This window comes from Muscardinus avellanarius (genome assembly GCF_963383645.1).
Source record: "Muscardinus avellanarius genome assembly, chromosome: 2".
NCBI classification, from domain to species: domain Eukaryota; kingdom Metazoa; phylum Chordata; class Mammalia; order Rodentia; family Gliridae; genus Muscardinus; species Muscardinus avellanarius.
In genome coordinates this window covers 144922988-145067166 of record NC_137787.1, presented here as the reverse complement: position 1 = coordinate 145067166, position 144179 = coordinate 144922988, and the positions used below count along the sequence as shown (strand labels likewise).

The 144179-nt window shown below is 44.9% G+C and overlaps 1 protein-coding gene across 1 annotated transcript; it reads right to left on the bottom strand.

Moving 5' to 3' along the window:
• Positions 1 to 35869: 35869 nt before the first annotated feature.
• On the bottom strand, positions 35870 to 113741 carry SIAH3 (siah E3 ubiquitin protein ligase family member 3; the record flags this gene model as incomplete). The annotated part of the gene is made up of 2 exons (XM_080689670.1): positions 113531 to 113741; positions 35870 to 36538 (listed from the first exon to the last, which is right to left on the bottom strand). The coding sequence occupies exons 1-2, from the start codon at positions 113663 to 113665 to the stop codon at positions 35870 to 35872; spliced, it is 804 nt and encodes a 267-aa protein (XP_080545796.1). The 5' UTR covers positions 113666 to 113741.
• Between the last annotated feature and the right edge of the window lie 30438 nt (positions 113742 to 144179).

The window sequence follows — 144179 nt, the reverse complement described above, 5'->3', positions numbered from 1 at the left end:
TTTTATTAGAGCTAAAAATTTGAAAATGATATGCAGTTAAAAAACTCATGAGTTCTGGATAAAGCAGTAAATTACAAACAATCAGATCGATAACAAAGCAAAGACTTCTTAAATTCTGTCAGCTCCCTCCTTCTGGCAATTTTTAATCCTTAAGGGCCCTGTAGCTGCAGGTCACTCCCAACATGGCTGCGATGCTGGGCTCTTATAGCAATATCCCCCCTGGGAGGGAACACTTTCATAAAGACTGGACTCTGTTCTATTTGGCTTTCGTTGTTGCTGTGTTTTAAACCACTCCGAGGGTGATGGCTGTAACGCCTAGGGAAGGTTTCTTATAAGGTGTTCTTAGGATCTCCTGAGTGAAAATCACTTCATGAATCAAAATCCCTGAAGATGTGGACCAGCAGTATGCATTTTTAAGATTTAAAATTTTATATTTAATTTTTAAGAATTAAAATTTTACAGCCAGGTGTGGTGGCGCATGCTTATAATCCCAGCATTTGGGAGGCTGAGACCGGAGGATCACGGTTTGTGGATAGCTTCAGCTACTTAGTGAGGCCCTCTGCAACTCAGTGAGACCCAGTTTCAAAATAAAGAATAAAAAAAAAAAAATAGGGCAGGGGGTGTAGCTTGGAGATCGAATGCCCCTGGGTTCCATCCCCAGACCCCCCCCCCAAAAATTACATTTGTTTTTAAGCAGACTAATGTTTGAACACCATTGACCTAGTGTTTATGTTGAAAATCATTTCTAAAGTCTATTATCAGCCAAGGGTAGCAACTTGGAAGGCTTCTGAAAACCAGGGGTGACCAGAGCTGAGCCAGGGACAGAGAGCCTCCTAAAATCCAAGAGGTACTCACTTACCCAATTTTGGACTCAAAGTCCCAGGAAGCACCCTAAACAAGGGGCAATTTTCTTGAGCTTTCCCTCCTTTTCTTTAACATTAGTTTATTGTCTGTCTTGTAACTTTTCATGGATTGCCTTCCAAAGGTTGCTTTCTGTCTTTCCCCTCTAACTGTAGCTAACACTTAGCTGTGTCCTTAGACTTCTGTCTCATCTGGTGCCTGGCAGTCTGCCCATTCAGCGGGTGACTCAAAGATCCCTTGAAGGAGATTTGTAAGTCTGCGCTTTCTGCTCCATCCCTCAGAAACTCACAACCATGTAGCCGGGTGGCAGGGGCCCAGAAATCATATGCCAATGGACCAATCGCCCTTTGACGCACTCCCTTGTTTTCATGAAAATCTTCACACCTTTAGGAAAAGCTGTTCCTGCTGGAGTCACCTGGGAAGATCCAGGCATTACCCCAGCCCTGGCTGCTCCCAAAGGGTTTCCCCAGGATGTGATACTGCAACCATCTCACTGCCTACTTGACATCTCTTCTTGGATGCGAGGACATCTCCAACCCAACTTCCCCGAACAGAGCTTTTTGTCCTCCCACATCTGGTGGGGGGCAGCCTTTGAGGCACGCTTCCTCCTGCACTCCATGTCGAATCTGGAGCAAATCCTGCTCACTCTATTCTCCAAATGTCTCTAGCCTCTGACCACCATCTCTGCACCTACGCTGACAGCATCCTGTCCTCGCCACTGCTTTCTTTCCCCTGCCTCTCTAGAATGGCCTTGTGAGTGCTGTCTTTCATTCTGCCCCTCACACACATACTCTACTCTGTCCTCAATATAGCAGCCTAGGAAATCCTCTGAGTCTTAGAGTATATCACTGTGTTGCTAAAACTCCTACACTCACACATACTTCTTCCAGAATAAAACCCAAATTCTATAATCAGGCACCTCCATACCTGTGTGACCTCCTCTCATTGTCTTCAACTACTCTTCTTGCTCAGTCTTCCTGATGACACCGGCGTCCGTGCTGTTGGACTACCCTGCCAGGCACTCCTTCCTGGAGATGGCTGTGCTCTCTGCCTGGCAAGCACTTTTCTTAAAGAGCTCCATGGATAACTCCCTCACTCCTTCACTCCTTGTCTTCACAATGACGGCCTTCCTCACTACTCAGTGGACAACTTCACCATCCCATTGCTGGCAATCTTCTTGCCCAGCCCTGACAGCCTTTGTTCCATTTTAACTGCAGTGAACAGCACTTGTTTATTATGATTATTGATTTTGTATTTTCCCAGCCAGAAAGCTGTGTGGGGATTTCTTGTCTGTTTTGTTCACTGGTGTTTTCTAGCTTCTAGACCATAAAGTAAATATTGGGAAGAAAACAAGGATGGAAGGAAGGAAGAAAAGAAAAAAGGGGGAAGGAAGAAAGGAAGGAAGGAAGGGAGGGAGGGGGGAGGGACTCCATTTGTTGGTAGTAGTAAATATTAGAAGAGATATTGTTAAACCAAAATCAACATAAATCCACACTAAGTGGGGGAAGAACAGCAAGTTTTTGAGAACTAGTCCAGGAGGCATTTCTCACACACTGATTGTTTCTGATTGAGCTCGATATGAGTGGTCTGCAGCGCCTGTTCACATTGATTAAATGGCTTCTTGTCTAATCAATTTTCCATCCATTACTACCTGCGTTCTCACCTGTCAGCCATATTGAATGGTGAATGGCTTCCTCGGGCTCCTTGTCAGGTTCTCAGTGCTGTGTGGTTTGTGACATGAAGTTCTGAGGCAGGATGGAAGGGGACTCTAAATGCAGACCGAGCGAGTGTCCTCATTGGAGGCCGGGTGTCCCTACTGAAGGTGTGCCCTGGAAGGTGCTCTTGGGGGTATCAGTTTAGTGAGCCTGATGTGGAAACTTCTATCTCAGCACTCCTGGTAGGAGCAGCTGCTGCCTGTAGCATGGAGTTTAGATCCAAGAAAGAAGAAGGTGAGATTGAGGATATAGCTCAGTGATAAGAGTGTGTGAGGCAGTGGAGTCAATCCTCAGCACCAAAATAAATTTTTTTTTAAAAAAGTGGAGAAGTCAAAAGCAATTTCTGATCATCACCAATATCCCTGCATCAGCATGCCTCAGTAAATCTCGGTGTTAATGGGAGGGGGAGGGAATCTGGGTTCGGTATGTTTTTTTGTAATTTGCTCTAAACACAGCATTTCCATGAGGTGTCTTAGAGGTGAGCTCGTCTTATTGATATCTCTCTTGCATGAGGTCCATATAGACTGATGCTGAACTATTTGGATCCTCATTCCCTGGGGCTGGGTTATTAAAAAGCTTCTATGTTGTTGAAAAAGACAAAGGCTACTGATGAGGTTGGTTCTTCTGGGTGAAAGTGCTTTTGATGGCTTTAAAATGTGTTCACAAATTCTCCAGCACTCAGCTCTCCAAGAGATAGGGTTTATGTCCCAATCTTGAATTCAGATGTGCTCAGTGAGCAACAAGGTACCAACAGAGTTCTATGGAGTGATGCCACATGACTTCCAAGGGTGGGACCTTAAGTGTCATGCATCTTCCATCTTATTTGGAAAGTCTGAGACCACCCTGCTAGCGAGGCTCCACGCAACAGACCCAGATGGACAAACTCATCTTTAAGCCTTCTCAACCCAGGAACCAACTTGTGAAGCCTCCCTAGGAGTGGGCCCTCCAGCCTTGACTTTCACGTCTCCATCCCTCACCCTACCCTCTCCCAGGCCACCTATGAGTCATCCTAGCCAAGGCCCCAGATATCATGAAGCAGAGAGCTTTCCCCACCATGGCTGTCCTGAGTTCCTGGCCTAAGAATGCTGAGAATAAATGGGTGCCCTTATGTGATGCTAAGTTTTGGGGATGTTTTGTGACACTAGATAGTTGGAGTAGTTGCATATGGGAAAACGCCAGCTGTGGAGAAAGTGAGTTATTAACACAAAACCAATTCTCACTTGGCTAGCTGGAGGCTAGACCTTGGACAGGGTCTATTACAACTTTAAAGTGTGAGTGATACCACTGTATTTCAGACTTATCTACCTGTAAGAAAGTGAAACTTTTCTCTCAAATTTGCAAGATCACACAGAAACTGGCAGGCTTCCATTCTGTAGCTATAGCTTAGTTGACCTAAGTTTTGCAGGTTTTGTACATGTGTCTATGAGTTCCCTTGGTGCACTGGCTCCATGTTTGGATGGGCTGACTCCTGGATGTGCTGGTTCCATGTTTTTCCTTCCGTAAAATCTTCCCAGTAAAAACTAGCCAACTGAATTAAACTGTAAAAGCCATACTCCTGTCAATGGGGAACAGCATAGCGGCGTTCCCATTAGGAGATAAAAGGCTGGGTGTGTTAGATAGTTAGCTAGGAATAAGCAAGAGAGGGAAAAGGAGACAGAGAGGAATCTTCTGGAAAAAAGATGCAGAGATTGCCCCACCCAGTTGTGGTTGAGAAGTCTAGTCTATTATATTGCAGCTTTAAATTTTCTACAAGGTACAGTCAGCGTGCAGTGGCACTAAGTCATGATGTGAAAACCCAAAGTAATCACCCCAAAGCACTATGTATGAGGAGGGGTGGGATTTCTGGCAGTATAAAAACTCTCACCATGTGCTAACTGCGCCCTCTTTCCCTCAGTTTTACTCCTCTCTTGGACTAGCCAGCCCTGTGACTCTCCTGTTAAACATACCCGATAACGCCTTTCATGCTTACCCTACCGCTGTCTCCTAAATGATATTGTTCTTTTGGGAAGACAAGAACCGAGGGAAACTCATGGCACTGTAACAAAAAGATTACCTGCCTGCTTCTGTGCAGGAGTAAACTGCCTTGCTGGGTTACTTTTGGTTTCATGAGTTTTGTTATTTTTGCTTTTTGTTTTCTTGTGTCTTCCCTAAAATCCATTTCTAACATACCTAAGAGGATTGTTGTAATGCAGGAGGACTGCACGATGTAGCTGTAATAGTGCTTGATCATGTAAATGCACAGCACCGCTTCTCAAAGGATGGCTCCTGGGTCAGGAGACTGCCCCTCCTATGAACTCACTGAGAAGCAAGAATGATTACCTGAGAATCTTACTGCAATTCACATTCTGATCGGTCCATATGTCTACTAGAACCTGAGAAAGACAAATTTAAGACCAACCTCAGCAGCTGGTGAGACTCTAAAATTAAATAAGTAAATGAATGCCAGGCATGGTGGCGCACACTTGTAATCCCCGCTCTTGGGAGGCAGAGGCAAGAGGATCGCGCAGGTTCAAAGCCAGCCGTGCTGGCTTAAGAGACCCTGTTTCTAAATAAAAATATAAAAAATAGGTCTGCAGCCCAGAGAGTAGAAGGGCTTCCAGAAACCCCAGTACTTCAAAAAATAATAATAATAAATAAATAAGGGCTGGAGGTGTAGCTTGGAAGTAAAATGGCCTAGGTTCAATCCCCTACATTCTTTCAAAAATTTTCCTACATTCTTTCCTAAAAATCTGATGTATGTGATTTTTTAAAATGAGATTGTTAGTTTATTTCTCTTATATCAGTATTAGACTAACTTTATTTGATGAAATACAAATGATATAATCGAGGTATAGGAAGATGGTGGCGGCCGTGGTCGCAGTCGCAGTGGTGACAGGACAAGCATTCCTCAGGAAAGCCCTGGACACCAAATTTTGGTTTAATATTGGAATTGGACAATTTAAGGAGACACTTCCAGCTGCAACTTCCTATCTAGAATACAGGAGAGAGAGTAAATAACAGTGAATTAGAAGCAAGAAGACAAGGAGGCGCCTGCCATGCAAGAAAAGTGATTTTTGGAAGAACATCCAGAAGGGATTAGAGAAAAAAAACCACTTCAGCTGCGCATGCTGGGGATTCTTAACACACCTTGTAAGAAAAGTGAGCTGGGTGTGGTGGAGGGAGCCGTGCAGTGCGGGCAGGGAATCAAGCTGTGCGTCCCAGCCGCCGTGCTCTGCTGTGCAGTACCAGGGGCCATGGTGTGCCCAGAACAGCAGATGCTGCTCTACCTGGTGAGGCTGTGGCCTCCGCTCTTGGAAGGGAGATAAAATTCATTGCTGCTGAGTGCTCGATCTTACAACCTCTTCAAAATATACACACTGTTGGCCAGGCATGGTGGCGCACGCTTGTAATCCCAGCCTTTGGGAGGCTGAGACCAGAGGATTGCGGTTCGCGGACAGCCTCAGCTACTTAGTGAGACCTCTGCAACTCAGTGAGATCCGGTTTCAAAATAAAGAATAAAAATTAGGGCAGGAGGTATAGCTAGGAGGAGGTCGAATGCCCCTGAGTTCCATCCCCAGACCAGCAAAAAAAAAAAAAAATAAATAAATAAAAATAAAAATAAAAAGCACATACTATCTTCTGTTATTAAAAAAATATATATTGGGGAGGGGTCAAAATGGCGGTGGCAGCAGCCAGGACTCAGGAGATGCAGACAAACTCTATCCAATTCACCTGGAACTTTTGGGAAAAAAAAAAAAAAAAAAAAAACCTGCAAAGGGGGACTGCCCCTGCTGCTACATGCTTAAGAAATCTGGATATCATATAATGTAATGAAAGAGCTCAGCAGAGAACCAGGAGGAAGGCAGTGCCGACAGAGATGAGGGCAGCCAGTGGAGTGGCGGGCGGTATCGATGGAGTGGTGGCGGTACAGCGCAGAGGCGGGGGTGCTAGTGCCGGTGGCAGAGGGGGAGGCTATTATTTTGGAGAGGCAGAGATCTGATTCAACCCACCTTGATCTTCTGAAGAAATTGCCCCAAAGGTAGAATTTGGAGGGGCAGACAGATCCAGTCCAGTCCACCTTGAGCTTTTGAGGATATCTCCCCAAAAGTAGACTGACTGCACCTGCCACACATGGTCGAGAAGTCTGGACAACATGCTAAGTGGCAAAAGGGTTTGGGAGGTATCAGAGGGACCCCCACATAGCCAGAATGGGCCTACATGTTGGGTGTTCTGGGAGTCATCAGCCCTCAGGGTCACCGTGCTCCTCTGTGCAGAGTGGGAGGCCAGGGTGCACGTGGAACAGCAGAGCCTGCTTTCCAAAGAGTAGCTATGGACCTCTGTCTTTGGAGGGAAGACAAAATTTATTGCCACTAGGTATTTGGGGCCCCAGCCTTTGCAAAGACATGTACTGCTTTCTCATATTAAAAAAAAAAAAAAAAAAAAAAAAGGAAGAACGCCAGGTGTGGTGGCGCACGCTTGTAATCCCCGCACTTGGGAGGTGGAGACAGGAGGATCGCACTGATCTGAGGCCAGCCTTGCTGGCTCAAGAGAACCTGTTTCCAAATAAAAATATGTATATTAAAAATTTTAAAAAAGAGATAGATCTCTGGGAGTGTATCCCAAAGATAGAGGGGTTTCCAGGAACCCCAGTACCACGAAAGAAAGAAAGAAAGAAAGAAAGAAAGAAAGAAAGAAAGAAAGGAAGGGAACATCTGTAGACTACCTGCTCATAGTGACAGAGACAGAGCCCAATGCACAGCATGGCCGTTGCCGGGGACTGTGAGGCCAGGATAGGAGCCTGTGCTTTTTCCCAGTGCATTTTCCAGGTAAAGGGAAATAGTATCATTTGAGAATCCCACGCCATAAAGAGTTGCTCTTCTTGGAGGTGTCTTTCTTCATTTCACCTGCAATTTTATTCCAAACTAGAACCTCATTAAGAAAAATTAATCCCTTTGTGTACAGCATAGACAGCTTTACCAGTTAACACTCTGCCACTCTCATGCAAAAAATAACTCTCTTTGTCTATTTGTGGACTTTTTTTTTTTTTTTTTTTAGTGTTAAACACCTCTGCTAACCATGCACATCACTGTGGTGACAGCTATTTGGACAGTTTGGGGATTGAAGAGACCCATTACTTCGAAAATTATTGTAAGCCGACTCCTCATTAAAATTTTATTAATGCCTTTCCTGAGTGTGTTAAATCTAACACTAAAAATCACTCTATTATATTTCCACTAATGTTATTTGCTATTTTAATAACCTGGAATGTTATTTAATACCTTTGCAGTTAATGCAAGGAAAAGCAACGTAGAATGACTGAACTGGGAAAACATTCTGACAAAGATTTTGCACAGCCCGTCCCATTCCCATGCCTCACTAACTCCACAGAAATCAGCTACAAAAGCAGGAGAAACAGGGAGAGGTAGAGGGGGAAGGAAGGTAGAACTGGGAACGTATGATGTCTCTTCCTGCAGATTCTTTGGTGGCATGGTGGTGGGTGGCTGAGTGTTCCCCAGGTGCCTCAGGTAGGCTGTGTGGCTGGTCATTCTGCTTTCTGGACCTTCTGACCAGTTTGTAAGCCAGGGAGGCAGCGCCTGTGCAGTAGTGGTTTGGGTCCCACTCTGTTTATTCTACGCAGAGGGGCTCCAAGCTTTTCCTCCCCGGGGGCCTCTGCCTGGCACAGATAGCCTGCCATGACCCTGCAGAAGCCAGGTGTGAAATGCCAGGGGACAAAAGGGAGGAAGAAGCCACAGCCTCAAAGAGGCACCTGTGTTCCTACTGCCTTCTCCTGCTGTGGTTTTAATGATATTATTGTGGACAAAGCAAGCTGCTTGTCTTTATGTTCCCAAAGGGAGCCATTCAAATTTGCAAAGCCTCCATTGCAGCCTACAGGAATCCAGAGATTTTCAGGGCCAAATGATGTCGCTCAATGCAGACGTTATTGTTCTAGTATAATGAAGAATGTAGCGACTCAGGGGCTCACAATGGCCCCCATCCTTCATCCTCTCAAGCCATGCAAGTGTATTTAGTAAACGAATAGAGTAATCAGAGAGCACAAGGCAGACTGCTCCATCATTCAGATTATTACAGAATCAGCGATGTTTGCCTTCTTATTATAGTTTTCCAATTAGTGGGAGAGCAATGGCAATAGCCCAGCCTCCAGGGAGAGGTCTGCAATTTTATATGCAACTTATAGAGATTGAGAGTTGTCAGGGCAGAGACTCCTACTGATCTCCCCTTCTCACTGAGCGACTAGGTAGAGAGCTGAGGGTTTGTGGTTTTAATCAGAGGAGCTGCTGGAACTTCCATCGCGGCCTCTACATTATGTCTTGTTGCTTCTTCCATCCTCTGGTAGAGAAACAAAAATCCAATTCTTTATTTTAAGCCATTTAACTGGCTTCTGATACTTTTCTTGCATAAACTGGACAATGATGAATATCTTGGCACATAATTATAATAACAACTACATAATAATATATGTCAATATATTATGCCAGTAATATATGATAATAACAATTATTATTGTTACTATTTTACATGTGTGGTATTGGGGATTGAACCCAGGGAAATTCTACTTCTAAGCTGCACCCCAAAACTTTTTTGTTGTTTGTTTGAAACAGGATCTCTCTAGGTTGCTGTGATGCTCAAAACATTGTTGAAGCTGGCCTGGAATAGGCAAACCTCCTGTCTCAGCTTCCCAAGTACTAGGATTGCAGGTGTGTGCCACCACATCCAGCTCATATCTGCAATTGTTTTTTTTTTTTAAGATAATTCTTAGAAGTGTAATTGTTAGCCTGGCGTGGTGGCACATGCTTGTAATCCCAGCGCTTGAGAGGCTGAGACAGGAGGATCGCACAGGTTCGAAACCAGCCTCAGCTTTTTAGTGAGGCTCTCAGCAACTTAGGGAGACCCTGTTTCCAAATAAAGTATAAAATAGGTATGGGAATATAGCTTGGAGGTAGAAAAGCTCCTGGGCTCCACCCCCCAGTACCACACACACACACACACACACACACACACACACACACACATACACACACACACACACACACAGAAGTGTAATTGTTGGACAATAGGCGAGGAAGGCACTTTTAGGGGCAAGCTCCTATACTTAGGAGAGAAAAGCTTCACTCTTTTAAAAGTCTACCAGTGTGCCTTCAAAGTTCTCTTTCTTTTTGCTTCAGCTAAGGTTTTTTGGAGACACTTACAAGAAACCAGTCAAGATCACCAAGTATTTTGACTCATTCCTTTTATGTGACATGGAGTAAGCTCTGTTCATTATAAAGCTTCGTTTTTCTGTCCAGAGGTGTTGGTGTCTGCCATTTTTTTTAACATGTGATTATGACCCCTAACTGAGCATGCTCAGGAATGTGCGCCCCTGCATGGGATGTTAAGTCTCTTTTATATGAATATGTATGAGTTTCTCCAATAATAGCCCCTTGCTTTTTTTGTTTGGGGAGAACACTGCTTTGCAAATGATCTCCAGTGCTTTCTTTACTTACAATGAGTAATAAGCTCCTCTCCTTTCTTTGTTTCCTGGTTCTGCTTATTGGCTTTGTATTCACCCAAAGACAGACATGATGGGTTCGGTCACAGAACTGCTGAGTTAAAGTAAATGCATATTCCATTTTAACCCCCATCACTATCATTCCAAGCAATTATGTTCATATGACCCCTCCCTAGTTTTGCCAGTAGGAAACAGGCACTGCTTATCCTCCAAAGTTTGTTTTCTCTATCTTCTATAGTTTTTGAATCTCCCACTTTATCTAGGCATGTGGCTAATCTGAATCAGTATTCCCTTCTCTGTGAGTCAGTGTGGCCACCTAGTTCCCATTGCAGAGCGAAGGGGCCTTCAATAGCATCTCCTCTTTTATTGAACAATGTGTAGTTTAAGGCCCAGCAGCATGGACATCACCGGGGTGTTGTCAGAAATGCAGAATTGGAAGCTCCATGCAGCCCTTCAGTATCTGAACCTGCATTTAAACAAGACCTCAGGTGATGCTGGGCGTTCCGAAGCTGGAGAGGCACTAACGCTCTCCTCAGCTTCCCCAACCTGAAGTCCCTCCCTCTCAGAACACCCCATCCTGTTGAGAACTGCCAGGTGACAGTCTTTTTCCTTCTTTCTCTGACACTTCATAGGTAGAGGAATAAGACAATGCAGTGCCACACTGTGTGTGTGTGTGTGTGTGTGTGTGTGTGTGTGTGTTACTGAAGATTGGACCCAAGGGATTCTACCTCTGAGCTACACCCCAAGCCTTTTTTAAATTTTAATTTCAATTTATTTTTTGGTATTGAAAATTAAGCTCAGGGGCATTCTACTTCCAAGCTACACCCCCAAGCCTTATTTCCTCTGTTTTTTTAAAATTTGAAATAGGATCTCACTAAATTGTGGAGGGTATTACTAAGTAGCTGAGGCTGGCTGCAAACCTGCAATCATTCTTTCTCAGCCTCCCAAGAACAGGGATTACAAGTGTGTGCCACCATGCCCAGTTTTAATTTTTAATTCTGAAACAAAGTCTTTCTAGGTTGCTGATTTGCCGATGCTAGTCTCAAACCTGAAATTCTTCTGTCTCAGCCTCCCAAGTACAGGGATTATAGGTGTGCGCCACAACGCCTGGCTGCCACACTTTTGAAAAGTTGCTTAGCCTCTAATTGAGTCTCTCAAGACACTCCTGCCTGGCCTCACATCCACCAAACTTGACTCTAACAAGATTAAGAATGGAGACAGCTTGTAGGAACACATGCATGCTCTGCCTGCGTCAGGAACATGTCCCTGGTGAGCCCCAAAGAGGCTGTATCAACGTTTGTGGTGGGTCCGGGTTGGGCATGGGAAAGCGCTTCAGTGATCCAAACACCAGGATAGACGGTGACAACAGAACAGGCCTCAGAACAGTGTCAGAGCAGCCAGTCCCCAAAACCGCCAACAGACCTAGTAGATATTACCAGAAGACCACAAGTGGTGAGTCGTGTGGGATTATATTTCAGGGTGTACAGAAGTCCAGTTGCTCTTTGCTCTCTTCTTTTCACTGTTCTGGTCCTTAAAATTCAGCTCTATCAAAAGCAACCGATGTTCACTGAGCTCCCACTGTGTGCTGAGCCCTGTGCAGGGTGGAGAAGTTGGGGTTCCTGCCTTCCTGTTCACCAGTGGCAATGGAGACCTTTGCAAATAACTGGAATCTAAGAGTACCTGAGATGGAGCTGCGGGGTAGACACAGGGGTGACCCAAGGAGTGGATCCAGTGCAGGGGAGGCGGCAGACGCCCGTCAGCCTGAAGCCCTTGCTGCTTCATCACTCACATGATATTTTCGTTCATGTATTGGGCAATCGTGGCTTTGAGTGAGTTGAATCTGGCATGACTTTGGCGACCTGGACAGGTTTTAAGGAAGAAAGTTTGAACTTTTTTCTTTTTTTTTTTTTTTTTTTTTTTTTTTTTTTTATTTATTTTTTTTTTAATTAATTTATTTTTTAAATTGGTGCATTGTAGTCATATATCAATCACATTGGAGTACAAGACTTGAGAGGATATACAAGCACACATCATCCAATTAGCCCTCCTCCAGCCCCCGTCCCATTCCCTCCCCCTCCCTCCATCCCACACTTCTTTGGTGATTTACTTTGATATATTTGTTTATGTACCTCCTGCATTTTAAAGAGGCTCCGTCCTCCAGTATTACATACCCTCTGATTGATCACATTAGTTGCTTCACTATAGGGCCCTTTCTATAGCTCAACCTCTTCCTGTTGCCCTTTTCCTCCTAGTTATTGCTGATTAAGAGAAGCGTCTGATTTATATTTTCTGCGATATTTCTCTGTGCATGCTGCGTTGCAAGTACCAATCCCACTCTTGATGGTCCCAGTAGTGGCCTGGCTACTCAGTGGACTGATCCAGACCTCGCTGGCTCACGCAGCGGCCTTGCCTCATGGGAGGACCCAGTTCTGGTCTCGCTGGCCCCTGAACCGGTCAAACCCCTAAGCTGGCTTTGGTCCCAACCTTGGAGGCCGCAGGAGTGAACTTGCCTCACGCCAGGCTCCGATGCTGGCCATTGGCCCCTGCACCGGTCTAACCCCTTGGCAGGATTCCAATCCCGGCCTCGGAGGCCCCAACACTGGTAATGCCTCACGGCAGGCTCCGATGCCGCCCTCACTGGCCCCAGCAACGGCCTAACCCCTTGACAGGCTCTTATCCTGGCCTCAGAGGCCCCAGTACCGGCCTTGCCTCACGGCAGGCTCCGATGCCGGCCTCGCTGGCCCCAGCAGCGGCCTAACCCCTCGGCATGCTCCGATCCCGGCCTCGGAGGCCCCAGCACTGGTCATGCCTCACGGCAGGCTCCGCTGCCGGCCTCGTTGGCCCCAGCACCGGCCTAACCCCTCGGCAAGCTCTTATCCTGGCCTCGGAGGCCCCAGTACTGGCCTTGCCTCACGGCAGGCTCTGATGCCGGCCTCGCTGGCCCCAGCACCGGCCTAACCCCTCGGCAGGCTCTTGTCCTGGCCTCGGAGGCCCCAGTACCGGCCTTGCCTCAAGGCAGGCTCCGATGCCGGCCTCGCTGGCCCCAGCAGCGGCCTAACCCCTCGGCAGGCTCCGATCCCGGCCTCGGAGGCCCCAACACTGGTCATGCCTCAAGGCAGGCTCCGATGCCGGCCTCGCTGGCCCCAGCACCGGCCTAACCCCTTGGCAGGCTCTTATCCTGGCCTCGGAGGCCCCAGTACTGGCCTTGCCTCACGGCAGGCTCCGATGCCGGCCTCGCTGGCCCCAGCACCGGCCTAACCCCTCGGCATGCTCCGATCCCGGCCTCGGAGGCCCCAGCACTGGTCATGCCTCACGGCAGGCTCCGCTGCCGGCCTCGTTGGCCCCAGCACCGGCCTAACCCCTCGGCAAGCTCTTATCCTGGCCTCGGAGGCCCCAGTACCGGCCTTGCCTCACGGCAGGCTCCGATGCCGGCCGCGCTGGCCCCAGCACTGGCCTAACCCCTCGGCAGGCTCTTATCCAGGCCTCGGAGGCCCCAGTACCGGCCTTGCCTCATGGCAGGCTCCGATGCCGGCCTCGCTGGCCCCAGCAGCGGCCTAACCCCTCGGCAGGCTCCGATCCCAGCCTCGGAGGCCCCAGCACTGGTCATGCCTCAAGGCAGGCTCCAATGCCGGCCTCGCTGGCCCCAGCACCGGCCTAGCCCCTTGGCAGGCTCTTATCCTGGCCTCCGAGGCCCCAGTACCGGCCTTGCCTCACGGCAGGCTCCGATGCCAGCCTCGCTGGCCCCAGCACCGGCCTAACCCCTCAGCAGGCTCCGATCCCGGCCTCGGAGGCCCCAGCACTGGTCATGCCTCATGGCAGGCTCCGCTGCCGGCCTCGTTGGCCCCAGCACCGGCCTAACCCCTCGGCAAGCTCTTATCCTGGCCTCGGAGGCCCCAGTACCGGCCTTGCCTCACGGCAGGCTCCGATGCCGGCCTCGCTGGCCCCAGCACCGACCTAACCCCTCGGCAGGCTCTTATCCTGGCCTCGAGGCCCCAGTACCGGCCTTGCCTCAAGGCAGGCTCCGATGCCGGCCTCGCTGGCCCCAGCACCGGCCTAACCCCTTGGCAGGCTCTTATCCTGGCCTCGGAGGCCCCAGTACTGACCTTGCCTCACAGCAGGCTCCGATGCCGGCCTCGCTGGCCCCAGCACCGGCCTAACCCCTCGGCAGGCTCCGATCCCGGCCTCGGAGGCCCCAGCACTGGTCATGCCTCATGGCAGGCTCCGCTGCCGGCCTCGTTGGCCCCAGCACCGGCCTAACCCCTCGGCAAGCTCTTATCCTGGCCTCGGAGGCCCCAGTACTGGCCTTGCCTCACGGCAGGCTCCGATGCCGGCCTCGCTGGCCCCAGCACCGGCCTAACCCCTCGGCAGGCTCTTGTCCTGGCCTCGGAGGCCCCAGTACCGGCCTTGCCTCACGGCAGGCTCCGATGCCGGCCTCGCTGGCCCCAGCAGCGGCCTAACCCCTCGGCAGGCTCCGATCCCGGCCTCGGAGGCCCCAGCACTGGTCATGCCTCAAGGCAGGCTCCGATGCCGGCCTCGCTGGCCCCAGCACCGGCCTAACCCCTTGGCAGGCTCTTATCCTGGCCTCGGAGGCCCCAGTACTGGCCTTGCCTCACGGCAGGCTCCGATGCTGGCCTCGCTGGCCCCAGCACCGGCCTAACCCCTCGGCATGCTCCGATCCCGGCCTCGGAGGCCCCAGCACTGGTCATGCCTCACGGCAGGCTCCGCTGCCGGCCTCGTTGGCCCCAGCACCGGCCTAACCCCTCGGCAAGCTCTTATCCTGGCCTCGGAGGCCCCAGTACCGGCCTTGCCTCACGGCAGGCTCCGATGCCGGCCTCGCTGGCCCCAGCACCGGCCTAACCCCTCAGCAGGCTCTTATCCTGGCCTAGAGGCCCCAGTACCGGCCTTGCCTCAAGGCAGGCTCGGATGCCGGCCTCACTGGCCCCAGCACTGGCCTAACCCCTCGGCAGGCTCTTATCCAGGCCTCGGAGGCCCCAGTACCGGCCTTGCCTCACGGCAGGCTCCGATGCCGGCCTCGCTGGCCCCAGCAGCGGCCTAACCCCTCGGCAGGCTCCGATCCCAGCCTCGGAGGCCCCAGCACTGGTCATGCCTCAAGGCAGGCTCCGATGCCGGCCTCGCTGGCCCCAGCACCAGCCTAGCCCCTTGGCAGGCTCTTATCCTGGCCTCGGAGGCCCCAGTACCGGCCTTGCCTCACGGCAGGCTCCGATGCCGGCCTCGCTGGCCCCAGCACCGGCCTAACCCCTCGGCATGCTCCGATCCCGGCCTCGGAGGCCCCAGCACTGGTCATGCCTCACGGCAGGCTCTGCTGCCGGCCTTGTTGGCCCCAGCACCGGCCTAACCCCTCGGCAAGCTCTTATCCTGGCCTCGGAGGCCCCAGTACCGGCCTTGCCTCACGGCAGGCTCCGATGCTGGCCTCGCTGGCCCCAGCACCGGCCTAACCCCTCGGCAGGCTCTTATCCTGGCCTCGAGGCCCCAGTACCGGCCTTGCCTCAAGGCAGGCTCCGATGCCGGCCTCGCTGGCCCCAGCACAGGCCTAACCCCTCAGCAGGCTCTTATCCTGGCCTCGGAGGCCCCAGTACCGGCCTTGCCTCACGGCAGGCTCCGATGCCGGCCTCACTGGCCCCAGCAGCGGCCTAACCCCTCAGCAGGCTCCGATCCCGGCCTCAGAGGCCCCAGTACCGGCCTTGCCTCAAGGCAGGCTCCGATGCCGGCCTCGCTGGCCCCAGCAGCGGCCTAACCCCTCGGCAGGCTCCGATCCCGGCCTCGGAGGCCCCAGCACTGGTCATGCCTCAAGGCAGGCTCCGATGCCGGCCTCGCTGGCCCCAGCACCGGCCTAACCCCTCAGCAGGCTCTTATCCTGGCCTCGGAGGCCCCAGCACCGGCCTAACCCCTCGGCAGGCTCTTATCCTGGTCTCGGAGGCCCAAGTACCGGCCTTGCCTCATGGCAGGCTCTGATGCCAGCCTCGCTGGCCCCAGCACCGGCCTAACCCCTCAGCAGGCTCCGGTCCCATCCTCGGGGGCCCCAACACTGGCCTTGCCTCACGGCAGGCTCCGATGCCGGCCTCGCTGACCCCAGCACCGGCCTAACCCCTCAGCAAGTTCCGGACCCGACCTCGGAGGCCCTAGCACAAGCCTTGCATCATGGCAGGCTCCAATGCCGGCCTCGCTGGCCCCAGCATCGGTCTAACCCCTCTGCAGGTTACAATCCCGCCACGGAGGTCTCAGTAGTGGCCCTGCCTCACAGTAAGCTCCGATGTCGGCCACTGGCCCCGGCGCCCGCCTAACCCCTCAGCAGGTTCCGATCACTGTCTCTGTGGTTAGTATTTCAAAGGTTCCAGTTGTAATGTATCAGATCTCTGCCTCCCCCGAATATTGGCCACTGGCATTGCCACTGCCTCCACCGTTTCAAATCCTTCCCAGACTCTTTTTCCACTCTGAATGTTGTCCAGTGTTCCTAAGCATGCGTGATGGTAGCATTCGACATTTGGTGTAATTTCTCCAAAAAAATAAAGTTGGTAAGATCCGGTTTCTGCTTCTCCTGAATACAAGTCTCTACCACCATCGCGAAGAACTCTTTCAACACCGCATTTCTCCTTGGTCTCCGCTAAACTCTCTCCTTATATGTGATGTCTGAGATTCTTAACAATATAGAGAAATAGCAGTCCTCTTTCACGGCGAATTTTTCCATAAGTTCCAGTGCATTTAGATAAGTTTTGTCTGCATCTCCAGTGTCCTGGCATCCATAACGGCTTTCTTACCACCTCTCCGATATTTTTCTTTATCTTTTTCTGTTCTGGGCCCGGTTTCTCCAGGGGTCTGGCGTGCTACTCGCAGTTCGGCCGGGACCCAGAGTCCCGCGATCCGGGCCCCAGCTGGCGTGCCCTGTGCTAGACCCCCGCCCAGAACCCAGCGTCTTACTGGGCCTTGTTTCTCCAGGGGTCTGGCGTGCTACTCGCAGTTCGGCCTGGGGCCCAGAGTCCCGCGACCCGGGCCCCATCTGGCGTGCCCAGCCCGCGACCCCTGCCCAGAACCCAGCGTCTTACTGGGTCTGGTTTCTCCAGGGGTCTGGCGTGCTACGCGCAGTTCGGCAGGGGCCCAGAGTCCCGCGACCCGGGCCCCATTAGGCGCGCCCCGCCCGCGACCCCCGCCCAGAACCCAGCGTCTTACTGGGCCTGGTTTCTCCAGGGGTCTGGCGTGCTACGCGCAGTTCGGCCCGGGGCCCAGGGTCCCGCGACCCAGGCCCCGGCTTTTGTGCGCCGCGCGCGACCCCTGCCCAGAACCCAGCGTCTTACTGGGCCTGGTTTCTCCAGGGATCTGGCGTGCTACGCGCAGTTCGGTCTGGGGCCCAGAGTCCCGTGACCCGGGCCCCATCTGACGTGCCCAGCCCGCGACCCCCGCCCAGAACCCAGCGTCTTACTGGGTCTGGTTTCTCCAGGGGTCTGGCGTGCTACGCGCAGTTCGGCCGGGGCCCAGAGTCCCGCGACCCGGGCCCCATTAGGCGTGCCCCGCCCTCGACCCCCGCCCAGAACTCAGCGTCTTACTGGGCCTGGTTTCTCCAGGGGTCTGGCGTGCTATGCGCAGTTCGGTCTGGGGCCCAGAGTCCCGCGACCCGGGCCCCATTAGGCGTGCCCCGCCCTCGACCCCCGCCCAGAACTCAGCGTCTTACTGGGCCTGGTTTCTCCAGGGGTCTGGCGTGCTATGCGCAGTTCGGTCTGGGGCCCAGAGTCCCGCGACCCGGGCCCCATTAGTGAACTTTTTTCAAAATCATCATTACTAAAAGTAATCATATTCCTTTCTCGTGTATTTATTATATCTTTTATGACCCTGTCTATTCCCATTGGAACACGAGACCTTTGACAGCGGGGATTCTGCACATCTTGATCAGTGTTCCCTCAAAGCTTTGGGAACAATGTCTGGCATGTGGTAAACGTTCACATGAAGTAAAGAGATCAACCCAGCCAGGCTGCTCATTTTAATTCAGCAAATTGTCATTGATTTTCTGTTGTGTGCCAAACCCTGTGTTGGGCCCTGGAGACACTGTGGTGAATAGACACAGATCTTGGATGACAAACAAAAAGCAAAGTCACTACAGGAGCTTCTGGTGTGGTGTGCAAAACGAGGTGCTGGGCAGGGGATGTGCACAGAGACAACTTAGACACTCTGAGCACCCCGCACACCATGCCCTGTGTATCTGCCTCTTAGCTGTGCCTGAGTTCAGCTGAAGAGAAACTCATTCATGCTTATTACCTATATAATTATTTTAATAACATTGTAATATATATTTTATATATATTAAAAATATATATTATATATATTAAAATATATATATTTTAACTACTGATACTTTTTAGGAAATTATTTTAAAATAAATTTCCTCGTTTTATATTGTTTACAAAAAGTTATTATATATGTTTAAGACTAAGAATATATGGAGAGAGAGAGAGAGAGAGAGAGAGAGAGATACCACACTGGGGATTGAACCCAGGGGTGTCCTACCTCTGAGCTACATCCCCAGCCCTATTTCTTATTTTATTTTGAAACAGGGTCTCAGTAAGTTGCAGAAGGACTTGTTAATTGCTGAGGATAGACAGGAACCTGTAATCATCCTATCTTGGTTTTCCAAGTACTGGAATTACAAGCATGCACCACCACCAGCAATACCAGCCAGGAGCAATACCTAGGCAATCTGCATTGAATCATTGACTTGCATGAGCAGTGAACATGATCTCAAAACTAACTTACAACTCTATCTGTCTAGTCTATTTTTTTATTTGGACATCAACCACAGATAATTTACCTTGTATTAGTGCTCTCAGATTAACAGCAGAGGTAGGTTATACAGCAGAAATGCAAAGTTGAACAGGAAGTAAAATTCCTCTTTTCTTCTGTAAATAGAATGGAGGAAAATGACTAAACACATGTAAAACTAGCACACATAATTTTATTGAAAACTGTTATCAAGTGGAATACTCATTGATGCAGTAATCAAGCTGCATAATTTAATCTGAATCTTATGGATTACCACTACATTTCGTCTTTTGGGGGGAATAATTGTAGCCAGGTATCTTATTTTGTTGTGTTGTCATAACAAAACGCTAGAGGTTGGTACTTGTGTTAGTCAGCTTTTCGTTGCTGTGAAAAAATGCCTGAGAAAAACAACTTAAAGGAAGAAAGACTTATTTTGGTTCAGTTTCAGAGGTTTCAGTCCACTGTCACCGACTCCATCACAAAGGGCCTTGGGTGAAGCAGAACACTGTGGTGGAAGGGCATGGTGGGAGGGTAGCTTCTCAGTTCATGGCAGCTGGGTGAGGCTGATCAAGAGAGAAGGGGACAGGAACAAGATACAGTCCCCAAGGGCATGCCCCAGGACCCACTTCCTCTCGTGCAACCTCGCCTACCAAAGTATCTGCCATCCCTAATCCATTAACGCACTGACAGGGTCAGAGCCCGCATGGTCAGATGGCTTCCCGCCTCTGAATGCTGCTGCCCTGGGGACCAAGCCTCAACATGTGGCACTTCATAGCCCAGCCACGACAGTACTTGATTCAGGTGACTGGAGCATCCAAGCGGCATGGTACTAGCATCCGGGCAAGGGCCTCCTGGCTATGTCACATGTAGTAGAAAAATGGAAAGAGAACGAGCTGTATGCAGAAGATGTCAAGCACATGGAGTGACCTTGATTTATAACAACACTTTTGAGGGAACTCACTGTAGCTTGTGATCTTCTCATAGCCAGCCCCCCACCCCCGCACCAGGACAGGGGACTGAACCTAGTGCCTCGTGCACTTGAGCCTGTGCCCTTCCACTGACCTGCATCCTCAGTCCTGCTGGTGACCTTGAAAGAGCTGCGGCTGTAGGGTTCTGAGGGACGAAGCTGGAACACAGACGGGAAGACATTAGCAGTTAATGGCGTAGGTGTAGGCTTCTAGAGTCTGGATGGAGCTGTTACATAGACTCTTTTCTTGACCTAACTCGTGTGAGGCCCTCTGAGCCGCTTCTGAACTAGACTTCTGCCTGGGATACCAGTATCCTCCTCTTGGGGTCATATCTTCCAGTTTTAGCAGGAAACCTGCTAAATCTTTTGAAGAATTCCCCATCTGATCACCCTCAATATCTGGCCAAATTCTTCATCTTCCAAGTGTGACAGGTGATCAGGCTGGCCAGGCTTCAGCAAGAATCCTGTTAGATCAATTTAACAAGAATCCCCTTGCCCCTGATGTCTCATCTTTAGTAACTTCCCACCCACTGGCCCCTTCCTTTGGCTGTAAATCCCCACTATCCCCCTTGTATTCTGAATTGAGCTCAGTTCTCTACTGAGGTCTCTTCCTCTACTGGAAGAGTTACTAAGTAAAATTCATTTTTAATCATTTTAACTACTATCAGGCTCTGGTTTTCCCTTCCTTCCTGCCTGCCTTCCTTCCTTCCTTCCAACATCAGATACTGAACCCAGGGGTATTCTACCTCTGAGCTACACTCCCAGTCCTTTTTATTTTGAAACAGAATCTCACTAAATTGCCAAGGCTGGCCTTGAACCTGTGATTCTCTTGTTCAACCTCCCAAGTACTGGGATTACAAGTGTGTGCCACCATGTCCAGCTTCAGGTCTTCTTTACAATTGTAAGGAGTAGGGAGTGGAAAATGAGGGTGGATACAGTGTGGTTGTGTGTGCATAGATGTAAATGTGAGGAAAGGTGGACTGGAAGGTAGAGGTGGGGTAGATGAGGATGAATTACAATTCATTTGACTGGAGTTTCATTTGCAAAGTTTATCAACTAATGAAAAACAGTATTGCAAAAGAAAGTTGATAACAGTACCTCCATTTCGTGACTAGACTCCGTCTTGTGCTGTGGTGACCGCGCTGTGAACTTACTGATGTGCCCAAGAAAGTTATTTGTGAGAAAGACCATCTGGAGGATTGTACTCACTAAACTTACTTGCAACTATGCTATGGTCTGCGCTCTGCTGTGCTGGACCTCTGAGCTGTGGAAGTAAATTCACCCTCCAGTCATAATTCTTGAGAAATAGGCTCTGCAACCCACTTGAATTTCCTCTTTTTACCCCTAAAAGGACTCTTTATAAACTCTTCGCTAGCAGAACACATTCTAATTTCTACTGGAGTCTGTGATCCATAAATTGCAATTCTAACACCTCAAACAATTCTTTTTTTTTTTTTTTTAAATCATAGCAGAGCGTGGTAGTGAATGCTTGCAATCCCAGCATTTGGGAGGCTGAGACAGGAGGATTGTGGCTCGCGGCCAGCCTCACCTACTGAGGCCCTTTGCAACTCAATGAGACCCTGTTTTGAAAATAATAAGATAAAAAAATAAAAAATAGGGCTGGGAGTGTAGCTCAGAGGTAGAATACCCCTGGGTTCCACCCCCAGTACCACACACACGCACACACACAAATCATAGATTATTTGAATCTCTATACATGACCACATCAAGAAATTTTGCTTTGTTTTGTTTTTCTTAAGCTATTTAGCAGGCACCTGGTAGCCTAGTGTTCTTGGAACAAAGCACTAGCACTTGATGACTGTCAGTTGAATTGAAGCGCTGGTTGGTGTTCCACTACAGTGGGAGGTGACTTAAAGAAAGTACTAGAAATGCAATGAGTGCTTCCTAACGGCCAGGCCCAAGGATCGCCTGCAGTTGCAGGGGCTTCCCTATGGCCAAGACTTCCTAAAGAGGTGACAGGCAGGGCACAGGATTATGCATTTGGATGTGGACAAAGGAAAATGTCCCCAGCTTGGCACCAGAACAAAAATCCACATAGATTTTGGTTTCAAGAGTAAAATATTGTGCTTGTGTTGCTGGCCTGCTTCTTTCCAGAGAAAGAATTCAAACAGAAAGCATGAATAGGGGAATATAAAAGGTTTATTTAGGGAAGTGGGAGCCAGTCTAAAAGAAGGCTGTTAAGAGGGGGAGTTTCATTGTAAAGAAAAAGGAGCCTGGAATGGCTGCTTTTTGGAGTGAAAAATGGTGTGGCATCTTCCACGTGGTGAGCTTTCTTCAGTCTAGAGATCTTTCTCCCTTATGCCTATGCATCTGGGGACATCACTGTCTCTTTTTGGACCACACCTCACCCCAATGCCTCTGTTTTATTGTTTTTGGTGCTGGGGATTGAACCCAGAGGCATTCTACCCCTGAGCTGTACCCTCAGCTTTATTTTATTATACTTATTTGAAAATAATGTCTCACTAAGTTGCTGAGTGCCTCAGTAAGTTGCTGAGGCTGGCTTTGAACTTGTAATCCTCCTGTCTCAGCCTCTCAAGTACTGGAATTACAGGTGTGTGCCACCACATCTGGCTAATGCCTCTGCTTTATCCTTGGTTGGAAACTTTCCATGGAGTCTAAATGAAACCCTGCAGGGGGTTATGCATGCTGTTTTTCTAACCTTGCTTCTCTGACCATAGCTAGGCCCTGTGTCCAGTATTACCATTTATACGTGCCTTCTTAAACTTCCTTCGGGTCCCTTGGGTTTGCCTTACCTTGCCCACCTGCTTATTCCCAGCTGGCGACCTAGCACTTCAGGCCCATCTTCAGTCTTCAGAGCTCACTGGGAGGCAGCACAGCCACTCCTAGCTCGCTGCAGAACACTTCACCTAATTCCATTTTACCTCTCTAACCTGTTCTGTTTATTAGCTCCCTGTCTCCCATTCACCCAATTGTTTAGCACAACTGAATCAAGCTGACATTTTGATAATAAACTCCAGGCCCAGCTGAGTTTTCAAATTTGGTGTCTCTTTCCCTAATGTGGTTTTCATTGATTCCGAGAGTTGCTAGAACATTGCGTCTCTTTTACGACTCCCAACCCCCTAGGAACTCAGACATTCTTCTGAATGTGCAAAAACACGCACTCTCTTTCTAAAAGATGCCTAGATGTCTTCAGCTTCCTCTCTTACAAGGGCTTGGGAAGCATAAGTGGGTTGGGGGGATGGGGCATGTGTCCAACGTAAACGTTTCTGTAATTTTTCCAAGCAACTAAATAAAATAGGTCCTTCACGATGGTTTTATTTTCTGTGGCAACATAGTCTTGGGCACAATATTTCCTCCTCTTTCTTAACCTTCATCTGTAGCCTTTCACATTACCTTGGCAGCAGTAGAAAATAGGATTTCTCACCTACAGATGGAGAATGGAGAAGAGGCTCGTCTAAACATTAGGTAGAAATTACTTGTCAAGTTTGATCAATTCAGAGAAAATCCAAATCCCCTTTGAAAAGACACAGTTGATACTTGGAGATTACTGGGGATGTCCTTATAGATCCATTGTTTGGCTAAATTGTCTGCATATGCCGTCTGTTTTCTAAATGAATGATACATTGGCATCTAAATGGCCCATAAATAATTTGATTCTGCTCCAGACAGTGCAATAAGCAAGCCCCCTCCTCCTGTTGAGCCAGGGAGCTGTGCAGGTGTGGACTTTTCTGTGACTGCTTCCTTGGTGCTGTTATCCGACAAGGTACTGGGGAAGGCGTGCGTGAATCTATTAATGAGAACCAATCTCCATTATGAGCCGAGATTTGAGTGAGCAGGCAGAGAAATCTTTCATAATGTGTAGCTTTTGGCCTCTGGCTCTCAGGGCAAAAAAATTAAAAATAAGAATAGGAGCCAAAGCTTGGACAGGGAGACCAGACCCATGCCACACTGCTGCCTTAGCAATTCTGCTTTACATGTTGGGGACGGTGTGAGGTGTTAATTACCATCTGTGCGCTGCTTTTTATGAAAGCAATGATTACCTCGTCCTCTCATCCTGTGCTGTGTATTTGTAGCTTGTGGACGCGGGAGCCTACCATCTATGGCTGACATGATATGAGGGGGGATTTAGCTAAATCCTGCTAAGTGGACACAGTCAGGTATTAGGGTCAGGCAGCTCACTCCCTCGGTGTCCAAACTGATGAGTTCCAGCTCTTAATTTGGAAGGTAGAAATTGAACGATGGCACCGGCCATCGCTGCCTCCCATCTGCAGTCTTGTTATGCTTGTTACATCAAAACCATGACTCTTTTATGACTCCCGTTCACGAGATTAGTGATGTTTGGTTCTTTTAAAAGGCTCCAAGGGGATGGCATGCCTTGATTTAAGAAAGTTCAATATATTAAATCCAGTTTCACATGAAAAAATATAGAAGGATGATTATTCGGCTCGTGAACAGATTCACAGTGGGATTCTTAAAGTAATAAATATCACACACAGCACTTCCTATGTGGCTTTAGCTCGCTGTTTCAGGAATGTGTCTGTGGGAAGAATGCTCTCAACTTAGAGGCACTGTGTCTTCACGTCATTCAACCTTTGTTCTGCAGCCCACAGGGATAATCAAGAAGTCAGGAGTTTATTTCAGGGTAGTTGCTTCTAATCCCCAGTTTTGTTCCTGAAACTTCAAGTGCCTGTTTTTCATGTGGCACATGGTGTAAATTGGCTCAATTAACCTAGATTCCACTTGCCTTCCCGAGCTTTAGTGCTGGAAAGCTCAGACCTGCCTTTCCCAGGTTAGGACTTTTCATGTGCTTTAGGGGATTGACTTTCTGTCAAGCAGGATGGCAGGGCTGTCTGAGGCAGAGCTCTGACCCAGTGCCCAGTCTCTAGTGTCATGGTGCCGAGCTGCAGAAGGTGACAAAAGTGGTATTTCTGTTAGAAGAATTCTGTGTGGTAGCTGGATGTTTTCCGTCTGCTGTCCTCGACTGCGTGACTCTTTAGCCTTCCTGTCAACCATATCATATTAGTTTCTAAGTAGATTTTGTTGTCTGTAACCAAAATCTTTGAGTGGTATACCCTCCCTTTCCCATGTGTCCCGGGGGCTCACACTCAGGGCTACTGAGCATAGCTGTGTAGTTAGTGCACTGCACAACTTAGAAGACACATTTTCACAGACTGAACAGCCTTGCCTTATGACTGGCTGTGCCCTCGAAAGGTCATTGTCTGTCTCTAAGCTCCCATTGCCTCAGTTTACGCCTCACTCATTGCCTGAGTTCATTTCTGTTCCTTCTATTAGGCTTCCCTGGATTGGGGTAGTATGCCCTTCTCTCTATCCCCTCAAGGCTGGGTGTAACTAGAGATCAATCCTATAGCCTAGAGAGCCTGCCTCCCAAATTAGTCACAGTAGTCACTACTACTTTTAGCTACTTCCTCTGCTTCCCCAATTCTTCAGAAATGCTTCTGAGCATGATTCCCCTCATGCCTCTGCCTCCTGGTCCACTGCGGCACCTCTGGGTTGGCCCTGCGTGATGTGGCATGTCCCTCCTCTTAGGAATTCTAAGTAATAAAACTCTTTCTTTTTCTTCTTCTTTCTCCTTCCTTCCTTCCTTCCTTCCTTCCTTCCTTCCTTCCTTCTTTCTTTTTTCCAGGGCTGGGGGTTGGAACCAGGGCCTTGTGCATGCTAGGCAACCACTCTACCACTGGGCCACACCACCAGTCCCAAAAGTAAATTTTAATTTTTAAAGACAGTGGTTTCCATGACTGTTATTTTGCCATACCTGATTAAAGCAAAAGCCTGTGTGTGTGTGTGTGTGTGTGTGTGTGTGTGTGTGTGTGGTACTGGGGATAGAACCCAGGGACATTCTACCTTGGAGCTATACCATCAGCTCTATTTTTTATTCTTTCTTCTTCTTTTTTTTTTAAACAGTGTTTCACTGAGTTGCAAAGGGCCCCACTAAGTAGGAGCTGAGGCTGTCTTTAAACCGCGATCCTCCTGTCTCAGCCTCCCAAATGCTGGGATTACAAGTATGCACCACCATGCCCAGCTCTGGGTACATCTTAAAACACAGGGAAAGAAGATATTTTACTAACATAACATAGTAGTGTATTTCACAGCTATCTATTGTGAAGAACTGGATTTTCTAGGAAAGAACTCTGGTGTTTTTATTATCTTCTGCCTTAGGAATTCACTTGTAGGACTCCTCATCAGCTCACTTCCCAAATTACAGTTTGGCTATGGATTCCCCCTTCTCCCTGGACAAGCTCTTGTGCTGGCAAAGTTCAGAGGTGAAATGATTGAATCAGAGGTGAAATAATGGATCAGTGGGTAGATCCACTGATGGATTGTTGACAGGACTAACAGGGTAATAAGTAAAAAGATGAGGCCTGTCTGAAGGAGGTGAGCAGATGAGGGTGTGTATGACCTTGGGAATTGTATTTGTACTGGTCCCTTCTCTCCCTGTTTCTGACTATGGTGAGTTGAGCAGCTGTCCTCACCATGCCTTGCTGCCATGATGTTTCTGCCTTGAAGTTGGCTGACCATGGACTGGACCTTTGAAACCCTGAACCCAAATAAGTCTTTCCTCCTCTAAGTTGTTCCTGTCATGTATTTTGGTCAGAGTGGTGAACAAAAGCTCTCTAATACACTCCTTTGCTGTTATAATGAAGACTTCATCGTGCTGTGAAGGATGGGTCATTGACCATTTGACTCAAGGTTCCATCCATCATTTATTTCAGGAGACATCACTGCTGGACCACTCAGTGGTTGCTTGATGAAGATCCAAGTGCACTTGTTTCCTTTTTCCCCCTCAAGTACATTGAGAAGTCCGTTGAGTGTCAGATCTTCTCTTCCTTTTGGACCCTCTAACATGCCAAGCATACAGTAGGCACTCAAATAATGTTTAGTTGCTCAAGCATGCCTCCTGTTCTTAAGTGATTTTCCTTATGGAACACAAAGACTTAAAGTTACTGTCTAAACTGGCTTCCTTCTGCCCAAGTGCTGGTGTTTTTTAAAACTCTGGGGTCTACAGCCCCATTGGTCTTGTTCACATGGAGAGACAAGCTCCATTTGAACACTGTTCAGCCACAAAACAGGGCCATGACCTTACAGTCTTGTGGCCAGAGACAACTGACCACACACGTGGCTCCCTAGATTAGAGGCTAAGTTAATGAGGAGGAATTCTTCCTCCTAAATACTTGTTTCAAGTAGCAACCTGCTCCCATGATGAAAATGAATGCCTTTTGTGAATTCTTCCCTCCTAAATTTGCCAGATTCAGCAAATAAAAAATTCAGGACACTCAGTTAAATCTGAAATTGATATAAACATCAGAAAATATTTTATTATAAATTGTCCCAAGTGTTGGATGGGATATACTAAATTTTCTTGTTGATTTGAAATTCAAATTTAATTGAGTTTCCTGTATCTTACTGAGCAGGTTTACCCTCTGTCTCTTCCCTCTGTAAAGCCCGTTTCTCAACTGAGCCTCATCCTCAGGGTACAACCTCCTCTCTAAACTTCCTCCAATGATAATGGGTTTTCTATTCTTCTTGTCTTAGAGTCTCTTTCATGGGTTGGTAAAGCCGTGTAGCTGGATGTTTAGGGAATGCACACACCTTTCAGGAGATCTTCATTGATTTTTTGCTGATTAACCTTATTTTTGTTCGTATTTGCAGGAAGCATCACCATGAGGTGGGCGGTGACTTTGTCTTTGAATGACTTGAAAATATTTTGAGGTTTTGAGGCATTTGGTTTCTGGTTTGATAGTACTTGTTTTTTTTTTTTTTTTTTAATCTATGATTCCAATGATTTTCTGTGTCAAAGAAAATGAAGTAACTAAATCTTTTGTAAGTGGAGTAGGGGGAATGCAAGAGGTTTACACTCAAACCTGCTAAAGTTAAGACCATAGAAGGTTTCAGTAGACTTGGATAAACAAGCAAAGTCACTATCTACTAGCCTTCAGCATCTCTCAGTCAGGAAAACCCTAATTAGGAATTCTGTCCAGATAACAAAGTGCTTCTCAAAACAACTTTTGTGGAAATTTTCCATAAAGAAATCCCCATGCTTGCCATATGGGAGACTGCTCAGGGTACCCTGATTCCATGTACTAGAATTGTTCTTGGTCTCCCAAATGAATACTATTTCTGTTGACCTCCCTGTCAACCTTTTTAAAGTTAACACTATAAAGTCAGATCTAAAAATCGAGGCATGTCCACCTGTGTATTAATAGAAGTAGAATTGGACCCAAGGAAGAGGCAGAGAGGATGAAAGATTCAATTACCTTCTGCCTGGGTGGTAATCAAGGCCCCCAACTTTGATACTTAATAGATGTGCTTCCTACTGGCTCTCTTGCAAAGCAAGTGTGGAGTCTGTCTTGTCTACCTCCAGGCTATTAAGAAACAGATTCAGAGATTTCCTCCCCTCTCACCCTGTAGGCAAGGCTTACATAGGGCTTAGCTCTCAGCTGTGGGAGAGAGATCTAATAATTCACATTCCCCATGGAAGACCCTGAATGATGACCCCTGCCCAGGCAGCCAGGGGAGGTCTGCAGCATGAATAAATGCCTCTCCAGGAATTTGTTGGATAGCTCCTTGTCAGGGCTTGGGGCAGAGATTAAATGTGAATTACCATCTCAACCAGGCAAGCTTTTATAGGATGAACCCCTTTTGTATTTACAGGAAGATTTACCTGGTTGCAAGTACTTTATCAACACTAGGCTCTGGGGAGTGTCAAGGTGACACTCAGCACTGGGGACCATCCTGCACTAGTCTGGCTCATCCATCATCCCATGTCTGCACAGCCCCCTTTTCTTGCTCCTCTGTCCCCTCTGTCTTCCACTGCAAACCCCGGTGACAGGAGAGCAGAGTTCCCTCTCACACTGTTACAGAGGACTCCTGGCTAATATCCCTCTGTACTTTTTTTGAACCTCCACTTGTTTTTCTTGCTTTTCCATCAAATGCAGCCAGGGTGGTTTCCATCCACGTGTTTCTTGCCTCCCTCCCTTTTACAAAGCATTGGCTGTCATCTTCAGGTGATTTTACCTGCTTCTTCGTTTTCTGTCATCCCTTTCTCACTAGATCCCTGGCTCTGGATTTGAGAACCTAATGCTCAGCAAGATAGCCCCACAGAATCCCTTGGGGGAAAGTGTTAAAAACCAGAAACCTCCACTTGGGACCTCCTAAGTTGGATTCTTGGATTTTGGAGCTCAGAAGCTGGGCTCTACAGTTTATTCTTAAATGCACTGAATTTCGGGGACCAAAATTTTAGATTCCAAGGTGGGATGGGGCCTCCCTCTGTCCTCCACCGGGATTTGAGAAGAGCACTCCCTCCCTTCTTTCAGGGGACTCTCTCCAGCACTGAAGCAACATTAGCAAAGATGTTTCTGGGTATTTTGAGGAAAAGGGCAGATAACCGGGCCAGTGTGGAGTACAGAATGGTTCCCAGGTTGGACATGGCCTGAAAAGGACCCTGGGCTCATAAATATTCATGAGAGCCATGCCGTCAGCTTTGATCACTCAGATCAATTCGAGGCACTTTCTCTAAGCCTTTGTGAGAGCAGGAAACCAGTTCTGGGAATAAGAAGGTAGGGAAGAAGATTGAGGTTAAAATGAATTGACAGGCAATAGGATTAGAACTCTTGCTCAATTCTGATCTTGCTAGTAACTAACAGTGTCTGAAATTAAAGAATTAAACCATGAAGGTTTCTTTGACAACTGATCTGATAGCCCAGAAGTAAATTTCAGGGACAATGTTGTCAGGCAGAAGCTAGGCATAGCTAAGATAAGGCCACCTGGGCAGCTAGGGAAGGGGAGTGGAGCCCTGTCTTTTTTTCTTTACAAGTAGGGAGTGTGGCTTTTTCCTCTTCTCAGTGCAGGACCAGGTGCTAAAACACACTGGGGTGAGTGAGTGGCCAGGACTTCTGTCCATTCCTGGGAGTACCTTACTTTGTACATTCAATTATGACTTTATTTTTATTTTTATTTTTGGTGGTACTGGGGTTCCTGGAAGCCCTTCTACCTCCGGGCTACACTCCCAGACCTATTTTTACATTTTTATTTGGAAACAGGGTCTCCTAAGGCAGCGTGCATGGCTGGCTTCGAACCTGTGCGATCCTCCTGTCTCTGCCTCCCAAGCGCGGGGATTACAAGCGTGTGCCACCATGCCCGGCATCAATTATGACTTTAAAGTGAAGGCAAAAGTGAAATACGGACGGAGATGAAGACATGTAAGTCCAACGTGACAGGTGGTGAATTTCTGGCAATTTAACTTTCCTTCGTAGTCTTTCTGTGGTGTTCCCTCCTGTTGCATAGTAGCCTGTGGGAGAAAACCCAACAAAAAAAACAACTCCAGAGGGCTCAAGGAAACAATATCAAATGTAATTCAATGGCATGTACAAGATAGAGATGAAGTAGCATTCTAGGTTTGCTGCTGCGTCTTTAATGTCATTTAGAAAGCCTAGAAAATCCCATACACATAAATTTAGGGTAAGTAAAATGCCTCTCAACTTCCTTTCTCTTTCTTATCTCCATACCTAAAAATTAAGTTTAAAAAGGATAAGGAATGTCTATAGTATACTCAAGGTGAAAGGTTTTCCTGTAGATAACTCATACGATGACCTGATATTAGGGGGAATCAATGCTTATCTACAGTAGATCTCTTGAAAGTCCTTTTAGTGGAATTTTTCTTCAGCTTATCATTCTCCAGGTTGATGGAATGGAAAGCTATCTCATTCTTAAAGGAACTCTTTGGAACAGATAACCTGCAATTTGACAGTCTGTCTGGGAGACTCTACTCTTAATGCTGTTTGGAGCTCAACTTCAGTGGAAGCCTATTTCTTCAAGATGCAGCCTGACATCCACTCTCCTTCTGCTGAAGCTGGATCCAAGTGGAAGCCTCAGCAACCTCACTCTGTCATTCCTTACATGGAGACCACTGGGACCAGGAGCACTGGCTCAACATTGACTAGGAGATTCTGCCGGTGTAGACGCTTAGCTTACACTAGCCTGTGAGCTTGTTCCTATGGAGACCATGCCCTTGCAGGATCCTTGTTGGGTTGCAAAGTAGTGAAACAGCCAAATCAGAAAAGGGAGATGCTGGGCTTCTTCAGTCATGAGCCATCCCTAGCCCAGCTATGTCCTTGAAGACGATTCTTGGCTAAAAGCCTAGGACCAAGACAGGCTTTTAGAATAAAGCTTTCTTGTAGGGCCTTCCTCTCTGAGGTAAACAAAGAAGAACCTTTCCTGGCAGCTAAAACCACAAGATAAGGCAGCAGCTAAGTCCAGCAAGATTGTGCCACTCAGTCCCAACCACGGAGAGCCCAAGATGGTGCCACCCAGTCCCAGCCACATGGAGGCTAATACAGGAAATCTAGCTCAGGAAACAGAAATGAAACCTGACCTGAGCTCCTGTATTATTGATCCAATCAAAGCCTGTCTCTGAGGCTATATAATCTGTATGATGACATTATTTGGGGCTCAAGTTTGGAGCTCTTGCTCACTGGGCCTTCCTTCACTAGTAGATAAGAGCCCACTTTATCTGCTTCGGCTGCTGTCATGTTCTCTGAGGACCAAGCCTCCTGCAACACCTTTTCTATCCTTCAGCTTTCTGCTATATCAGGGTCCCACTTTCGTGGTGACATATCTTATGTGATGTTCAACACCATGGCTCACTATGTCCTCTCAGATGCTGGATATTTCCAATCTTCTTTTTTCAAAATAAAACTTGTTCAAATTAGGTTTTGGCCTACCTGTAAGGAAGAAGTGGGGAGAGAGAGACCTATGAGATCAAGCGACAGGAGGTTCCTGTTTTGTGGAGTTTGCTTTTGGGTTGGGACTGCCGATAGGCTGGGCTGTGATTTCCATGAAAGCCATCAAATAGGACTTTGCACACTAACCGCAATGGAGAAGGGTCCGGGTGAGGGAGAGGGTGCCCTTTGGGAGGGAATGCTTTTGAAGCTGCTTACATGTCTCGGAATCTCTTCTCTAAGGATGTTTCCCAAAATTTTGCTGTTTATGTTTCCCAAAACTTTGCTGTTTGATTGTCATTTGGACTCTGTCACTATAGCTATCAAGGTCTTGCTTCTTTTTCTAAAGCCCCCCGCCCCATTCCCTACCCTGCTGTGTGTATCAGCATTGTCTAGGTAGTGGCATGCTGGTAAATGTTTAACAATCGGCTTCCTGGGGAGAAGAGGGAAGCTTGGTTTGTAGCCTTTGCTGATTTCCACAGTGTAAATGCCCCTACCATGGTGAACGCCCAGCTTCACATCACTAAATGTGGAGTTGGAAGATGAACTGTAGCACATCGTTGTATAAACAGAGCCAATTAATGCACATAACCTCAGGGAGATGGAAAATAAAGAGTGGTGAAATAATAGGAAGTGATGAGCTTTGAGTATTTATTACTAGTGCATTAAATATAATTTATTTAATTGAAAATGTATACAATTATGTTTTAAATAATGGCTGTAATTAATAATCAGCTCGCAAAATCCCTAAAAATTTAACAACCAGAATATAAGCCATCTCTACTACACCATTGAGTCTTAGGCTGAAAAAAAAGGGAGAAAAGAAGAAATGAAAGAGTACATTTAGTACTAAGGTACTAAAAGGCTTCTATGCCATTCAGACTATAACTGGGTCCTTCTGATCCTTGGATGCATAAATGATGTGGTCGATGTTGGTGAGAAGCCAGGATCAGGAAGCCAGACGCGCTGGGGTCCAGGCCCTGCTCTACTACTCACTAGCTGAGTGACTTTAAGCAAGTTACCTAACCTCACTTAGCTTATTTCTCACCTGCAACATGGGCAGTAAACACTATCAGCTTCATAAAGTTGTAACAGGGATAATAGATATAAAATACTTAGCCCACTGGAACATATCTAAACTCTCAATAAATGGTAGCTATGAATACTATTAAGATTTCTGTCCTGATCCTTTTCTAAATGTCCACAGCAGCTGCAGGTAGTGAGGCCTAACACAGGTACAAATTTGTATGGGTACTTATTGTAAATAACAGTCTTCATTGTATGGCATGACCTTCGACTCACCATCGGTCATTCAGGTAGGCTCAGCCTCAAAGGCGGGCATGCTCTGCTCTCCCTACATCTTGAAAATATTGCTCTAACAGATGTCGATTCAAATATGAGTGACTCCTTTCTCACTATATAGTGCTGTTGTCTTTCTAGGCCTCCTTCTGAAATGTAGATATTCCTCAGAAAGTGCAATTAAGTTGAGCACCTTGGTGTGAATGAGACAACCAGAAGCCAGGGCTTTGTGCAGTGGGCAAGGGAAACATGAAAGGACAGGGTGGCACTGCGTCCTCCACATGCCTGTCGCCCACCACCTCACCTCGGCCAACCTGCTCAAGGCCTAGGCCAGATGCTTCTAAAAGCAAGTCCACCCTGCTTTTCCTCTCTCCATTCTTTCAGCTGTCTGAGTACAAAGACCCAGTTGATCCTCAGGTTTATCACCCACTGCAGGGTGAGAACCCTGGTGAATAGTTTGGTCCAATCTTCTTATTTTGAGAACCTCTAGTTTGCAGTTGGTTGATCTGAGTTCTACTTGTGGTCCAGGCACTTGCTGTGTGAGCTGGAGAAGGGCGTGTCCTGCCTATGAACCTCTTCTTTTTCAGTGTACTGAGGCTACTGATGAAGATCAACCCGAGACTTACACAAGAGAGTCCTTGGGGAGTAAAGAAGCTCAAACACACTTTTTGATACCATTTTCTCTTCTGGATTCAACTGTTAGTTTGCCTATTTTTCTTTCATTCCTCACATGTGGATATGAAGAGAAAGGCCTTCTTAGGAGCACCATAGGTGGAAGAAAGTAATACATTTCTTCTCCCTTATTCTAAGGGACTTTAGGAACCAACATACAAGTTCTTATCCAGGATCACTTACTTATAGTATTATTTATAGTCTTATATGCAATAATAATAACGACCTGAAGTTAGTTCCAGTTTGGCTCAGGTAACTTGATACAAGAAGGCAAAGGTGTTGTCAGCAGGGAGCCAAAGCTCTGTGAATGTTAATTATATTTTTCTTGAGGTTTTGTTTGTTTATCTGGGACACCTGGGATGTTACACAAATGTTTTCAAAATGGTTGAGTATCAGAAGTCAGGGGAAGAACTGTGGCTTCCAGAGGTGTCAGACTTATTGCCAAGTGGGTCTTGGGTTGCAAGAAAGGACTAGGGATAAAGCAAGGAGCCCAGAAAACCGGTTTCTCCGAACACTGATCAACCAGCCTCAAGTTGTTCCTGGGCCATCCTTATGGTGGGAGGAATGTGGCTAGTGGCCTGGGATAGCATGATAATAGCTCTGAGAGCAATCAGGATGCAACCCTTCCCTTGGGTAGCCTGAGTTTCAATCTGTGAATAAAGTTTGTAATCCAACTCGGGACTCTGAAAAGATGACATGTCAGCCCCAGAGTTCCAGCAATTATTGGGTGACTTGTGGGGACTGTGTTGTCAATTCTTCTATGGTGTTTAGGGTGTAGGTTGGTCGCAAAAGCTGCTGGAGAATTACTTTGTTGTTGGGATGGAGGGTGTTGTGTTTCACGATGAACTATTTTGGGTGGAGAAAAGATTGCTGATGCCAGCCAGGGCAATCTGCCCCAAACTAGGCACTCACCTGGAGGCCTGCCAGGATCCAGCAATGTAGTCAAGGTGAAGAATGTATTGGTGAAAGGCCCACTGGGCTCTAGTGAGTGCTTCCTGGGGTTTGAGCTCCATGCTTCCCCTTCATCTGGAGTATAGTTGGAAAGGAGGAACAGACACAAGGGAAAGGAGGGAGGAGCGGTCCCACTGGGAAGGCTTACAGGTGTCCAACTTGGAGCAGAAGGAAAGTTGACCAAACATGCTTCCTTTTTTCAAATGCATCAGCCACTGTCAGGAGAAGATGCTGATGTGCTGACAACTGAGTAAGAGAGAGCGGGCTACGCAGAGGCAAGGCGGATGGATTTCTCTTGCATTTTCATTCATATTGTGCTGAACACGTACCTGAACAGTGGTTGTGTTTGTGTGCTGAGTGGAGGCTCTTCGAGCAATTTAGAAAGCAAGAAAAAGAAAGGAAAGGGGAGTCCCCAGTATGTAAACACTGGGGCTGACTCTCTAGGTCTGAGGTTGTGAGCATGGCCCTCTGTGTTCCTGGAGCTTCATACAGAGTGGTGGTTCTGCTTTAGAAAGTACCAAGAACAAAGCGGATCCTCTGCCTGATACAAAAGAATGTTACTCCAGGGAGAGAGTTGACAGATTTTATGATTTGATAATAAAATTCTCTGAGGAGGGAGTGTCCTCCTGGAGGTGGCAGATCCACTTTATGTTTTCTGTTTCCCTGTTGCTTCTTGCACATCTTGTCTACCACTTGCTTCACAGAGGGCAAAGGGGTGTTTGAAAATATACTGAGAGATGGCATGTCCTGGGAACCAGGCCAGGTGCCCTGACAAAATAAAATTCAGCATCTGGCCAGACTACTGAGTCCTGAGTGGACCCAGAGGACTCACTGCAGTGGGATCCTTGAGTCTAGTCCTGTCTGCAAAGGAGACAATGTCCCCTTGACCCATGTGGCTTGGACCCGAGGCTCCTGGGAGGTCAGTCATGCCCGACTGGCCTACTGCTGAGCTGGCCAGGTCCCCTCCCCAGCCTGTTGCTTCCCACCTGGCAGATTTAACAATTCTGAAATCGCCTGGGAAAAAGGAAGGAAGAAACTATGTGTACAGCAAGGCAGCTTCATGGGCAGGGCGGGTTTTGCTCCTCCTGGAAGCAGTGGAGAAAGGAATTGGGAGCGACAGGAAATAACTATTCTAATCGAATCTTACAAATGTTCTACAAAACTAGACTAACAAAACAGGACAGACATCACACCGAGATCTTGAATCACAAGATGTTTACATAATATAATGCCAATGGCAGACAAATATTAAATACCACAAAATACCTGAGACAAAAAAGAGAACGAAAGAGAAAGAAAGAAAGAAAGAAAGAAGGAAAGAAAGAATGAAAGAAAGAAAGAAAGAAAGAAAGAAAGGATAAAAAGAAGGTCTGGGGTCTGGATGTCGGTGGTCCGAGCCTGTGGGCTGTGTGTGAATGTCCAGCAGCCCCTGGCCTCATGTCTCGGCTTCTGTGGCATGGACCTCCGTGGCAGTGATGGCAATCCCGATGGCAAGGCTGCCATTGTCAGAGAAGAGCTGGGCCAGGGAGGTGTTGAGGACCAGGCAGTCCCCGTCGGTGATGACTGAGTCCACGCACTCGAGGACAGACCTGGGAGTGGCCTCCCATTTGAGACGCCGGTGGTTTCTGTTGAGCTCCAGGCGGTAGGTGAAGCAGTCGGCCTGGGTGGGGGTCCCAATCAGCATCATGGTGACGAAGAACTGGGGGTGCCCTTCATGCCTCTCCTGCTTCCTAAGCACCAGCAGGAAGTGGTGGCCGAGGCAGGAGTGCATGATGATCCAGTCAGCTGGCGCGGGCAGGTGCATGTCCGTGGCCAGGAAGACGATCTCGGCTCCCTGGAGGATGTCGACCCTGTGGGTCTGGCGCAGGTGCGGCACCACCACCTCCAGGTGGCCCTCCCACTGGCAGGAGAACAAGGGGCACGTGCAGGGCATCACCTGGGTGGCGTGCAGCCCTGCCTCCTGGTGGCACAGGTGGTGGGGGTGGGCGTGGTGGCGCAGGTGGTGGTGGTGACGGTGGTGACGGTGGTGGTGGGGGGCGTGGGGAGGATGAAAGGTGCTGGGCTCCGCAGCGCTCTGGGCGATGGCGCGTCTACTGGATACATACTGGAAGGAAAGAGAATAGTGTTAGTGGGGCGTGAGGCCCGGCTGCATATCTGTCCGTGACTCCCTGCTGTTCAAAATGTTAAAAGCAGAGCGTCCAGTGCAGGCAAAGAAAGGCTCATGAAGAGCATCATGGGTGCCTGGGAGGGGGTTACGATTTTGAAAACTCGGGCCAAGAAAATGCAGTGTTTATGTCTTTCTTATTCTTTTATAAGTTACCCAAGGCAATTTTCCCCCTCGAATAACATGTATTATGATGGTCATCAATCATAAAAAACACCCGCCCACACACATGCTTTTACTTATTTGTTTTTATTTTGATACTGTTGATACTTTTGTGAAGACAGTGGATTTTCCCTCCTATATTGTCATTGTTGTTATTTTGAGGATAAAATTTCAGTCTTAAGTCAAGGATGGTGGCACACACTTGTAATCCCAGGATTTAAGAGGCTGAGACCGGAGGATCGCGGTTCGCAGACAGCCTCAGATACTTAGTGAGGCCCTCTGCAACTCAGTGAGACCCTGTTTCAAAATGAATAATAATGCCGGGCGTGGTGGCGCACGCTTGTAATCCCCGTGCTTGGGAGGCAGAAACAGGAGGATCGCGCAGGTTCGAAGCCAGCCGCGCGCGCTGGCTTAGGAGACCCTGTTTCCAAATAAAAAAATGTAAAAATAGGTCTGGGAGTGTAGCCCAGAGGTAGAAGGGCTTCCAGGAACCCCAGTACCACCACCAAAAAAAAAAAAAAAAAAAAAACCAACAAAATGAATAATAATAAAAAACAGGGCTTGGGGTGTAGCTCGGAGATAGAATGTCCCTAGGTTTCACCCCCAGTACCACACACACACACAAATTGTAGTAGCCCATTTGCGGTTCCACTGCGGCCAGGGCTCCCAAGGTCACAGAGGCGACTGTGCAGTTGGGCCACAGTTGCCAGGAAGGGATCCTCTCCTGGGACTCCTGACACTGTCTCTCCCTCCCCAAGGCGGGTTTCTACTCTGTTTCTGACTCTGCTCCAGGTCACGTCCCAGGGGCTCCTCCAGGCAGTCTCTACCAGGACAATCCTGACTCTTTTTTCCTCAGGGCAGCGAGCCCACAATCTCCTCAAAACCAGGATCTGGCTTCTGTAAGCGCTTACTGAGCACCTGCTGTGGCCCGCAGGCATCAGCGGCACAGCCATGAGCAAACGAGATACTGTGTCTTTTGATGTGGGTGGTGGAGGCATTGATATGCTTATAATTAATTGTGGTTATGACAAGGGTCTTCCGCGCCATGAGGACCGTGATTCATATTTGTCAGGCTTCGGGAGTAACGTGCCTGAGGTTATAAAACGGATGAATGAAAGTCTGGGATTCATTTTCATAACTTCTGACTCTGCACACAGGACACCTACCCCACCCCCAGTTCACATCCACCTCCCTCCCCCATTCCCCGAGTGAGTTCATTTTGTCTTTAATTAGCCTGCAGGATCCGGGCTGCTCAGCGCAGGTGGTGGCCCTCCCTGCACATCGGGTACCAGGCCTTTACCTGACAGCAGTTTCCTAGGCCACCCTGAGGTAGAGAATGTCCCTTCTGCCCTAGTTCTCTGAATGTGCTCTGGACTTCAAGTATCCCTGTGCACCTGCCCCTTCACCTTGCTTCATTTCATCCCTGAAGTATAGAAGATGGAGTGAAAGTCTCTCTGTCACATCCACCACCACGGCTGCCAGAGTTTCTCTCTCTCCCAGCTCACTGTGGCTAACTGCAAAAGCCAGGCCAGCTTCCCTTCCTTTATAGCCTGCATGAACACACACACACACACACACACACACACACGCATCGATGTATAGTCATGCATACAGCAAACGTGTGTACATATGTACATGTGTGAATATATTGTATGTTTATTGTGCATAGCTACATGACACACATGCACATGTACACGGGCACACACACACACACACACACACACACACACACACACACACGGTACACTGGGTGGCCACCTGGTGCAGGTGACCTAGCTGCAGGCGGTACCAGATGAACTCTGCTCTCAAGTCCTTAGCTCCAGCTGCCAGGGTCTGTGTTCTCCCTCCACGAGTGTGGGCTCCAGGGGCCCTCCCCGTACTCCTGCCTGCCTCTGACGACAGCTACTGGGCAGCCTCTGGCACCCACCCTATACCTCCATGAGGTCCCTTGTCCTAAGGAGGACAGTGTGTCTTCTGCTGTGAAGCAACCATTTGTGTTTTAGAATACTGATAGTAATGAGTCTTTACTTAATGTCAAATGGCAGGAAGGGAACTCACTAGTATGTAGCATCTACTAAGTATTAGGCACTATGGAAAGTAGGTATTTTAAAAAATAATTATTTCATTTATTTCCCAGTAAAGATCCATTTCATTTAAAATAAAATAAGATAAGATAAAATCTTGCTTAGTTCCCATCTGTCTACTGCTGGTATGGGTAAGAGCAACAGGGCTTCCTCTCACCCTCTGGGATGAAGAAATCCAGGGCTCATACACCCCATCAAACAGGCTGGAGGCCCCTCCATAGTCCTTCCAGCAGCTGGCAGGCCTGGCAGGCTGTCTGCCTCTTCTGCTCTGCTCTGCTCAGGAGATCCTAGTCTTAGGGTTCTATGGAAAACTATCAACACTGCCCCCTCCCAGTCTCTGAGCTGCTGCCCTCTGACATATTCTTTACAACAACCACAAGAAGAACATATTGTGCTTGTCTTGTATATGAAGCACCTGAGACACAAAGAGATTGAGTCATTTTCCCACCATCACACAGCTCATAAGAGGCAAGGGAGACTGGGTATGAAGCCCAGATCAGTTAAAGTGGACAGAGATCATACACTGGCTGGTTGTCAAAAGAGTCTTGTATGCTTCCCTGTTTACTTATCTAGCAGTCTTGATTAAGGCTATTTTATTATTAGCAAAATATTCATCTCAAGGGTTGTTAGGGCATCCCATGAAATAATTCTTGTAAAATGGCATTAAAAACCAAGCCAAACATTACACAAACATGGCCTTTCCATTTAGATGTGGTTTTGCATGAAAGCTTTAGTGACCTTCTGCCTCAGACCATGGCTACTTCTTCCCATCCTGGACTTCCATGCATGGGCAGTGAGCGATCTGGTTGAACACAGGCCACCATAAAGGCCAGAGATCCTGACCTTGCCCTTGGCCTGGGGTATCCTCTCCTTCTGACCTACAATGATGGAATGTCATAAAATTTCTCCTCTACATGCCCCTCCACAATCTATTTTTTTCTAATTTGTGTAGCTAATGTCAGATGTGAAGTCATAGCAGGGAAGGAAAGATTGAAAAGCTTGACCTCCGTTGGCCCTCACTCTCATCTCCTGCCAGGGCCTTCCATTGTATAAACTGACCAGAAGCCTCCAGCAAAGGGAGCCAGGACTCACACTTACCAAGGGTTGGCTCCCTTTGAAAGTGGTGCTGGGTGTGGTAGACAGGCAAAGAGGGAATCTTTACTTGGATGTAGTTGCCTTAGTCCCCTCCCGTGTGATGTTTCTGGTCCCAACAGGCTGGGTGTCCTAGGCTAAACTTTGACCCGGCTTATACCAGAGGAAGAGAAAAATGCATGTCTACAACTCAAGTCATTCACCTGTCCTGTGCAAGAGGCCAAGAATACAGAATATTCCTGCCTCACTAGTTCCTAGGATCATGTATTATAAAATAATTTAAAAGTGTATAAAGCTGGCCCTCCATATCTGTGGATCTCACATCCATGATGTCAGCCAATCATGGATCAAAATTATTTTTAAAGCCAGGTGTAGTGGCACATGCTTGTAATCTCAGTATGTGGGAGGCTGAGACAGGAGAATTGAAGGTTCACGGCCAGCCTTAGCTACTTAGTGAGGCCCTCTGCAACTTAGTGAGACCCTGTTTCAAAATAAAGAATAAAAAAACAGAGCTGGGGTGTAGCTTGGAGGTAGAATGTACCTGGATTCAATCCCTAGTACCACAAAAATAAAAATTAAAATTAAAAATCTCATCCTAGAGCCGGGCGTGATGGCGCACACTTGTAATCCCAGCATTTGGGAGGCTAAGACAGGAGGATCGAGGTTTGTGGACAGCCTCAGCTACTTAGTGAGGCCGTTTGCAACTCATTGAGACCCTGCTTCAAAATAAAAAATATATAAAATAGGGCTGGGAGTGGAGTTCGGAGGTAGAATGCCCCTGAGTTCCATCCCCAGTATTAAAAAAAAAAATCGCATCTTGTACAGACTTTCTTGTCACTATACCTTAAACTTTTCTTGCCACTATAGTTTAACAACTAATTATATAGCATTTACATCATATTTGGTATTCTAAATAACCTAAAGGTGATTTAAAGTATTTGGAAGGATCTTCTGGGTTACATACAAATACTAGATCATTTTATATAAGGCACTGAACATCCAGGGATTTTAGTGTCCACAGGGGTACTAGAACCGATCCCCTTGGATGCTGCAAGAAGACTGTAGGCACCAGGGGCCCTGAGAGGGACAAGGCGGGAGGGCCATTCTAGCCAGTGTGAGGTGACGTTTCCACCAAGTGAAGCGTGAGGGTGCTTCTCCAACAAACAGGCAAAGGGCTTTTCAACAGGGAGCCAGGAGTGAAAGAACGCAGGGTGTTTAAGAAGTGACAGGAGGTTTCTAGGAGGCTGGAAGATGGACAGTCTGGTGGAGATGGAGCACAGTTGGCCATATTGTCAAGGTGTCATAAATCAGGCTGAGGCTGACGTGGCCCCAGATGCTCAGAGGGAACCAGCAGGAAGGCCCGAGGCTCGGCTGCGTGTAAGGAGCTCCAGAGCCAACCAGCCAAGCCTGCTCCAAGCAGGCACTCAGCACTGGGCCAGCACCCAGGTCCTACCCTTCCACTCAATGGGCCCAAGCAGTTGTCATTTCCCTGCACTCTCCTGTTGCTTCCTTCTGTCTGGCTTCATCTTCCACTATGTGTGTGTGTGTGTGTGTGTGTGTGTGTGTGTGTGTGTGTGTGTGTGTTGTGGTACTGGGGATTGAACCCATGAGGATTCTACCTCTGAGCTATATCCCCAGCTCTTTTTATTTTATTTATTTATTTATTTATTTATTTATTTATTTATTGGTAGTACTGGGGTTCCTGGAAGCCCTTCTATCTCCGTGCTACACTCTCAGACCTATTTTATATTTTTATTTGGAAACAGGGTCTCTTAAGCCAGCGCGGCTGGCTTCGAACCCACGCGATCCTCCTGTCTCCGCCCCCCAAGTGCAGGGATTACAAGCGTGCGCCGCCACGCCCGGCTCTGTTTTTTGTTTTTGAAATAGGGTCTTGCTAGGTTGCTGAGAGTATTGTAGTGTTGATCTTGAACCTGAGATCCTCCTGCATCAGGCATGCACCACCATGCCTGTCTCTGTGTGTGTTTTTTATTTGCACCCGTATTTTAAGACAGTTAAGTGTCTAATCTAAAGAGACTGAATTAAATGGCTATGTAAATAGAGTGGGACATTATGATCTCCTGGAGACCCGTGCACTTGCTGTGCTCCAAAGAAGGCACAAAGAATAAATGCAGCCTTCAATCTTCACGTCTTCCTGCTTTATCTTCTTGATGCAAACTACGTTCTATTTAAAGGATCCTTGGGTGAGGGAGGTCACAGGGCTGCTGACTGGGAGAAGGGATCCTTTTAATTGGCAAAATGCTAATCGTTTTTGGAAAATGAATTCTAATCTTCCCATCTGATACAGTGGATGTGTGAGTAATTACTTTCCTTCCCTAAACTGTTAATGCAACATTAGTGATTACACTAATTAAAACTAATGAACTCTTACAGACTGATAAACCCTTCAGTCAGTCAGTGCATGCCTTCCTTCCATGGGCTGTGTTTAACTTCCCATTTGGAAGAGAGATTTTGAATTAACCTTTAGAATAATGCACAAAATTGGGTTTAGACATGTTAAGCTTTATAGACTCGGTATAGTTCTTTCCCAAGCTTTAGTGAGGCCATTTTTACTGAGGGTATAATTAAATATAAAAAAAATTGCTTAATTTGAACAGCTACACTTCCATAGTTGGTACTGATTGTACCTCCAAATCCTGACTTCCAAAGGAGGAAATCTGCTATTAGAATTATCCCATGGCCCTTTTTTCAGCTTCTGCTTCCTGTGGTCCACAAGCTGGCTTAGACGATTGCTTTTCCCCTCCACTTGCTTCCAAGAGCATTGACATGTTAGCTCATTTCAGCCAAAAGAGGATTCTGCATCTGACTTTAAATGATGGGCATTCGCTTTGAATTTGCTTGTGCTCTTATTTCTATTAATTAACTAAGGTCTTTAAGTCCTAGGAGAAAGGAAATAATGCATTCAATGCTTTTATACAGAGGGAGAAAAGGCGGATTGGGAGGTGGGGTAATATAATGCCAGGGCAGGTATTAGAGTATTGAGATAAAATCAAGGACTGAATTGAGGTCTAAGTCAAGTCTACTAAGAAGACAAAGTAATTGTGACTGCTCCAGGTCCCACACTGTGTAGTGTTTAAGAATCCTCTTTGATTCTAGGAAGGACAGTCAAAGGTGAAGGCTACATGTTGTCCATTCAGTTTTTCTGAGGTGCCCTGACTTTCCATGTCTCCTCCCTAAAACCTAGCACAACTGTGTTTGTGTATGTGCACATAAAACCCAGGATACTTGGGATGTTTTATAACAGTTAAAAAATGAGTTAAGCTGAGACAGAAAATTACAGTGAAAGCCGAATGTGGTGGTGCACGCTTGGCGCACACTTATGATACCATTACTTGGGAGGCTGAGACAGGAGGATTGCAGGTTTGGGGCCAGCTTCAGCAACTTAGTGAGACTCTCAGCAACTCGGCAAGACCCTGTTTTAAAAATTTAAAAAGCTTAGCCAGGCGTGGTGGTGCACGCTTGTAATCCCAGCATGCAGGAGGCTGAGACCGATCGCAGTTCGAGGACAGCCTCAGCTACTTAGGCCCTCTGCAACTTAGTTAGACCCTGTTTCAAATAATACAAAATGGCAGGGGGTGTAGCTAGGAGGTTGAATGCCCCTCAGTTCCATCCCCAGATCCACAAAAAATTTTAAAAAGCTTAAAAAGGGACTAGGGACTAGGAGTGTAGCTCGAGGTAGAATACCCTGGGTTCAATCCCAATACCAAAGGAGGGGGGGGGAGAGAAAGAAAAGAAAGGAAAGAAAAAGAAAACAATGGTGATGCTTTATCCCCTGGGATAGGACATAGTACTGTATATCATGCTCCTTTATCCACACTAGAGGAAGTTCTTAGTTGTATATGGCACATAAGTGGAAACCATCTTCATGTGGACGGCATGCCCATGTGTGCAACTTTCTTTAAAATACTTAGGTGTTGAGAGGGTAATATAAATGTATATATTTTTATATCATACTCCAGGGGCTGCCAATTCCAGGGTCAGAAATTCACACTTTAAGGTGATCACCTAACATTTTATTGCAAAAGACCACATCCCAGAGATAATGAGTACAATTGCCTCAATTCCTACCCATAAGGCTGATTCACACCAGATGCTGCCAATTAACACTTCTGCCTAGGTCTTCCTTGGTGAAATTAGTGGCGTGTCAGTGAGCATAATGGATGCTTGGAATAGACTCTTAGTGTGGAGATGAGTGGGGATGGGGAGGCAGAGCTCAGGGGATCCTCACGTTCAGAGTCCATTCTGAAGGCTTGTTCCCTAAATGCTCTGTGTCCAGCCTCTGGGTCAGGATCTCTGGTGGCCCGATGTCATCTCTTAGGAGTATGGAAGTCTTTTCCAGAAATATCATTGTATACAAAGTTTCCTTCCTGGTGATCAAATTATGTGAATTGAGTGTGGAAATATGAGTGTACACAGCAGCCTTGAACTATTTATGTTGTTTGATTCATCAGATACAATTAAACAGGGGATTACTTTGACAGAAAAATGACAATTTTTGTGGCCAAATCTATTGAAACCCAAGACCCATAGGTTAATAATAATGAAGAGATCCATACTGATGGTCATTGAGTCAGATGCTATGATCTCAAAAGCCTCCTAAGCTGGTCCTCTTATTGCTATAGTCCTTGGCTATGTGAAGGGCTAGGAGGGAAAATGTAGAGGACACTGTAGAATCAAAACCAAAAGCCACTTCTCTGGGTCCCCAGGCTTGAGTTCCCAGGGCTAGATCCCAGCCCTGGGCTGACCAGGGTTATTTGATTTATCCATGAATATTTCTGCTCATTGAGTGCTATCAGAACATGGACTCATTGTTCATGCTAGAGCAGCGCTCAGCATGCAGCAGATACTTGACACACATTTGAAGCCCCCAGTCGATGCATCCGTAATAGCTTCCTCTCTGCGGATCATGGTGGTTCTGTTCTTTCTATCATTCGGGTGTGTCGGCTTTTGTCCTAACAGGGATGTGACCAGAGCTTAAACTTGCCTTTGCATGAGGCCCATCATAATAAAGGATGAAGCCGGTTTTAAAAGAAAATGAGACTAGGTGGTGGCTGGGAGCTGTGCACACAGCTCATTATGAAGGTATAATCATTAATGCAGGAGGATAGAACAGAGTTTAAAAGTCTTGTACCTTGAATTTTACTTTTAAGTGTTTAGACATACCGTGTGTGGGTCTGCACTTGTACTTTTGCCTGGAGCCCTGCAATGTTAGGAGTGGGTCTGCAGTCAAAGCAAATAGTTGGAGGAAAGTTGCTCCCTCTTCATTTATTCTTAGATTCTGCTTTTTATCTGCAAGGCATGGAGCATGTTAATGAATCCCATGAGTCTTGCAGATGAAAGGTTTTTTTCTTGAGAGCAACTTTTTATGTAGTCAGACTTTTATATCTGCAATTGGCAAGTGAAACCTGGGCCTGCATGAGCAGTTTAAAGGTTAAAATTTAATTACCTCAAGCTCCATTAACTGGGAGCATCTCTGTAGGATGACTTCAGGACCATGGAAGTAACCGAGGGAGGTGTGTGCTGAGCTCGCTAGGAGGACAACTTCTGCTAAACTGGACAACCTCGGGTTGTGGGCAACAGTGTCACTCAATAACAGAGGCTGCTGTGGCTGGAGCTGGTGCCCTGACTGCTATGGTGTGGGTCTGGAATGTTCCCCAAAGCCTCGCATGTTGAAACCTTGTTCCCAGTTGATGGTGCTATTGGGAGGCAGTAGAATATTTAGGAGGTGGGGCCCAGTGAAAGTTTAGGCTGTTGGTGGGTGTACCTTTAGAAGTGATGTTAGTATGCCCGCCCCTTCTTCTCTCTCATTTTACCTCCTAGGCACCTCAAGGTCAGCAGTGTTACCACCACACTCCCACCACCGTGATGCTGTGTTGTAGGCCAAATGCAACAGGACTGAAACCTCTGAAACCACGAGCCAAAATAAATATTTTTCTGTTAAGTTGATTATCTTGGTTTTATTTATTTATTTATTTATTTATTTATTTATTTATGTGTGTGGAGGGGTGGTACTGGGAATTGAACCCAGGGGTGTTCTACCTCTGAGCTATATAAACCCCCAACCCAATTTTTTTTCTTTTAGTTTGAAACATGGTCTCACTAAGTTGTGGGGGATCTCATGAAGTTGCCGAGGCTGGCACAGAATCTTCGGACCTCCAGTCTCAGACTTCCAGGTTCTGGAATTACAGGGATGGGCAATCACGCCGTATCTTGGTTATTTTTTAACAGTGAGAGAAAAGCTAGTGATGAGATAAAAAGGAAATAGGCAGATAGGGAAGAGGCCTCGGTAGAAAAGCTTAATTTCCTGCTCTTCCAAGGCTCAGAGATAAGAAGGACCAAAGCTTCACAAAAGCAACTGTTTACTAATCAACAAACCCAGGAGACATTACTGGAGTAAGTCTGACACTCCTACTGAAAGAAGACTCTTCAAAGGACATGCAAATACCCTATGCAAATTCTGAGAGCTGCTTCCCAGAATTCCCAGAATCCCAAACTCACCACAACCAACAGAGGACATGCAGACATATATAAACCCCTAGAGCAGCCACCAAGACGGGTTTTTCCCTCTCGGGGAACCCCTCCCCTTTGGGGAGGTTTTCTCTCTCTCGCAGGTCATGTTAGCCTTGAGAGAAGGTGGAGTGCAACTGACGGACACATGGCCCGGGCTACATTCGGGTAGTGACCTGAAGGCCTCTGCTGGACATCAAGGCCGACCAGGGCCCCTAGGGGTGACCTGCACCTCTTTTCTGGCAGATCTTGTGGACTCTGGGAGAAAGTAGTTTGCAACTGAAGGCATTCGACTTGGACTACTCTCTATTATTGTCCTGAAGGCAGCTGCTGGACTCCAGAGTTCCAACAGCCCCTTTGGGGTATTCGGCCACTTTCCCCCATTCCCTGCTGCTTCCAATAAACCTTTTTACTCCCCTTCCTGCAGTCTGCGGGTGTCATTCTTCGCTTGCCGCAGACAAGAATCCGGTAAGGAAATGCCGAGTTTCTTCTCAAGAAACTCCATTTCATCTTGGGGCTCAGAAGAAACCCCCCATTTCACTAGCACACCAACCTTGAAAAGGAGCTGTTAAATATGCAAATGAAAACTTTGGAAGCAGATGTGTGAATAAGTTATGAATGGGCAGAGGTGCATCCTGGGTGGCCTGAGTCAACCTGATGGCCAGGCTGCCCCAAGGCCAAACAACCTCACCACAAAGTCTAAGACACAACAAGAAATGGAAACGTATGGTAACTTAAGGGGAGGTAAATGCTTCACCATAAATAGTCTTCTAACGAAGGATAGTTTAATTGTGACTGCTTAGGATTGCTCTTATAGGCTAATATTTATGCTGAGTTTGTAAAAATTTTTGTAAAAAAGGGCACAGACTTTCCTACCAATAAAAATATGTAGATACTAGTCTTGTCTTAGCATTCAGGCTAATTAATAAAATAACAAATTCATAAAATAACTTAAAAACACTACCAACATAATTCTTCAAGAAGAGACACTATGCAGACTGAATATTTAACCAGAGTTCAAAATAAAATTATCCAAATTACTTTGAAACTTTGGGAAAAATGCATTCCTGAGAAGTAAGAGAAAAATATCTAAAACAAAACAAAACAACAATAACAAATCAGAACCTTTACCCTCTTAACCATCTTTACTATTGCATGAACTATAAACAATTATCAATCAAGTATATTCTAGTCCTGAAAAACGATGCCTCTGATGAGAATTTTCACAACGAAACTACAAGTGCAAACTTTGTGTGTGTGTGTGTGTGTGTGTGTGTGTGTGTGTGTGTGTGTGTGGTACTGAATGGAACTCAGGGGCATTCTACCTCGGAGGAATACCCCATCCCTATTTTTTTTTCTTTATTTTGAAACAGGGTCTCACTAAGTTGCAAAGGGCCTCACTAGGTAGCTGAGGCCGGCAGCGAACCGCAATCCTCCTGTCTCAGCCTCCCAAATGCTGGGATTACAAGTGTGCGCCACCCTGCCTGGCTAAGTGCAAACTTTTTAAAAATTACATATATAGAACTCTAGTTTTATTGTGAACTTTACATTTTCATCAAGTGTAAGTTCAGCCTGCTAAGAAATGAATATTCTAGTAATGACTGAAGCAGTAACTTCTTCTGGCCACCTCTTCTTCTGAGTCTCCATTTCTCCCACTGATGTTCACCCAAATATTAAAACAACACCATAGCAGTCAAGCTTGTTGTACCAATGGCACTCTCACCACGGGCCTTACACATCAAATAAGGTTCACTAGCTGAGATTTAAACCTTTCTGAATCCACCAATTCCCCAGTCTATTTCCCAACCAGTGTCTTTGAGGACACGCTCCTTGTGCAGTACAACCCTGGTGCTGATGTGGAGAAGAGCCCCAGTATAGGTTAAAAGCCATAGTCGCCAAACTGCCCCAAGGCCCAACTCATAATTTTTGAGTGAATGAACAAGTCCCTTTGCATTTTGGATGTTTCCTTTTTAGAAGACTGGAGTAAGGTGCACGTTTCGTTCCTAGGATGTGCACATGGCTCCCCCAATTCTTGCTTTCTCCCCCTCCTGGGTCTGTCAGCCAAAGGCAGCAAATCTCAGCTCTATGAAGTCTGACCTGGTGGGTTTCTCACAGTTGGCGATGGCTGAGGTAATGGAAATTTGGGTCTGTGGGGACCTAAGGAGGAGTTGGAAACCAGCATTTACTCCTCCATATCTCTCCCTTCCTGGGTGTATCTCTGAGTTGCTGGTTTGTGGATTCAGAGCAAAGTGAAGCTGAAATGATCTTGACTGACTCTCACCAGGCTTGCTTTAAAACTGGGCCAGTGCCGGGCGTGGTGGCGCACGCTTGTAATCCCCGCGCTTGGGAGGCTGAGACAGGAGGATCGCGCAGGTTCGAAGCTAGCCGCGCGCTGGCTTAGGAGACCCTGTTTCCAAATAAAAAAAAAAATGTAAAAATAGGTCTGGGAGTGTAGCCCGGAGATAGAAGGACTTCCAGGAACCCCAGTACCACCAAAAAAAAACCAAAAAACAAAACTGGGCCAGTGCTTGGGGTCATGCATAGCTTATAGAAATATCACATCTGCTCCCTCCTCTCTCCAAATCTGCTGTCTCAAAGGGATTTAAACCTACACATCTGTATTTCTCAAAGTCTTCTAGGCCCTGACAGTGAGGCTGTGGGAGAAGGAAGGGTTTTCTCTCCTGTCTCCCTGGGACCTTCACTAAGAATTCTGGTTTTCTGCCTTAGGATTTGCCTCTTGCCTGGATAACTGAGCCAAGGAATGGCCTCCATGGCAGGAGACACTGTGTCTACACCCAGCAGGGATGAAGCCCACAGGTCCCTCCCAGGACAGTGATCAACTCCATACACAAATCTGGAGCAAGAGCCATGCTATTTCACTCTAAGGACTGTCTTCTAACAGTGGACTCAACTCCCGAATAACCATCTTTAGCAAATTAAGCCTCATAGAAGTCTGTCCTTTAAGTAGGATATGTGTCATTCAGCCAAGAGTAGATGGAAAGAGAGATGCAGAATAGAAAAAAAAAAGTTTTAAAGTCAGACCCACCATGATTCCTGTATTTATTAATTAACCTCCTTTTGCTTTTATTTCATCATTTATAAAATGAGAATGATAATATCTCATAGGAGTGAAATAAGGATTGAGCAAGATGCAAAGAGCACTGTATAGCACACATAGCCCAGAATAAGAATGCAGTGAGTGGTAGATGTTATCATTATCACTATTATTATTATTATTATTATTATTATTATTATTATAACTAAACAGGTAGCTGATTGAGGCATAACCTAAGGACATTTACCAACATGGTTTCTTGGACCATGTCTAAGCTGGATGAAATAAGATAGACATGAATGCTCTTCCAAATCTCCTTCAAAGCTCCCTGAAAACTCACCAACCACCAATATCTTCCTTAGCAAACAACTTTCGCTGACTACTTCTACTTAGTCGCTAGCTAGTGGATGCTGGCTGTAATATACAGAGAGCCAGGCTGGGACTTAGGAGGTGATCAGCAAATTATTCTATCATCATCACCATCATCATCATTTTCATCAACAACCAGAATTTAGTCACTGCAATGCTGCTAGTGAGTTCAGGCAATCCTATGAGCAAATCTGGTTACCAGCCCTCCCACTTCCCATGCCTTGGCTAGTAGCTGGGAACATATTTAACAATAAAAAAAGAAAAATCTTAGGCTTGGGGAAAAGCTATGGGAAGGCAAAAGGGAGAATTGTTGCCCCACAGGCTTGGAAAGTTAGCAGTCCAGTCAGACCCAGGTAATTAATTTATTCAATATTCATTTTGAGTTATTATAGTCACCGTGTGCCTCTAAGGAACAAGCTTATTAGGGTTGCTAAGATAATTAGTCTATCCCACTTCAAGGCAATTCAGATTTTCCCCATATATGCATTTCTTTCCAGAATTCACCCTGGCTACATTTCTACATTTTGGCATTAGTTCTATTTTATTGACATCTCCCTCACCGGAGAGTGATCTCTTTCTACAAGAGTTCCAGACTCTCCAATTGGCCAAGCTCTTGATTGGACATTGAGACTCCAGCCTCTCTAGCCTTCTCCCAGGCCAGGGAGGGGTGCTTCAGCCTGCATCAAGGCTGTAAGCAGAGGCTGGGCTTGCTTGGTTTCTCTAGGCTGCTCCCGATTCCTAGGGGAAGTTGCAGAGAGAAAGACCTACAACGCTTCCCCTGATCCACAGCGCCTGGTCTTATGCTCTGTGCCTACAGAAATCACTTTACTTTTCCTAGCGGTTTCCCAAACGGCAAAACTCCTTTCACTACTCTGCTGAGTATGGGTTAGACCAGGTACAGTCTGCGCACAAATCACACAAGCATCTTGTTAAAACACGGATTCAGATTCAGCAGGCCTGGGGTGGCCTCCAGCGATGTCAAAGCTGCTGGGTCACAGAGGGCACTTTAAAGCTGGAGGCCAGGCCTCTCTTCCTTGTCCACAAACATTAGGTCTGGCGTCCCTGTTTTCCTAACATATTCCTTTAAGGATCAAGTAGAAGGTTCTTAGTGACCTCAGACATCCCTAAGTCTGATTCTTTAAGAACCTCTAAATCCCTGAAAGGCTCCATTGTTACTTTCACAATGGAGGTAATGAGACTGCCCTACCCAGCAGATAAGGGGTGATTTGTTAGTCACAAGGAGCCCCTCGGACAGGCCTGGAGTGGGGAAAGGGGGTGAGGAGCAGGAGGGAATCAGAGCTGGGTGTCTATTCTTAAGCAGAAAATGGGGAGTTCCTTTATCTTTCCACAGTATTTAAATTCCTGTTTAAGGAGAGAATTTAATTTAATAGTAAATTCTCCATTTCTTATAGCTGCCCATAATTTTCTACTATTTAGTTTAATTGGGTTTTCATGTTTAGGATTTAGAAACAGTTTCCTTCTCTAAGTTTTAAGTAATGATACATATACAAAATATCATGCTTTTCTGCAGGGCCGATTGATTTCCATATTCTTTTGCTATTACGCACTGAATTCATTCATTCATTCAATTACATATTGAACATCTGTTATTTGCTGTGGGAGGTGCTGAGGATAAACTGAACAGAGCAAATGTGGTCCCTATCCTCAGAAAGCCTATTTTCATAGTCAGAAGGCTTATTTTCCTATTAGGGGAAGGAAATGCTTTTAGGTCAGGAAGAGATTTGTAGGAGAATAGTTAGGGTGGTATTCTGACCAGTTTCTAGCAGTGGTCTGTAAAAATAATTAAATAGGAGACCATTAATTAATTAATTAATTGTGGTACTGGGGATGGAATCAAGAGGCCTTCTACCTCCCAGCTACACCCCCAACACTATTTTTTCTTCTTTATTTTGAAACAGGGTCTCATTGAGTTGCAAAGGGCCTCACTATGTAGCTGAGGCTGGCCGCAAATCGCGATCCTCCGGTCTCAGCCCCCCAAATGCTGGGATTTCAAGTGTGCACCATCACTCCTGGCTAATAGGAAGTCATATAGACTGAGGAGGTGCTAACACCCTGGACTCATATATAAGAAAATAAAACTTAAGATCAGCTTATAGCAGACAGCCAGCTGAGCCTTAGCCAAAAGGTCTTGAACTTCCCACTGGGAAAGTCTAAATAAGTCAAAGCTCAAACTTTGGCCAATCAAATGATTTCTTTGTTCTGTTTCCCCACACACTCTGTAATGGAAGCTCCTCCAACCACCTCCCGAGAGGAGCACAGAACTGCTTCTGTATCAGTACTGGGAAGAGGTTTCAAAATTTATTAATGTACCAGAATTGGGACAGATTTCCAATTTTAAAATATATCTTTGGTAGTAAAGAAAACCAGTAGCTTCAGGGAAAAGGGCCTGTTTGCATTTCTAAAGAGAGGCAAATTTCCTCAGGAAAAAGGGCCTTTTTACATTTCTAAAGAAAGGCAAATCTCCTCAAGGATGTGAGGAAATCCCAGATTCCAGAGAAGCAACTTAACACATTATGGAATGTAACAAAAGGTGTGAGGGTCTGTGCTGTCTCCCTGTCCCAGAAGGGGCAGATCTGGCTGGGTTGGAGACAGCTGGATACCTTGGTTAGAGACAGGGCAGGATATCTACATATCAAATGACCTGCCACAGATCTGGCTGGCTATAAGAATGCTCCACATGTTGTATCTTTGGTGAATTTGTTTGACCCCCCCTCCCCCATGCCACTCTTGAATGGCATGGGGCTGTAACTGTCTTCTGTATTTCTATCCTTTAAATAAACTTCTTTAAATCTTCAGCAAGAGTCCGGGCTAATGTGTATTTATCCTTAGCTCAGGACAAGAACCCGCGCCTTTTTATTTTTTTTCTGTTTTTGTGGTTTTATTGGGAAATTATTCCCAGGGGTCTAACAAAGGTCCCTGGGTACAGTTTCCAAAACCATATCATCTTCCAGTATGTAACAGCTTCCAGTATGCTGCCATATTTACTGTCTGCTCAAATAAACCATTTAAAGTTGTAATGTGCCAGGCAGGCTTGGTGGCACATGCCTATTATACCAGTACTTGAGAGGCTGAGACAGAAGGATCACAGGTTTGAAGCCAGCCTCAGCAACCTAGTGAGATGCTCGGCAACACGGTGGGACCTTGTTTCAAAGTTAAAAGTGGGGTATATGCTTGTAACCCCAGCATTCAGGAGGCTGAGACAGGAGGATCGCAGTTCGCGGACAGCCTCAGTTACTTAGTGAGGCCCTTTGCAACTCAGTGAGACCCTGTTTCAAAATAAAGAATGTACTAGTATTAGGAAGAGGTTTTAAAATGTATTAATGTACCAGTATTGGAAATGATGTCCAATTTTAAAAATATATCTCCTGTATACTAAAGAAAGCCAAGGCTAGCAAAAAAGGAGGGACTTGTAATTTACAGTTCTAAAGAGAAGAAAGAAAGCTGGAGCCAGAGATGGGAGGAAATCCCAGATCCTGGAGAAACAATTTCACACGTCTTGGGGGATAAAACAAAAGGTGTTCCGAGAAGGAGAGGGGCAGCCCCCCTCCCCCTTCTGGGGCATATCTGCCTGGAGACAGCAGAGACTGGGCTAGAGATATGGGCTAACATATCTATATATCAAAGTCTTTTCCAGGGTCTAGGGGTTAGTGGTAGTGTGAGGCTCAGAGTGTGGGTGCTTCCTGTCCCTCACTATGCCAGGTGCCAGTATTCAATGGTCCTCAAGTGGGTTACGCACAGCTCACATTTTATCTCATTCCAAACTGACTTTCCCCTCCCATCCAGCTTAGCTCATTAGTTGGCAGGGGAGCTCGGGGACTTAGAACTAATCCTAATATTAAGTAAAGAGCAAAGCATAATTAGAAAGATAAATCTTCTGAGGAGAAAAATGGATGTAACATATTCCAAAGTCAAGCATGAATGATTTCCCATATCCTCTAAATGATGTACTTGGAAGTTCTCTTTTTTGACTACAGATAACTGTGGATGGTTTTTAACTTCATTTTTCGGGTCCAGAGATAATGTATTCTCATCACAATAATTTTAGAAAATCCTATATATGCAAGGGAGAGACTAGAAAACTCTGTTAACATCTTGGCAGATATGCTTTTTTCAACACAAATACCTAAATATTACATGTACAGTCTTGTAAGCCATTCCCCCCCTGCTTGATAGCTGGTGGAACAATCCACATCAAAAAAATGTAGATGAGCTGCATCCTTTTTAGCAGCTCTTTTGGCCTTGGAGAACTCTTAGGGGAACTCATATGGGTAGAATATAATTGGTTTTGTGCAGACCTAAGAGACACAGTTGCTACATGCATCCAATCATTGATTTGCTCCTTCACTGGCAAACCTGCTAGGTATTGGGATAAAGAGAAAAACAAGATTTAGTTTAGCTCCTCAAAGAAGCCACCGTTTTGTCTCAGAACTACCGTGTCAATTTCTTTTGGGCCCAATCTCATTGACCTCCATTGCCCCTCCCCCACTCACTTGACAGAGGCCCCCAAAGAAGATTGCTTTGTTGTTGAAAGCAGTCAGGCCTTCCTCACTAGCCCTCCCCCACTTCCAATCCCCCCCTTTTTTTTTTCTTAGCCTCTGGGTTTAACGGTAGCATAAAACTAATTTATAGCTCTTGCCAGGAAGAGGACAAATTTTCATCTCAGCCCGTCATGCGAAAAGCACTAGTACAGATGAATAATTGTTGACCCGTGCTACCTATTAGAGATGGTGCTTGGGTCATCTCATTTGTTGTTTTAACACAAGAAATTAAGGGCCCGGCAAGGGCTTCCATGGGAACTGAATCGGTAATGAGATAGACTGTGGTCGTCTTTGTGGATGACCTCTCCTGGTGCCGTGTTCCATGGTGGATGGAGGGATGGAGCCTTCAGGCTGGGAGAGGGATGAAGCCTGGCTTCCTTAACTATCCCAAGGGAAGGACAGACTCTGCCTAGGTCCACTTTGATTTTAGGCTCAGGGCCATTTCCTCCCGGGGTTCTTATCAACCAGGACATGCCTGAGAACTGGAACGTGGACACTGTGTGAAGTGTTGGGGGGGGGGCACAGCCATAGATGTTGCTGTTTTCACCACCCAAGCTCACCAGTTCCAGATGTATGCGAGGCTGTATGTTTCTGCAATAGCAGATGCCTGGAGTGGGACAGGCTGTGTTCCCTTCAGTATGAAGGCTTGGATTGTAAGAAAGGCTTAGGTTGGGGGTGACACCTGAAGTGGGTGAGAGGAAAATTCCTTCAAAGGATGGAGCATCTTGAACACAGGGAGGAGCTGGTTATTTTTGGACTGATGAGACCCCAGCAGAATAAGGAGAAGTAAGGCTGAGTAGGAAAAGTGTCAGAAGATTTTAGATGCTCCTCAGTTTAAGATGGGACTCTACCCCTACCAACCCATCACAAGTTGAAAATGTCTTAATCAAAAAGCATTCAATACACCTAGCCTACTAACCTACTGAGGAGTGTGGGTTTCCCAGGTACTCTCGGGCTGCCTGGGCGCTGTGGTTCTCTGCTGCTGTCTAGCATCTTTAGAGTGTTGTACTGCCTACTGCTGGCCCAGAAATAGATCAAAACTCAAAATTCAAAGTACAGGTTTGTAAAGTTGAAAAGTCATCAGTTGGGGATCATCTGTACAGAGAACTCTGAGAGTAAGAAAAGAATGGGAACAGTGGAAGGGGATTTTATGACACTTTTGATTAGTTCCATATCTTGGATATATGACCATGATATAGATACAGAGGCTATACTGAATATGATATACTTTCTAATAGTAGTGACTAAAATTACAATAGAAATGTGTGCGTGTATAGAGTCTGATAGCTGGAGCTCAACACACACTTAATGCATTGCATTATTTATTTATATGCCATCTATCTGGTTAAGTACTATTACCTTGAACCATCATTTTAGCATTTTAAAGTGTTTTCATACCTAGTGTCTCATGGAATCTCGAATACAGGCAAAGACAAGCGCATTGGTTGCCCAGGAGATGACCTTTGCTAAGTGACACTCCCCACGCCCAGGCGCCGGTGAGGACACTTAGGGACAGGGAGGCCCAGTTGGTGGAGAGTCGGTTGTTCTGTGACATATGACAGGAGTGACAGGAGTGGAAAGTATTCTTCATAGAAATTGTAACATTTCACAAGAGCTTGAACTAGGAAATTATTGCAGAGTAAGAAAATTTGATAAAGTGACAGGCTGACAGAAGTTCAGATTTTGCAGCCACAAGGAATGACCCTCGCAGACAACAGAAAGGCGAGCAGGGAGTTTATTGTAAATAGAATGAGAAAGGAGAAAAAAGGGCAATACATCCTTGTGGGCAGTGAAGATGCTGGTGTCCGGCAGCTGCCTTCTAGACACTACTTGAGAGTAGCTCAAGTGGTCGGCCTTGATGTCCAGTGGATGGTCACTACCTGGGCATTGCCCGGGCCGAGTGCCATCAAGTACGCATCACTTTCTCTCAAAGCCAAGGCAACGTGTGTGTGTGTGTGTGTGTGTGTGTGTGTGTGTGTGTGTGTGTGTGAGAGAGAGAGAGAGAGAGAGAGAGAGAGAGAGAGAGAGAGAGAGAGAAGCTGCCAAAAGAGTCCTGAGTAGGAAAACCAACTAGCATGGCTGGTCTAGGGGTTTATGTACTTCTGAGTCTTCTTTTCTAGTTGGGGTCTCAGGGGAAGTTCCCTGGGATTTCCACAGTGTATTTGCATAGTGTTCTTATTTGAGTTTTCTTCTCACCTTTGAGGTTCCAGACACTGTTTCCTGGACTCTCTTTGGATTGCTTATCAGCAGGAACAACTGGAGTTTTATGAAGTTTTGGTCATTTTCAGGAGGGTTTTGACCTCATTGTCACTTTTAAGGGATTTTGGAATATGGATATATTGGATATATGACCATGATATAGATACATAAGCTATACTGAATATGATATACTTTCTAATATTAGTGACTAAAATTGCAATAGAAATGTGTGTGTGTATAGAGTCTGATAGCTGGAGCTTGACATACACTTAATGCATTGCATTATTTACTCATATGACATCTATCTGGTTAAGTTCTATTACCTCGAACCATCACCTCAGCATTTTAAAGTGTTTTTATACCTAGTGTTTCATGGAATCTCGAATTGAGATTATTGACCTCATTATCACTTTTTATTTTTTATTTATTTTTTAAACAATTTTTTATTGAAAATAATGGTATACATTTAAACTATATTTGGTGCCCTCTCCCCCCTCATTATCACTTTTAAGGGTTTTTTTTTTTAGCATCTGTTGCCTCTGCCTACTTCTTTTTACCTTCTCACTAACTCAGTGATGACGGTAGTGATGTTATGGGGTGAGGTTGTATGAGGCAGGGAAGGGATAGTTAAATAAGTTTTTTCTTCCTTTCTTTCTTTCTCTCTTCCTCTTTCTCCTCCCCCTCCTCCTTCTCCTTCTCCTCCTTCTCCTCCTCCTCCTCCTCTCCTCTTCCTCCTCCTCCTCCTCCTCCTCCTCTTCCTCCTCCTCCTTCTTCTCCTTCTCCTTCTTGTTCTCCTTCTTTCTTTTTCTTCTGTGTTTTGGGTTAAAGTATGTGGTCTCCAGGAGGCAGAAAGGAGAGTGGGAAAATTTTCTGGATTATTAAAAAATAATTCTCAGGAGAGATAGTCTTACATTAGACTGGGGAGCACATTTGCTGTCACGTTAGAGCCACAGCTCGCATCTTGGGAGAGCTGTTAGGATAATGCAGTACTCTAAAACAGATCAGAGGCCTAAAACAGATCAAAGGCCTTAGTGGGGCCTTTGAAAACCTCCAGCTGGCTCCAGATCTGCATTCAGTAGGTTGACATCCCAGATTAATATGCATTAGGCAAGCTCAGGAAGATAGGACAAGGTGTCTGTATTGAAACAGCCATGGACCATAACGCCTGCTTGGTAGGGTGTCAGTAGGAGGACTTAATTTTCTAAGTAGTTAGCAGGTGAGAGCTGCATTTTGTATATTCTGTCTTTCTCAGGTCGCAGATAGATACACAGCAAGTGATCATATGGTACTTACAAATATGCCTACAGATGGAGTGCATGGATTTAGTTTTGTTCATTCATTACTCATTCATTCATTCATTCATTCATTCATTCATTCATCAGCCTTTATCAATCACCTTCCACGTGGCAGAAACTATAATATATCCCAGTGATAAATGATAAGCAAGACTGAATGTCTGTCCTTTAAGAAATGTATTTTCTAAAGAGGTTTTGGGTGGAAAATAGGCCACCACAAGACACACACGACCAGTGCTATGCTAGGAATAATACTGGGATGGTGTGGGGGCACAGAGGACACAGATTGAGTCTGAGTAGGTCTCATGGAGGAGGTGACACCTGAGCTCAGGCCTTAAATGCTCAACGGGAATTGTCTTGGCAAAGAGTAGGTTGTGGGTAGAAGGACAGGTTTATTTGGGAAGACAAAACAAAGCAAAACAAGAACATGTACAACTCAGCACAGTTCAGCCATCCTGGAAGGTCAGTGTGGTCAATATCGGGCTGGATGGGAATGATAAGCAACAGTGCTGAGCCCCCTGAGCTCTGTATGCCCCGCTAAGACATTAGCTATTGTCCTCAAGGTTTTGCTGGGCTACTTAAGAATTTTAAGAAAGGTGGAAAGGAGTTTGACCTAAACAAATTAATTATTAAAAAAGTTTCCAGATAGGTAGGGTAAGTTGAGAAGATAGGTATAAGGTAATAGTAGTTACAAAATGCAAACTACTTTACAACTTCACAAAAGAGTTGTTTTTATTTGGGTACTGGAGGTGAACCCAGGGGCATTCTACCTCTGTGCCACATACCCAACCCTCTTTTATTTTGAAACAAGGTCTCACTAAGTTATTGTGTGTTGGCCTGGAACCTGAGATCCTCTTGTCTCAGTCTCCCAAGGACTGGGATTACAGGCATCTGCCACCCCACCCAGCTCCAAAATACATGTTTTTTTTTTTTTTTTCCAATTACAGCACTTCTGTAGAACACACATAGAGTTATACTGAAATGAACTGATTCCTAAAAAGTAAAATGGGGTTGCAATTTTCACACACAGAATGATTTTACATATTGTATTTTAAAAATATAATTACTTCGGCCAGGCGTGGTGGCGCACGCTTGTAATCCCCGCGCTTGGGAGGCGGAGACAGGAGGATCGCGCAGGTTCGAAGCCAGCCGCGCGCGCTGGCTTAGGAGACCCTGTTTCCAAATAAAATAAATATAAAAATAGGTCTGGGAGTGTAGCCCAGAGGTAGAAGGGCTTCCAGGAACCCCAGTACCACCAAAAAAAAAAAAAAATATATATATATATATAATTACTTCCTTTTTTTGGTGGTACTGGGGTTCCTGAAAACCCTTCTACCTCCGGGCTACACTCCCAGACCTATTTTTTGTTTTATACTTTTAAATTTGGAAACAGGGACTCTTAAGCCAGCGCGGCTGGCTTCGAACCTGCGCGATCCTCCTGTCTCTGCCTCCCAAGCGCGGGGATTACAAGCGTGCGCCACCACGCCCGATAATTACTTTCTATTTTATGTAGAAAAATTTATTATCAGGATTAATACTATTAACATATAATATTAACATAATATTATTAGCACATACTACAACATGGACAAACCTTGAAAACAGTATGCCAAATAAGAGAAACCAGCAGGCCAGTGATTATATGATTCTATTTACAGTCTTGAGTTACTTAATAACAATATGCTCCAAGAAATGGGACATTAGGTGACTTTATCATTACAAGAATGCCATTGTAAGTTTATGTAGAATGCATCTATACAAACTAAGATGCCACAACATCTCTTGTGTACATATTTATGTGCATGCTTTTCTCCCAAAGAGCTAACCATCTACCAGACTCTCAGTTCATGAGCCCCCAAATTTGGACCCAACTCTGGCCAAAGAAGAAAATCTCCAACTTGGTTAAAATCATTTTCACTCTTGATGGAATGGGAATTCCAAATATATATTAAATGCCGTTTTAGAAAAAAAAGAACGCTACCTCTGTTGTACACCTTTTACTATGAATATGTTTAGGATTTGCACCCATTTGCCTCTCAAAAAGCTGAGATGGGCAAGGAGGTGGGCAAGGAGGCAGTGGAGTAAGGGTTTGTGCCTCTACCATATGTCCCTCGTGGGGAATGAGTGGGCCTCCAATCCTGCTGTAACAATATCGATGATCCCTGCCCTGTCCTGACTCATAAAAGAAGCTGTTGTGGGTCAATGAGTCCTGTAGTGGATATAAATCCTGAGCTGTCTTGCAAAGCTTTGCCCTATCAGTGTGCTGCCTTAAGGTAATTGCTGAGCTGCTGGGAGTTAGAGTGGAGGAATGAGGATACTGGGGGCTCCATGAGACCTTTCAGTGGACTTCACAATTCTTATTTATTTATTTATTTATTTATTTATTTATTTATTTATTTATTTAGGTGGTACTGGGGATGGAACCCAGGGGCTTTTCTACCTCCAGGCTATACTCCCAGACCTATTTTATACTTTATTTGGAAACAGGGTCTCACTAAGTTGCTGGGAGCCTTACTCAGTAGCTGAGGCTGGTTTCCAACCTGTGCAATCCTCCTGCCTCAGCCTCCCAAGCGCGGGGATTACAAGCGTGCACCACTATGCCCGGCTGACTTCACAATTTTTGTTCCAAATTTAAGGCTACACTGGAATTTATAAATTATGGGTTGGAAATCATTACAAGTACTAGATTTGTGCTGATAGATCCACAGAATCAGAATCTCTGGACACTGCAATAGATGAGAAGCTGTGCCTCAAGTATGGCCCCAGGCATGGCCCCTGAGGTGGGCAGAATCAATGGCTTCACTACTGTAAGGAAAGCTTCAATTGAGGGTATAGGCAATTTGAGTTATCTTTCTCTAGCCTAGCCAACACTCAAACTAGGGACAACTGGGCTGAAAAGCCCCCAGAGTGCTTAGCCAAGAAGGCCTTACCTTCATAGAGCTGACACTACAATGTTTATAATAAATTGCATTTTAAAAAAATCAAGGCAAAACTGTACATGCATAGTGCAAATGTTCTTATAATAAAAATAATCAAACATATTGTGTTTAAAAAATACCTAAAGCATCAACATCAGATAATGGTGGGTTTATAGGCATCTTTTTCTTAATGTATTTCACAACCATCTGTACAAGCATATACCACTTTTATAATTAAAAAAATTTGAATATGATTTAGGGGAAAATATAAAACAAAATGAAGCTAAGCAAAAACAATATAAAACCAAAGAAAGCCATAGCAGTCCATGAGGAGGATTGTTGCTTTGATATGGACTCCCTGTTTGAGGTAGCTCTGACCCACACTCCCCAACTCCCTAGAGTTCTGGGACTGCAAAGTACATTCCGACAAGGGTAGCTGGGCTTAGATAACAACCCCAAATCCTCCACATTTTCCAAGAAATACAGAAGTCACCAGAACACTCACTCCTCCCCATTCTCCACACACTGGCTAGTTGGCTGAATGGATGGATGATCTTCTGCTTAAAACAGGGCCTAGGTGAGGAATGGTCTGCACCACAAATTCCCATATATCTTGCCCCCTTGCATGCATCGTCAGGCTGATATAGTGCCACTACAAAGCTCTCTGGATACTTAAAATCCAGGAGGCATTTTTCAAACTCTGATACCAGCAGCCGGTGTTGAGTGGTTTAGACATGGAGGTATTGATGTGCCCTGGACTCAGAGAAGATCACCCTCTGGAAATAAAAAAATGTTGTGACAGAAACAAAACCAGTGTGGACTGAAATTTTAGCCCAATGCATTTGCCTGGGGCTGGTAGGTTTTTCCACTGCTGGGGTTGGAATCAGAGGCAAAGCCTTAGAGAAAGAGTGCGCTGCTGTCCTGAGTGACTGATGGGAATCTTGAATTGATATTCTACTGGGCTGATCAGTTTGAACAAATCCTCCTGCTGAAATCTGGTTCTTTATTGTAACTGCCAATGAGTTTCAGACAGCTTTGGAGAGATAAAGAGGCCGACTTCCCTGATCCTCTGGTGCATTGTCTCCATGGGCCGTTTAGGTAGAGGTCAGCGTTTAGGTCTGCATGTACATTGTTGGAAAGGGTCTGGTATCAACTTTTCAGAAATCAAGCTCAGAGCCAGGCATGATGGGGTACCACTTAGTGAGACCCTCAGCAACTTAGCAAGACACTGTTTCCAAATAAAAAAGAAGTGTAGCTTGGAGGTATTGGATTCAGTCTCTACTACTTCCACAAAATGAAGGAAGAGAGGGAAGGATCAAGCCCAGTGCCAGAGAAAAAAAGAGCAGGTACAGCTTGCAGACCCATATCTACTGGTTGGCTTCCATGGGAACATGTTGGGAAGATTGTTCTGCTTTTCATGAGAGAGGCAAAATAAGAGAAGAGAAGACAATGAGTTTGGAGGCTGGGATTTGAGTCCTGGGTTAGTCATTCATTCACTGTGTATCCTGGGGAAAGTTATTTACCTTCTCTGAGTTTCGTCTGTAAAGTTAGAACAATAATAGAACTTCGATCAAAGAGTGATTTCAAGAACCAGAAGAGTTTCATGGGAAACCTATGTGAATGACGGGGATGTAGTAGTTGGTCATCGGTGTTGTTGTTGATGATGATGATGATAATTTTTTTCTGAATTTAGCAAAACAGGACTAGTGAGAGGGGATTAAATATGGTGGTAATTAGTATTTTGGTCACTGTAGGGGGAATGCACATTTCCTAAAAGAAATGAATGTCTTCAGCCTAAGTAGATTTTGTAAACTCTGTAACTAGGCTTTGTTTATAGGGAACAAGGTGTTCTGAAAATGTACTTTTAATAACCTCTAACTGAAAGTGAACTAAATAGATGCTTTACTAAAGAAGAAATTCAAATAGCCAATAAATATATTAAAAAATGTTCAAAGTCATTAGCAATCAGAGAGATGCAAATCAAAACTACCCTGAGATTTCACCTAACTCCAACTAGAATGGCAATCATTCAAAACAAAACAAATTCTAGCAAGGATGTGGAGAAGTGGGAACTCTAATATATTGTTGGTAGGATTGCAAATTAGTGCAACCACTTTGGAAAACAATATGGATGATCATCAGAAAAATAGGAACAAACCTACCACATGATCCAGCAATACCATTTCTGGGTATCTACCCAAAAGAAAGGAAACCAAACTACCAAACTAATGCATGTGTATCTATGTTCATAGCCACACAATTTATAATTGTCAAACTATGGAGCCAGCCAAGATGTTCATCAACAGATGAATGGATTACAAAACTATGGGATATGTACACAATGGAATTTTACTCAGCCATAAAGAAAAGCACAATTACATCATTTACAGGGAAATGGATGGAAATGGAGAACATTATGCTAAGTGATATAAGTCAGTTATAGAAAGTAAGAAAATGGATGCTCTCCTTAATGTGTGAAAGGTAGGAAGAAAATGGGTCATAGGAGGAACTCTAGATGAAGAAGAAGCTATAGATGAGCAAATAACGCGACTCAATTGGGAGGGTTGGGAGAGGAGAAGAAGGAAATTCCCTAATGTACATGATGTACATTCACAAACGTATCAAAATAAATCAGTAAGCCAAACATAAGAAGGAGGGAGGGGAATTGAATGGGGTGGGAATTGGAAAAGGGCTAATTGAGTGATGTGTGCATATATGCCTCTACCATCTTGTACTCCACTAATATGTATGACTACAATGCACCAATAAAAAATAGCCTCTAAATGAAGCTTACTAGGTAACATTTTCTTTGCACTCAGGAAACCAGTGTATAGAATACAAGATGATTAACAATGAAGTTTTCACCCCACCTAATTTCTCTGTCCAAGCACCCAGTTAGTCTTCTTCTGGGCTCTGGGGCTCTGGGTACTGCCATCTGCTCCTCCTGTGTATTAGCCACTGCTGATCTAGGGATCTGAGATCTTCTGAAGGGAAGCCGACACTGTCTCAAGGGAGCCAAAGAGCCTCTGGCCTGGCCCAGTTGTGGAAGGGTTCAGGCCTGAGCATCCTGTATGAAGATGCCCTTGAAACTTTCAGAGGTTCCTGCCAGACTTTTTCATACGCTGCTTCTAGCCCAGAGCCATTCACTGAAAGGACACTCTAGGCAGCAATGAAGATGGGAAAAAAATGAGCAAGTCATGTTTGGAGTAGACCCAGGGAGTTCTTTATTTTATTTTTGTGGTACTGAAGATTGAGCATTCTACCTCCAAGCTATACCCACAGCCCTTTAATGTTTGTTTTTTATATTGGGGATGGAAACCTGGAGCATTCTACTTCTGAATTATACTCCCTGCCATATTTTTTTCTTTTATTTTGAAACAGGGTTTCACTAGGTTACAGAGGGTCTCAACAAACACTACAAACCTGTGAGCCTCCTGTCTTGGCCTCTCAGGTACTGGGATTACAAGTGTATACCACCTGGCTTACCCAGGGAATTCTGAAAAAGAGCTTCCAGTGGGTCCCAGGCTGTATTATGTAGACACTTGGCCTGAAGGTTAATAATGCAAGGCCAAGCTTCAAAATATGAGCCAAACTGTTTAGTTTTCATGAGGTATATGCTTCCAGTATCTCATCTTGTCTTCACTCAAACCCCAAGAAAGAGGGCAGATTAGCTCTCAGATCTCACGATGAGGAAACAGAGTCAGAGAGGTTACCTGACTGGTGCAGAGTTCCATAGCTGGGACATGGCAGGCTGCAGAGAGATGTGGCCTGATTCCTAGTGCATCCTTTTTATGTTTTCACCAGGAAGAGGCTAAATATAGTGCCTTCTAAAGAGCTTTCTCCTAAGGACTCCAGGCACTACGTTGAAGACATCTCATTAATCCTCACATTCATTCGGGAGCAGCAGGTGGTTAATATCATAATGATCATAATGATCATTACCATGACATAGCATCACTAGGAGCCCCGGGTACTGCTTCCTCGGTGTTGTGCTTTTCTGTGACACTCGTGGCATTCACGCACGTGCATACCAGCAACCAGATGGGAAAGCCACGTTTGGAGGACGAGGCCTGAGGTCCCAGGAGCCAGCAGGAAAGTTTTCTCCCTGTGCTGTGAAGCCAAATAGCCTCTTTGCCACCAGGAAATTCCATAGGATATTCTGATGCACCAGAGGATAAAAGCCTTTGCAGATGATGCCAATGGCAGGGGTTAGCAGGCCTGGGGAAAGTTTGGGGCAACTTCACAGACTCCAGTGTCTACAGTGAATAAAGATGCTGAGCATCCCCTGGGCTGGAACATGAGGCCACCTCTCTTCCCAGGATAGGGAAGGAAGCAGCACATAGAAGCCCACCCGGGCCTTCTGGGCTTCTGTCAGAATGTCAGGGTAGTGGGGGCCAGGTAGGGGGCAACCGCCCCTGCTGTCTGCATTGTCCACACTTGGAAGGGGATGCCTGGGCTCAGGCAGGTGGTAAGCCTCCCTCGGGATGGAATCCTGGCAGCTGGCTGCACTCAGCACTTTCCCTGATGAGATGTTCTTAATTGCTGAAATGGGGAGAGAGCAAGGGTACAAAAGAGGCTTTTTTGCTTCCGCAGCACAGGGAGCAAGAAGACAAGCACAAGGAACCCAGAGAATGTTGTTCCTAGGGTCCCAAATGTTGTCTCAGCTATGTAGACACCCAGCCTCAGTCATTCCTTTCCTTTCCTTTCCTTTCCTTTCCTTTCCTTTCCTTTCCTTTCCTTTCCAGTGAGTCCCAAGCTGTCTCATGTAGACACTTGGCCTGAGGGTTAATAATGCAAGGCCAAGCTTCAAAATATCCTTTCCTTTTCTTTCATTTCCTTTTTCTTTTCTTTCTTTGTCTTAGTCAGTTCAGGCTGTTGATCGCAGTCCCAGTGGATTAAACTACAGATATTTATTTTGCAATTCTGGTGGCTAGAATTCTAAGGTTAAGACCTGGACGGATTGGTGGTGAGGACCTGGTTTGCAGAAGACACCTTTTGTGTATCCTTACATGGTAGAGAGAAAGAGAGTTACTGGGGATTGAAGCTGGAGACATTCTACTGCTGAGCCACAGCCTCGGCCCTTTTTTGTTTTGAAACAAGATTTCACTAGGTTCCTGCGAGTTTTGTTAAGTCACTAAAGTTGGTCTTGAAACCACAATCCTTCTATTTCACCCACCCAATTACTGAGATGATATGATAGGCGGGCATCACCATGCCTAGATCCTCTATCTCTTTTTATAAAAGACACTGATAGCATCATGAAGGCTCCATCTTCATGACCTTACCTGAACCTAATCATCCCCCCAAAGCCCTACATCTTACTAGCATCCCAGTAGAGGTTAGGAGCTCAATCTATACATTTTGAAGGAGGTAGACATGTAGTACATAACACACATGCATCTACTCAGGAGATGTTCCTGTGGCATCGTCTCCAAAGAGCTACAATTTCATGTACTGGCTGACAATTAAGTAGGAGAAATACTACATCATGGAATGGATGCTGGGTACCTAGGGATATTTATCAGGAAAGCCAACACCATACTGGGATATAAAGCAGGCTTCAGGAGGCTGACAAAGTGGCCGGGTGAAGGGGAACAAGGTGAACAGGCTTGTAGGCACAGAGCAGCACACATAAAAGTAATGCCATACCACCTAGGTCGTGTTGTCTCTAAACCCAGATTCTCGGGTGTCCCCACACCCCCACACTACTCAGATCCTTCTGGGATGCTTGGGAAGTCATGAGTTTGTCTCCAGCAGATATGAAGAGTCGACACTGTAGGGTCTTGTTGGGAAGGGGCATTTCATCTTTCTGGAATTAATGGGTCATCTTGGCTAGGTGACAGTACGAGCTCTTTAGTCAGATACTGACTGTGAAAGTCGGTTTTAGATGGTGCTGAGGAGGCTTTTAGAGAGTACTTTTTAGATGAGATGAACACTGAAATCAGTAGGCTTTGAGTAAGACAGACTGCCCTCCACAATGTGGGGGCCAGTTGAGGGGCTCGAGAGAAGACAGACTGACACCTGCACAGAAGAGGGGATTCTTTTCCACCTTAGTTGTCAGCCTTTTAGCATGAGCTTATTCCTTACAATCAATCATCTGCCCTTGTGTATTTATAGTATACAAGTGTATCTGTGTATGGATCTTAGTCCATTCCTGCTGCTATAACAAAATACCTTAGACTGTGATATTTATGAACAATAGGCATCTTTCCTCAAAATCCAGGCATCTGGCAAGTCTACAATCAAAACATAAGCAAACTGGGACCAGGCAGCTTCTTGTAATTCCTAAGAGCATGGATCACAGTCACAAGGGCACAGCACCCATATCTTAACCACTTTCCACAAAGCCTGACTCTTTTTTTTGGGGGGGGGAGGTACTGGGGATTGAACCAAGGGGCATTCTACCTCTGTGCTACATCTGCATATCTCCCCCTTTTTGAAACAGGGTCTTGTTAAGTTGCTGAGGGTCTCATCAAGCTGCTGAGGCTGGCCCTGAATCCATAATCCTCCTGTCTCATCCTCCCAAGTACTAGACATGTGCCACTGGGCCTGGCTGCAAGACCTGCCTCTTAATGTGTCACTAGGGCCTAGGTGGGACTATGTGTCAGTATTCAAATCTGGGGGTCACTGACATTTAGAACATAGTTCTATACGTGTGTGTACACATGTATATATGTGTCAGCCTCCATATCTGTGGGTTCTGCATCCACAGATTCAAACAACCACTGGAAGAAACTACAGTTAGGCCTACAATTATTGTGCCTATACCAGACATGTAGACTTTTTTTCCTTGTCATTATTTTGTAAATAATACAGCATAACAACCATTTATAAAGCATTCACTTTATATTTGGTATAAGTAATTTAGAAAAGATCTTAAATGTACTAGGTGATGTGTGTAGTTAATGTGTAAAAGCTATACCTTGTTATATAAGGAACTTGAGAGTCTCTGGAGTCTGGTGTCCACTGGTGTTCTGGAGCCAGTCTCCCACAGATACAGAGGGGCAGGGGTCACACGTGCCCACGGGATGTGCTCTGGACAACCCCAACTATTCACTGCCCAAGCCCAGACACTTTGAGTTTCCTGATGTCTGAAACTGTTACATCTTACCCACTAGGAAAGGCCATGCTACCCGGGTTTCCTGATGGCTACAGGTATTCACGCTATGATCCGAGAGGGCTTGCTAGGAACAAAAATCCTGAATTCTTGCCCCATCCTGTAATGAGATCCCAGGGTCTAGACAAGTCAGTTGACTTCCCAGGACTAGCGTCTTCATCTGTTCTACTGCTGGCCAAGGCTAAGGTGATGTGGTAACAGAAGGGATCTGTGTGATAAAAGTGACAACAGATGGTTGTATGTACTGTTTTTCAGGAGTCATGGCCCACCCTAAGCACATTACACACACCATCTCATGTATTCTCACAGCAAAGCCATGAGTTAGGCACCATCATCAGCCCCATTCTAGAGATGAGAAAACGGAGCTCAGGGAAGCTGAGCTGCCTTGCCCAGGTGAGCACGAGCAATGGAGGCAGATTGAAGCCCATGCAGCCAGGCTGGCCCTTGTGCTTCACAGCCCTATTAGACATCTATTGGGACCAGAGAAGTTGTTTCTGTCCCTAGCTACCAAGTCACTTAGCCCCAGGGCCCTCTATTCTGTTCCCAAAGACAATAAGTGAACTGAAATAAAGACAGTGACGAAAGTTTTATTCGGTGGAATATGGTAATATCCCAGTCCAGGAAGAAAAGGCATGTATAACCACTGATTTTTGCTAACTAGTGGACTGGAAAATAATGTGCATCTATTTTTAGATGTCCTGTTGTAAATTAGACCAGCCGAGTTACAGAACCCTAGAGGAAGGGAATTCATCCGAATGTAAATGCCAACGTAACCCTGGCAAGGCAGCCCTCGCAGGCGGTCCTGTCATGTGATTGCACTCCTCTGGGGAGCATCCTGCACTCCGCTCACTTTGGGGTGAGCACTAGCTGCTGCACTCTGACATCCTGGGGGTTCAGCAAGGGCTTCTCTTCACTCCAGCAGCACTGACCTGCCTCTCAGGCATGCCAGCATGATGCTCAGAGTGCTACGCCACCGTGGGGACGGAGTGTCTGCCACAGGGAGCAAGGATGAGCGGGACAGCTACAGCAAAAATACACTGAGCGCTTATCACCAACCAGCCCATCACTCCATGGAGTCAACTAAAATGATTCCATGGAAGAGGAGCAGAACTCAATAACGATGAAGAATTTGAACTAGGGCAACCAAATCCCATTTCTGCTCCTTACTACCTGGTAATTATTTACTTACTATCTTTATTTCCTTATGAATAAATAGGAACAATAATACCACTAGCCTGTTAGTACTATTGTAATGATTAAGCGAGCTGATTTATCAAAAGCACTTAACATGGCCTCTGGATCACCGCAAGCACACACATATGCATAAACACATGCGTCTGTGTAGTTGATCCTCCACATCTATGGGTCCTGCGTCCAACCATGGATCAAAGATACAAAAAAATTAATTGTCCATGCTAAACATGCCTTGACTTTTTCCCTGTCATTATTCTTTAACAATGCAATATTGTGGCGATTTGCATAGCATTTACATTGTATCAGGTATTATAAGCAACCTAACCATGATTTAAAGTATGCAAGAGGGTATGCAGAGATTATATGCAAATATTATATCACTTTATAAATTAGTTTTTGTATTTACAGGGGGTGCTGGAACCCATTTCCTGAGGATATTGCAGGACAACTGTACATATACAACTGTATATATCCTGTATACAATTGTTTTTTGGTGGTATTGGGGTTCCTGGAAACCCTTCTACCTCCGGGCTACACTCCCAGACCTATTTTTATATTTTTATTTGGAAACAGAGTCTCTTAAGCCAGCGAGGCTGGCTTCGAACCTGCGCAATCCTCCTGTCTCAGCCTTCCAAGCGCGAGGATTACACGCGTGCGCCACCACACCTGGCTTACTGTATACAATCTTATATTTGTTTCTATATTTTTATTTCTTCCAGTAATCCTCTGAGGCAGGCAACATCACCATTGGTTTTAGGTAGGATGTGTAGTCTGTTCAAGTCCTGCATTCGTCCTCTTACCAGCCAGGCTCCCATTGCTGTCGCTGTGCCAAGAAAGATGGCATGTCTATCCCCACATCGCAGGACATGCTGCAGGCATCCAGTTTGTGTCTCCAGGTGGAGACAAGTTCCCTAAACTCTCTGCCCTAGGAAGGGCTGATGAATGACCAGCAGAGACTGGGAAATAACCAGACACCCCCTTGAGGGGGGCATGGCATCTACCAGGGACACTGGTCCCCCAGTTGTCCGCAAAGGTCTCCTGCTTGATTGTGGAGCCCATATGGCTCATTCATGTCTCTGTTTCGCCTTCTCATTTCTCTTTGGATGTTTCCTTGGATCACCTCCCACATCCACTACCTGTGTTCACATCCTCGTCTCAGGGTCTGCTTCTGGGCGTGACAAACTAAGACCCAGGCACCTATGCACGTGTGTTTGCTGTGTATCATGCAGTTAGGTTAAATAATGACTTACAGTGATAAATAAGTGCATTTGTTTCCTACAGCACTGCAACAAATCATTGTGAACTTGGCAGCTCAAAACCACAGCACTGTGCACTCTCAAAATTCTGGAGTTCAGAAGTCTGGCATCAGTGACGCCAGGTCAAAGTTAAGGTGCTGACAGGGCTGTGCTCTCTCTAGCGGCCCTAGGGAGAATCCGCTCCTGCCTCTCCTGGCTTCAGGTGGCTGCCTGCGTTCATCGGCTCGTGGCCTCATCACTCAAATTGCAATTTCAGCTTCTTCAAATCTTCTGCGTCTCTGTCTTTACATCACCCTCTCTTCTGTGTCTCTGTGTCAAGTCTCCCTTGGCTTCCTCTCATAAGAGCACTCGTGATGGCATTTGGGACCCACCACATGGAACCCAGGGTACTCTCTCCATCTCAAGATCCTAAGACCTCTGCAATGACTTTGCCATTTATGGGAATGTTGACAGGTTCCAGGGAGTGGGACATAGAAACATTTGGGGCCATTATCAGCTTAGCACAATAGATAACAATTAATGTAAAAAATTGACCTTTGTCTTTATCATGTGCTAGGATGCTAGGGATATGGGGATGAATGAAACATGGTCCTTGCTTCTCAGATGCTCATATTCCATACACAGATTAAAAAAAATCTCTACAAGTTATCAGCTAAATGCTGAGCCAGAGCCATGAAGAGGGCACTGAGCAATCGAAGATAAGGCCACATAACTAAGCCTGGGCAAGGCATGGAGGGATTCTTGAAGGTGTCCCGAGGCCAAACCCTGGAGGAGAACGCAGCGGAAGCTGGAATTCAGGAGAAACATATCTACTGGTGGCCACACATGTGAGGAAGGGCAACTCAGAATCTGGGAATTGTGATTTTGAACTTGGGCTTCCAGCCTGTTGCAAAGCTGTGTTTGTAAAGGTAGAAGAAGAGAACATATTTTGTTTAGGAGTTTGCTAGCTTGATTTATAACTTTGAAATATATAGACATCTGGTGTAAAGTGGCTGCTGGTGCCAGCAATTCCAGAGCACACGCCCCTCCTTCTCTACCAACATCCCACATCCCCTCCTGGAGCAAACAGACTCTGCCTGCGCTACTTCTGCAGAAGCCTCCAGGTTTCTTGCAATGCTCCTTGCCCTCCCCCTTGGGTCCTGGCACTCCACCAGGGAGCTCAGCTTTACCAGGTGCTGGGGGGCTGAGTATGGTTTGCCCCCTCAAAAACCCACACTGAAATTTAATCCCTCTTATGAGATATTAAGAGGCGAGGCCTCTAAAGCATGACCGGTGCCCTGCCCTCCTGAACAAATTAATCCATTTATGAGATTAATGGATTAATGGCTGATGGATTATCTTGAGAAAGGATCTGCTATAAAAGCCAGTTTGCACAGGTCTCAGGCTCCTTGCTCTGCCACATGAAGCCCTGTATCACCTTCAAGCTCAGCCAGCATGAAAGCCATCACTAGATGGAGCCCCTCAGAACTATGGACCAGAACTATGAGCCAAAATGGACCTCTTTTTTTTTTTTTTTTTTTTAATATACCCAGTCTGGTATTCTGCTGTTGTCTAGAATTGACCAGGAGAGCAGAGAACTCAGACTTACCAGGAGCTGGTCAGCTCTGGGTCTTGTTTCTCGGCTTTCTGCCCTTCCCCTATCTAGGAGGCGGGTCTCTCCTCTGACCTCTGCATGCAATATTTCTTTTATGTAGAATGTTCTCTCTTCCCCTTCTCTCCACATTTTCTTACCAAGGTCTGACTTGTCCCTCCTCTGTGTTCCCCACTGGGTTCTGCACGTACTGATGCATGTTATTCTGAGATGAATTCTGTGTCCTCCAAAAGATCCTAACCCCCAGTCCCTGTGATGGGGACATTATGTGGAGATAGAGTCCTACAGATAATGAAGTATAGATGAGGACAACTGGGTGAGCCCCAACCCAATAGAGATGGCGTGCTCATTAGAAGGGGAAATTGAGCCTGGCGTGGTGGCGCACACTTGTAATCCCAGCAGTTGGGAGGCTGAGACAGGAGGATCTTGGTTCGCAGACAGCCTCAGCTACTTAGTGAGGCCCTTTGCAACTCAGTGAGACCCTGTTTCAAAATGAAGAATAAAAAAATGGGCTGGGGGTGTAGCTTGGAGGTAGAATGCTCCTGGGTTCCATTTCCAGTACTGTAAATAAATAAATAAATAAATAAATAAATAAATAAATAAATAAATAAATAAGGGAAATTGAACACAGAGACAGATACACATGCATAGGAAGGTATCGTAAAGACCCAGAGAGAATGACATCTACAGGCCAAGAACTCCAGAGGCCACCAGACACTAGGAGAAGGCCATGGGGTGGGTTCTCCCTCACAGGCTAAGTCAGGGTGCCTGCTGACACCTTGACTTCAGACTGCTGGCCTCCAGAACTGTAAGATAATACATTTCTCTTTGTGTAAGTGACTTCATTTGTGGCACTTTGGTATGTCAGCCCTGGGGCCACTGGGATAGGTATGGTCATGTACCATATAACATTTTAGCCAGTGATCCATCACACCCAGGATAGTGGTCTCATGAGACCATCATGGGACCATCATGGAGTAGAAAACTTCCTACTACTGAGTGACATAGTAGCAACACATTACACCTGTGTTTGTGTGATGCTGGTGTAAACAATCCGACTGCACTGCTGGTGGCACAAAAGCTCGGCACGCACAACCAAGTACAGCACATATGTGATCATGGGAGTACACGGCTGCTACTGGCTTATGTATTTACCATACTACACTTTTTATCATTTTATTGGAGTATACTCCTACTTGAAAAATTTTTAAATAGTGTGCTGCATTCGGCTGGCAGCAGCCTACCGCACATCATCTACTGAGTCTCTCAGTTGCATCAAGAGGCCACGTCTAGGGACTGACCTGTTCCATTTAGATCAGTGTGATGTTCACACAATGAAATCTTCTAGCCACGATTCTCTCATTATTTCTATTGTTAAGCCATGCACGGCTGCACTGAGAGCCCAGTTGTACTGTGTTATATCTTCTTGATATCCTGTCTCCACAAGTAAACCATTAGCATCTTAAGCACCTGGACCATATTGGCCCAGGACCTAGGATAATATCTGGCACTTCATAGGCAGTCAAAAAATGTTGGTGCCATAAGACTAATCAGACTTCACAGTGGAAAACCACTGAGGAGAATTTTATCCATCGTCCTAATTACCCATCACAAAGATGCTAATTATGAGCAAATGAGTCTGTGGCCCTCTTAATTACATCATCACCTAGATATGGCCTCCCAGGAAATAACCATTTTCAGTTATTGGGTTGATAATCAATGAGGGCTGGAGGGAATAGAGAGAATGCTTGCTGCTCAGCAGTGGGGTAGGAAGAAAGAACAAAAATACTTGAAAAATCTGAATGTTCTTTTTCACATGCTAAATCGATTTCTGGTCCTTATCTTTCAGAAGCACCCTCCATGGAGTGGGAGGGTGTCCTTGAGGACCAGCCAGGAGTGATTTATGAAAGCCATCTCCAGCTGGCCTATAATTACTCACACCTGCATGTTCCTAGCTGGGACTACATACCTTTGCTCTTGGGTCATGTGTCTCCTGTTGCAAGTCCCCTTATGCAGCCAGAGTGTCTCAGAGAAACCTGGTTCCTAGAGCTCTGGGTCTAAGCTCCCCGGCACCATCCCTGATACCTACTCAGTTGCTAAGACACAACACTTTTCTGAAAACACTGAGATCTCAACTCAGAGTTTTATCATATCCTGCTGCTATAATTTAGGAATAATGAGCAGGAAAAATGCAGTCTTTCTGAAATGTGATTTTGGAGCTTGTTCTTCAGTTCCAATATAATTTTCTCAGAGGTGAACATTCTCCCCAGTAATCATTCATTTCCAAGTACAGACAGTGGTGTATTACCATTTGAAAACAGACGGAACTGCAAGGACTTACTTCGCAGCTAAATAAACCACATTTGAATTTGACTCTTTTCTGATCTCAGCCCCAAACTCAGAAGTGATCAATACTACGCAGTGAGCTAAAGTTTTCATGATCAAATATACATAAAGAACGCCTAGGAAAAAAAGAAAAAGACCCATTATTACTAATGATTGCCTCTGGACAGCAGGATTATAGGTGATTTTAACTTTTAATAGTTTTACTTCTTTAATTTTAAAAATGAACATGTATTTTTTATATAATCAGAAAAGCATTCCTTTTCCAGGAGCGGGTATCTTCAGTCTGAATAAGAGGTGTTTACTGAGTGGGGGCTGGGTGCACAGCAGGCCTGGGAGAGCTTCATCGTCATTCTGAAACATGTTTTAAAGCTGCTGTGTTCCAGTACCCCTCCTGCCCTGGTGTCCTCCAGCCCCAGCCTTAAATGTCACCTCCGTGAGATTCTCTTGATTTCCTTTATTAAAGAGCAAATAAAGTCTGGAGGCCACAAAGTCATTCCTGGAGGTCTGGCCTTGGGTAATCTACAGAGAGGCAAACAGTTAGGGACTCTTAATCCCCCTCCCCGACAGAGAGCTCCTCCTCCCATGAAGCCCATCCCTTCTGCTAGAAATGAAAGATAATAGCTTCTATTTGAACCTCAGTAGAAGGGGCAGGAGGGGCTATTCCATCACAGTCCTGGGTCTGCTTGAATAATAAGTCATATTTGTAGACAAAGGTAGTTTCCTTTTCATCGTCTATTATCCATTTGAATATTTTCATACTGTGCTTTTATTAGTGCATTACAGTCTCACATCATTATGTTGACAGACAAAGGTGGTTTCTAACTCTAGGTTCGGTCCAACTGCCAGGGGAGTTTTCACCAAAGCCACTACCTCGTGCACCCCAAAGCCACTACCTGATGCACCCCAGGGCCCCTACTTAAGAGGGCTGAGCCCTCTGCAGCTGGAGTGCTGTAAAAGCTCCCCAGATGATTCTAATATGCCGCCAGCACTGAGAACTGCTGGTTCTGTTTTTAGAGCACTTGTCCACTATTTCAGCTAATCCCTAGAAATGCCGTGGGCAAGGCGAGTCTGCCCTATTTTCCCAGGCAGGTCTTTTTATAGCTACTACTTTAAAACCTTAAGTCTCAAGTCTACTCCTGGAGTTTTTCCAATTTTCTTTTTCTTTCGTGAAATCTACAATGTAGATGCCTTCCAGCTTGAAAATTCTCCAGGTGTCTGAATGCAAACTCTCAGCCCTTGAGAGTCTGGTCTGTTCTGTGATTCCCCAAGCACTTGAAACATTTTGGACTCAACACTTTTGCTACCCAAAGACACCAAAAAGCCCTTCCTGGCTCTCCAGAGCTGGCTCTAGCTTGTCCTCTCTTTCAGGCTGGGTAAGGAAAGAAAAAAAAAAAAAAAAAAAAGAAAAAAAAGCCAATCCCTGCAGGGCCAGGCAGGCACTGTGAAAGTATTAATCTGATGGTTTGATCCAGTGGACCCTGGAGCACGGGGAGGGTGCTGAGGGAGTGTGTTGGAGTCTCGAGCTGTTACTCTGACCTTGGGCAAATGACTTCCCAGATCTTGCCTCTGGAGGATCGTGGGGATGGCATTTTACTAGCCTCCATAATAAGCTCTAAAAAGCTCAAGTATATGATTTCATCTATTTGATCTCCATGACCTTAGGGGCAAGTTTCACATCCCATATTTACATACTAGGTCATTTAGACTTAAACAAGTTTAAATGAACTTCAGTTGAAAATTCACACACGGGCTGAACTTGTTTTTGAAGTCAGTTCTTTGTTCTGTTTTGTTTTTAGTTCCAAGCCTTTTGTTTGTCCCAGCAGGCCACACCAAATTCTCTAAGAGTGTCAATCATGTTCCCCGCCTCAAAGGGCTGTTGGTAGAGCTGAATGTGATGAGGCCCTGAGCAGGCAGGGGCTCTGCTTGTGGTGTCAATAAAGCATTGCTATTAATAAAAATAAGAGTAAGAAATGACCAGAGTGCTGCAGGATAAGCTTCATTCCCCTCACCTGTCAGCTTACATATTCTTCCCCCTGTCTCCTAGACTATAAGCTCCAAGGGTTGGGACCTGGTCTCATCTAATTAAACCAGAATCTCTGGAGGATGGGGTCCAGGTTTCAGCATTTTGTCTGTGTTTGAGCTTCCTAGATGAGTCGAATGGTCAGCCAGATTGAAAAGCACTGTTTGAAAAGAGACCATATGTTAAATATCTCTGGATCCCCAAACATATATGGCTTGTCAGATAAAGAAAGTAGTATAGTCGTTGGGCATGGTGACACATGTTCAGAATCCCAGTACTTGGGAGGCTAAGACAGGAGGATCGCAGGTTTGTGACCAGCCTCAGCTACTTAGTGAGGCCCTCGGCAACTTAGTGAGACCCTGTTTCAAAATAAAGAATAAAAATAGGACTTAGGGTGTATCTCTGAGGTAGAATGCCCCTGGATTTAATCCCCATTACCACAAAAAAAGGAAGAAAGAAAGAAAGAAAGAAAGAAAGAAAGAAAGAAAGAAAGAAAGAAAGAAAGAAAGAATAATGTAGTGTAGTATACCAGAACTGGAAAATCTAGATTAAAATCTGACTACAATTATCACTTATTAGAAAAAAGACTTCTCTTTGATCCTTAGATTCCTCATTTATAAAAAAAAAAACACCTTTTTTTCTTTAAATTGGCTGATCCTAGAACTTGGGAGGCTGAGAAAAGAGGATCACAAACTTAAGCTTAGCCTCAGCAATGTAGCAGCAGTCAGCAACCCAGTGAGACCCTGTTTCAAAACAAAAAATAAAAAAAGGACTGGGGGGTGTAGCTTGGAGGTAAAATGTCCTGGGTTCAATCCCCAATACTATCACAACAACAACAAAGTTTGAAAAAAAAAAAAAAGGTCTGTGCTCTCTTTTCTCTGGAGCTGTGCTGAGAACGACAGAGACCCATGTGGTGTGCTGATGCCGTCACACTCGTGAGTGCTGCCACATTATGCAGAGGGAAGGGAGCATGACAGTATTATAGGTGCTTAATAAATATTTATTGATCTTCACGAAGTCTTACCTACCCATCTTTTCTTCACCCTTAAATATGAAGCCGGGGGAAATAAATAAGAAATATAATTGCACCTCACACTTCAGGACTCCCTAGGCAGCGCACATTAATAGGTCTCTTCAGCCTTCCTCTAAGTGCTAATAATTCCTGGGCGTTTTGATGGTAGCACTTTCTCCCAAAGATGAATTGACCCCAGCTAAGAGCCAGGCTCCATCCCAAATCTCATTACAATCAGGCTTGATGGCAGTCGGGCTGCAGAATGTAACAAAATTAGAGCTTTTAAATCATCATCTCGATTCTGGGCACATCACATTAATAAATGGGAACGAGGATGCGAGAGACAGGGCTGGGACAGCTCTGCACGCTCTATGCTCTGCATGGTACAGGGAAGGGAATCGATCGCACCCCAAGCAGGAGCACAGCTCCCAGCCCAGCGCGGGTGTGCTGGGTGGATGCTTGAATCCCAGATGACGCTCTAACTCCTGACAGTCATTCTTTAGGGACCTGCCTCGACAGCTCCCTCTCCTGCTAAAGGTAAAGCTAGGACAGTGAACATGCCGAGGTCTTTAGGAGTTGTTTCTTTGGCACTAGGTGACTCAGGAGGCCCTTGCTGCCACTCTGTCCCCTCGTGTTGCTCTTCTGAGCTTCTGAACAGGACTCTCATCTTTCCATTCATTCAACAGCACCGGCACACAGCTGGGACAGGTAGGGTGCCACGGGGGAAGCAACCAGGGAGGACAGTCTGGTGGCCCTTCTATTTCCCCGTCATCTATTGTATCGGCGGTGTTCCCCATCTCGTCTGTGGTGCGGGTCCCTGTCATTTCCTTTCTGGATAGTGCAACAGCTTCTAACAGGTCTCTTGCCACCTTCAAACTCAGGACAATGTGTTCTTCTCCCTCGCCCTGCCCACATTCCCTCCAGAGAGTTCCCAAGGGTCTAGAGCAGAGGTGCTCCTTTGTGTCTGGGCTCTGCTTTGGCCACAGGATGGCCATTCTTCCTGCTCTGCTGCTCCCTGGCCTCCTCTTCTAAGAACCAATTTTTTCCCCCAGCCTAGTAGACTAAATCCAGTTCCTAGAGTACTCAAAGGTCTCTGTCTTCCTCCTTCCAGCCCCAACACCCAGCCCAGTGTCTTTGTTTCTTGGTTTTTCCTTCTTTTCTGCCTGGAAGGTGTTCTTCTGAGCCTCAGCTAGGCTGCTTTCCAGGATAATTTTCTAATTGAATTCATGCTCATGTGCCACTTTTCTAGAGAAGGGTTTCCTAGATGACTCTGTCCATAAAAACTTGTTTTTATTCTTTGAAAACATTTATCATTACTTGATATATCTGTCCATTTACACATAATTTTTTTTACTCCTCCTTAGACTGGATTATAAACCTTATAAGATCAGGAACCCATTTATCTCTTTCACTAGAACATCCCCAAAGCCCAGGACAATGCTGGGCACACAGTACATTCTAAATAACTATATGTATGCATGTATGTATGTATGTATGTCTGGCTGGGGAAGTGGGTGGGTAGATAAGTGGTTGATTGGGTGGGTGGATGGATGAACAGATGTATGAATTCATGGGTGGGCAATGGGAGTGTGGGTGGATATGTGGGTGGGTGGATGGGTGGATGGATGCATAGATCAGTGGGTAGATGGATGGATATGAAATGGATGGATCAGAAGCCTTATCTACAACCCCCTTTTTTTTTTTACTGTTTATTTTATTTTATTTTTTTTATATAACAATTTTTTATTGAACATAAATAGTATACATTTACACTATATTTGGTGCCCTCCCCCCCCCGCCCACATTTCCCCCCACACACACACCAATGGTTGTCCAGGTTAACCATGTCTTATTCATAATTTTACACATGTTCAAGTGTAGACCCTTATTAATCGAGATCGGCCTTCCTCCTCTCCTATCTTACCATCCAAACTTAGCTAGTATTTCCCCTTCAATATCTGGAGTCCCTCTGGTATTCTTTGTGTTTCCTAGTTTGGGCATATTAGAGGAAACATATGTATCTTCTTCTTCTGTGCTTGGCTGATCTCACTTAACATAATGTTCTCCAGGGCTTTCCATCTTCTTTCAAATGATATAATTTTGTTCTTCTTTATGGCTGAATAGAATTCCATTGTGTGTATTTCCCATAGTTTTGCTATCCATTCATCTGTTGATGGTGATCTGGGTTGGTTCCATATTTTGGCTATTACAAATTGTGCTGCTATGAACATAGGTATGCATATGTTGCTGTAGTTCTCTGAATTCAACTCCTTTGGAAAGATACCCAGGAGTGGTATAGCTGGATCATATGGTGGATCTATTCCCACCTTTCTTAGGAATCTCCACACAGATCTCCATAGTGGTTGAACTAGTTTGCATTCCCACCAACAGTGTAAAAGAGTTCCTCTTTCCCCACATCCTCGCCAGCATTTGTTGTTATTTGATTTCTTTATGCTTGCTACTCTGACTGGGGTTAGATGGAATCTCAGTGTAGTTTTGATTTGCATCTCCCTGATGGCCAGTGATGAAGAACATCTTTTCATGTATCTATTAGCCCTTTGTATCTCTTCTTTTGTGAAGTGTCTATTTAGTTCATTTGCCCATTTCTTGATTGGGTTGTTTGTTTTGCTAGTGTAGAGTCTTTTGAGCTCTTTGTATACTCTGGATATTAGCCCCCTATCAGAATGGTGGCTGGTAAAGATCCTTTCCCATTCTGTAGGCTTCCTCTTTAGGTTACTGATAGTTTCCTTTGATGAGAAGAAACTTTTTAGTTTGATGTTATCCCACTTGTTTATTCTTGCTTTAATTTCCTGAGCTTTGGAGGTTTTGTTGAGAAAGTTACTGCCTGTGCCAATATGTTGTAGTGTTGAACCTATGCTTTCCTCTACTAGCTTCACAGTCTCAGGTCTAATTTCTAAGTCTTTGATCCATCTTGAGTTGATTCCTGTGTTTGGTGAGATATAGGGGTTTAGATTCATCTTTTTACAAATGGTTAGCCAGTTCTCCCAGCACCACTTGTTGAAAAGGCTGTCTTTTCTCCAGCGTATGTGTTTGGCCCCTTTGTCAAAGATTAATTGACTAAAGATGTGTGGGTTTGTTTCTGTATCTTCTATTCTAATCCACTGGTCAGTATATCTGTTTTTGTGCCAGTACCATGCTGTTTTTACTACTATTGCTCTATAGTATAGTTTGAAGTCTGGGATTGTAATGCCTCCTGCGTGTTTCTTGTTATTGAGAATTGCTTTGGCTATTCTAGGTCTTTTCATTCTCCATATGAAATTCATGATTGATTTTTCTAGGTCTCTGAAGAATGTCACTGGTATTTTAATGGGAATTGCATTGAACCTATAGATCAGTTTTGGCAGAATGGCCATTTTGATGATATTTATTCTGCCTATCCATGGGCACGGGAGATCTTTCCATCTTCCAAGGTCTTCTTCAATTTCTTTCTTTAATGTTTTATAGTTTTTGTTGTAGAGGTCTTTTACATCTTGGGTTAGGTTTATTCCTAGGTATTTTATTGGTTTTGAGGTTATAGTGAATGGAATTGTTGTTTTTATTTCTTTCATTGTGGATTCGTTGTTGGCATAAAGAAAAGCCACTGATTTCTTTAGGTTGATTTTGTAACCTGCGACTTTGCTGAATTTGTCAATCAGGTCCAGAAGTCTTTTGGTTGAGTTCTTTGGGTCTTCCAGATAAAGGATCATGTCATCTGCGAATAAGGATAATTTTAATTCCTCTCTTCCTATGTGAATTCCTTTGATTTCCTTCTCTTGTCTGATTGCTGCAGCAAGAGTCTCAAGGACTATATTGAAAAGGAGTGGTGATAGTGGGCATCCTTGTCTTGTTCCTGACTGTAGCGGAAATTCTTGCAGTTTTTCCCCATTCAATATAATGTTGGCTTTGGGTTTGCAGTATATTGCCTTAATGATGTTGAAGTACTTTCCTTCTATCCCAATTTTTTGCAGTGTTTTTAACATAAATGGGTGTTGGATTTTGTCGAATGCTTTTTCAGCATCTATTGCTATGATGATGTGGTTTTTGTTCTTGGTTCTATTTATGTGGTGAATAACATGTATTGGTTTGCGTATGTTGAACCAGCCTTGTTTTTCTGGGATGAAACCGACTTGGTCATGATGTATTATTTTCTTGATATAGTTTTGAATGCGTATAGCTAGTATTTTGTTTAGAATTTTTGCATCTATGTTCATTAAGGATATTGGTCTGTAGTTTTCCTTTCTTGAGGTATCTTTATTTGGTTTGGGGATTAATGTGATACTGGCCTCATAGAAGGAATTTGGAAGAGTTCCATCTCTTTCAATTTCCCGGAACATGTTATGCAGTATTGGTATTAGTTGTTCACTGAAGGTTTTGTAGAATTCAGCTGGGAACCCATCTGGGCCTGGGCTTTTCTTTGGTGGAAGAATTTTTATTGCCATTTCTATTTCTTTGGTTGTTATTGGTTGGTTTAGGCTTGCTATGTCCTCTTGGCTAAGTGTAGGAAGGTTAACTGTGCTTAGAAATCTGTCAATTTCTTCCAGGTTTTCAAGTCTATTGGAGTATAAATTTTTAAAGTAGTTTCTGATAATATTTTGAATTTCTTCACTATCTGTGGTGATATCTCCTTTTTCATTTCTAATTTTGATGATTTGAGTTGATTCTCTTTTTCTTTTGGTTAGGTTGGCCAGGGGTTTATCAATTCTATTAATCTTTTCAAAGAACCAACTTTTTGTTTTATTGATTCTCTGAATTGTTTTTTTGTTCTCTATTTCATTTATTTCTGCTCTAATTTTGATGATTTCTTGCCTTCTGCTGGCTTTGGGAATAGACTGTTGCAGAATTTCTAGATCCTTGAGCTGTGTCATTAGGTTCTTTACTTGGTGGTTCTCCGTCCTTTTTATGTGGGCACTCAATGCAATAAACTTTCCTCTTAGTACTGCCTTCATGGTGTCCCATAGGTTTTGGTAGGTTGTGTCTCTGTTTTCATTTGTTTCCATAAATTTCTTTATTTCTTCCCTAATTTCTGCTCTTACCCATTCGTCATTCAATAGTGTATCATTCATTCTCCATGAATTTGAATACTTTCTTTCGAGTTTCCTGTTGTTGATTTCTACTTTTATTCCGTTGTGGTCTGAAAAGATGCAAGGAATTATATTACATTTTTTGAATTTGCTGATATTTTCTTTGTGTCCCAGGATGTGATCAATTTTGGAGAAGGTTCCATGGGCTGCTGAGAAGAAAGTGTATTCTGTAGTTCCTGGTTGAAATACTCTGAAAATGTCTATTAGGTCCATTTGGTTTATGGTTTCCCTTAGTTCTAAAACGTCTTTACTCATCTTTTGCCTTGAAGATCGATCCAGTGGTGTGAGAGGCGTATTAAAGTCTCCCAGAATTATTGTATTTGGGTCTACTTGGGATCTTATGTCCAGAAGGGTTTGTTTTACAAATGTGGTTGCACCCATATTTGGGGCATAAATATTTACTATCATTATATCTTCTTGGTATAGTGTTCCTTTTAGTAAAAGGAGGTGCCCTGATTTGTCTCTTTTGATGTGTTTTAGTTTAAAGTCTGTTTTGTTGGATATTAGGGTTGCTACCCCTGCTCTTTTTTGGTCACTGGTGGCATGGTATATCTTTTTCCATCCTTTCACCTTCAGCCTGTGAATGTCTTTGGCTGTGAGGTGTGTTTCTTGCAGACAGCATATATTTGGATTATGTTTCCTAATCCACATTGCCAATCTATGTCTTTTGATTGGTGAGTTAAGTCCTTTGACATTAAGAGATATTATTGATATATGATTTTTGTTTTCTGCCATTTTGTGTTCTGTCTACTCTTGGGTGGTGTGATCTTTCTTCTTTACTTAAGTGGCCCACTTATTAACTTCCTCTCTTCTCTGATTCTGAAGTCTGCTTCTTTTTTCTTCCTTATGGTTTATTTCTTTAAGAATTTTCTCTAGTGTTGGCTTTGAATTCATGAATTTTTTGAGATTCTGTTTATCGTGAAAGACTTTGGATTCACCATTGATCTTGAATAGTAGTTTTGCTGGGTAGATGAGCCTTGGTTGGAAGTTATTTTCTTCCAGGATCTGAATCACGTCATACCAGTCTCTCCTAGCATTCAAGACCTGGGTTGTATAGTCTGGGGTGATTCTTATTGTTTTGCCTCTATATGTCACCCGTCCTTTTGTTCTCACTGCTTTTAAGATTCCTTCCTTGGCCTCTATATTGGTCATTTTGGTTATTATGTGGCGTGGAGTGGTCTTTCTTTGGTCCTGTCTCAGTGGAGTTCTGTATGCCTCCTGGACTTGAAGATCAAAGTCTCTTTCCAAATTTGGAAAATTCTCTGAGATTATTTCCTTGAAGATATTACAGATGCCCTTGGTCTGTACCTCTATCCCTTCCTCAATGCCTATTATCCGTAGATTAGGGCGCTTCATATTATCCCATAATTGCTGGATGTTTAGGTTTTGTTGCTGTAAAGATTTCTGTATATCGCTGACTGTGTTTTCGGTTTGGGATGTACTGTCTTCTAATATTGATATTCTGTTTTCCATTTCATCTAATCTTCCAGAGTTTCTTTCAATTGCTGTCTTCATTTCACTTATTGCCTCTTTCATTTCATTCCAGACCTCTTTCTGATTCTTTTTTAGTGTTTCTAATTCACCTTTAACCTCCTCTATACTTGTTTTGAATCCTTTCATCATATTGAACAACAAGATTCTGAACTCCCCTTCTTGCATTTCTAGTAGGTCAGTATTCGTGATTTCTGCTGTCTCTTCGTAATTCCTGGTTCTCATATTTGTAGCGTTCTCTGTCCTGTTTTTCTGGTTTCTACCCATCGTTCTTGAGTAATATGCTTAGTCAAATCTTAATATTAGGAGTTGGGGTATCGGCTAGTCAGCAGAGCCTTTCCAGTGTTGAGGGTGGGTGATGTGGGAGGAGCTGGGGTGATTAGTAAAGGAGTCAGATTAGGTAGAGGATATGTTTAGGTTGAGAAAGACTTTGAGTATCGTAAGGTGAAATCTTGCTAGGAATGAGAGAGAGTTAACTACTAGGACTCTTGTCGTTCGTGGAGTAATTATGAATGTAAGAGATACTTAGAGTATTAGACCAGGAGGTATATTATGTGGAAAAGTTTTGGGGGGAAAAAGTATGTAGGGTTAGTGTGGGAAGGTTTGTAAATAGGGGTGATGGAAGGAGCAGACAGACACAAAAAAAGAATAGAAAAAAAAATCCACACAAAATACCAAGACTATTATGTAATCCTAGAAAAAGGGAGGAAGACCAATCAAAGGAGGAGAATGAAAATAAAGGAAGGAAAGAGGAAGAAAGAGGACAAAAGAACAAGAATAAAATAAAAGGAGCTAGCAGCTGTGTGAAATAAAAAAATAAGGCAAACTATCCAATATATATATATAAAAAACAACATGTGAAAGTAAGAGAAGTATGGGTTGAAAGAAAAAAAAATAACACAGCAATAACCATACCAAAACAAAAGCACTGTAAAAGCAATATAAAACAAAACATCCACATTAAAAGTAAAATAAACAGTCCTCCTTATTTACGCATATGGGGTCAGGCCTATATAATATGTGCGTATGTGATTGCTTTAGTAACTTTCAGAATACCATCCAATGTCTCTTAGTTTTCTTTGTACTCTATTTTTTTATCTTCTTAGGTCACTCTGGGTGTTTGGACACCTTCTCTCCTTTAGCTGCTTTAGGTTTATGTGTCCGGATGTCTGGTTTCACTTTTATTTGATTCTGTACAATTCACAGGTTCTGCGAAATTCTAACCTGTGGTCAGTACCTCTGCACTCACCACCCTAGACTCCAGCCTGTGCTTCCCTACGACACGGGTGGAGCATGACCAAGGTATAATTAGAACCTCCCCCTGAGGTCCTGTGCAGATATTGTGGCCCGATGGATTTTCCTGTGTCTCTGGAAATTCCAGCTGGGTTAGCCGGTGTGGTCCCAAGATGTACCCTGGGCAAATGGGTGCTGGTTCCTGGGTGCCCACGCTTGCTGCCAGAGCTCTGCCTATTCCAAGGGTGCAGGCTGGGTGTGCTGCTTTTACTGGACCCAGGAGTGAGTGGATGCAGCTGTCTGTTGCTGCTGGTATGCTCTTCCAAGGTGTATTGAGCGGAGTTCTCGTTCTCGCTTAGAATTAAGCCTCTGGCTAGCAGGAGGGTGGGAACACCCAGCGGTGGGCCAGGAGTGCAGGATAGGTGCTCAAGGATCCAGTGCGTGGTGCCCAGTAAAGGCCTCTGCCTCCCGCGGGACGTAGAAACTGGGGGTGCCCCAAGGAGATTTCCGGTTTACACAGGGCTTTCGCAGCCTTGAAGGCAGTCTCTGGCAAGGTGGCGGGGGGGGGGGGCTAGCCACCCAGGTAGGCTCCAATTTAGTGGAGAGAGTGGGACAGGCAATGACTGCTAGCAGGGAACCGGGGCACCGACAAGGTGCGCAGAGGGGAGTGCTCGGGTCTGAGGCTTGGGCGTGCTGGGGGGTTGGAGTGCAGTGCACACTAGGGTCCACACTTCCCGTTGCCCGCAGGTACCTGTCTTCCTTGGTTCAGGATTCGTGGGAGTCTCTATGCTGTTGTGATCCAGTCGCTGGTGGGTACACAGAATTCTGACGTGGGAGCTGCTCGCTGTTTTCAGTCCCGGATTATCTTGCTGCGGGACTATCGGGGCTATCGGGCAGGCAGCTCCGCGGGCCCGCGAAAGCAGCCCGCGGCCGCCGATCAGCATTTGCAGCTGGTCCGGTGTCCGGGTCTATGTTTTTCTTCTTCTTCAAGTTCAGAGTTCCCCCGAGGTACCAGGATTTGTTTTGGTTCCTGGTATGTATTTTTTTTGTTGATTAAGACACAGCTTTCTAAGTATCTGAAGTTTTATTTGCTTCAGCTACTGAGGAGTACTGTGTCCCTCAGTCGCCATTTTGAAAAAAAAAAAAAAAAAACTACAACCCCCTTTTGACTCTTCTAGCTGAGTTATTACAGATATTCTCTGCTTTCTCTTAACACTTAATGTCTACGTCAAAGCCTTTACTACATATTCATTGTCTTATAACCATAGTTCTTAGCAGGGTAGACATTATTAAATATATATTTTTTAATTTAACATGAATTTCCCCTCCATTTTCCTTTCAAACTTTACAATCTTGAAAGACAGGTAAGACATGTTCAAAAAGACCTAAACACTCTATGTGAGTTACAAGTACCCTAAAGGACGAAATGAAGTGACACAGGGCCAGCAGGTCATGGGCGGTAGAAGATGCTGGATCCCTACAGTCCTAGAGTAACAGGTATCACCGAGTCAAAACTCCAACCAGGGGTTTTGGGACCTTGGGACCCCCTGAGACTGTCTCTGAAGACACAAATGTGGACTGAGATCAATCCAGAGACTAGTCTATAGAGAAACCAAAGTCTGACTTGCCTACCAGTACCAGCTCCTCCTTCCTTCACAGTTAAGAGCACTTCAGTTCTGCTCATGGTGGCTTAGTGGCCACTCACAGGCCTGAACTAACCATGTTCTTTGTTTTCCCAGGCTTTCCTGGAAGTTCTGCTAGCCACATGACCACCTCTGGTCTGTGAAACTTAAAGGCTGTGTTTTGGAAGGAGGGGATGCTGAGAAAGCTTTTTGCTTCTTTATAAAAGGGAACAGGATCACCCTTTCCCCTCCTTTTTGCCTCGAATGCAGCCAGGATGGTTAGGGCTGCAGCAAGTGTCTCAAAGCCATGAGTAACAATCTGAAGGAAAGGGCAAGAGAATCAGAGAGGACAGTACTGACATTTTGAGCACCCGAGCTAATGTTAGACCCATCTACTCCCAGATTCTGTTTTGGAATAAATAAACCTCTTTTTATTCAAACCACTGTTGCTTGATATCCTGTTATTTGCAGACGGTATTATTCCTAACTAATATGGATATATGCAGACATGTCAGATGGAGGCCTGGCACTGGTTGGGAAGGTCACAGTTCTCAGAGGCGTTGGGAAAGTTCTAAATATCAAGGACCAAATCTTGAATTGCATTCCTTCCCACCTTTTACCCAGTGGCTTCTCCCAGGGCAGACTCATAGGTCCTGTTGGCTTCAGGAGATTTCTAAGCTCCTGGCTACATCTTGCTCTGATTACGTCAGTAAAAAAAGTCACCAGGGTGGCCTTGTGTCCAGATGATATGAAGTCAAAGTGACATTCCTCTTCCAGTTCACTGCCACGTCTATCAATAAAACCTTTCATTTTATCAGTATCTCCAACCACAAGGAGCGCTTCCCTCCTTGCTTCCATGCTTCTTGGTAGATTCTGCACTCGAGGCTGGCTCTGTGGATAACAATCTGTGCATTCCCACAAGGTCCCCTTCTTGGTTTGATGAACTATTGTTACTGTGAAAATTTTTAAATTTTTTGCCGGGCGTGGTGGCGCACGCTTGTAATCCCCGCGCTTGGGAGGCGGAGACAGGAGGATCGCGCTGGTTCGAAGCCAGCCTCTCTGGCTTAAGAGACCCTGTTTCCAAATAAAAAAAAAATACAAAATAGGTCTGGGAGTGTAGCCCTGAGGTAGAAGGGCTTCCAGGAACCCCAGTGCCACACACACACACACACACAAAAATTTAAATTTTTAACAAAAGACAGATATTTTTATTTAATACTGTATTCCAATATTATGTAGTCAGTCCAGATTCTACTTTTAGACTTTGTGACTTTGGGCCATTTCTTAGCCTCCCTGTTGTTTTTTTTTTTGCCTCACTGTGGAGAGGACTAGCGAGATATCATAAACATCCCTGCCACCTGGCCTGCGGGATTGCTCTGAACAGCTTCCTTCTCCTGCTCTTCTCCATCCCTAATGCACTCCTGCTGTGCGCCATCCTTAACATACTCCTACTTTGGGCACCATCCTACTCTGTGGCTAAAGTGCATGTTCCCAATGGCTCATCCAGTGAAGTACAGTCAAACTCATGGAGGGCTGTGACTGGTATTTCCTCCCACAGTGCCTGGGAAGGTCCCTTGTCCTTCCAGGGCACAAGATAAAGGTTTGATGAATGAAGAAAATGTACTCTGAAAGCGCCAAGGAGCCCATGTTAAAGCCCACGTCTGCCTTTGAAGTGGCATTTAGGGAGCAGAATAATTTACCGGCAATATAATAATAAAAAAGTATATTCAGGATTTTGTGAGGCTCAAAAAATGCTGTCCCAGCTTATCTAATAGAAGAACAGTCAAATCTCCTCTGGTCCCAGGCTGGGCTTCCTTCTGGAATGAGATTAGAGCCGAGACATTACCATAGGAATCGAATGTAGCCAAGACGTGGCCTCTTTCAGGGGACTGAGGTGAAATCCATGATAAGAGCAACAAAGGCCTTTTTCAATAAACTGCTTTCAGCAGCATCTCTCCCTTGCCTTAGGATTGAATTCCAGTTGCATCGTGGCGATGCCCGATGTTGAAGGCAAAACCTGCTTGGCAGGCAGAAAATTCTGCATCCAGATGCCAAGGTGGCTTGAAAGGAATCAGTGAGTGAAATGAGTGATGTTGATGAGGTAGTTAGAGAGGAGGAGAGTTTGGTACAGAAGGAAGTCAGTTTTGTGCCGGGCACAGTGGTAACACCTATAATCCCAGTACTTGGCGGGCTGAGACAGGAGGACCACAGGTTCAAGGCCAGCCTCCGTGACTTAGGGAGACCCTCAACAACTTGGTGAGGCCCTGTTTCAAAATTTAAAAACCCCCAAATTAAAAAGAACTAGGGGTGTATGTTGGAGGTAGAATGCCCCGCGTTCAATCCCCAGTACCAGGAAAAAAGAAAGATGGGAAAGGAGAAAGGGAAAACAGGGAGAGAAAACAATGAGTGTGCCTTAAGAATTAAGAAAAACCCACCTATTTCCACTTCTAGATAGAAGTAGCACCGGTGGACACTGGCTCCTCTCACCTCTTCTGCAGTGCTGTGAGGTAGATGTGTTGGTTTCACCTGCTCTTCATTCAAGTCATTTGAAGTCTCTGAGGACCAGTAACTTGCTCAAGGGCAGATTGCCAGCCAAAGACTACACAGGAAGTGCAGGGATCTCTGATGTGGAGCTTAGTGGATTGTGATGCAAACGTCCCAGAAGCCCCCCCTCAGATCCTCAGATCGCAGCACCCAACTCACAGCATCCTGGAGGGCGCTCATGCCGCCGCCCAGCTAGACCAGAGACTGCCCCAGCCCTGATACTGTTCTCAGCCGTTTGTTTAGGTAAAACAGCCTTGCTTGTTCCACTTTCTGCATCTTTTTCCTCAAAGAAGACCAAGAGGTGTTTTCTCCCCGGTTTGCCTACAAATCTCACATATATCTGTACATCTATATCTATATAGAAGTGTGTGTGTATGTGTGTGTGTGTGTGTACAAGCCCTCTGTCCTGGGCTTTGGCTCTGCCCTCTTTTGGACCATGTCAGGCCCACCGCTAACATTTGTAAGATCCAGAGCAAGGGTCACATGGAGACACACAGACCATTTGTCAAAATGTCTCAGAGTTACACACTAAGCCAGAAGACTGTTAAATTAAATACACAATTGTTCCTGTCTTGATAGAGGGAAACCTACACATCACATTAGAAGGCCAGGTTTGAACTGACAGTGTCCAGACTCCATGGATTTCAGGAACATGAGAATTGGCCATGGCTCCACATTGGAAGCCATCCCCATCTTTTCTCATTCCTGGCTCCATCCCACACCCAATATACATGGCCACCCCAACATCTATGCCTAACTTCTGTCCACAGTCTCTACAGAAAGGAAGGTTTGCCACCCACCAGGCCTAGGGAGTGCATACTATGGGCCCCGTGCACTGTTTGGGGACAGACCTGCAGAAGATGTGCACACAGGAAGATGTCTAGGAAGGAAAGTGTGAGCTCCAGTCATTTGGGGTTACAGGTTCCACATCCCTCAAAGGTGGGGCACAGTCAGAGGAGGGCCAGGTGGGACTTAGGGAACTTAGAGTGCCCTCTTGCCTTGTCCAAGGCTGGTTCTACAGATGAGGTGTCACTTGTGTCCATCAAGAGATAATTCTCTTCATTTCTGAGTGCACTCTGAGGAGTTCACTTTGGTGAAATCCCTCTTCATCAAAAACTTGCCAGATGCCAATCAATGAGCCATGTCCAGAGGTGAACTAGATCAGCTCCAGTCTAGTTGGGGTGCCACTTTGACAGTTCTGTACCAAGGTAGAAATATACCGAAGAAATTTATGGAGGGCCCCACACAGAGGTACACAGAAAACAGTTGAACAGCCTTGAGAGGTGATAAAGTTCTAGCCAAAGAAGCAGGGGAGGGTATTTGGAAGAGAATAGGAAGAGTTAGAAGGGTCTATGCAACGGGCTCTGAGCCCTCCAGCAGTGAGACCAGCAGCCAGAGGGCATGAACAGTGGGTGACAAGGTGGGTGTCAGGAGAGGCCAGCACTGCTGGGGCAGGAACATAGATATCACATTGGGGCTGCAGTGAAGGGGAGGCAGAAGTGGGACACGTGAAAATCAACATTTGCAGATATGTAAGGACAGTGAAATTAGGTAGAAGATAGTCCATATAGGAGTACTGAAGGCCTGCCTACCTACCAATTTAATACATAGGTACTAAGTGCCTACAATATGCCAGGCGTGGTCTCAACCTGGGGCTAGTACAGTGGTTACGACAGAAAAAGTACTCACTATCAAAGCGTGTCCATTCTAATGAGGAGGCAAAGATGCCATAGATATATAAAACAATAAATACATCAAATTACATCAGGCAGAGCCAAGTGCTATGGTAATGGGTCAAGCTCTTGGAGGCCGCATGGGGAGAAAGGTGGAGTCAATCACGTGCTCACATGTTTCTTCCAACGGCACAAGTTTATTTCTTACAGGACTACCATGGTGGGGGTGGCTCTATCATGGAGAGATTAAATGGACACTAACTTTGTTTTCAAGCATTTATGTTTCACAGACGAGTCAGACACTACTCAAATACGGTCATGTACTGCATAACAACACACCCGTCAACAACAGATAGCAGATAGAAAAGATTATACTGGAGATGAAAAATTCCTATCGGCTGGGTATGGTGGTGCAGGCCTGTAATCCCAGTGCTTGGAAGGCTGGGACAGGAAGATCCAGGTTTGCAGCCAGCCTCAATTTCTTAGTGAGGCATTCTGAAACTTAGTGAGACCCTGTTTCAAAGCAAAGAACAAAAAACTCGGACTGAGGGTATAGCTTGGAGGTAGAATGCCTCTGGGTTCCATCCCCAGTACCAATAAATAAATAAATAAATAAATAAATAAAAATTACTATCACCTAGTGTTTCTATTGTACTTTTCCTATGTGAAGATGTGTTTAAACGTACAAATACTTGCCCTTGTGTAAAAGGTTCCTATAGTATCCAGTACAGTTACCTACTGAGCAGGTTTGTAGCCCGAGAGGAATAGGCACGGCAGTGAGAGGCTGTGCCATCCAGGCTCTCGCTCTGTGATGCCCACAGGTGATGAAACAGCCTCCGGGGCACTTCTGGAATGCATTCCCATGGCCATGCAGTGCACGGCTGTGCCCCGCCCTCAGACATAAACTCCAAAGAACGGTGTGTGGGTCTTGGGGAGTGAATCACCAAGGAGGCAAGGCAGAGCTTAAGGTCGAACTTCCCCGCTTCCCTTAGAGCAGGGAAGAGTCCGGTCCCTCAGGCTGTCCAGGTCTTTTTTGGTACTAAACTTGAACTTGTTATGGAAATTTTTTCCCATGTGGCCCTTAAAAAAAACCAAAACAACAACAACAACAACAACAACAACAACAACAACAACAAAAATAGGTTTTTTGTAGTCCCTCCTTCTCTTCCTCCTCTTGTTTTTCATTAAATGCTACTTTATTGTTATTTTTCTTCTCTCTCTTTTAAACAGGGTCTTTAGGTTGCCGAAGGTCTCACTGTGTTGCTGAGGCTGTCCTCAAACCTGCAACCCTCCTGTCTCAGCCTCCCAAGTACTAGGATTATAGACGTGTCCTTGTGCCCAGCTGCTGGAAGTCCTTTTTAGAACAAGGCAGGGTTAAGAACCAAGAAGGAAGGAATTTATCTAAAGAATCCTCACCACACATGTGATATAAAGATTGCAGAGCACCTGGCCGATCTTTCTGTGTCCAATCCTCACTGTCAGCCTCTGCGGCTGGTAGGTCAGTGCTGCCATCCACCCCAGCACTGCAGAAAGAGGCAGACTGGGGAGGAGAAAGTGACCTTCTGAAGGTCAGAGCTGCTCAGTGCTGGGGACTCCCTTTGGCCTTGCTGGCCCCAAACTGCCCTAGGAAGAGCTTGGACAGGTTTTAACAATTAATCAAGAGTTTTCTGGACAATACCTGGGAAGGCCTGGAGGAGGAGGAATCAGGGTGGATGTCAAGAACCAGACTGGGACTTCCGGGAAGATGGCGACCGAGAAAAGCGGGGCTTAAGAGTCCCGCTAACAACCAATCTCCATTACCACAAAAAGAGCGCCTTTCATAGCCAGAAAACACCATCACCAGAAAAACAAAAAAACCACCAGGCTCCAGAGAGAAAGCGGACTGAGAACAGAGCTCAGGGCCACGGAGGAGACACACACGCCCGAGGACGCGGCAGCAGCGCCATACTGCCGGCGGCAGCGGCGAACTCAGCGGATGGCTACAGCAAGCCGAGGTGAGCCGATGCGGAACAGCCAGGCGGGATCTTTCGGCGCAGACAGCATTTAAAGCTCCCAGTGGCTGAGCTCAGCACACGCTGCAGGGATTCAGAGTGGAAATCAAAACCAGAGAAGAAAAAATACGCCAGCCTCATGGCCGAGGGCGTGGCAGAGGCGCCATATTGCCACCGGCGGCGGCAGCAGCAGTGAATTCACCGAGTCCAGTACAGCTACATCTACGTACTCAAGAACAGTGAGTCAAATTGCGGGCCACAGAGGAGAAATCCCAGTATTGTGCCTCCTGGGACTTGACCCAGTGAGGGAGTGGTGGTGGCAGAGATATCACACCATAGGAGAGCGTGCAACCTGGCACCCCCCATAGTTTAAAGCAGCCTCTATCGACTCCCTGGGTCGGAGACTCTGTGATACAACCCAGTAAAGGAGTAGTAGGGTCTGAGATAATACAGAATCGAGATCCAGAGCACCTTAAGTGAAGCCATAGTGACCCAAGGGAAGAACCCAGAGAAGGCACAAACCTCCGAAATCATGGGAAAGAGGAATAACACTGAAGTAATGAATGTGCACAACCCCACAACATCAGAACCTGATAAAACAGAAAATCAGAGATTTCTAGAAGATCAAATCAGGAAAATAACTGTAGAAATAATAGAGGTGCTTCGAAAAGAACTCAGAGAGAGCCAAAAAGAGATAAAGGATGCAATTAATGAAGTAAAGGCCTCAATTCAAAGCACAAACAACCGATTGGAACACATGGAGAACAGAATCTCGCTCTTAGAAGATGAGCAATCCAAAAATGAATGCATAGTTTCTAATCTAGAAAAAGATATCCAACAGCAGGAATCTGACATTGAAGAAATATGGGCCCATCTTAAGAGAGCTAACCTAAGAATAATTGGAATAGAGGAGGGAAAAGAAAGTGATACCAAAGGGATCAACAATCTCTTCAAGGAAGTAATAGCAGAAAATTTTCCAAATATAGAGCAAGAGGTTGATACACAGATCCAGGAAACTTATAGAACTCCCTTTAGACAGGATCCGAGAAGAGGATCCCCACGCCATATAATTGTCAAAATGACCAATGTGGAAGCCAAGCAGAGAATCTTAAAGGCAACAAAAACAAAGGGCCAAGTGACATTCAGAGGCAAACCAATTAGAATCACTCCAGACTTCCCAAACCAAGTCATGAGAGCCAGAAGGGCTTGGAGTAACATATTCCAAACTCTGAAAGAAAACAACTTCCAGCCAAAAATTTCCTATCCAGCAAAACTTTCTATCAAATTAGATGGAGAAATAAGAAGCTTCCATGACAAACAGAAACTGAAGGAATTTATGTCTTCAAAACCAGCGCTAGAGAAAATACTCAAAGAGATTAACTACAAAGAAGAAATAGGTAACACTCACCAGAACCAGAGAAACAAGAGTTTCCATCCAACAGACAAGTAAGATTGGTTATCTGTGGAGATTCATTATTTATGTTAGTCTTTTACCTATCTCTAAATTGTATTGTTTGCCTTTATTGTTGTTAATTTTTAGGATTTCTAGTTGGAATATTAATATACCTTCAGATATAGCATTTGGAAATATTTTATCCAATTCTATTAGTAACTTTTAACCCTGTTTACATTGTCTTTGTATATACAATATTTTCTTTTATTTTTTTAGGGAGTTTGTATATTCTTCTGTTGCCTGTGCCATTGAAATCATATCCAAGAAATCACTGCCAATTTCAATGTTGTGAGGTTTTATGACCCAGATTTTCTCCTAAAAGTTTATAGTCTTAAGATTTATATTTAGGTCTTTTATCTAGTTTGAGTTAATACTTGTATGTGGGATTAGGTAAGGGTCCAATTTTATTCTTTTCCATGTAATTATTATTTTTCAACAATATTTAGTTAAAAGATTATTATTTCCACCACCAAATCTTCGTGGAAACCTTGTCAAAAATAACTTGACAATATAGGGAAGAAGTTAGCTCTAGGCTTGTATTTAACTCCAATGGTCTATATATGTGCCTTTAGAACAGTACCACACTGTTTCAATTATTGTAGCTTTATATGGTTTGAAATCAGAAAATATACATCTTCTAGCTTTGTTTTTGCTTCGAGATTGTTTTGGGTATTTAGAGTCCATATTCCATATCAGGATAGATTTTTTCCTGAAAAATAAATATATGATAGTTTCACCTAAAAAAAAGAAAAAAATATTCTCTGGTAAGAAAGAAAGAAAAAAGAAATATTGAAATGTTATCTTTAAGACATCAAAAGCTTGGTATCAGACAAATGAAACTGTTATGTGAGATTATCATTTTTAATTTTGGATAAATTGCTATAATACTAGATGTCAACCACTAAGCCAAGCATGGGAGGGAGGGATGGGGAGAGAATGGGGTGGGGATCGGGTGGGGGCTGACTGGGCGATGTGTGCATGTATGTCTACAAAAGTTTGTATCCCACTATGATGTATGAATACAGTGCACCAATAAAATAAAATTTAAAAAAAAAAAGAGTTTTCCTGAGGCATCTGCTCAGAATTCTTGCAAAACACTTTCTCATTTTTTGCCCAACTGATGCTGAGGTAAAAAAGAAAAGGAAAAAAAAAAAGGAAGGCAGAAAGAAAGAGAGAAAAAGAGAAAGAAAGAAGAGAAAACCCCCAGAAGAAACACCCTTCCATTTGCACTAGTCAGCCTGGCAAAGCCTATTTTGCTCAAATTTCAAATTGGAAACTGCCTTCTGCTCTCATTAGTTTGGGTTGTAGCAGTCATTACATTCTAAACAATTAATCCCCGAATGCCAATTTCTTACTAGAATTATCATGGACTCGACAAATGGCTTTCTTAGCGGCCAGGCTGGAGCAATTATTCCCAGATTTTGTAACTAAACATGCTGTGCTAGACCTTTCCCAGTGTGTCGTCATCACTGTGTTATCAACACTGATTTCTATCAGAGGAAGAAAAGTGCCACCCAGGCCTCATCATCTACCACTGGTTTACTGACACCCACAGGCTCCCCACACTCTCTCTGCTTGCTTGAAGAGAGGGAGAGAGTCCTTCTGGCCTTGACCCCACTGAAAACCAGGAGTCAGTATGTTCTGAGAGCAAAACCAATGGCAGCAGGCAGCCCAGGGGTCTCAGATGACAGGGCAGAGCTCCCTGAACCCAGAGACCCATGGCGGAGGACAGTGTTTTCAGCTCAGGGTAGCTGTCCCCTGGGGCTCCTAGTTGTGGGGTATGAGATCATCTCTGCAAATCTGGGCTACCCAGGGTCAGCCCAGGACCCTGAGGTGGTCTATGGTCTTCCCCTTTCTTTCAAGCAAGAGAGGCTGCAAGGCAAGACTGCTCCAAGTAGGCTACTCAGAGACCAGCCAGCAGCTCAATCTACTCTTTTTTTTTTTTTCTTGGTACTAGGGATGGAACCCAGGGGCATTCTACCTCCAAGCTACACCCCCAGCCCTATTTTTTATTCTTCTTCTTTTTTTTTTTTTTTTTAATAGGGTCTCACTGAGTTGCAAAGAGCCTCACTAAGTAGCTGAGGCTGTCTGCAAACCGCAACCCTGGTCTCAGCCTCCCGAATGCTGGCCACCACACCCAGCTCAATCCACTCTTAATTTACCCAAATGTGGGCCTTTTGGAGGATAATGGAGGAGGAGACATAGACAGGCTCCTGACTTCACCATCCCGGCTCCACCACTTGTTCTGTGTGGCCTTGGGCACATTGCTGACCCTTTCTGTCTCAGATTCCTCATCTATAAAGTACATACGCCAGGTGTGGTGGCACATGCTTGTAATCTCAGTACTTGGGAGGCTGAGACAGGTTGATCACAGGTTCGAGGACAGCCTCAGCAAGTAGTGAGATTCTCATCAACCTAGCGAGACTCTGTTTCAAAATAAAGATAAAAATAGGGATGGGGTATAGCTTGGAGATAGAATGCCCCTGAGTTCAATCCCCAGTATAGAAGAAAGAAAGAAAGAAAGAAAGAAAGAAAGAAAGAAAGAAAGAAAGAAAGAAAGGACTGGTAACAATAGCTCTACTTCACAGAGTTATTTTGAGGAGTAAGTCAGGTAATATATGCAATTAGAACAGTATGCCTGGTGCATAGTTAGTGCTTTACAAGTGTATGTTTAAAACTAAAGGAAAGGGAACTTATTTTAAGTAATTACATGGTCCTTTTAATGCTCTTTTGTCCTGTTTACACTTGAGATCTACAAGCTAGAATAGAAAGGCAGAAAGAAAACCTTGTGATCCAGTACCCCCAAGGCCTGAAGCAACCTGGTTTATTTCAGTTTATCTGCAAAAACCTTGACACAATTATGACCATGACTCTTCTCTGGGTCTCAAAAAGTGATCTGAAAGCATTTCTCAACAGTATGCAGCGAACTCGTGTTCAGATCACCAACGCCTAGCCCCGGCTCGAGCAACGGCAGTAGAGAAGTGGAAGTCAGATCCACTGGAGTCTTCTTTTTCTTTCTTTTATTGTGTTGCTATTAGAAACTGAGGACCAAGCGCGGCCTCCTTACATCTGGTAATAACAACAACAACAACAACAACAACAACAACAGCAATAACAATAGCTAATACCCATACAGCCTTTACCCTGTGCCAAGCACTATGCCAAGCACTTTATTACATTAACCCACTTAGTCCTCAGAGCAACACTCAACACTAGTAGACAGGTACCAGAAGACCTGGCCATACCACTCCTTGGTATCTTTCCAAAAGAACTGAAGTTAGAATACTACAGGGATACATGAATATCAATATTTATAGCGGCACAATTCTCGATAGCCAAATTATGGAACCAACTTAGGTGTCTATCAACAGATAAATGGATGACAAAAATGTGGCATATACACACAATGGAATTTTACTGAGCCATAAAGAAGAACAAAATTAAGCCATTGCAGGAAAATAAATGAAACTAAAGAATATTATGCCAAGTGAGATCAGAAAGTCAAGGATCATTTGTTTCTCTCATCTGCGGAAGCTAGAACAAAAATGGAAAGTAAAAGGGACTTCAGTCAAATAAAGACAGCAAACGGTAAAATAGTGGAAAGGGTTGAGGCAGAGAGATGGGAAGGGAAAAAATAAGAATTGAGAAAGGGAACAGTTCAATTAGGGTTATGTTAATACAAGAAGGTTTCACTACCACTCTCACTGATACATGTGGTGAGGAAGGAAGGAGAAGCTGAGGTGGGCATAGGGAGGGAATACACCAAGTGATGTGAGCACGTATGTTTGTATCACTGGGAATCTCATTGTGATGTAAAATTACATTGCACTGATACAAGTATAAAATTAAATAAAACAGCTAAATCATAAGTGCAAGTCAACAGCTGACCGCAGGTAGTGTGACTCCAAAGTCCAGGACTCAGCATCACGCTGCACTTTTCTGTATCATTTACCCATCCATGATCCCAGACCTCATCCCAGCTCAGAAGCCCAACTCTCCCCTCAGGCTGGAGTGAACTGGGCTTAGAACCAAGTCTCGCCACTCATCTGGCTCAGGCTTGCACCCAAAGCCCTGCCCGAGCCCATGTATCTACCTCAGGGCATGCTTCAGGAGACAGGCACCGGCTCTTGAGTGTCTGTCTTGATGACCTGGTATGAGCTTTTATTTATTTATTTATTTATTTATTTATTTATTTATTTATTATTTATTTATTTATTTTGGCAGTACTGGGGATTGAGCCCAGGGGCATTCTACCTCCGAGCTACACCCTCAGTCCTATTTTTATTCTTTATTTTGAAACAGGGTCTCACTGAGTTGCAAAGGGCCTCAGTAAGTCGCTGAGACTGTCCTCGAACCATGTTCCTCCGGGTTCAGCCCCCCCAAATGCTGGTATTACAAGCGTGTGCCACCACGCTCAGCTTGAGCTTCCATTTATTATTTAGGCTTGAATTTACTAAGCATCTACCACATGCAGTAGTAGGCTTTGGGCTAGGCTTTGGGCTCCAGGGCCCTTGGGGAACCCATCTTATCATCACAGATAAGCAAGTGAATGCACACAGAGGAGAAGCGGCACTGTGCCCAACACTGACCCAGGGACTCCCAAGGCAGAGAGCAGGCGTTTGAATCTCCCTGGGGGCATGGGATTTTAGGAAGGCTTTGCCAAGGAGGAGACAGGGCTGGGCCTTGAAAAGTTTATCCTGGTTTCTAACCTGGTGGCTGTGCCCTGCTTCTTTGCTGCTGGGCATCTCTGGATGTCCCCAGGTATCTGGAGTCCTTGCTGGTGCTCACTTTGCAGACACCGCATCCCGTCTGTCTGGACATATCATCCACGTGGCCACAGAGAGTAAAGAAATGGCATCTGACATCTTTGTTTTGTAACTGGTTAGTGGTAAAGGTGCAGCACTGCTGTTGTGGTGCCTGCTCCAGGCTGGGGGACAGCAGGTTCTAGGGGCCCCTGGACTATCCAACATGAAGCCTACATCAGACTGGGCTTGTGCCCCCGGCCCACAGTAATAGTGCCTGCTCATTTCAGTTGCCTGTGGAAGAATTACCTTCCCAGCATTCGTCTTCTGTTCCCCAGTGTCCTTGGGGGTTCTGGAGGTATACAAGGGACCCGATCTTATCAATTCTACACTCAGAAAATGAAAGTGAGACTCAGAGAATTGAAGAGACTGGTCACTTTGGATTAGTAAACAGAGTCATTCCTAGGCTAACAATGAGTCCCTCCCTTGCGATGCAAGGCGCCCTTCCTTTCATAATTTCAAACTCTTTCTCACTCCCAGAGATTATTTTTCAAGTGCTCCACCACTGAGCTACACTTCAGCCACCCCACCCCCTGCAGAGAGTCTATTTGACTTCACCAATTGAATAATGTAAAGCATTCTCCTGGAGATGAACCCACTTCAAATGAAAGAGAGTGAAAGCATAAAAGAAAGGGTGGAAGAAAAGGAAGAGGGAAGAAAGGGAGGGAAGAAAAAAGGGGGAAAGGGGAAGGAAGGAAGAAAAGAGGGAGGGAGACAAGGAGAAATGAATGTTGAAGGATTTACTATGTTCCAGGCTCTGGCCTAGGTGCTTTCTATATATTTATTTTCATGAACTTCACATTATATGTCTTATTATAAACAGGAAAAATGAAGCTCAGGAGGTTAAATGACCAAGAGTCACATAGTTATGCATATTAGAACTAAATTTGAAGCCACATCTGAGTCTCAGGTCCACGAACTTTCCAATACAGAGAGTTATTTAAAAGACATCCATGACTAACTTTCTGTCACCCAAGATAAACTGGCTAAACTCATACAGTTAGGCTACTTCCATTCTCCATTTTATTCCTGTTCTGTTCACCTTATCACTCCAATATTGGGTGCAGATGGCTTCAAACTTCTTGAGGAGAGAGGCAGCATGTGAATAAATCCAACTGTAAATACCTGCCTCTGCCGTCAAGGTCACCCTGGACGGGGGCGAAGAGCAGGTGTTACCCTCAGTCCGACAGAAGGGGAGGCTGAGGCTGAGTGACTTCTCCAGACCTCCCCGCGAGGCAAGCCCACCTCTCCTGCCAGGTCAAATTTTTGGGGGCGGGCAGCAGACACCAGGAACTCGCCTGTTTCTAATTTCTCTCCATTTCTTGGAGAGCATCATGTTTCTGGCACTTGCTTCAGTAAGCACTTCGAGAAGAGTCCAACTGGCACTTATTTAATTACCATAAACAGATGTATCGCTTTGGCTTCAATGAGGCAACTTCTTAATGTGCTCTTCAGCCCTCCTGCCTGCGGGGAGGCCTGGGCAGGGCGTGCACGCTGGCACAGTCTGGCCCCCTCCTCCTGCTACCACCCTGAGGGGGTGGCGTGACAAGCAAGCACCATGGGGTGCTGGGGATGACTGCATAGCGCCCAGGTCTCAGGCACGTTTCTAGGTGTCCTGGCCATTCTTTCCACACTAGTGTCTCCTGCAAGCCTTCTGCAGCCCTCGGTGACCTTTGCCCAATCACCACTGTCCTTGGGTGATTCCCTGCATGGTTCCTGGCTGAGTGTTTCCCTCTACCTTCTAAAGTGAGTATAGGTGCTGGCCCTCATCCCTCTGCATCCTCCCAGGAGCACAGTCTGCCAGACTCACTCCTCCCTGTGTCCCTAACAGTTGTGTACAAAAAAAAAACTTGTAGAGCTTTAGGGGAAGGGTTTACCAGAAATCAAGATAGAAGTTGAGTTATACTAGGTAGGAGGTAGTCATTAAAATTTCATTTCTTTCATTGTACAGAAAGAAAAAAATTAATACTAGAGCGTCTGGATGCTAATGAGAAAGGATGTTCAAAGGCCCGAGGTTCTTTCACAGAACAGGTGCTACACCAGAAGAGCCATGTTCTCCTAAAAAGTCTCTTCTCTTTTTGTATAAAAAGACTTCTTTCTTTTCTTCTTTTTCAGAGAAATGGCAGCCTATGGAATGACATCCCAATGCTTAGAGGAATTTGCATTTCTAATGTGGTAAACTCCTTCCAGTGCAATAAATGTGGGGAAATAGGAACTCTTACACACTGTTGGTGAGACTACAAATGGGTACAGCCACTATAGAGATCAGTGTGGTGATTTCTCAAAAAACTGGGAATGGATCTGCCATACAATACAGCTATACCACTCCTGGGTATCTTATTAGGGACTGAAATTAGAATATTATAGTGATACATGCATATCCATATTTAAAGCAGCACAATTCACAATAGCCAAAGTATGGGACAACCTATGCGCTACCAACAGATGAATGAATCCCAGAATGATGGGAGACAGACACAGTGGAATTCTACTCAGCAGTTAAGAAGAACACAATTATGTTAGTTTTCAGAAAAATGGGTGAACCCTAAAAACTTTGTTAATTGAGATTAGCCAGACACAGAAAGTGAAGGGGTGTACGTTTTCTCTCATATGTGGAAGCTAGGGAGTAATTGAGGTTCTTGAGGGACTTTAGACAATGAAAGAGAGGCCCCAGTGGAGCACTGGAGAGACTGGAGAGGTGATGGGGAGGGGGTTAATGAAGGCAGCACTTCATTGATGTTATGTACACACTTGAAATGATCCATGCCGATCTTAATATCACGTATGGGAAAGAGGAGGGAGGAGGGAGGGAGCCAGGGAGAAGCTCACCAAGCGCTGTGTGCATGGATGAGTCTATAATGCACCAATAAGAGTGTATAAAAATAAAAATTAAAAATATGGTTCTGGAGCATCAACTTTCTTTTCTATAGAATAATTTTGAGTGGGGCATTTAGGTAAAGTTGTGGCAAAGATTTCCCTGAAGTATTGCATGCAAGTCATTTTATTTTTATTTTTATTTTTTGTGGTACTGGGGATAGAACCCAGGGGCATTCTACCTCTGAGCTACACCCAGCCCTATTTTTTTATTCTTTATTTTGAAACAGGGTCTCACTGAGTTGCAGAGGACCTCACTAAGTACTAAGCCTGTCCTCAATCTGTGATTTTCCTGTCTCAGCCTCCCGAATGCTGGGATTACAAGTGTGCACTACCACGCCCGGCTAAGTTATAATTTTTATAGTGCTTGAACTGGGCCCTTTATAGAAGGTTTTAGACAATCTGCTCTAAAAGACAGGAGGACACAGAGGTTAAAGGCGTGAACTAAACTTCCACTCCAATGAGGGGTCTTTGGACAAGTAACTTACCTCTCTGTGCCTCAGTTTGTTCATAGATAAATTGGGGATACACTCGGGGCATGATTCTGAGGGTTGTTTTTTTTAATCAATGCAAGCAAATCGCTTAGCGCAGCGCTTCACATTTAGTAAGTGCTCAGTAAATGTTAGGTAATAAAAATCTATATATACACGGTGTTAATTTGGGGGACCCCCAAAGCCTGAGATCAGGAGATGGATTCAGTAGTTTATTTGGGATGTGATTCCAGCAAGTGGCAAAGGAGAACAGAAGCACTGCTGTGGACACAGGGGCTGGATCCCACAGGCAGCCCATAAAGGCACCAGAATACCACCAGGACACCAGCCAGGGCACGGATGCCTGAGTTCACCCACTCGAGGATGGGTGAGACAGGATCCCCGTTCAGTACTTGAAAGCGAAACATCATCTATTCAATTTTAGCCCTAAGGGCAAGCAAATTAGCTCAGTTGTTTGTTGTGGTAAGTGAAATCTCAGGGGTGACATGTCAAGAAGTGTTTGAAAGCACAGGATTCTCCTCCTCCTCCTCCTCCTCCTCCTCCTCCTCCTCCTCCTCCTCCTCCTCCTCCTTCTCCTTTAAAGCAAGCTTTCACAAGAAACTAGGCAACACTGCACCAGCTCTTTAACCTCTGTTTTGATATTCTATAGAACAGGCAATTGTCATAATATACTACTTCCTAGGGACAATTAAATGCAGCAGCATTTAACAGACTTCCTGAACATAGCATGCCTTCAATAAATGGTAGCTATTTGTGATAGTTATTGATGTTATTGTCATCTTTATGTGCATAAATGAGACAGTGGAAAACTACTGTCTGAGGGTTTCAAGATAGGATGTGTAGCTGACTCAGCCTAGGATAAGTTGTGATATACCCCTAACTTACAGAAAAGGAACCTGACATTCTGAGTGGCAGCTAGTGGACTTCTCAGCGCTTCTTGGTGAAGTCCGATGAGTTAGATCTGAAGAGCCACCAAATCTGGCAACAAAGCAAGCAGCTGTGTGGGCCTGCTGGCCAGCCTCTTCTAAGGTCTGCATTATTGACCTGCATTTGGTTCCATCTCTGCAGGGCCAAGTTGTCCCCCTTGTCCCTCTATGAACATGGTCGTCAGTGGTCCTTCTTTTCTGTGGGGGCTCCTCCTGCTTCCTGCTGGGGGTCAGGCCTGCCTCCCTCCCAGGCTGCCCTCATCTCAATGCCGTAGGCTGCTGGAGATGGCCCGGCAGCACACGGCTCCCTGCTCTTAACTGTGGGTTCCCGATTAAAAATACATTAAAGAACCATGAAATTATTAAGAGATTCAGCATCTCGCAAGTATAGCTGACATTTCCAATTAGACCACAATTTTGAGTTATCCACAAAGACCCCATTCTACAGCTAACAGTATCAGGCTTTTTTTCTGATCTGTTTCCTGATGGTGTTTTCTTTCACCCTGAGGCCCTGGTCAAGATGAAAATGCAGCCCTTGGTAGCAGAACTTGACCCGGCCTGCCATTTGGCAGCCTGGGTTATGGCTGCCTGGCTTTCATGACTTCCCAAGCATCCTCATCCTGGCCCTCTGTTGCACACCTACACCAGCATGAGGGACACAAGGAGCATTTGTCTTTCTAGTGCCCCATGCCACTCAGCTGGTTTACACCTTGGCAATATCTCAAGGACATGCTCCTTCCGGAAAGATGCCCAACACTGCCTTGGGGATGTATTATAGAGGCAGTGTCCTTACCCAAACCACCCACCCTCAGAGGGTGTGGTTACAGGCAGAGCAGTGGCTGAATGCATGGCCTCCGAGGTGCACCTGGTCCTCCTGCAGCTGTCAGCTATGGCCCTGGAGAGCCTCATCTGGTAGGCCCAGACTTTGAACTAGAGCATCACTCTGGCTTTCTCAGTTTAAATATGCTATGCTTCAAATCTTGGTTCCTTGACAGGTAGGTTACTGGTGCCTTTACTGCTGTACCCACCCACTCATCCCTAGCATCTAATTTAAGATTAGTGACTCATCCCAGCTAGGCAGGGTCATACCTTGTGCTTCAGGTAATATGTCTGAGGAACTCCACTTAATATCAACAATAATATAGCTGCCATCATTGGAGTGATTATGATGTGTCAGGCCCTGAGCATTTGATGTTTATCATGTTATTTATCCTCCACAACAATCCTTTTAAAAGTAAGAATATGCAGCTCAGGGAGGTTAAGGTTATTGCTCAAACCCAAAGGTTCCTAACACATAGAAATGATAAAGATTCAAGGAGATGAAAAAGCTAATTACCTTGATTTAATCATAGCACATGGTGTGTATGGATTGAATTCTTATACCATCACCCATAAATATGTACAAATATCATGTGTCAGTTAAATATAGAAAACATTAAAAATATATTACTCAGGGAAAGAAGCATTGGATTCCAACCCAGATCTGTGTTACTCCAAAACCCAGATTCAGCCAAAGCGTTTTATTTTTTCCCCAGCCCTGTTCGATTCCCTCCCTCGCTTTTTCTGTGAGACTGGAAGAGTCAATCACAGGCTTGGGGGGGATCTTATTCATCTCCATTCATTCTTCCACTGTGCCAGGGACCACCCATTGGGCTTTGCACCCTGTGATCTTACACTGCTCTGCTCTTCAGAGCTCACTCAGTGGCCCCACAGGGAGCATGGCAGAATGGCCACCACTGTTTGAGCAGCAGTTAGGAGCATGTTTGGGGGTGGGGAACTCAGATTGCGTGCAGAGGACCCAGGCCAAGGCTCTCTCAGTACTTTTGAATTCTCTATTAACATTCTCTCTTCTTCTCTTCTCTTCTCTTCTCTTCTCTTCTCTTCTCTTCTCTTCTCTTCTCTTTCCTTCCCTCCTCTCTCTCTCTCTCTCTCTCTCTCTCTCTCTCTCTCTCTCTCTCTCTCTCTCCCTCGATTCCAGGGTATTCTCTCTATCTTGATTCCTTGATTCCAGGCTGAACGCCATCCCCCTCCTCATCCAGGTCCTACGTATGGAGAGACTACTTCATCAAGGTGTGATGAACTAGAGGGTGGACAATGTACCATCTCCCTGGGAGTATGTGGGTTTTGCCTCATGTCTCTGCCCATCTTTGTGCATCTCTGAGTAATACCACTGAACCTGCAGATAGGCACAGACGCTTGGAATCAAGACCCTTGCCTTGCCCCTCACAGAGCCACCTACCACGTGCTTATTCCAGCTACTGCTAATGAAAAGATGCCATGCGTGATCCCAAGAAGCAAGTTTTCAGGATGGGTAGAGAAGGACTGATTTATCTGCCGGATCCTGGTTCTGTGAATGACAGGGCACCCAGAGTGTTCAGTCCCTGTCCTACTGCAGGCAAGCGTGTCCTCCCAAGACCCGGCCTCCCTCCCATTGGACTTCTGGACTCAGAACTCAACGGGGTTCAGCACTTTCTTTGAAGCTACACATTAAGAATAAGTCTGACTTCTGCATAGGGAAGAATTTATTTTAGTACAAATTCCCTTCGAGGCTAAAGGCAATTCACAAATAAATACCAGAAAGAAATAGCAAGTACTGCCTGGCAGAGAGGGAGCGAAGGCTGAGGAAGACAGCCAGGTGGGGAGGAGGAAGTGGAAGCCAGCTTCCCAGGCCGCTGTCTTCCTGATGACCATGTACACAGTTGCTGCTGCTGTTTACCGACTCCCCTCCATGGCCGACATTTGGCTGCTAGAGAAGGGAAGTATGATTTCTCTTCTTTATGGAGGAAGAAATGGAGCCTCTAAGAGGTGAAGTCATTAGTTTAACAGCACACATTGGTAAGTGGCGCAGCTGGGATTTGGACTCACACCCATCTCCCCCAAAACTCAAGATTTTTTCCTAACACTCTGGTCTTCCCCCCATACTGATGTTATGGATATATAAAGTAAGCAAAGGCGGGCATGGTGGTATGACTGTAATCCAACTACTTGAAAGTTTGAGGACAGCCTTAGCAATGCAGCGAGATTCTCGGCAGCCTAGTGGGACTTATTGCAAAACAAAATATATAAAGGACTAGGGGCGTAGTTCAGAAGTAGAGTACCCCTGGGTTCAATCCCCAGTATCAGAAAGAAAGGAGGAAAGGAAGGAAGGAAGGGAGGGAGAAAGGAAGGAAGAGACAAAAAAAGAAGGGGAGGCAGAGAAGACAAAATATAAAGCCCTACTCTTTTACTGTATATCTCATTAGCATTTGATTTTTTCTTTCTTTCTTTATTATTTATTTTGCAATACTGGAATGAACCCAGGGGCATTCCACCTCCAAGCTATATCCTTTTATTTGAAACAAGTTCTCACTAAGTTGCAGAGGGCCTCACTAAGTAGCAGAGGCTGGCTGTGAACCTGCGATCCTCCTGTCTCAGTCCCCCAAGTACTGGGATTACAAGCATAGGCCACCATGCCCGGTGAGCATATGATTTTAAAATATAATATGAGCCAGGCGTGGTGGCTCATGCTTGTAATCCCAGCATTTGGGAGGCTGAGACAGGAGGATCTCAGTTCGCGGACACCCTCAGCTACTTAGTGAGGCCCTTTGCAACTCAGTGAGACCTGTTTTTAAAATAAAGAATAAAAAGTAGGGCTGGGGGTGTAACTCGGAGGTAGCATGCCCCTGGGTTTCATCTCCAGTACCGCAAAAATATGTATAATATGCACATATATTAATTGTATTGTGTTTTAAGAATTTGAAAAAGTTTATGGAGAGAGGGAGGAATAAAGAAGGATGCAGATGTAAAGGCTAGGAGGTGTGGGTTTAGTGAAGGGGGAGTGGCAGGGTGTATGGTGCAGCCCGTGAGGTCATGCTGCTGGCCCAGACTGGGTAAGGGGGTACACCAAGGGGTCCTGGCAAGTTTCTGCTCCCATAGTATGTCCCTGGGCACAAGACATGTATCTTAGGATCATCTGAAGGTGGGTTGGGGCAGTTACAGGTCTGGTATTAGGAGACCTAATGTCTGATCTCAATTCTGTCTGTACATAGACTGACTTTGCAAAAGTCGTGTAGGGGGCTGAATGGTGGTCCTCAAAGATATGTCTATAACCTAATGCCCAGAACCTGTGAATATGACCTTATAGAGCAAAAGAGTGAATATTATACTATGTTGCCAAAGGTGAGGATAAATTAAGGCCATTGAGAGGAGAAGCTTGCCCTGGATCATCCAGGTGGGTCCAAATTGCAACATGTCTTGAAAAGATAAGCAAGCAGAGGGACCACACAGAGAAGGAGGGGGTATGACCATGGAGGCAGAGACCGGGGGAAGCAGCCACAAACCAAGAAATGTGTGGGGGCATCAGATGTCATCAGGGGCAAAGAAAAAGTCTTCTCTAGAGATCTCTGAGAGAGCTCCACCTGCCAACACCTGACTTCAGAATTCTGACCTCTAGAACAGAGAAGTGCATTTCTGTGCTTTAAGCTGACTGGTTTATTGTAATTCATTATAGCAACCACAGGAAACAATTACAAACTGGTTCTCCTCTCTGGCCTCAGTTTTCTTGGCTATAAAATATGGTCTGACATTCCAGCTTTGACATTCTCTCCCTTATTCCCTGGGCCATAGACCTTATGAATGGGTGGGTCTCCATTCTCCAGGCTGACCCCTTCCCAGAGACATTCCACATCTAAACAGGGCATAGCTCCCCTTTGGGGAACAGAGCTGGTTGACTCCAGATGACTTTTTAAGGGTGAAATACCTTCACAGATGGTTACTTTTTTCCCCTCTTATTGTTAGTTGCTAGAAAAATATTCTCTCTTACCCCGGAGAAGCCATCCAAGTAATTCTGACCTCTCTGTGGATTTCAAAGGAAGCCTTCTGCATCCGTTTTCTAATTTCCCCTAACAGTCCCTGCAGGTGGAGGTCATAGCCAAGGGTAGGCCACAGAATTTGCTTAGGGGCTGCTGGATAAATGCAGTACAGAGGCGATCGGCTCACCTCCGCAGGCTGCCAGCTCCAGCCTTCTCTGCAACTCAATCACCAGCACACAGCTAACCAAATTACTGCTCGGGGCTCTGGGCCTCCCCTTATGTGACTTGGGAGCCTCATTTGCAATCACCATTAACCAGAAAAGCTGTGTGACTGCTCTGTGCCCATGGAGTGGAGTGTTGTATAATACCCACAGAAAGCAAGGGCTGGAAGAGGCTGTGGAGCCTGGAGGATAAAGCTCACAGAGTGCAGGCCACCAGCCTGGACCCCTCCCTCACCATCTCCCCAGACCCTCTCAGAAGCTGATAGTGAAACAGCTCTAGACTGACTAGAGAGAGAGGAGACAGCGAGACGTCAAAGGACTGGGAATTGAACACTTAGAGGTGGCCGGGTGAGTAAGAGCTGGGTAACCCACATACCAGCTCCTAGTGCTGCCAGAGTCTTTAACTGCTTTAAGGCAGGGATTCACTCTGAATGCTCCATGGCTGTCTCTACACCTCTGAAACAACACTCCGATCTTCTGCTCTGGCCTCACCTGCTGTGCTGTGTCAGGAAGAGCTAGCAAAGCCCCCACAGCTCAGGACTTCCAGAGTGCCCTGTAGTAAAGGGGAGACGAGGTGTGGCTTTGCTACAAATTCTTCCTGTGTCACTCCTCTGAGGATCCCCGCCTCCTCCTCCTCCTCTCTCCCTCTTGCTACTCCTCCTGCTCTTCCTCCTGCCTCTCTTCTCTTCTTCCTCATTCTTATTCTCCTCCCCTCCTCCCCTCCTCCTCCTCCTCCTCCTCCTCCTCCTCCTCCTCCTCCTCCTCCTTCTCCTCCTTCTCTTCCCAGCTCCCACATCTTCACCATCACTCAACACATATTCATATGCACAAGCTGGTCTTAGAATGAAAGGTACACGGATGTGGAAGGGGATAGTGCTGAAATGTCCCAGTTTTAGATTTCATATCTTCTAGGCATTTACATCAAAGTCACCCCTGTCCTATATGCTCCTCCCATACACTGTGTGTGTGTGTGTTTGTGAGTGTGTGTGTTTCTGTCTGCAAACCCAAGGTTAATGGGCTCAAGCCCGGCTATAGCCAGGTCCTTACAGTAAAGCTTCAGGGACCTGGCTGGAGGTGGGAATCACCTCCCTCCCCTGGGAGATGAGGAGGGAGACTCATGCTACCGGGTCAGCTTGCAAAGCAGGGCCCTGGCGTCTCAGGGACAGCGCTGGCACCAAGTAGAGATATCAGTTAGGGGCCTGTTGGGAAGTTTGCCAGGAAGCACATTGCTAGTCTTTTCCCAGCTCACAGCCTGTGGTTAAGAGGAGGAAATCACACAGCCGCCTCTGCTTGCGAAGTCACACACTGTCCACTTGGGAAGTGCTGAAGACTGACCCCAGAGGGGCCCAAGCAGGCACTGCAGACCCTTCCCTGGAGAGACCTAGCAGCGGGGACTGGCCATCCCACCCCCTCAAAGGGCAGGTCTGCAGCTGGGGCAGACGACAGGGTTGAGTGGGGCAGCTGGGGCCAATGGAGAGAAGCCAGGCGAATGGTTCTTGATTTGGAAGTAGGCAAAGGACAGGAGGGAGGCAGGCATGCTGAATCAGGACCAAGCACCTCCAGGCACACCAGCCTGCAGCCTGCTGGCCCCACTGTAATAAACAACTGTGGGGAGTGGAGAGGCAGAGGGCAGGGGCCAAGGAGGCTGGCTCCTTGGGGCCACTTTGCATGGGGTGTGGAGGAAAGTGGGAAGGGTATCATGGGAACCCTGATTTGTGCAAGGAGGTATCCCCATAGGAAGAGACAGACATAGCACCTGGCAATTATAGCTGAGGTCTCTTGTGCTCAAGGCCAGCTACTCTATAAAGGATCCTTTTAATTAGGGTGGGCTTAAGGGTGTAGTGGCTTTAACCAGAGTATCTGCATGCCCAGGAAGTCTCTGTTTCCATTTAGAAGGAAAGGCACCAGGCTTGAAGGAATCCCAGGCTACTAGCTAATCACCATAATAAGGCTGAGAATGAAGGTGACCTATAGAAACATGATAAATACACAATTTTCTCTGCTCAGTAAGTGAATTTTTATCTTAACTCAGCCTTGCCTCCAGTCTCCCAATGCTGTTTGAATTCTCAGAAAAGTCCAGAAAGATAAAATGTAAAAATGCTTCCACAGAGAAAAACACAGGCTTCCCAGCCCTCATCATAGCTGCATGCCATCCAGAAAATTGAAAGCAAGGTTGCAGTCTCTCTGTCCTTGGCTACCATTTCATGTCTCAGCCTGTCATACCAAGTACGGGGGAAGCACCACAGATCAATAGCTATTCTGGGTTAATGTCACTGCCCCTTTTTTTTTCTTTCTTTTTTTCTTTCTGTTTTTTTTTTAAAGATTTTTCTTTTTCTTATATAAATCACAGCTTATTATATCGAAGGCATATTTCTGTGGTCTTTTATGGAAATTAATGTTTAGAAAGAGATCTCTTTTTTGAGTTTTTATACACTTTTAATTCAAGTGGTGGACCATGATGCTTCCAGAGGGTTGTTCGCTTAGAAACATTGTGAATGGCTATTGGCTCTTGGGTGTGAGGAGTGGGTGAACTTTCCGGCTGGGCCACCTAGCCCTTGGGTGAGCAGGAGATGCTTGCAGAGACCCCCACAGGGGCAGCCTTGGCTGCCAGGGAGCAGCCCTCTGACCTTGTGGACTGTGTCCCATGCCCTGATAGCATTCCTATCTATGATTTGCTTACCTGTGGCAAGGCTCCTATGAGCAAAATTCTCTCGTGTTATTTTTTTTTAAATGGAAAATGGAAAGCTAAATAAGACTGTATGTGAAAAAGCGAGCCAAGGAAAATAGCCTTTCAAAGCATATTTTCCTGTTCCCACTCCTATGATTTCTACACTGCCTAAAGGCTTTAAGTGACAACTTTTGAAATTCCTACAAATTATATGCAAACACATACATGTTTTTCAGAGGAGAGTGTTACAAAGCACATTCACCCCTGGAATTTCCTAGCAGCCCTACAAGGCCGGAGGTGGCCTGGATGGACCTTCCCGTGTCTTTTTGAAGGCTAGGAAGGCAAGTGTGAGAGCGGTGGAGTCGGTCAAGGTCACAGGGCTGGGCAGCGCTAACTCAAGGCTTCCAGCCCTGACTAAACCCCTGGGTTGGGGCAGCAGGACTACTTGTCAATCCAAGCAGACATCACTGAAAAACACACACAGGTGGCATCCCCTCACCCACACCAAGACCTTAGCACCCTTCTCTTCCCCGTCTTCCGCTACCGCCAATGAACCGTACAAATTCAAACTTCAGAAAGGCTATGTCTTGTAAACAAATTTCGAAGGTATTAAAATTCAAAACAGGAGTAAACAAAATTTCTTGCCACAGGGAACTAATGTAAAGTGACAAAATAATGGGAGTTGGAATGCAGTCTCCAAAGTGGCCGTAAAATGGATTCAGAATCATATTTTAATATGTATACTACACACTTGCTTTGTCAGGGATGACTGGTAGAGAATTCTCATTTATAAAAAAAAAAAAAACTCAACCATAAAGGAAAAAGAAAATAGTGGGATGAGAGGAGAGAGAGAGTGAGGTGGAGAGGGAGCGCGCCACGCGGGGAGGGAGGGCCGCGTGGGCAGGTGGTGTTAGTCACAGCGCAGCTCTGGTAACACAGGGAGTCGGTGCTCCAGTCAGGTGGACGGTAGGTAGCAGTCCATGCCTCCTCCACCCGGGACTGGCCTTGGCGTATGGCCCCTTGAGTTAGCTCCAGATTGCTGTTAGGGACTTCCAAGAACTGGGTAGACTGGGGAACATCGGCACGGCCTGCAGAGATGCAGCCGAGGACGGGCTGCTGGCTGAGAGTTTAGTAAGTGTTGAGCAGCCCCCTGCACTGCCCACCAGAAGTGGTCAGAAGGACAGAGCTACCCTCGGGAGGCTGCAAACACGGCCCCTTGCCTTGTCCCTCAGTACTCTGGTACAGTGAGGAGGACCACCCGGGAGCAGCTCCCCAGGAGTCCCACGGTCTATTTTAGGATGGAGCCACACTGACTCAGAGTTTGAGTGTGATGAGTTCAGCAGTGCCCTACTGCCACTGTCTCCGCTCTTCCCAGCACCCCAGCCCAGGGCTCTTCATTCATTTCCCCATCAATCTTGACTGTGATGTGTAGCAGTCGTTCAGGACTCCGTGTTTTGGCGGTTCTCTTAAAGGGCACAAATGCAGAGGCAGCGGCGCCAGTCCAGCAGCAAGCCAGCCAGGCAAGCCAGCATGCTGCCGGCTGCCTGCAGCCGCTGCTCCAGCAGGTTTCATCGGGTTTCATTATTAAACAATTGAAGCAAAGCCCTCCTCCACCTCCTCCGCCTCCTGTCTTCAGTGGAAGGCTTACATCTAGCTGGCAGGAAGGAAATAAGCTAAACTCCTCCCCACACCAGACGCATGCACGGTATACAGTCTGAGAATGAGGGCAACACTTTGCAGAATAAGCCGCCTGACCAGCTCCCAGGTCCTAATTCAGGGTTACTCAGCCCTGGGGCTGCTTCTGTGGTAGCCAGAAGGGGCTTCCAAAATCCCTCTACTTACCCACCTTTCTCAACACTTGGGACAGACAGCTATTTGGGTAACTTTTCAAATCCTATTGTTGGAGCACTTGACCACAAATATTCGGAAGAGAGGTGGGGGACACCCCCCAACACATGTACACACACACACACACACACACACACACACACCTTCATCTCTGCCCTCCACCTCACTCCTGTTGCCAGCGTGGGGAAAGCATCAAAATCACTCCAGTGTTCCCGGTCCCCAGGGAAGCACCACACTGTCACTAGGAGCACCGAGCCACCTAGAGAGCCACAATGAGCCAGGCATCTCCGGCAGCCACACCGTCCGAGCACCAGGGAAAGGAGGTTTGCAAGGAGCCCCCATGTACACGCTGGAAGGTCACTGACACCTCTTGGGAAAGGACCAGAGCCCTAGCAGGATGGGTGGAAAGTGACGAGAGACAGCGACTCACCTTTAGATTGTGCGTGGGGTTGACGACGCAGACAAGTTGCCCGGCAGCAGAGAAAACCCGTTTAGCCTTGTAGTGCTGAAAGCGGAGGTGAATGAGATCTAACACAGCCCCAAAGCACTGGGTAAAGAAAAGCATCACAACTTTTGGGGGGGCGGTTGTTGGCACAGAAAGCAGCAGAGGAAGCGGTATGTCCCTGGGCTCTGGAAGGAGCACAGCCTCAGCCTCGGAGACACTCCGCTCCAGCCGGCTTAGCGCGCGCTCATAGTCATCATCAAAATAAGACGGTTAGAATCTTGCTGCAGTGAGGCAGCCAATCAAAAGGACAGAAATGTTATCCTTGAGGTGCAGAGACAGCCAATAACAAATACCTCCCTTACTGAAACTCCCTGATGAATTGAGCCTGGCGGAGAATGTATTATTGAACATTACCATAGATCAGCACATTGCATCTATCTTGTGATTACAGCCACCCATACATAATGCTGGGGAGATAGGCTGACAAAATTGATTGCTTAATGTGTCTCCACTTATTAATTGACTTAATTTAACATGAGACCCTTTCTTAATGCCCTGGAAAAAAAAAAAACATAAAGCGTTTAAACCACCAAATAGTAAAACACCCTATTCCAAAGGAGGCAGATGGATAACGCAGACCATGGCTCAGTTCACCAAAGCTGCTTGGGAGAAAATCAAATATTACAAGGCTCCGATTCCAGATAATGATTTGGCAGCAGCAGAGATGTGTATCTTTCAATCATGTGCTCTGACTCTCTGCAATATGGATTACAGCCCTTAGATAAATCTAACTCTCCACTCTTTATAAAAAAAAAAAAACCCAAACCAAAACAACAACAATAACAACAACAAAAACCCTGATAAATGCACTTGGAGTTGAGGAGGAAAATGCACATATATTAAAATACTGTAATTACTGAAGTCTTTTTTTTTATTAAAGCATAAAAATGCAGAGTACACTTCTAAAAATAATGAAATCCCTGATGCATGAATGCACACACAGAAATCTACACAGAGAAGAAAGTGATTTGTAAATCAGCAAAATAATTACAGATGCAGGAGAACCTTTGCTTGTCACTCATTTGCATATTGGTGGGCAGTAAATTGCTAATTAACCACTAGATTGTTGGAGACATTAAAATAGAGATTAAGAACATACCTACCACATCACTTACTTGTTCCTGCAAATGCTTGCAGCACATTTCTGTGCTGGAGGAGCAGAGGGCTTTCTGTCCCTGACAGCATGCAACACCACGCTCCATCCTCCTCCCTGAAATGGGCAGGTGAGGCCCGAGGGCACCCACTGGTTTTTGAAGAAGGGCTTTAGGGTTTCTGGGGGTAAGTTCTGGTGGTTTATTTCGTCTTTGTGACTAAAGCCAGAGAGATGGATGTATTGTGTTTTCCTTCTTCTTGGGCCGTTTCTCTATTGAACTATCGGATCAAGTCCAGTGCTGCCTGGGACACCATGGGTCCTAGACTAAACTGCAGCCAGAGTGTGAGCTCATCTCTCCTTCCTGAGAGCGCTCACTCTGCCCTGCCTGCGGTGCTTAGGCTGGACAGCATCTGGACACCTGAGACACCAAGTCTGTGACCTGATCGGGTATTTAAACTGACAGTAGATTAAAATATAAACAGAAAAAGAAAGAATAAAGAAAAAAATCACAGGTTTAATGAGATCAGACACAGCCATGTTAATTTTAACCAAAATTTAAAACCAAGCCCATAGTTCAAGGGACAAGCTGAACACCAAATACCATTGGCAATAGGTACTTTAAAAATAGTTGCACTGGCGTAAAACTAGCTGACAATATTTGAGCTGATTAGATCCTCATCAATGTGATTTTTTAAAATTTGGGATTTGAGTTCCTGGATCAAGTCATTATATGATTTGCAGACAAATGTTGTTTGTCCACAATTCAGCAAGGAAATATTTGTTGTGTTTTTATTATCTTCATTTAAAAAATAAAAGCATATACTCCTATAGATCCTTTAAAGACATGATTCATAATTCCAGAAGACCCAAACTTCCCCTTTTACAACTTTTTGTTGTTGTTATTGCGGTACCAAAGATGGAACCCAGGGGCAATGAAACGCCGAGCTACACCCCCAGCCCTAGTTTTTAGTCTTTTTATTTTTGAAACAGGGTCTTACAGAGTTGTGAAGGGCCTCGTAAGTAGCTAAGGCTGTCTGAGAACCAGGATCCTCTGGTCTCCGCCTACTGAATGCTGGAATTCCAAGTGTGCGCCACCACATCAGGCGCCCCTTTTACAACTTTTATGAGAATGGAACTATTGTTTTGTTTGCATTTAAATTTTTGTTTTTTGGTTTTCGAAGAAGCATATTTTTTTTTCTTTCTATACTAGAAGTAAGTTTCAGAAAGGCAAGGACTTTTGCTACTTATCTTTAAAGGTACTAGGGATTGAACAGAGGGGCAGTCTACCTCTTAGCTACACCTCCTTTACAGTTTGTTTGTTTGTTTGTTTGTTTGTTTGTTTGTTTAAACAGGGCCTCTCTAAATTGCTAAGGGTCTACTTAGGTTGCTGAGGCTGGCCTCAAGCCTGCAATCCTCCTGTCTCAGCCTCATAAGTACTGGGATTACAGGCCTGTGCCACTGTGCCCAGTTTAAAGTGATATATATATATATATATATATATATATATATATATATATATATATAATTTTTTTTTTGTGGTGGTGGTACTAGGGGTGGAACCCAGAGGCTTTCTACCTCCGGGCTATACTCCCAGACCGTTTTTATATTTTATTTGGAAACAGGGTCTCACTAAGTTGCTGAGAGCCTCACTAAGTAGCTGAGGCTGGCTTCGAACCCGTGCGATCCTCCTGTCTCAGCCTCCCAAGTGCGGGGATTACAAGCGTGCGCCACCACGCTCGGCCTTAAAGGTATATTTTAAATAATTTGATTGTAAGAAAAGTGAGGGGGGCCATCAGTAGGTAAAATATATATGATTTTGTCAATAATCTCACATGTGTTTAAGAGACAGAAATCTATACTCCTTTTAGTTTAAAACTTTTATCACTGGGTGTGATGGTGCATGCTTGTACTCCCAGAGCTTGGGAGGCTGAGATAGGAGAATCACACAGTTTGGAGCCAGCCTCAGCCACTTAGAGAGCCTCTCAGCAACTTAGTGAGACCCTGTTTCCAAATAAAAGAGAAAATAGATCTGGGAGTGTAGCCTGGAGGTAGAAAGCCCCTGGGTTCCACCTACAGTACCACCAAAAAAAAAAAAAAAAAAAAAAAAAAAAAAAAAATATATATATATATATATATATATATATATATATATATATCAAAGACTATTTTTAGAGCAGTTTAAGATTCACAACAAAATTTGGAGGAAGGTATGGCGTTCCCCACATGCGTGCCTTTCCTCCCGTCAGTGCCTCAGCAGAGCCCTGCGGCATGTTGGTTACAACTGAAATCTCCCATTGACATCTTTATAATGCACAGTCCAGAGTTTACACTAGGGTTCCTAGTACTCTACATACTATGTGCTTGCACAAATTATTATAATCATTGCACAATTTTATAGCTGCCATTGTAGAATCACACCAAAGAGTTTTGCTGTTCTAAAAAATCCTATGTGCTGTGCCCCTTTATTCATCCCTCCTCTCCAAATCCCTAGCAACCCCTGACCTTTTTATTGTCTTCACGTCCCAGAATGTCTTCTTAGAATGGTTCAGTGGGTAGCTTTTTCAGCGTTGTGTTCCTTACTCAGCACTGTACATTAAGGTCTCTCTTATGTCTTTTCATGACTTGATGGCTCATGTCTTTTTAGTCCTGAATAATATTCCTTTTTCTGTATACAACGCAGTTATCTACTCACCAACTGAAGAGCACCTTGGTTGCTTCCAAGTTTGGGCGGTTATGAATAAGACTGCTGTAAGTATCCGCCTGCAGGCTTTTGTGTGGACACAGCTTTCACCAGGAGCAATGTTGCTGTATTGCCCGGTAAAGTATATATAGTTTTGTAAGAAACCATCAAGCTGTCTTCCAAAGTAACTGTGCTCCTTGGCATTCCCACCAGCAAGAAGGGATTCTTTTGTTGTTCCACCTACTCCCCACATCCTCATTTGGGTTTCAGTGTTCTGGATTTGGGCCATCCACAGGTGTCTACTGGCCCTCATTAGTGTTTTAATTTATATTTTCCTGATTACATATGACATGGAGCATCTTTTCATAAACTTACTTGCCATCTGTGTACTTTCTTTGAGGAACTGTTTGTTCAAGTCTTTGGTCCACCTTTTAACCAGGTTATTTATTTATTTATTTATTTATTTAAGTACTGGGGATGGAACCCAGGGGGCATTCTACCTCCGAACTACACCCCCAGTCCTCTTTTTAAATTAAATTTAATTTAATTTAATTTTATTTTATTTTATTTTTGGTGGTACTGGGGGTGGAACCCAGAGGCTTTCTACCTCTGGGCTATACTCCCAGCCCTATTTTATATTATTTTTTGGAAACAGGGTCTCACTAAGTTGCTGAGACCCTCACTAAGTAGCTGAGGCTGGCTTCGAACCAGTCTCAGCCTCCCGAGCGCAGGGATTACAAGCATGTGCCACTATGCCCGGCTTATTCTTTATTTTTGAAACAGATTTTCACTAAGTTGCAAAAGGCTTGTGAACCCCGATCCTCTGGTCTCAGCCTTTCAAATGCTGGGATTACAAGCATGCACCACCATGCCCGGCTTTTAAAATTTTTTTTCTTGGTGCTGGGTATTGAACTCAGGGGATTCTATCTCTGATCTACTCCTCCAGCCCTAGCTTATTTTTTTACTTGCTGAGGCTGGCCTCAAACCTGCTATCCTCTTATCTCAGTCTTGTTTACTTTATTTTTATTTTACTTTTTATGGTACTAGGAATCCAACCTGGGGGCATGTTACCTACCAGCCCTATTTTATTATTTATTTTGAAACAAGGTTTCACTAAATTGCAGAGGGCTTCATAAGTTGCTGAGGCTGGTCTCAAACCTGCTATCCTCCTGTCTCAACCTCCCAAGTACTGTTATTACAAGGCTGTGCCACCATGCCTGGCTCTCAGCCTTATTTATTTTCTTGATGATGAGTTTCAAGAGTTCCTTGTACATTTCAAGTAATAGTCCTTTATCAGATGTGCAAATATTTTCTCACAGTATGTGGTTTCTCTTTTCACTCTCTTAACATCTTTTGTGGAATAGACGTTTTTAATAAAGTCTACCATAGCAATGATTTCCTTCATGGTTTGTGGCTTTGGTGTTGTCTTAATTACTTTGTAATTATTTTAATTTTAAGTCAGTCTTAAAATCAGGTAGTCTCAGTCTTCCAGTGTTCTTTTCCTTTAGGATTGTGTTGCCGTTCTGGTCTTTTGCTTCTCCATATAACCTTTAGAGTCAGTTTGTTCATATCCAAGAGATAATTCGCCAGGATTTTGATATTGCATTGAATCTACAGATCAATTTGGGAAAAGTTGGCATGTTGACAATATTAAATCATCCTATTCATGAGCATGGAATATTGTTCCATTTCTTAAGTTCTTTGACTTTTAAAATCAGAGGTCTGTAGTTTTTCCTCATATAGATCTTGTACATATTTTGCTAGATCTATACCCACTAAGAATTTCTTCTTAGGAAAGCACTGATTTAAATAGCATTGTGTTTTTTGTGTTTGGTTTTTTTTTTTTTTTTTTTTTTTTTGGTGGTACTGGGGTTTATGGAAACCCTTCTACCTCCGGGCGACACTCCCAGACCTATTTTTATATTTTTATTTGGAAACAGGGTCTCTTCAATGCGTGGCTGGCTTTGAACCTGCACAATCCTCCTGTCTCCACCTCCAAAGCGCGGGGATTACAAGCATGCGCCACCACGCCTGGCAGCATTGTGTTTTAATCTTAAATTCCACTTGGTCATTACTGGTTATACAGGTTGAGTTTTGTGTATTAACCTTGGATTCTTCAACCTTGTTATAATCATTTATTAGTTCCAGAAGTTTTGTTGTTGTTGCTAATTTTTTTAGGTTTTCTACAGACAACTATGTCAGATGCAAATGAATACAGTTTTCTTTCTGCCTTTTCCATCATGGTACCTTTACTTCCATTTTTAGTCCTTCTGTATTAGCTAAAACTTGCTGCACAATGTTCAAAGGGAGTGGTGAGAAAGGACATCTTTGCCTTACTCCTGGTTTTACTGGAAAAGCATCTAGTTTCTCATCGTTAAATATGTTAGCTATAGTGGGGTTGTGTGTGTGTGTGTGTGTGTGTGTGTGTGTGTGTGTGTGTGTTTCCTTGTTTTTGTTTCTGGTTTTTATGTTTTTGTTTTTTTGTGGTACTGGAGATGGAACCCAGTGGCATTCTACCTTCAATCAACACCCCCAGCCTAATTTTTTCTTATTCTATTTATTTATTTATTTATTTATTTATTTATTTATTATTTTTTGGGTGGTACTGGGGTTCCTGGAAGCCCTTCTACCTCCAGGCTACCCTCCCAGACCTCGTTTTACATTTTTTTATTTGGAAACAGGGTCTCCTAAGTCAGCGCGCGGCTGGCTTCGAACCTTCACGATCCTCCTGTCTCTGCCTCCCAAGCGCAGGGATTACAAGCGTGCGCCACCACGCCCAGCTTATTCTTTATTTTGAAACAAAGTCTCATTGAATTGCAAAGGGCCTCACTAAGTAGCTGAGGCTGGCTTCGAACCTGTACGTTCCTCCTGTCTCAGCCTCCCAAATGCTGGGATTACAAGTGTGCGCCACTATGTCTGGTTTGGTTTTTATGTTTTTGTGACTTTTTTTGGCTTGTTTTTGTTTTTGTACTGAGGTCAAACGTAGGACCTCATTGATGCCAGACAAGACAAGCTCCACTGAGCTGTGTCTTCAGCCCCTGTAGCTTGTTTATAGATATCATTTTTTCAAGTTGAGTAAGTTCCCCTTTATTCACAGTTTACTGTTAGTTTTGATCATGAATCGGTATTGGATTCTGTCAAATGCTTTTTATGCATCTATTGATGTGGTCATGTGATTTTTTTTCTGTAGCATATCATTGATTTTCAGATATAAAATCAGTCTTGAAAACTAAAAAAGAAATCACTTTGTGTAATCTCAGTTGGGTTTCTTAATGTCACTGAGCCTCAGTTCCCACACTTACAACCTAGAAATAATAGCAATTTATTTCTCAGTATCATTGTGAAAAATAAGTGATATATTTAGAAATACCCTATCCAGTGCCCAAAGCAGCCTGTCAATATATGCTTGTAGTGGGAGGAGATTTTTTTGGCAGCATGTTTTTTTCCTTCTTGCACCATGAAATATTCCACAATCACCACCACTACCACGACCATACCCACACAGTCCTAATGTCTAGTCTACCATCCAGAGCAAAGAAAGGGTGAAAAAGAGTAGGCTTAGCTCCCGGTTACGTTCTTAAAAGGGAAGGCGTTCCCGATGTTGCCTAGAGACTATGCCTGGGAAGGTCAAGGCAGAAGGGCCGGAGAGACCGATCCACTCAGCTGTGAGGACGATGGCACAGATCTGCCCTGAGGATGCTTTTCCCTGGCTGCCTCCAGATTTGACTCATTGCTCTAACTCTCCACCCAAAGCTAGCATACTTCATTCTCTTTAAGAATGTGAAGCGTACTCATCTGTTCTCTGAGTCAGTCCTCAAAATCTCTATTCATTGGTCAGTGTTTGGACCTGACCCTAGTAACAGGTGTCCATATTTAATGTCCCAAAGTGGGGCGGCACAAAGTAGCCTTGAGGTAGAGTTTAGAGCTGTACTCACCTCTTACTACTAATCGCTCTGCAGTAGCCACACTAATCGTGTCATGGTAGGCCATGATGCCTAGGGCTTCCCCATCTCCCCATAACAACCTCAACTACCTTTTATCTGTACTAGGATATGTACAGATCTATATGCAAACATCACATTGTTACTTAATATTACTTTTGTCAAATTACTTGACCTCCCTGATGCTTAGTCTTATTTTCTATTAAATGAAGATAATTGTGTCAGTTTAAGATTAAATAATATAATACAGATAAAATGACCAGAATACCCAATCTTTATAATAACTGTGGCAATGAGAAGTTATCATCATCGTCATCTTCTCATTAAAAATACACTTATGCGCCGGGCGTGGTGGCGAACGCTTGTAATCCCAGCACTTGAGAGGCTGAGACAGGAGGATTGCACAGGTTCGAAGCCAGCCTCAGCTACTGAAGTGAGGTTCTCAGCAACTTAGTGAGACTCTGTTTTTATTTTTATTTATTTTTATTATCTTTTCTCTTGGTGGTACTGGGGTTCCCGGAAGCCCTTCTACCTCCAGGCTACACTCCCAGACCTATTTTATACTTTTTTATTTGGAAACAGGGTCTCTTAAGCCAGCACGGCTGGCTTCGAACCTGCACGATCCTCCTGTCTCCACCTCCCAAGCGCGGGGATTACAAGCGTGCGCCACCACGCTTGGCGTGTGAGAGCCTGTTTTTAAATAAAGTATAAATAAGTCTGGGAGTATATCCTGAAGGTAGAAAAGCCCCTGGGTTCCACCTCCAGTATCACACACACATTAAAAAAAAAATACACTGTACAAGTCAATACAAAGTGCTGGTGAGGATATGAGACACCAAGACGCTCATACATGCTGGAAACCACTTTGAAACACTTTTTACTATTATCTAGTAAAGTTAAACATGTGTATAATATGACCCAGATATTATAATATTCCACATACCTAGCAAAGACTTGAGCATATACCCACCAAAAGATGCCTTCAAGCATTTTATAGCAAATATATATATATATATATATATATATATATATATATTTCAAAATATCTACCAATAATTAAAGGGATAAATTGCATTCTTTTCCCTCTCTTAAAATATACTACATAGAAATAAAAAAATAATGAACTATTGTTACATGAAGTAGTGCAATAATATGCAAAGATATCACAGGTAAGATTTAGGGGCAGAAAAGCCAGACCCAAAATAATATGTATTATGTGATTCCATTTATATAAAAAGCATGGTAAAGGCAATCTATGGTAAGGAAAATCAGGAGAGCAGGAACTTTGGCAGGAGATTATAATTGAAGGGGTATAAATTGACTTCTAGAAAGCTGATAATATTCTGTTTCTTTATCTGTGTTCTAATTTCATAAATATTATGGGTTGAATTGTTCTCCCACACACACCCCAGTATGTTGAAGCCCTAATCCCTTGTATCTAAAAATGTGACCTTATTTGGTAATAGGGTTCTTAAAGAGCTAATCAAATTAAGATAAGATCTTTAGAAGCCGGGCGTGGTGGCGCACGCTTGTAATCCCCTGTGCTTGGGAGGCTGAGACAGGAGGATCACGCAGGTTTGACGCCAGCCGCGCTGACATAAGAGACCCTGTTTCAAAAATATAAAATAGGTCTGGGAGTGTAGCCCAGAGGTAGAAGGGCTTCCAGGAACCCCAGTACCACACAAGAAAAGAAAAGATAAGATCTTTAGAGTGGAACCTAAACAAATATGACTGGTTTTTTTTTGTCAAAGGGCAAGCTTGGACTTCGAGACCTGCACACGTGAGAATGACACGTGACCCTGAGGACACAGCCTGGGACGATGCATCCACAAGCTAAACTAGGGCAGAGATCACCAGAAAACCACCAGAGGCCAGGAGAGCAGCGTGGAGAGACCACCCCTCACAGTCCTCAGGAGGAACCAGACCTGCTGACACCTTGACCTTAGGCCTCTAACTTATTAAAACGAGTGTCCACCTCGTGGGAATCCAGATATGCCCTCAACATGGTGAAGTAACATGGATAAGCATGTAATTCAATTTTGAAATAGTGAAATACTTTATAAAAACTTTTTAAAATCTATTGAAGTAATCACAAAGGGAATTGCTTGATTACATAAAATTTTAAACTATGTGTCAAAATAAATCTAAGAAATGAAATTGAAAAAAGCAAAGTATTGAGCATATTTTTCAGGAATTGTGACAAAAGATTTATATTTATAATTTTAAAAAGTCTTATATGCATTTTAAAGAACTAAAATGTTATGTAGAAAACATTGACAAAGAATACAATTAAAGCACACAAAAGAAGAAATAAAATATAAACATGTAGAAAGCTAAGTTAGCAAGATAGTAGAATAGGAGATCCCAGCTCTCATCAGCCCTCCACCAAAAAAAACTAACTTAACAACCATATGCAGATGAAAACACCCCTAGGAATGGTCCAGTATCCAATCGTACGCATTAAATATGTATAGCTTTTTGTATCTCAATCATACTACAATAACATGGATTTAAAATAAAGGTTAATAAGTAAATGAGAAATGTTCAGTAGAATTAGAAATCAAAGAAATGTAAATTAGAATAAGATAATATCTCCTACCTGTCAAATTAGTATGTTTCATTTTTAAAAGCATTCCACAATGGAGTAAATTATAGCTATAAAACTATGTCTCTGGAAAAAAACGCAGACAGACATAATGCATAAAGCTGTTCATTGCAGCAGTGTGTGTAATAAGAGGCTAAAACAAGTAATAATGTATAAGTATATAAGTAAAAAAAATACTAGAAGCCCCCAGATTATCTTTATACAAAAGACTGGTTGGATAAGCTAAACACATATACACAATGGTTACTACTAGTCATAGAAATGACTATTATCTACGGGTATTGAATTTTGAGTACTGAAATGAATTCTGGTTATATTGGTATCTGAAAAAATAAATAGAAGAGTGTAATGATACAAAAATATGTACCTTAGAGTGAATAATGTATTATTTAAGTAGTTAGTTATGTTTTATACAGGAAGAATAAATAAAAAGCTACAAAGAAAAGTTAACATGAGAAGAGAAGGGTGCTAAGGTGCAGAAGTGAAGCTACATATCTGAACATGGCTTGCCTTGGTTTGCCTTGGACACCCTGAAGTTACTGTATGAAATTATAAAAACAAAACAAAAGCCAGACGTGGTGGCACACGCTTGTAATCTCAGTACTTGGGAGGCTGCGACAGGAGAATCTCCCAGGTTCGAAGCCAGCCTCAGCTACTTAGTGAGGCTCTCAGCAAATTAATGAGACCCTGTTTCCAAATAAAATAAAAAATAGGTCTGGGAGTGTAGCCCAGAGGCAGAAAGCCCTTGTGTTCCATCTCCAGTACCAAATAAAATAAATAAAATACCCCAACATCAAAAGCAAAATAAATTGACTATTTTTCAAGTTGACGGCATATACACGCAGAGAGTATAATTTCATGTGAATTCAGAACATAGCAATCTGACTATAAATCCTCAGTAAGAAACACTCTTTAAAAAACAAGTGTGAAAATGTAACCATGTTTAAGCCAGGCAAGGTGGTACATGCTTGTAATCCTAGTACTTGGGAGGACAGGAGGATCACAGTTCGTGGACAGCCTCAGCTATTTAGTGAGGCCCTCCACAACTTAGTGAGACCTTGTTTCAAAATAAAAGAATATAAAATAGGGCTGGGAGTGTAGTTTGTAGGTAGAATGCCCCAGGGTTCCATCCCCAGTACCGCAAAAAAGAAAAATGTAATTACATTTAATAATTATATGGTATAGTGGTTGGGATGGTTTGAAAATAAATCTCTACCTTAAGAGGTTAAATTTAAATCCCCTCCTCTCCTTTTTTTTTTTTTTTTTTTTTTTTTGTTCTGGGAATTGAACGCAGTGGCGCTCTAACACTGAGCTATACACCCAATCCCTTTTAAAGTTTTTAAATGTTAAAACAGGGTCTCGCTAAGTTGCTGAGGCTGGCCCTGAACCTATGATCCTCCTGTCTCAGCCTCCCAAGTACTGGGATTACAGGTGTGCACCACCATGCCTGTCAGAAGCTGAGTATATTAATGAAAGCCTTAAAAAAAAAAAAAAAAAGCCTTGAAAAGACTGTTGGTAGAAGCTCAAGGTTGAGCCGGGCGTGGAGGCGCACGCTTGTAATCCCCGCGCTTGGGAGGCGGAGAGGAGGATCGCGCTGGTTCGGAGCCAGCCTCACTGGCTTAAGAGACTCTGTTTCCACATAAAAATGTTAAAAAATAGGTCTGGGAGTGTAGCCCGTGGGAGTTTATACCGGAGGTAGAAGGGCTTCCAGGAACCCCAGTACCACCAAAAAAAAAAAAAAAAAAAAAGCTCAAGGTTGAGAAGGACTTATTGGGAGAGGGTGCTTGAGTATGCTGAGTGAGCTACAATAAAAAGCATGGGAGATCCACAAAGTTTTTTTTTCCACTTTTTTATTGGTGCATTATATTCATACATCATATGGGGTAAAAAAAACTTGTGTGTACATACATGTACACATCAGCGATTTAACCCCTACCCATTTCCCACCCCATTCCCTCCCCATCCCTCCTTCCCTTGCTTGGCTTAGTGGTTGACTTCAATATGTTTAAATACATTGCGTGTTTTAGAGAATTTCCTTCTTCTCCCCTCCCATCCCCTCATTTAGGTTGTCCTGTTTGTTCCTCTATAGGATTTCCTTTTTCATCTAGAATTCCTCCTATGACACATTTCTCCTTCACAAAGTTTTTAAGAGAAGTAAATTAGTAAAAAGAATATTATAATCTTGGGCTGAAAGAGGCAGAATCTTTATAAAAGATTCTTTATGAAAAGAAACCTTTGGACACTCAAGCTTGTATAGGCAAGAAGCAAATGGAAAAAACTGTTCAAAAGAAAACATGGAGCCAGGTGTGGTGGCGCACATGGAGGATCGCAGGTTCACAGTCGGCCTCAGCTACTTAGTGAGGCCCTCTGTAACTTAGTGAGATGCTGTTTGAAAATAAGAATTAAAAAAAAAATAGTGCTGGGGTGTACCTTGGTGGTAGAATGCCCCTGAGTTTAATCCCCAGCACCACACACACACAAAAAAAAAAGAGAGAGAGAGAGAGAGAGAGAGAGAGAGAGAGAGAGAGAGAGAGAGAGAGAAAGGAAGGAAAGAAGGAAGGAAAAACATGGGCTGCCTTTTGTGAAAAAGAATGCATGATGCCAGGCGTGGTGGCGCACGCTTGTAATCCCCGCACTTGGGAGGCAGAGACAGGAGGACCCCGCAGGTTTGAAGCCAGCCGTGCGCGCTGGCTTAGGAGACCCTGTTTCCAAATAAAAATGTAAAAATAGGTCTGGGAGTGTAGCTCGGAGGTAGAAGGGCTTCCAGGAACCCCAGTACCACCAAAAAAAAAAAAAAAAAAAAAAAAAAAGAATGCATGACATAGAGGATGAGACCAAGAGAGAACGCAGACACTCAAGCTGGGAGCTGTAGAAACTTATTCTTAGGCTTTGAGTGTCAGTCAAAGACCTTTGCCATTTGCCCTGATGGATTTCAGAATTGCTATGGATCAGGGACTCCTGCGTGTCTCCAGTCTTCCCGTTTTGAATAGCATCGGGGGTCTGTGGTGGTTCTCTTGTGCTTGTTACACTGTTACATGTTAAATGTAGATGCCATCAGGAGGTGAAAAACAACCTCTCTTTTAGATCACAGGTCTTCAGAGAACTAGGAACTGCACTTGATAGGGGGCCGAAGCTAAGGAAACCAGCCTGAGTATGCTCCTCCATGCCTGGACCTGATTTAGACAAGACCTGAACTTCAAGATGATGCTACAAAGGAATGCCACTCTAGAAAGAAGTGAATATATTTTCATGTGGGAGGAATGTAAGGAAGTCGTTAGCCATAGAATAAAAAGAAATATGCCTGCAAATTCTATGACATTCCCCTTTCAACAGGTGGAGACCAAGTTTTCTCCCTTTAATTGGATGCCAGACATACTGACTCATAACAACAGAATGAGATACTCAATTTTGATCACAAAGGCATCACTGCTCACACTGTGCTTGCCGGCATCACCCACGTTGGAGAAAATCAGAACTCATGCTATCAGGCCCCTCTAGCAGCTGTGGAGAGGCAACTGAGGTCTTCTGTCAACAGCCAGTACCAATTTGCCAGCCCTGTGAACCGGCCCCATTGCAAGCTGCCCCAGACAAGTCTTTGATGACTGCCTCCCTGGCCAATGTGCTGTCTGCAGTCTCATGGGACACTCTGACTGAAGACATAAACTAAACTGTTAAGATTTGCTGCTCTATAGAAAACTGCAATATAATTATTTATTAATGTTGTTGTGAGCCACCAAGTTTTGGGGGTGTTTTAATTGTACGTATTGTTGGTAAAGGAAATGAGTAATTATGTGGGTACCACTGGTATGAGAGAAAGGAGCTACAGGACAGAGACTGATGAGGTAAATTTAAGTTGCAATGATTACAAGGTACAGCTTTTATGTTAAGGAGAGGAGATGGAGGCAGAGAAGAAACAGGTGAAGGGGGAAAAAGGGAAAGGGAAGGGCATTGGGAAGAAGAAGGAGAAGATAAATTGGACTGGAAAGGAAGAAGAAGGGAAAAAATAAAAAGGAGAAGGGATGTTACTTGATTCTATCCACTGAAAAGACCTTGAACAATGAGTACCATAGGAACCAGATTGTGGTTTCTACATAAGATTTCCCAGTTAAAGCAACAAACTAAAGGTCTTTAGAAAATGTCTAATTCTGGATCTGGGGCAGTGATGGTATAAGATGAGTCTAGACTATCGCATTACCCCAAAAAGTAAAGGAAAAAAAAAACTAGAAAAGGTGCTAGGGTCTTGTAAACAATGTGAAGTTTTAAAGAGGCTCTGCTGCTAAAGATAGACAATTGGAACACCATTAAAAAATCATTGCTGCAATGAATTTAAACTCATCAGATGTGTTTAAGTCTATGAATTCATAATGATACTAAAACTAATTAGTTCCCTTTGTAGTGTTGGGCATTTAATTTATTATTTTGATAACTGGCAAATAAAAGGAATAAATTAAACATATGTCATACCTTCCCTGGATGAGCTGTAGCCCCATATATAATCAACTACTGAATGAGATATTTCTCCTTGTGTAAGTATACCAGTCAATAAAAGAAGAAACAATGGTAAATTGAGAATTAATATTTTTTGTTGGTACTAGAATTGAACACAGGAGCATTCTACCTCTAAGCTATACCCCCCAACTATTTTTATTTTTATTTTTATTTTAAAACAGGGTCTACCTAAGTTACCAAGTGCTGGCCTTGAACCTTTGATCCTACTGTCTCAGTCTCCCAAGTACTGGGATTACAGGTGTGCACCACCATGCCCAGCTTAAAATTTCTTAATGGGTCTGAGTAGTGATCATGAGTGGCTGCTGCCCTCTCAGAACAGAGATAACAAGGGACTCACTCTGTCTCCTGGGAAGGAGTCAACCTGCTTATGAAGTATGCTTGTCAAAGTAACAAATGTGAGTTAGATCAAACCTCTGGATTCAGCTACCAATTTTTAGAAAATAAAGGGGATGGAAGAACATGATGGATGACAATATGGAAATCCAACTAGCAAAATCCAGATTGTAAAAATATTATAAAAGCTGACTGGGTTCTTTAATGAGTAACAAATACATTGCTTAGAGAGAAATCAGTCAGGCAAGGGGGAGAGAGAGAAATTGTGTTTCAAATAATATGCAAAATGCCCCAAATACATTAAATTAGAAAAATTGGGACATAAAATTGGACTTATAAAACAAATCCTTATATTTTTTTAAAAAGAAAAATGTAGCACACAAAAAGAATAAAAAATAGAAACAGTGATTGTTGATGATTTAAAATGTTTCTTTGTGTTTTTCAAATCCTTTTTTAAGGAAAAAAACATTTATAATCACTATATTATGTATCTTTTGAAATAGGAGAAATAAATAATTCAATTTTAAAAATTAGTAAAAATCATACAACTTAAAAACACTGTCGTGGTTTTAAAGTTTTTGTTTGTTTTGTTTTATGTGGTGGCCATGTGTCTCCATCCACTGAAATTCTGTTTTCTACAAGAAAACTGACTCTTCACCCTGGGCTGTAATGTGCTGATGGGTCCCGTCTCCCTGGTAACAGGTGTATGTCTTGCAAGGGGTCTTGTGGGAAAAACCCAAATCCAAATGAATGAATCAGGGCTTGCCTGGGGCTTCGAGATGGCTGAGAGAAGTTCTGTTAGCCTTGTGAATGGTTTGGACAGGTCAACAGCTGGACTATGAATCCTGACTTTCAGAAATGACCAAAAGGAAAAGAAAGAAAACGGCGTCCACACAGCGCCGGTTGGGTACAGATGGTCCAAAAGCAACAAGTTTATTCTGTAACGTTGCCAAGGCAACAGCAGCTGCTTCTGGCATCAAGGATGGTGGGGGAGGGGAAAATCATGAAAATAAAGAAGCAGGAGGATTCTGTAAATCTCTCCTAAGGAAACAGGAAGGAAGATTATAAAATAGTGAATATGCTCTGGGCCAGCCTACTTCCACAGCATTCAAAGGCAAGGGAAGACAAGGGGCGTTTTTCACATTATAATCTGCCTTAGACCAGGCGGGAGCCCAGTACCTCCTGTCACACTGTCATTTTCCCTTTCGTGTCTCCAAAGGGCACTGGATGGGCTTTCTTAGTGTTATCCCCTTGAGCGTTAAGACACGATGTTTTCCTGTGACGGTTGCCGCGGTATCTATTCACGTGGCTGAAAGATGCTTATTGTGTTTTTTCTGTGTCCGAGTGTGCGAGGGAAGAGGGGAGAGGAGCAAGGGGGAGCCTTCCTCCTCCTGCCTGCCTTCCTTCCTCTACCACTTCCAAATCTTTTCAGATGAAGAAGCGAATGCAGCAATGAGGAGGAAAAGAACAGCAGGTTTAGGGATGTGCTAGAGATATTTCACCCAATGGAGAAGGCAGCCACCTGCCAGAAGGCAGCCCTCGGTGGGCTGCTGAGAACTTCAAGGGCTGAGTCAGAGCTCCCCCAGTGAGGCTCTGCCCACTCTGCCCTCTCTGCTCTCTCTGCCTGTGACAGGCCTCAGAGAGGGATGGGAGTTGGAGGGGAAACAGAAGCAATCGGTGTGGAGATATTGAGCATCTAAATCATCCTCAGGCTGGACCGAGAGGTCTGACACTTGAGCTCAGGAGAGATTCTTTCCCTGTCCGAATCCCATTTAGTGTGCTCATAACCAGCAACAGTTCTGTGGTTTTCACCTGCTCGGAAGTAGAGAGAATTTAGAGCCCTGCTTGTGTGCAGCTAAGGCTGAATATTTTTGTAAATGCCAAGTCACTTTGAAAAAGCAGAATCGCCTGAATGTGGGGGTCAGGCAAATCAGGGAGCTTAGGTCTGAAGGCCAATCTTGCTGCTCAGCGCTGTTTTGTTGGAGTTGCACTTGTGAGGCTGGAGGCAGGGAGACCAGCCTCCTAAGCCTTAACTCCCTCCTCTGCAAATAGGAGCACTGAAGTCAATGTCTTGGTGTTGGGGTGTGGATCTGGCCCGGCGTCTACAACTTTGCTATAATGTTTTTCTCATTCAAGCATGTATTTAAAACCTGCAAAGGATTAGCACTGTACTTGCTTCTTGGATTTAAAAGTGAGAGTAAATAATGTTTACCAGAGGAAAGAAGACATGAAGATGTAGGACAGAGAGAGAGAGAGAGAGAGAGAGAGAGAGAGAGAGAGAGAGAGAGAGAGAGAGGAATCTATTTTACAGGCTGACAAGTCCAATCTCTCAAGGGCAGGCTGACAAGCTGGAAACACCAGTGCTGCTGGTCAAATCCAAAGGCCATCTACAGACAGAATTCCCTCCTCCTAGGAGAGTTCAGTCTTTTTCTCTGAGGCCTTCAGTGCATTAGTTGAGGCCCACCCACATTATAGAAAGCAATCTGCTATTATTTGTTAATCTAAACAAAAATACTTTCACAGAAACTTTAGTGTTCCACCAAATATCTGGGTACCATGGATTACCCAAGTTGATACATAAAATTGAACATCATGGAGCCCTGTCCTTAAAAGCATCTCCCAATATTGATTTCTTATCCTAGGAACCTGATTGACAAGTGAGTAGCCATGACCCCAAAGAGATCCTGGAGCAGAGAATGGAGTTCTGCTGATGTGCTCAGTACAGCTTTCCGAGAGCAGCGATCATTAGATTTTATCTTCCTTTTATTTGTGCTTCTCCTTTAGGAAGGGAATGAAACAAAAGCCAACAAAAATTTGTGCTAAGAATTCTACCACAATCCCTGGGGCTAATATATATTTATCCCTATCTCTTACATGTCAAGTGAAAGGAAAATATTTCAAGGGAGACCTGGATTTGGGGCTCTGCCATGTAGGCAGCCTAGTGAAGCGGGCCATCCTACCAATGCTGACAAGAGTTGCTACACTCATCTGTGTAAAAGTGCACCAATACCCGTTACCCTCGAATCTGGAAAGGTGCTAAAAGCGGAAAGCTTTCAGAGAAGAGGGATGCTATATAAATGCAAGATAAGGCTGCTTTTCAAACAGGAAGGAAGAACTGAGCCACGTGTCTCTGAAGGTGACACCTTGCTTTTTTCTCTCTTTCTCTTGAGCAAAATCTCACTAGGTCCTGATAGCCCGTCTCCTCATTTCTTCAGTTTATGGCCGCCTGCCCCTCTCTCTTTGTGTGGTGCATGTGAGCAGCACAGAGCTCTTTCTATAACCTGCTCCCAGAAAAGGAGTGCATCCTGTCTGGGAGGCCACAGGAAATGTGCAGGGTTTAGAAGGTGCCTCTGGTGGTGGAGGGAGAGAAGCACTCTTAGACTCTGTTGCTGAAAACGGATATCAACAGAACAGTGTTCCTGGAGTATGGTTTGGAAATACACAACTTATGCCTCAAAAATATGTGTGTACCTAGCAATTCCCCTCTAAGGAACTTACCTAAAACAATTATAGACCAATATGCAAGATATATGGACAAGGGTACTCATTAAGGTATTCCTTTAATAGCGAGAAGCTACAAGCAGCCTATATGCCCTTATTACTTGTTAATCTTAAAATACTTCCATAGGGCTGGTTGCTTTTCCTCTTTCTGGACCCTATATGCCCTACAACATACAGGATCAAATAAATGAATTACAGTCCATCTTCAGAGTGCAATATTAAATATAAATTAAAAATAATAAGGGCTGGGAGCCGGGCGTAGTGGTGAACGCTTGTAATCTCCACACTTGGGAGGTGGAGACAGGAAGATCTCGCAGGTTCGAAGCCAGCGGCGCTGGCTGAAGAGACCCTGTTTCCAATTTTAAAAAATATTTAAAAATAGGTGTCTGGGAATGTAGCCCGGAGGTATAAGGGTTTCCAGGAACCCCGGTACCACCAAAATAACTAACTAAATAAATATAATAAGGGCTGGGGAAGGAGCTCAGTGGCAGAGCTACTTATGCACAAGATCCTGGGCTTGATCCCCAGTACCCCCCACACACAAAGATGATATGCTTGTGTGTGTATACATAATTAATATATGCATTTATATGCAAAGATATTCATCACATATTAAGGTCACAAACTATTATATGTAGAAATAATTCTATTAACACACACACACACACACACACACACACACACACACACACACACACACTGTGCCAGGCGTGGTGGTGCACGCTTGTAATCCCCGCTTGGGAGGCAGAGACAGGAGGATCGCGCAGGTTCGAAGCCAGCCGCGCGCGCTGGCTTAGGAGACCCTGTTTCCAAATAAAAATGTAAAAAGAGGTCTGGGAGTGTAGCCCGGAGGTAGAAGGGCTTCCAGGAACCCCAGTACCAAAAAAAGAAAACACACACACACACACACACACACACACACACACACACACGTTTGGTGGCTGTACACCAAAATATTTAGTGATTTTTCTCCGGGCTGCTGTTGTGGCTAATTGTTTTGTCTATCTTCTTATTCTCTTTTTCTACACTGAACATACAGTGTTACGGATGTGTTTAAACATAAGGGGGAACGTGCCTTTCTTCAATACTGGTATTGGCTGCCCTCTGATCTGCCCACTCTGATTGGAAACGTATTGCTGGGCATGCTTGAGGTTCATGAGGACATTTGAGAGGAAAGGTATTCTCAGTATTATCTCTGTTATTTTTCCCCCTCCACTGTCACTTTAATATAATTGTTGGGAATCTCTCGGCTGATTTTTCTCTCTTCCTTATAAATTGAAAAATGCTTGCAGACATCAACACTGGATGTCTCATTGTAAGGAATCTGGGCCAGTACATGTAAAACAGTCATGTAATTCCATCAGATAACCCGGCGCCCTTATTATCATAAAGGTGATACTATTTTCTTGGGATCTGATAAACCAAATTCATCAAGAAAATTGTAAGGTTAATGGAAAAAACCAGAAGTCATGATCGTAAGCAAAAGTAGCCGGAGCAACCTCAAGTGCGCGTGTGCGTGTGCGTGCGTGCGTGCATATTTCAGTGAGGAGGGCTGGTTCCTTTTCCTCTTTCTGAACTCTGGAATCAGATATTTTCCCTTCATCTAGTAATGGCAAGGCTTGCAATAATGCTATTTCTTTATAACACTGCGAGAGTTTGCCTTGAGTGCTCACAGTGTAGATATCCCAGAAAAGAGCCCGCACTTTCCAGACTGAACACTGGAGAAGCACCAGTTTATAATCACACTACCCAGCTCTTCTCTTGGACTGTTGACTCGTAATCAGAGATTGAGTCTCCTGACTGCACGGATGCTAAGAGCCCTTGAAGTGGCCTCAGACTTGTAGACCTTGAAACACAAAGTGGAGGTGCCCAATGCCATTCTTTCTTAAAGAGCAGCAACCGCTGAGCCCATGTGGAGGGAAGGGTGACTGATGCAATGCCCGGTGGCTTCCAAGCTGGTGTCATGCTCTGAAGGTCCCATTTTTTTTTAGCCACATGCTATGGTAGAGGGACCTATGCTTGTCTTGTGGCATCTCCACATCCTCAGCACACCTGCTAAACTATCTATCTGCACATCTGAGTCATTTGCCTTAACCTGGTTTGTACTGTAGTAATATCTGAATATTTTTTATACCTGTACTAGATTGCAAGCTCCCTGAGAGTAGCCACAGTTTCTAAATTGCCTTGGCATTGGCAATGCATGGCACCTGGTAGATGTCCAATAATAATAAATAAAAAGCATGGGATGGATGCATGAATGAACAGTAGTCCCTCTACATTTACTCACTTCTACCGGCAGAGAGAATATGAAGTCGGGGCTCTTTAAAGAAAAACACAAGCTCAGTGGCTGTGTGTGATTCACCTTCGTCAAGAAAGGAGTTGGCTCTGATATCATGGCTTGGATGTTTTCTTACTCTGTCCTTCCCAGCAGGAAAGGTGGAGTTAGTGATGAAGTCTAGACAGCTCACTACTCAGGGCCTTCTTCTCCATGTGGGCTCTGTGTAGTCAGTTTGCACACCACTGCTAACAAGCAGTCTAAGGATGGAGCAGACTTAGTCTTTTCACTTACAATATATTAAATAGATTCATAAAATCAGTCAGTAGATATTTATTTAGTTATTTAGTCATTTATTTTAGGGACGGGGATGGAACCCAGGGGCATTCCACCTCTGAGCTAAACCTCAGCCTGAGTTTTTTATTCTTTATTTTGAAACAGGGTCTCACTAAGTAGCTGAGGCTGGTTGTGAACCCAAATCCTTCTGTCTCAGCTTCCCAAGTACTGGGATTACAAGCGTGTGCCACCACACATGCCCAGCCAGTAGTATTTATTATTCATTTATTATGTGCTCATCATTGAGAGGTAAAATATGCATATATTTTACCTATATATACATATAAATATACATATTCATATACACATATATGGGGAGAGAAAGAGAATTATTTTTGGACTGAAAGAGAAAGTCATTTTTCATAGGTTACAAGGAATAGGATAGTTCATTGAATCTATCTCTATCTACAAAAAAATTATGCTAAAGAGATTCAGAGCCCCATCATCATTAACATCTCCTCCCCCTTCTTTTTCTCCCTCTCCTCTCCTCCCCTCCCCACCCTTCCTTTTCCTTCCATCACCGGCCACAACCTTCATCTAGAGCACATATACATGGCACTATATCAAGGGTATGAAGTGAATACAGAGGACCGTGAGAGTAATTTATGCCTGGCCTGGAAACTGCTTTATACTGTGAACTGAAATAGAGACTGTCTCCCATTTCTAAATGATGCCCTAACAGTTGTTGTTACTCTGCAGGACATGCTAATAACATTAATAGGATGCATCACAATTTATTGACGCCATGCCTCCTGCCTCCTTCCTCTCCTAGGGCCCAAGGAAGCATGGCCAGAGGCAAACTCTGGGTATTTCTATTAACAGTGATCCTGGCATCCTGGGTAGATACTCCTGGGAGGGGGGCGCTACCCTCTAATGAGGTAGTGCCCCTCCTGGAGCCCATCTAAGAAGTGAGAGCTGAGCATCTCATCACAGCTCACGGTTCCTTCTCCTCTCACACGTGCCCAAGATTCCTTCTTGGTTGAAGGAGTTCCACCCTACCTGACCTGGAACTTAAATGGAGCCTCACACATGGCCCATATTATTGGGCCAAATCTGCCAGGGATTATAAGGGGGAAATGCTTGAAGGAGTGAGTTATACGTGGCAACGAATTCATACCCTTGGTGTAGCTCCTCATTTCCTTCCATTATGTTAATTCTCCCAACTCAATAACTTAATTCCCTTCCCCAGCCACACACATTATTCTTTTTCCTGGTGAAGGAGCTGATTGATGCAGAAGTCAGAATCCATCTAATTTTGTGATAGTCTAAGCACTCAAGGCAATTGGACCACAGGCCTGCACTAAACCCCCGCACTTCTGGCAGGCTCTTTTAGGGCTGCAAGAAAGCTGGTGTGCATGCTAGCTGTGCATTCAGGGGTCTGTTTGCTTGTGGCCACTTGTCCTGGACAGATGCCAAGGTTGGGAAATGTGCCGAGGGTCCTGCTAACATTTCTCTGATCTGTCTCAGCTTGCTGCTGTGCTGCCCTGGGGAGGCGCTGCCCCAGCTTGTCAGCATTACTCTCTTGCACCGGTCGCCCTGACGCGATGCTTATTTATTATTCAATTATTAGAGTTATTGGATGTGCTCCTGGCTTATTACCCTCTGGATGCATTTACAAGTAGGACAGGAAAAAGCTAGAGTGGCTTAATTTCTGTTTTTATCATGAAGTGTGTGCCTACTGTGACACATTGTCTTTGTTTAATAAAGCTTTTATGACATGCTTAGCTTCTCAAACCTTGATTTTCCTTTTTGGGTCTATCTAATACATGTAGGTGAGCCCTTCCTATGAAGTTGGTTAGAAACAATATTACTGATCAAGATATGGGGCCAATGACAAGGAGAGCCCTCGTGGGGTCTACAACCATCCCCGAGAGGGGCTACCTGGTCCCATTATACCAACGCGTGTTCCTTTCTCTCTTTCTCTCTGATGCGTGGGTTCTGATGCAAGTCCATGGACTCACAAGCTTGCACACACTCACAACCACCACACTCCTGCAGCCTCTCCCCATGACACAAGCAGTTTTGTGTGTGTGTGTGTGTGTGTGTGTGTGTGTGTTACTGGGGATGGAACCCAGGGGCCTTCTACCTCTGGGCTACACTCCCAGACCTATTTTATATGTTTTATTTGGAAATAGGGTCTCTTAAGCCAGCTGAGGCTGGCTTTGAACCTGTGCGATCCTCCTGTCTCCTCCTCCCAAGCATGGGGATTACAAGCGTGCGCCACCACGCCCGGTGCAAAGACAGTTTTCTAAAGGGGAAATAGTTCATGTCATTTCAGTGAATCCTCCCTTGTGGAAACTTTAGAGAACAGAGGGTCCCCAGTTCTCTATGTTTCTTTTCAGCAGTACTAGAGATTGAACCCCGGGGGTGGTCTACCACTGAGCCACACCTCCAGTCTTTTTTATGTTATTTGGAAACAGGGTCTCGCTAAGTTGTATGACTGGCCTCAAACCTACGACCGCCCTGCCTTGGCCTGCCCAGTCGCTGAATCTATGTTTCTTCTATGCCCCGGCACTAAACGAAGGCCCTGAATACACACAAACTGCCTGTACCTGGGGATGATCCTCTCTGCATGTGAGGTGATAAGGATTCATAACGTGGCAGAAATTTTCTCCTCCCTACCTAGAAAAAGAAACACTGGAATGAGAAAAGTTGGAATCTAAGCTTTAGTATTCTGGCTAGAAATTTTCAGCTAATCATGAAAAGAATGTAGAAAAGTAGAGTTCTTTGATTTTTTGCTCATTTCTTCTCAGTCCTGTCCTCACTCACCCCTTGCCCCACTCTTAGATCAGGTTGGATGCTGGCCCCTGACTTCTCTGCAGAGACCATCTGGAGCCCAGAGGAATGCCTTGCCCACGGTGCCTCCCACAGAGGGTGGCGACTGTCTCCCAGCGAGGTGTTTATCACAGTGACAGTCAGGGCTAGACCTCCCCGTGGTTCAGGGCTGGAACTGGGGAGCAGTTAACTCTGAGGGTAACAGCTGGATGCTCCAGTTTGAATGGAACAGGTGTGACCTGAAGTCCCAAGAATCAGCCAGAGCCTTTCCTCTTCCTTCATTCCCTGGAGAAGGGTCTGAGACCAGGCCAGGACAGAGGCCTTGGGGGGGGGCTGTAAATAGCTCCCCAAGGCTCCAGTCTCATTCTGGCCTGCATGGGCTCTGGCTCCTGCGTAGGAGTCACTGTTATTGGACCACCTCCAGGAAATCAGGGGGCAGCAGGCTTTCCTCCAGGGACCCTGGGAGTGTGAGGCCAGCCAAGCAGGAGGCTGGACCCCTCGGTTCAAATCCCAGTCCCACCCAGGAAGCTAGCTTGTTCTGCCCCCAGTTTACAACTTCACAGAAGCACTGGAGAGAAACTCTGTGAGTAATTTAGGCACTAAAAGAGTGCACGTAGGTTGTCTATTGATTCTTCCTGCTGCCTTTCTGTTATCTGGCCAGACAGCGGCTCTTTCATCCACCAGCTGCCCCCTCCACACAATTTGCACATAATTGGCCCGCTACAGCAGCACCGTCCTGAGCAAAGTGCGCTTCTGTGGGATGCTCTGTTCCGACTCCACTGTCATCGCAGCTGTTCCCCTCCCCCACGCCCCCAGGTGCACCTGCTGCATCTCAGAGTAGTTTTCATTATTTCTTTACTGAGGATGCACTTGGGTGTGCCTCTTGGGAAGTCTGTTATCCCACCCCAGAAGCAAATCCCCAAACCATTGCATCTGGTCTTTTCCTTTTTATTCTTATCAATACTATTATTATTATTCTCAGCTGTTTGAATCAGATAAGGGTACCCAGTTACTTATTGAACTGGCTTCCCAAAGGAAAAGCTTAGCTGTTGAAATGCAAGTGACTGATGAAGATATAAATCCCTTCTGAGAACAGGGCTATCTTTGCCCCCTTGGGCTTTGTCAACTACTTCCAACAGCCTTTCTGATCCAGGCAAGGAGAGATATTGGTATCTCCCATTAGTCTAATGTAGTGTTCCTAACTATAGGTCAGAATCCATTAGTGGGTTCTGAAATCAGTTTAGTAGTTTACAACTGGCATAAGAAATAGAATTGAACCAAACGGAATGTAACAAAAACATAAGCATGCACTTGGCACAATGAAAATCAGTTTCTTTATGGAATTTTTCTTCTAGTTTATTTATATAAATGTGTATCAAGGTGAGCTATAAATCTATTTGTGTTTATTTTTAACCAACTTTTGTTGTAAAATATATTAAACTCTCAAAAGAATGTATGTAATTTTTATATTTTTGAGACTTATAAAGCAGAAACCTAAATTCTCACCACTATAGTCAAGAACCAGAACAGAGCTGGTACCTCGGAAGCCATCTGTGGACCCTCCTCTCTCCCTCCCTCCCCCTGCCTCTCCCCAGAGGCAGCACCATCTTTATTTCTGTGAAATAGTTCCTTACTTTCTCTGTTATTTTGCCCCCTCCACACATTCACACCAGGACATGCAGTTTATTTCATACTCCTTGAGCTTTTTGTCATTTATTCTGAGATTGCCTCTTCCACTTGCGGCCATGTTTGTGAGGCTCCTCCCCACTGGCGTGTGCAGCTGTGGTTATTTCTGCTGCTGCGTAGTGTCTCTTCTTGTAAGCACACCATGATTTATGAACCACTGCAAGGCAGTGGGCATGGACTTTGTTCTGGCTTGGGTGTTTACAAACAGCGCTGCTACACACCTTCTCCCTCATTTCCTTGGTATGCCTTTGGAGGAGTGTCTCTGAACACGCCGGAGGGAGATGTTGGGTTTATGGTTCTCATATGTTCAGCCTAATGAAGTATGGATTAGTGTTTGCACCCATTCCCCCATCAGCCCACATGTAGTTTTGTTAAAATGTTTTTCTGACTGTGGTTGTAGCCAAAGCAAGTTGCAAAACACTGTCTTACAGCGGGGTGTGGTGGCGCACGCTTGTAACCCCAGCATTTGGGAGGCTGAGACAGGAAGATGGCGGTTCACAGACAGCCTCAGCCTACTTAGTGAGACCCTGTTTCAAAATAAAGAATAAAAAATAGAGCTGGAATGTAGCCTGAAGGTAGAATGCCCCTGGGTCCCATCCCCAGTACCACAAAAAACAATAACAAAAACAAAAAACAAAACACTGGCCTAAAGACTCCTAATAAAAGTGTTGCATCTTGACAACAGAAGCTTCTCACTGCCGTTGTGTGTCTGTGGGTGTCTGTGTGTGTGAAGGGCCAAGCTACAAGGGAGTTGGAACAGAAGGAAAGATGAATGTTGTTCCCCTTGTCGAGGCCTTGCTACCTGCTATGCCTGAGAACAGCACTTGACATGTGGCATCTAAGTCTTCACTCAGAGAAAATAAAGAACACACCCAAGGTCACATAGGCAGGAATATGCGAGAGCTGGAGTTTGAGCCAGGCCCATCCGTCGCCAATGCCTGAACACTTTGACCTACCTCCTGGGCATGGGCACCCTTGCCCTTCCAGGCTGTGTTCCTCTGCCTATGGGCACATGAACTTGGCCACAGCCTCCCTTGACATCACAGAGAGAGCACAGACATCCCTCCTGGCATGTCGACACCTTCTACGCAGTCACCAGCCTACATCAATCCTCCAGGTGCTCAGCATCTCACAGCTGCCACCTCGTGTAGGCTCCCCACTCTGACCATGCAGAGAGGTCTCTTTCTATTCAGTGGTTTCACAGAATCTCAGTCTCTTGCTCTGTGATGGGGGCTGTCTCAGTGGAGAGGGTCTGATCAATCTTTCTCTTTGGATAGTTCTCATCTTTGAACACAGGGATCACCTCTTGATTCCAGCAATCTGTTCTCCCAAGGGGGCATTTCAGCTGCTTGAACTGGCCACCCAGAGAGATATGTCTGTACATCAGGAGTCCTGGTGAAACGGGGTTTCTTGAGAAGAAACCCAGCATTTCCTTACCGAATTCTTGTCTGCGGTGAGCGAAGAATGACACCCGCAGACGCCAGGAAGGGGAGTAAAAGGTTTATTGGAAGCAGCAGGGAATAGGGAAAAGTGGCCAAACACCCCTAAGGGCTGTCGGAACTTTTGATGTCCAGCAGAGGCCTTTAGGTCACTACCCGAGTGTAGCCCGTGCCAAGTGTCTTCAGTTGCTCTCTACCTTCTCTCAAAGTTAACACGACCTGCAAGAGAGAGAGAAGCTCCCCAACGGGGAGGGGTTCCCAGAGTGGGTAACCATCCTGGTGACTGCTCTAGGGGCTTATATATCTCTGCATGTCTTCTATTGCTTGGAGTTTGGAAGTCAGTTCTTAAAATTTGCATAGGGTATATTTGCATGTCCTTTGAGGGGGTCTCCTTTCAGTAGGGGTGTTATTTGCATGTCCTTTGAGGGGTCTCCTTTCAGTAGGGGTGTCAGACTTGCTCTAGTGATGTTTCCTGGGTTTGTTGATTAGTAAACAGATGGTTTTGTGAAGCTTGGCCCTTCTTATCTCTGATCCTTGGAAGAGCTGATCTCTTTTAGGAGCCTTGGAAGTTAATTAGTATTTGTCGCCCCTCAGGATATTAAGTTTTTTCTACCTAGGACTCTTCCCTATCTGCCTACTTCCTTTCTACCTCCTCACTGGTCTAGCCTTGGCCGCATATTGACAGAACAAGGCAGGTCTGGGAAACTCAGATGACCCTGATGACCAGCCTTGAGTTTGCCATTTATACCCCAGCAGGAGCTCTTTGGGGTTTTGCCTTAAATAGCTCCCCAAACTTCTCTGATATGATCTAAATTGACTACTTATAGTCAAGAAACTAGTCCCCTTTATTTGAATTAAAATACAAGATGAAGGAGAAACTAGAGAAAGAATATTCTGAGTACCACTGGAAATCGCAGAAGATTGGTAGGAAATAATACCTGTCTTGAGGAGCTTGCCATCTGGGTTAAGACACAGATATGTAAATTGCTAAGCACAACACAGTATTGTCATAGTTATTAATGCTACACACTGACTGTCCAGCTTTCTGCTTTCTGGGAACACAGGCTGATTTTATTTCCTGGTTCTTGAGATTGGATAGGACCATGTGATCATTTCCAGCCAAAGAGCTGAAAGTGGGAGAGCTGTGCTTACTGAAGGACTGAACACTTAATTTCTCATGTGAGTGACCCCAGAGTGATCTCTTCCCTCAGCCACAGCAATGAGGGCAACACGAATGGCAGCTGTTTTGTCATCCTGGGTCCCAGTATGCTGAATGTTCAGGATAAAGCCCCTATTGATATATAACAAGAGCAGAAAACAAACCTTAGGAGGCTGGAGTGTAACTCTTCTAGCATGTATGAGATCTTGGGTTCAATCCTTAGCACTGGAAAAATAGGAAAAGGAAAAGAAACTTTTGATCGTTTTAAGCAATTGAGTTTGGGCAACTGTCTGTTACTGCAGCATAACTTAGTCCTCACTGGTATAAACATGCAAGCACAACCATTCAGTCTATGTTTGGGGGTGCTAAATTTGATTTGTCTAACACAGAAGGAAGTTTTCCTTCTGGTGAGAGACATTCTCCTGGACATAAAGAGACCAATCATGGGGAAGATATTATCAGGGCATTAGAATGTTCTAAAAGCCCAAACAGCCCATGCAATAATGAAGATATTCAGATTAGTCACTTATGAGCAAGACCCTCAATTTCTGTAGCACTGCTGGAGGCAGAAAATGCAGAGTGGTTAACAGACTTAATTAGTAGCTCGGAGTTATAACTGAGATAATTTGTAAGACCAATGGACAAGATAAAGTTGCAGGAAGCATTGATCACCAAAGACCTGAGAAAATGTTATCTAGGGAACAAATGAGTTTCCATTGAATCAAGTGGGGCTCATTTTCAAAGGGTCAATCCCTGTGGAATAGGACTATATTCAAGGTTGGAGAGCCTACCTTCCTGTCACTTTCTCCTTGAGCTAATCCACTGTAGGACTGTACCCTGACCCTTCAGGTCCTTGGGTCCACAGAGCCAAGTGAGAGGACAGAGACAGCTGTTCAGGACACTGGACCATCTACCTTTGTAGTCCTTAAGAGTCCAAGAGTCACTTGGATATATGACAAATCTGTTTCCTCAACTGAAAATAAGAGGCAATGAATTTTCCCCTCTTCCATTATAGGGTTTTGAAGGGAAACTGAGATTGGCAATATATAGTGTATCAGCCATAGTTCTCCAGAGAAAAATCCAACTATGTAACCAATATAATTAGATAGAGAGATAGATAGATATTCCATTTTATCTTCCATTTTTACAAATTGCAATTTGATTTAAAGAATGGGTCAAGCCAGGTATGGTGAGACATACTTGTAATTCCAGAATTTAGGAGGCTGAGACAGGAGAATTACAGGTTTGCAGCCAGTCTCAGCTACATAGGCCCTCCACAACATAGTGAGGCCCTGTTTCAAAATAAAGAAGAAAAAATTGAGCTGGGATGTGTCTCAGAGGTAGAATGCCCCAGGGTTCAACCCCCAGGGTCAAGAAAAAGAATGGCCTGCTGGGCGTGGTGGCGCACACTTGTAATCCCCGCACTTGGGAGGCGGAGACAGGAGGATCACGCAGGTTGAAGCCAGCCTTGCTGGTTTAAGAGACCCTGTTTCCAGGGCTTAGACATGCAAGGAAATAAAAAATTAATTTAATGCTGTGTATGCCTGTAATCCCAGTAACTCAGGAGGCTAGGACAGGAGCAACTTAGTGAGACCCTCTTTCAAAATATAAAATAAAATAGGGCTGGGAGTATGGCTTAGAAGTAGAATGCCCCTGGGTTCAATCCCCAGTATCACAAAGAAGAAAAGTTAATTTCACTTATTTCATGGTTTTGTTTTTGACATGCTTGCCAAGGCATATTGAAAGAGCAAAGTACTAACAGTGATAATAATAGCTGTTGTTTATGAATATGTAACATTTTTCCAAGTGTTAAATAACTTTCTCATGTATCTTTCACAATAAGCCTGTGAGGCACATTATTATTATGCCCATATTTACAGAAGAGGAAGCTAAGTACAGAGATGGAAAGTATTTTGTCCTAAGTCACACAGCTACAAAGAGGCAGAGCTTGGTAGACTCTGTGACCAGCTCATTATGCTGACTCCTCCTATGAGGGAATACGCTTAGAAAAACAAAAAGTGTAATTGTTCAGAAAACAAGATCCAAACCCTGTCACCTCCATCGTGACCAAACCACTGACAGTCAAAGCCCTTCCATTTTGACTTGCTTGATATTCCTGCTAAAGGGACCTTCCTAAGACTTGGCATGGATGTGGCACTGCTCACGGGTCCTTACTACTCCCTTATGCTTGACTACCTGCACTGGCAGGAAGCCTCCTCCAAGTGCTGAAAGCCCCCAGATT